The sequence below is a fragment of the Ammospiza nelsoni genome, chromosome 8, assembly GCF_027579445.1.
Source record: "Ammospiza nelsoni isolate bAmmNel1 chromosome 8, bAmmNel1.pri, whole genome shotgun sequence".
Classification (NCBI taxonomy): Eukaryota; Metazoa; Chordata; class Aves; order Passeriformes; family Passerellidae; genus Ammospiza; species Ammospiza nelsoni.
This window is the reverse complement of record NC_080640.1, coordinates 24026349-24166440: the sequence shown is the minus strand read 5'-3', so window position 1 is coordinate 24166440 and position 140092 is coordinate 24026349. Positions and strand designations below refer to the sequence as shown.

At 40.4% G+C, this 140092-nt stretch overlaps 1 protein-coding gene across 1 annotated transcript; it reads left to right on the top strand.

The window, feature by feature from the left end:
• The first annotated feature begins 31223 nt into the window (after window positions 1-31223).
• Window positions 31224-138708, top strand: ZCCHC24 (zinc finger CCHC-type containing 24). The gene is made up of 4 exons (XM_059477483.1): window positions 31224-31730; window positions 47741-47941; window positions 123195-123359; window positions 131794-138708. Exons 1-4 carry the CDS (start codon window positions 31491-31493, stop codon window positions 131905-131907), a joined length of 720 nt encoding a protein of 239 aa, XP_059333466.1. The 5' UTR covers window positions 31224-31490; the 3' UTR covers window positions 131908-138708.
• Window positions 138709-140092: the final 1384 nt, after the last annotated feature.

Sequence of the window (140092 nt, the reverse complement as noted above, 5' to 3'; positions counted from 1 at the left end):
AAATTGAATTCTGAACCCCAATCAACATTTAACTCTAAGTAACAGAGTTAGCCAACAGGAAAAGGAACTCACAGAAACAGACTGAACACACACTTCACGTACAGAGTTTAAGCTCCCAGTATAGGGAAATAGATAAATATCTGCTAGTATTTTTAAGTACTGCTGAATGCAGTTCAGTTGATTGAATGGGAACCCCATCTGAATGCATTCTGGATGAGACATTCATCCCTATGTGTCAGCTGTGGCAATTTGTAATGCCCTTCTGAGCTGATTGCATCATCACTGTAAATGACATTTCAGCCACACAAAGTTTCTGGGTGGAACTTAATATGATGCAAACACAAATACCTACCTATTTTTTGCGCCTCCAGGAAGTAGAGAGCAAAGCAACTCAGCCATTCAGCAGTATCAAAGCGTTTTCAAGCTATGAATAGAAGTAATTATTGTAGGGTTAAGCAAAAAGTTTTGTTAAAGAGTGATTTAACAATGATGATTAAACAGCTACTAAACAATTACAACAAGGTGGTCAAACACTCTATTACTTACCACGCTTGTAATAATTAAGCTAGCTTGTGTAGAGGATGCTTTAGATTTAACATCAAGTGTCACTTACCTTGCTGTAGATTTCAGATGCCAGGCAAGGGATCTCTTGGTCTTGAGGAGTGGCCTTGGGAGCCACCCCTGCTCAAGGGGACATCACCACTGTGCAGCCACTGCCACTTGGACTGTACCTGTAGTGTAAAGCGATTGGCTTGTAGTCAAACTCCTCTCTGGTGGCAGCCACAGAAGTTTTAGGTATGTCTGGTCTCAGTTCAGGCTGGTCCTGTTAATTCCCAGTAAGACCCAAACTCTTCAGGTGAAGAGATACAGCTTAGCATAATTCCTCAAGGTTTGCACAGCAGAGCTGGCTCCAGCCAAGCCCATTTGCTGGTGATGCCAACAAATGGTGTACCACTGACGCAGATCAGGTGTGCCCATTACACCATAAAGTTTGAGAAAGGATTTGGGAAAGAAAGATCTCAATTCTTATACTCCTTCACTTCTGATGTAACTGTTGATACTTCTGTCTCACAGCAATGCTTCTGTTGTACTCCTAATAGAAAAAGGTGGGATTTGGAGTCACTCACAAAGGTCCATTTAGCCTTGATTCTGGTTTGACACCTTTTAGCTCCTCCCATCAGGTCATGAACCCACAGCTTTCTACCTTTACTGTCCTATTTATTAGAACTGAACCCTCTCATTTATCTTCTGTTCTGCTCTCCTCACCATTAAATCCAATGTCAGAATACACATATTGAACTATTCTTCTTTTCCTTCATCTGCTATATGCCCCTCTTTCATATTTGTGTGGTAATTCTGTGAACAAAGGAGTGCCTATAGCTTATATGTGTACTAAATACATCAAAACAGTCATGGAGCTGAAAATACAACTACTCAGTAAACATCAAGATCTGGGTAATTTTAGCTGACTATAGGCCTAGTAGGTGACTTTAGCCTGTTCATTCTTCAAATTTTCTTCCTTAACACTGGAAATAAATACCATTAATCAATCCTCAGTGTGATGATAAAAACTAAGAGGGCTACATAAATATCCTACATGTACTAGACTTCTTTGTAACTATTAGTCAGAATTGAAAGGCTTAATAAAAAATTCTCAAGACCACAAAAAAACAGTTCAAACTGCAGTTAAAAGTGTAGCTTTTCAGAAGTTCTGATCATTAATGCCTGTGGGGGTCATCTGTGCACAGCGAGGTGTTTGGGGCTTCTTCACCTCACTAATGATATGGGTCAGCACTTCCTCAAACCATGCCTCCTGCTGTGGCAAAACAGCTCTTTGGGACAGAACTCTTGGACACAATACACCAAGTCTCGTATAGAGAAGCAGCATAATCTTCCCATGACTCAGCCCTGACTCACCAGGAGCCTTTTCCACATTTAAGGAAAACCATGTCATTCAAGCCATCTTTAGCACAGATGACCTTTTAAGCAAGATTGCTCAAAATATTTCGCAACTATTAAGAAAAGCAAGCACTGAAATTTTGCCTTTCATAGCTGTCACAGCCCAGCCTTGCTTGCAGGTAAGCACCCTAACCACAGACTAGGGATCAGATCCTGAGGGAGCTGGACAACACAGTATTTAACTAAAACTGAATGGAGTCAGATTTGTGCTCTTGGTATTGGCAGCAACCAGGCAGCGTTTGTGTAAAAGGAAGAAGGCAAATTTAGAGCTAAGTAAGCATTTTTCCAACAAGTATTGCCCACCCAGCTGAACTGTGAATCAGCACGTAGTTCTTGGCTTGCCTTGCAGTTGCAGGGAGCGGGAGTCTCCTGGTGTTGTGGGAGTGCCCAGCAGTGCAGCCCCGGGTGGCCTCGTGGCACAGGTCCTGCAGCTCTGCAATACACAGGCCCACTGCCATGGTCATCCACCCTTGCCAAGGAAATCTCTTTTCTTTCTCCAACTCCCCCCATCCTTGGTGATTACAGCTGGCCTCAAATGCTTTTTGGTTTGCTTTTGGTTTTCTGTTTTGTACCTCTTATCCTTATTTTGAACACGGCAAACCGCCTTTGATTGAAGTGTTAAGGAAGGGAGCCTCATTGCATTCTGAACTAGACTTTCATATTCATATTTAGAAGTAATAAAAAAAAAAGAAATTGTTGTTTTCTACAAAGCAGTTGCTGTCAGCAAAGCCTATTATCTGAGCTGGCTGAAAGCACAAAGGAATGACAGCTCAGTGCTAACATTTGATTCAGATTTTCAGTCTATTTTAAAACATTCTATGATGAGTCAGAGCCCTCTCCTAAAATATGGAAAAGCATTTTTCTTTTCTTAAAATAGTCATACTATTTCACCTGAGAAATACTTAACACTCATAAATATGACCCACTGATATTCCTGCTTCCTTCAGTTTTAATTTGCTTGTACAGCAGAGAACACAAAAATGGGGTAAGAGAAACAATTTAACAATGATGCTCAGATGTAAATAGACCAGAATAATTAAAGTCTGAGTTTACAGTTCAGCTGCAGATTGTGGCTAGTTAGTTTTGTTTGTTGAAGCACAACATCATCAATCAAATTGCAGAGATTTCACAAAATTCAAGCATCCCAGGAAGATACAAGCACACAGTAATGCTCATTCTCTCTCAGTTACCCATAGATTTGCCAACAGAGGGAGTCCTCTTACTGTCTACCAAAGCTTTGCTGGAGTGACGGTGTCCCTGCTGAGCAGCTTTCATTGCACTAATAGCAAGGATGAAAAAGGTTTGCAAAACAGTCACCTCGGGGTATTTAGCAAATCAAAACATGGGGTAATATCAGACATCCAATCACTAGAAGTGCACTGGAGGATTCAAGCGGTCGTTTGTGTTATTACAGCAATTATAACTATGGGCAGAGCTATGAAATATCTATTAGAGTAATTACTCTTAAATACATTGAGAAGAATTATGCCAGATAAACATATAGTTCCCTTATGACTGCAAATCAATACTTAACTGTAAAACTCCTTTGAGTTCTTTCCTGTTGTTACAGTCATAGCTCATGAAACAGCAACTATTCAGGCTGTGGCTTGGAGAAAAAAAATAATTAAAAAGAAACCAAAACAAAACATCCCCTCCATCCCCCCTCAAACAAACAAAGAAACCAACCAAAACCCAAGATTTTCTTCTACATTGTGATTTCCTTAAAGGATCATATAATTTTAATCCCAACCAAACTAACTTGTATACAGTTAGACCTTCAGAACTTTATTTGCCTTTTCATCACAGAATAAACCAAACTTTCTTGTGAACTATGAAAATACTAATATAGTATTTTATAGTCACTGTTTGGATCATTATGGTTTCTGCTGCTTACCCCTTACTTGAAGTGCTCAGTTCCCTTACGACTTGATGAAAGGATTTCAACAGCTGATGTGATAATGACATGCATCACGTTCCAGATTAGCTTGGACATAGCATTTCAGTGCATTTAAGGGAAAATTTTTAAAAAGGCAGAAACAGCATTATACTTATTACATCAAAGTAAACACTTTACAACTACAGTGTATTGCCAGAGCTTACAGTTTTGTGAAATATTAAGTAATCAAACCAAGAACAGAGCAGCAAATAGGTCTGGTGATTTCCTAGCAGTAGCATAAGGACAAAAATATGAGGTTACAATCACATCTGTGTGAAAGGAGCTCCTTCCTTCTCACAGAAATTGCCATTTTTACAGTAGTCAAGACTGAAGTGCTCATGAAGCACTCCTAAACCTGTGGGTTTTCTCAGCCTGATATATCCCAGTGAGTCTTTCAGAAAAATAAAAATTAAAACCAGTATTACCTGCATCTGTTCCATCCCCTTTCATCCTTTTACTGGGACCTGGACTTACACTGAGATTCCAGCAGCAGTCCTAATCTCAACCAGTTATCTTTTAAAAGGAGTTCAGGATCAGTAAATCAGTGCCAAGAAAACTCAGAACTGCACCTAAATTGAGCTTAATTATTGATGGGAGTAAAATTGAGATTTTTTTATTCTTCATTTTCAGATGAGTCAAGTTCTTTGTTTTCTAATTCTTTTAACACTGCAAACAGATCAGCTTTGCAAGTTTTGGACGTCTGGCCATTTTAGATAAACATTCCAACCTTTTAAGTGTTTACAGACTAAACTGTAGAGCTAAATGTTTATGTTGCACTGACTAACTTCGGCTTTGTATTTAACAGAAAGACTGCTAAAGTAATATTGTTTCAATCAGTGGGTGAAGACACATGCTACTGAAGTAACCAAAATTTTAAGGAAAGATATTAATACTAGTCTGATCATAAATATTTAATACATCTCTATGTAGTAGGCTTTATAGTTGGAATATATAAAACTGCCACGGTTCACAGGGTTTCTAATTTTAAAACTCTTCCCAGATCCTTAAAAAACAATTATTATAGCCATTAGCTTCTAAAACTAGAATGTAGCTGTTTGGGTTTCAAATATTATGTTCCTTCCCTAATTCTAGTTTAATATGAAATAAATCTTGGCCATGTATTTCAAGGAACACGGCCTCAGTTATTGCTCAGAACAGGGTTTGGATCCTGTTATTGTACCTGTGCAGGGCAAGAATGTACCCTGACACATGCAAAACTACATAGAGCAGAGAACTGGTCTGGTCCAGAATAGAGAATTTCTGGACCAAAATATCTGTTCTCAATCAAATCTTAGTTTTAAATAACAATCTAGCTGTTGCTGCTAAGATTCATTTGAATTATGTCTCTCTCTTCTTGCTATTTACATTTTGCTTACTCTTTGGGGAAAGCAACAATATCTAATAGTGTGTAAATCTGAAAGTATATCATTCACTCCAAAATACAACTTTGCTTGCAAAATGAAAACAAGCTGGGGCACAATATTGCTTCTAAGGAAAGGGAAAACAAGATGAAGAGAGTTGCAGTGGCATCAGCTTGCAGGCTGTGTTATTCATTGCTCAGCTGCTCATGTAGAGACTTTCCACGTTAAAACAACGTAATGATGAGGATATTTCTTAACTTCTGTGGTTAACTTGTATGTTTCCATTTGACTGTGAGTTTGGGCTGGATGCGTTTTCCACAAGGTCAGAAGAGTTTGCCCTGGATGGGCTCCTCTGGGGATCATACCATTACACGTTTCCTGTTTTGCTCATGACAGCACAGTGAGCTTTTTCAAAGACACAAGCTGAATGTGTAAGCCTTCTGAGCAGAGTTACTACTGTACTATTGCAAGACTAAGTCAGTACAAAGGAAAAAACTCTTGACAGAAACTTTTCCCATCTTTCTATCGAGTCCTTCAGAACCTCAGTTCGAGCCCATTGCTCAAACAAGTTGAATTCAAAGAGCAACCATCTCAGGCTTTAACCTGGGTTTTCAAATCCCTCAGTGTAAAGTAATCAAATATAGCTTTTATGTTTTGTCTTTTGTCCATGGCTTAGGCAAGTCAGTTTTCACTGGGTCAGAGTAGTTCCTTCTCAAGTCTGGTAAGGTGAAGTTACCTGAGACTCAGAACAGATGAGCCCAGAGGTAATCAGGCAGCAGTTCCTGAACCAGCTGATAAAAACTGGCATCACTATTCCGTTGTCACAGACTACTTCACCTATGCTTAAAAAAGCTCCTTACTCCAATTTTCTCAAAGTTCCAAGTTATTTAGAAGTTGAACCATGTCAAGTGAGTTACAGTAACTATGCTGAACTGAAGATACATTTAGTGTTTTCAAAGGAACTAAAATCTGCAAGAGTTTTCTGTTAATATTTCTGTTTTATTGTAAAAGGATCTTTTTAAAGACATGGTGACAGTAAAAGCATGGAAATTACAAAGGGAAGTGTAAAGGAAATTATTTTCAAAAAACATAGTTTTTCTTAATCAGTTCAAGTGGAGATGCAATATATTCACCCACCTGAAAGTCCTGGTGATGATCTACAAAACTGAGGAGAGTGCTGTAATGTTAAGATGGTTTATATCAGCTAAGTATCACTGAAATTATACCTGAAGACTTGACATAGATCTCACTTTTTCCTAGACTGCTGGAAACACTGCTCAAACCAGAACATTGCATCTCTCATGTACATTTCTACTGCTGTCTGGCCATAGAGCATCTTTGGAGCATCTCAAAGATACGAAAGAAATTGTCTGAAATGGTCAGGTTTGTCCTGACATGATCTTGAAATAATACCATTCTCCATACAGGAAAAAAATAAAAAGGAGGACTTTTGACTAATTTATAGAATGTGATGGTCCCCAAAATTGGGACTGTTATTCATAGGTCACAAAACTCCTGTGAGAAAATGCTTGCAGTATGTGGGACAGAACAGCAGGAGGGGATCAAGCCAGCCTTCGATTTTGGGAGCTTCAGGCAGCAGGGAAGGTCAGGCATACCAGGACTGAGATGGAGGCTGCTGTGTCCTCCCTCCCCTCTGGTGATTTCTGCATTATCATCACCCCAAAGGAAGCTCTGCCTTGGGGGAGCCTGGCTTGCCTCCTCCTGCAATCAGGAACAGAAAGCATTGGCAAAGATGAGCCAGAAAGAGTGCATGTACTGCAGGATGTTAGTATCTAAACTTAACATTTGGGAAAACAATTCAAAGGAAAAAAAAATCAAGAAAACACGTAGAAGCATTGTCATTCCTTTCTGGTGTTTCCAAGGATCCTGGCAACATAGCATTTCCTCAGTAAGCCAGCAGCCTGCTCCAGCTACAAAGACGAACCACCTCACTTCACACACAGTGAAAAACAGGTATAGAGAACAATCTGGTGCCTGCTTGAGTCCCCCAGAGTGAGATCTGTGGAGGCACATCCATAAACAGTGTTCAGGGGCTGCTTGCATGAAATTCAGTACAGGACTGGAGCTAAATTCTCTGTTCTGTCAGCTGTTGGTAGCATGCAAGACCCCAGCTAGTGAGCTCAGATCAAGCCTCAACAGGCACATGCTCACCTCTTAAAATAGTACAGTCTGGCAATAGATTGTAAAAAGGCAAAAATACTCATGCTATAAAACCTAATTACTGTTGCAGCCCATGTCATGGCCTGCCATTGCACACCATGCACAGTGAAGGAAGGGTTTTATCCAGGACTCTGACAGCTCAGCATGGTGGCTTTGCACCCCTGGAGCACCCTGAAAAAGTATATCAAAGGAGAGATTGCTATCTATTTTCCTATAATGAAATAGTTTTGAAGGAGTGAGATTACAGATGCTAAAAATGGGGAGCACATACCATTGATTCATCTAGTTGTGTTCCATACCTAAACAAATCTGATCTCAACTGTGCATTTATACCAAATTACTCTCTATGTGAAAAAAATATTCCACCGCCTTCATCTTTGCAGTCTCATAGTGTTCACCATCAACAGAGTAGAAGAATTTCTCTTTCCTGACTACAACCTGATAGCCTCTGTTTTGCACCTGTTTAATAATTCACTTCACTCTCCAATGTTGGAGTTCACCAAGTATTTGCTGGCATTTACCTTGAATTCTCTGCAGGAGGACTTCTGTTCTTTGAGGATTTGAAGAAAATTACATTCCCTATTCATGCCTCTACTAATGTACTATATGAAGTGCTAGCCCTGCACATATTTTCTAGTCTGTCCATGTTTTCCAAATATAATAACTGGGTCCTGACTATCAATAAAATGGCCAGTTTTGATCACTACCTTCTGCACCTACAACCCCAAGCTTGCATCATATGTATTTCCTTGCCAGAACATTGAATAATTTATCTCTTATTCAGGGATTGCATTTCCACAGTTAGTTCTCAGCCCATTCTAATGTTTACAGTTTCTCTAAATCTGGTATTATATTAATATTTTACTAATATGCTGCTTCTATTTTCTTTTACAATAGGCTCATGATGTTCTTTCAATGAATGCATTTAAATCAGTAGTTCATGTATGTACATGAGAGCAAAAAAAAAGATTAAGCATTTGTTCAGTGTTATCTCCCACTATGCCTTGCATTTGCAATCTATTGCATCTAACCCTGAGTTCAATTCTAAATTTATTATTCTCTAGGCTTTTAAAATTTGTTTGAAGCTTATCAATTCAAACTCTACAGTCCTAATAGTGGAAACTGAAGAAACAGTTTACTTACCATCTCTGTCAAATTAGACTCTTACTTCTACCTCAATCGCCAGAAATAGAAGAACTGAGGAACTTAATTTTTAAAATCCTTTTCCTAGGATTTGGGGAAAGGTGGGGGAAGGCTTTAATAGTGCAGCCACTTTACCAGGTACAAGTTATTAACAGGAATTACTTACCTTCATATATATATATATATATACATATATACACATCACAGTTGAGACGGCCACAACACACAGAGTATCACGACACAACACCAGAAGGCTTTAAGCACTCACCCTTATAGAGTAACACCTTACCCCATCAGAAGAACTCAGGTGTCTGCCCCTCTTGTCCTTCAGCCCAGGCTTTTATCCCCTGCTGCTGATGCACTGCCCCTGTGTGCCCTCTGTTCCCTTTGGTGGTTGCTCAGTGCCCCTGGGCACTCCATGGCTCATCAGCTCCAATGGGATTCACCTGCTGCTCACAGCTGTGCCCATGGGGGATGAGGCTCAGCCCAGCCCCACCCCAATTAACACAAACTGTGCACCTACACATACATATTAGCTACCAGTGTCCAAGAGATTGACATGAGCAAATCTCATAAAACCTAAGCTGAATTGCATGAGTGAGAGAGCTTCTTCAGAACATTCCACAAAGCAGTGCCTGATGTGTTTGAAGAAAGTTTACATTCAAAATACACTTGGATTTCTAGTCAGGAAAGGCCCACTGAAATAGGGGAACTCTCCCCTCAAGATAACCCTTTAACAGGCTCTTGCTTAGAAACTGAATATGCAGAGGGATAAGAATAGAGTGGCAGAGAATGCCCTGCTTAGAACAATAGAAAATAGCAGCTGCTACTATGACTGCAATGCACTTGTGCTTGCAGGACAGCTTGAAAGTTGCAAGGGAATAAAAAGCACTACTAACTTAAGAAAAATAAAAATAAAACCTTTAATTCAGTGCCTAATTTTGTCTAATTTTAAGTTCTGCTGAATGATCAGCTGAACACAATGAAACAAGGGCAGGCTAAAGAGAGGCACAGAAGATTTAGATGGGATTTTGAGCAAGGTTCTAACTCTACTCCCAAAGGCAAGTGAGCTGTTAATAATCCTGTCCTTAATAAATTATCATTTAAATTGACACAACTACTGATCCTATTACTGCTTAAGTACAAAAGCCACTTTATATGTGGCACAATATAAAGCACTGAGATTTCCATTCAACAGGCCATCTAATGTCTGCAGTTCAAGACTAGGGCACAGCACTTCTGGCAGAAAAAAAAATAAAATTCAGTCCCCAGTGTAATTACACTAAACTGATAATTAACTGCTTAATGTGATGTGTAAGGAAAGGCCGAGGGTGAGGTGAAAGAGATGACTTTCACCTCTGTGCAGTTTGATAGCAGGAAGATTCCTTTAGAACCTAGAGATACAGTAGGTTGTTGGTTGAAAAGGAAACATTGTGTGGATTTCTATGAGGCTTCTGTGAGCAGCAACAAAAGTTGTCCTTTCTGAGAAATGTACCCAGAATGAGAATATCTCCTGCTGGACAGCTTGGGCAAAGAGCTGGGACTGCCAAAAGCTGTGGAAAGCTGCCAAAGGACAAGGAAGAAAATAAAGCAACAGAGAAGTGCTAACATTTTATCAAAAAATCTTTAGGCTAGGGAAAGGCAAACTTATAAATACCAACAGTCACTGTACATGAACACCCTGAAACAGGAAAGAGCAGAAATTCCAGCTGGGGAGCACAGTAAAAGATTTTGCACAGGAAATGGGGAGATCACATTACCATCAAAATGTTGATTTTCAGAGGGCCCAGATAGACAATAAAACAGTTACAGTCCTATAACTCCTTTTAATACTATGACTAGTAAAAAATGTAACATGTAACCTGCAAGAACCCTTATGGATCACCATCTGCAAACAGCAGGAAATAGTCACACACTTCACTTGTTGAAGTGGGATGCAGGCACATCCGTCTACAGACATTTTCAGGTAACATTTCACTGATATTCACCAACATGTGAGCCTTTGTTCAATCGTTTCCTGGCTTGGAATAAAATTTGTATCAATTGTTGCATAAAAAGGATGAGGAGAAACAATTAAAACTCCTATGGAGGACTACAATTTTGCAGCCACTCAATTGTCATGATTATCACTTCAAAAGTAAAGCAAATTTTTTTCCTCCATATGCAAAATAAATAGAAAGATCTCAGAAAACCTCCATAACCAAGATAAATAGAAAGATCTCAGAAAACCTCCATATCCAAGATAAATAGAAAAACCTCAGAAAACCTCCACCAGCATATTTGCAGAAAATAAGATCAGTGACATAGTGCTGGTGAAACAAGAGACTATTTAAGTCCTGTCCTCAAACTGATTTTTCTTCATTCAAGCAAGCATCCTCACATACACTTCTACACGAGTTTGGGAAGGAATTTTAAAGGAATATCTTCAGAGTTGTTTCTGTTCTCATGTAGTTAAGCCTGACTTTAAGAAGAAGTTACACCTGACTGTGGAAACTGAGCTGCTGCATTGCTGCCACAGAGAGATTAGATACTACTAAAATTAAGATCCTGGAGCCACATGTCATGCTTTGCAGCATAGTTCCTTCTCTCATTACAATCTTTAGCAGATACTTCTTCAGTACTATGCAATTCAGTGCAGCTACGCAGTGTGTGCCCATGCATTTGTATATGCATATGCATTCTGTGCTCCAAACAAATGTGGCTGTTACCATATATACCTGCTATAATATTTGAGTTTCTATTTTAGCATTGCTGCACATGACTAATGCTATCCTGCTTTATTGTCTGGAAGCTGCATATACAATAGTAAGAAAAAGTGGCACTGATTTATTTGCATGATTAGTGAAAGCAGTCCTGTGTAAGGATCTCTTGATTACCACGGGCTGTATAAATTTCAATAAAAAGCATTCAGTAGCTGGCACTGAACTCTACGTGGCAGTAATGTACCAGCTCAGTCTGTACAGCCAAGGCTTAAAATAGGCAGGGGATTATATGTAGCAGGTGTAAATTAGGAAGATATTAGGACTTGACCCTATGAAGCATGAGAAAAAGTAACAACCTGTGAAACAAATTTAAAGAACTCAAAATTTACCACAATTTTAGGAAGGCATGTCCCTCCATCTCCTGCACAATTAGCAAAAATTCCCCTTCATCTTTCTGAAAACATATTCATGCTTGCTAGAGTCTTAAAAATCTACTTTTATTTTTGTGGCCATCCTGTCTGACTTTGTAGAATCTTTTGGAAGAGAGCTCTACAATTTTCCATCCTAAGACATCTGATAGCTACACTAAAAATAGCCCCATGGCAATTCCTCTGTTGAAGATACACCTACTGGCATGTGTCATGTTGATCATAGTTCAGAATCCTCTTGGACACTCAAACTAGGGCTGATGTCCCAGGGGCTGTAACAGAATGAGTCTCACTGTGCTCTTTAAACAATCATTAATAACTTACACCCATAATAAACCACATGAGAGTGTAGCTATTTTCTGCACCTCGAGCATCTCAAACTTGGTGTTCTCTGACCATGTGAGGGGAGGAAGGAGATGCAAATCAGCGAGTGAGGAGAGGGCATGAAGAACATCTTAGCATTGTTTGCACAGCTGTGGTGTCATGTTTTCCCCTTGCATTACATTTTTCAGTATTCCTGTCCCACACAGTTAAATACTCCATAAATATCAAAGAATTTACCTCTCATAATTCATTAAGAACCAAGAGTTATAAGACCTAGGCAAAGTCCCAGTTCTATGGATATCTGCTCATCTTAGGGAAATGTGAGCTGGTCTCTCACTGGGGTTTTTCTGAAAATCCTCAGCAAGGCTTCTAGGATGTGCAGCAGTAACTCAGGTGCCTCAGGAGAGAGCTCCAGAGCTTCCCTATGGCTGCAGGTAGCTGCAGTGAATGCTCTGGCAGCAGGAATGCTTCCTGACAAACTCTGCTTTGCAGTTTCTTTTCATATACATCAAATAATTGCATTCTGTGTGTAAGCAGTATCAAATATTATAACAAAAGAATTAAAAAGGCTTGAAAAAGTGCAACTTAAGCTTTAAATCTTAAGTTCTCCTTTAACGATGCTCTGTAGCATCTAGGTGTTACTCTGACTAAAACATCTCTTCTGCCAAATTCTGGAGAGTATAGGCCTCCATTTCTGCACTGCTCTATGAGCCAGCACTTTCTAGTTTATTGCTTGAAAAGACATTCCTGTCTTTTTTCAACTATTAAAATGGAATTTCTGGAGCAAGTAAACTGAATGTAAAAAAAATTTAAAATCAGTCTCCATTATTCTATGTTTAAACATTCAAACTAGTCACTAGCTATCTGCAGTCTTGTTTTTCTTTTATGTTTTTTGTCAGCATAATTATTGCATAGATGAACTTTCCAAATGGAAACCTACAGAACAACAGGTCTGGAAAAGTCTAGCCCATTTTCTTTTTTCAAACAGAAGTTTGTAAAAATGTCTTATTGATGAAACAGGCAAACTGAGGCCACCTCAAACATGAGCAAGAACCAAGCTACTAATGATACTGCTCATGACCTAAATTGCCATGAAAAGTAATATGCACCAAAGGCAAAGAGAGGAATGGAGTAGGTAGGGTGAGGGGGAAGCATCTTGAAAAGTGAGAACATGTTTGATAGGATCTCCCCCTAAGGGCTAGAATATCACTCCTGTGCCCTGGGAGCCTTTCACTGCTCCTTTCCAACTGCTGGCCTCAGCCTCAACTCAAGCCCTGTTACCCATATTTGGACAGTTCTGGGCCATTTATACTCCAAGAGTTACCTCGATCCAACTTTTATAAACAAGACAATGTTATAAACCTAACAACTGTTATAAATGTAACAGTGTCACAAGTTAACAACTGCATGCACTGCAGTACATCATCCACCTGCCTGGAGTTCCAGTCACTTCTTGCAGGTGCAGAATTTCACACTTTATTATTATTACCTGGCCTTAGACCAGTAACATGGAGAAGCTCTGTCCTCAGCTTTGGGAGTACAGGTACAGGGAAACAGGAAAGAGAAGGAAGTCATTAAAGAATTCTGATTCTAGAGACTTCTAAAGTTCTACTTTGAGGTTTTTTTGAGAAGGCAAATGATAAAAATCCCTCAATTACTTGTAGAAAAACCCCACATTCCTGCAAGTCCAAAAAGGTACACAAAGTATGATATCCAAAAGCAAGTAATGTAGTTGCAGTTCATATTAAAAAAAGTTTGGAACCAGCATTATCTTTCCATGTGCTCCAGGCAAAAAAAAAGTTTCTTAGATATACAAACAAAAGCAGATGTGTTGATTTTTAGTGGCAGAGTGATTTATCTCTATATATGGTATCAGTACTAGAAAACTGTGTACAGATGACATCCACATTTTAATAAGACCAGATGTAGTTTGGAGAGCAGGGTAGCAGGAAGGAAACACTTAAAAATTTTAAAAAGATATTCTAGAATTGATTTTTTACTTGGTAATAAAGGGCCTCAAACAATTTATTATAGTAAAAGGAAAAGGCAATATGATTATGGAACAAAAGAACTTTCAGAGAAATGAAGCACCATGTAATTAGAAAAACCAAAACCTATTAGCCTGGAGAGCCTCAGCAGAAAAAAAATTAGCCCCACCCAAAAATCTGATAACTAGCAGCTGAGGACAATTTTAATTTGGAGAGTGATTACCCACTGGAGCTGATGCCCTTTCTGCTGCAGGGCTGTTTTTCAGATCAAGAAGATGATCAAGAAGATATTTTTAGCCAACGATACTAGAAAGATTATCAAATTCTTGGCAAAATTTACTCTCTTGCTTACTGGGGTTGCTCAGAGCAAACATTTCCATAGCCTTTTCCAGCTTTAAACTCTGTGAAGAGTTAGACCTTCTTCTAAACATATTGAGGTGAAGGCTCTTATTCAGTTTTTTACACCAACTCCTGCTATCCACTAAGGTATCTTGTAACAACAACTGTATTTTTAACAAGGTTGCTACTTCACAGCAGTAGAAGAGAAGAAATATGAGCACACACAACAAAGCTGTTAAACCCAGTGCTGAAGTGCAAGCTCAAGCAAAGTGAGCCATGTTCCAGCCGTGTCTGTAGGGCTGAGTAGTCAACTAATTAGGTAAGTCTGTTTGTAAACAGCAGGCAGCAATATAACAGGGATTTTTCTTCCTATTCCATTCCAAGAAAAACTGAATGGGAATAAATCACACACTGATAAAACACACCAGCAAACACTCATGAGGAAACTCATTATTGAAACCTTGATCAGCAGGTTTGCTGTGCCTGCACAAAGCTATGCACTACTGCAGACACAGATCAAAATAAAGGAAACCATTAAGAGTATGTATTTGAGATTGGAACTATGCAGACTTCCATCATGAAGCCTCCTTATAGGCTTAAAAGCTCTTTGCTAAGAAATTGAAGAGACAAATAAGAGGCAAGAAAGACATAGATTGCTGACAGCCACCTCCTGAACACCTACATTTGTCTACAAAAACTCATACATTTCTGTTTTCTGGGCACAACATATAGCATTCCTTTTTTCTTTTGCTCACCATAATTTTATAGTTACTATTTCTGACCTCAATTCTTCTATTTTTTGGCTGGGGTATTGTTTTTTATTTGGTTTTGGGTTTTTTCCCAAGGAGAAATTTTGACTTTTTTGTGCTCTTCACCATAGATTGTTTTTCAAACACCATGAAATTACTCAGCAACATCTGTCAAGCCAAGGAATTAACCTGAAAATACTTAAAAGAATATATGATTTTTGCCTCCCATTCCTCTACAGTACAACCAATGTAACAATATAAACCTATTAGGCTGCTTTTCTTACAATAAAGGGCACGTGGGATGGAGCTATGTAGATGTGACCACTCTGTCCAGGCAGGCCTTGTGCTGAGCTTGGCAAAAGAGAACAGGGGATAAAATATACCTAGAAAAATGTCCACAAAATCTAAAAAAAACAAAAAAAAAAGGAAGTTAACAGAAAGAAGTGAAAGGGTTTTTCTAATGCCATAGAGTAGTTCAGTGGCTGAACAAGTAATAAACAAGTAATTGCAATACAGCTCTTCCCAAATTCCCTGTATTGCCCTAACCACAAGATGTGCTGCTGCATACCAGTGATTATTCTATGAGATCAAGACTTGCCTGTGTCCTGATTCACTGTTTAGAAGCTGGAAACAGACAAACAGTTCAGAAGCATAGTAAGAAATCAATGGATCACTGTTAATTTCCTTCCCAGCATCCATTGTTTGCCAGGAGATGCTTCCACACAGCATTTATGGGAGCTCTCCAACCAACAATGCAGCCCTTCTTAATCCAAGCAGCGACATACTTTTCCAAGTTCAATTTCCAAGAAGATACTTCAGCAGCTAAAGGTTTAAAATTTCTTAGCTCTTTGTCAAGCTCTTTAAGGGGGCTGGGGGAAAGAAAAGATTGGTAGATTGAGCAGTGAAAATAAATTCCCCAAAGAAGAGGAGAAGTTTTAGCGATGAATAATAAGTGGGGAAAAGGTCAAAACATCAGTTGTGAAAACTCAGACTTCTAAAAAGACTCCTGCAATGTCTCAAATTTATTTACAGACAATAAATCTATAATTATAAAAATGTTCTAAGATAGGTCAAGATAGCATTTTCCCTGCAGATTAGTTATCCGAGGCACAAACAAGATAACAGTAACATTCCCAAAGTCTGACTTGCTGCAAAGCTGATAAAGCCACGTCACGTATTTTCTGGTCTTGATATGAAACTCATTCAAAACAGCAGGCTTTACTGACACAAAATGCTTTAAACACCCTGCAGAGGAGCAAAGGGTTTGTGTTGGGTTTTTGGTTATTTTTTTATTGCAGCCATTTAGAAACACTGACAATCCTTTATCAGAAGCCCACTGTAGTAGTATACTGATATCAAAATTCAGTTCTCAACATATAACTACTGATTTTTAGTCACGCTGCTTTTGCTTATGAATGTAAGTAATTTGTTCTTCTATGGCAAAGTAAAAAGTAAGAAAATTTTCTTCTTAGATAAAGAACACATCAGCAAGTCCTAATGGGTAATTACAGAAAGGTTATACTGCATAAAGAAATATTTTACAGTGTGCTTAATAAGTGTACAGAATAACATGCAGCCAAACTAATTAAATGTAGAAATTTCTTTACTATTATCTACTGCAGCTAAGGTTAAAAACAGGTATTTTGAGGAAAGTGGTCAGAACTCCAAAAGACAAGAGCCTGTGCATTCAACTGGCTCAGTCATACTGTAGGCTGTACAGATGCTGTGTGACAAACCCTGCCAGAATTACATGATTTTCTCTTTAGACTGGAAACGTGTGGTCCTACACAGTAGGACTAAGGTTTGTGGTTTACTGATTGGAAAGATCTGCTGTGTCACTGTCTATATAAGCAGCACTGTGGCCAATCCTTGGCCAAAGGATAAATATATATGATTTCCTAGTCTGCCAAGACATAGGCTCCACTGACATGTACACTTGAAAGGCTAAACTAAACTAACTCACTTCATCTAAGCACCTATGCAATTTAGCAACATCTCAAATCTATAGCTGAAATTTCATCCGAAATTTTTGTGTAGCACTGAGGAGCTTTAACCAGTGATTATTTTCAAGACAGTAGAGAAAGACCTGTAAAGAAAAAAAAAATTAGCTCATGCATAGTCATGTGAATAATGAATTCCCTTATGCATCCTTAGGCACTCCCAGGTTAACAGTTAATGCAAGAGGTTTTGAAGAAATTCTGCAAGAAAATCTAGCTTAAGCTAAATCTCAAAAATATAACAGGTGTCAGATATTGGACAGGATAGTCAAAGAAGAAAAATAACATCCTAATAATTTGTCCTTGGAAAGACACTGTTTTTCTCTTAAAAATTTGTACAGTCATATTTGTACATCACTTTCCAACAGAATCTGACGTAATCAGAAGTTGCTGATAAGACTAAAAAGAAGCACAGCCCTTTACACTTATACCACATTTTCTTTTGGGTGAAAGCTGAAAAGAAATAGCTGTGTTATCTGCTAACAGATCATCAAAAGCCTTCCAGAAAATGAACTTACTGTCCATGTAGAGCAAGCAACAGAATCACTGGGTCTTGATTAACCAGTGGTTAAAATAAACAACTGAGAAGCACCATTCCAATAGCCACTTTTAAAACCTGAAAACAAATAAATTGATAATTATAATAACTGCTGCTGGAAAAAGTCTGAGTGGTTATTGCTTTATTCTTAAGACAGGTACAGCCTCAGCTAGGAGGCAGCAAATTCAGTATTTCAAAATGTACTTCTTCAAAGCAGAAGGTACTCTGTAGCATTTTTAAAAAAGCAAATAATAGTTAAAAAAACCCCAGAACTATGCTAACAATGCACATTAACATTTAATAGCTGCTTTAAATTTTTAATTTGTAATTTTTTTCACAATGCTTCATGAGATAAATGCTGGCATCCTATATGTTTCATTTTGTTAAATTTAGAGTGACCAAAATAATTTTTTATCACTCGGTGACTGAAATATTTACCCCACATTAAACTCTTCTTTCTTCATGTTCCTTCTGTGTGAGAAAAAAAAAGGAAAAAAAGCTAAAGGTCTACATGGAGGAAGTTTGTCAGTGCTACAGCTTCAGTCAACTCAAAGACTTACAGTGTAGAATACTTGAGAAGTTCTAGCTAACCACAGTCTATAATAAATAATTCCTTTTTAATAATAATAAATTTTTTACTGGGAAACTAGTGAAAAAGTTATTGGAGACAGCATAGTCGACCATTGAGATAAAAAGCAATAGCTGCTCAGTCAAAGCAGTGTGGTTCCTCTAAAGAAAATCTGTTCCTCCTTCAACAATTTGACTACACTAATAAGTTAACAGAATAGCCAATAATATGGTTTTATATGCTTTTTTCACAAGGCATTGTGAAGAGCTGTCTCACAAATATTAACAAGGAAAACAAGTAACTGTGAGCACACATGCATGTAACCAGAGACATCCACCTCTCTTCCTGCTAGGGAAGAACAATAGTACTGGGACAACCAATCTCCATTTATTAATTGTATTATTGATACATTTATTAGAGATTTGAAACCAGAAGAGAGTCAGGAAATGAAGGTGCTCTGAATAAATAGGCAAAGGAACTCTTTTTTTAGAGAGAATTAGAGGAATACGGGGGATCAAGAGGAAAAGTATATTCTCTGTTGCCTTATATTGAAATACACTATCAATACTTAAATTTTTATTACACAAAAAGGCAGAGCATAATGCTATTAAATAAATAATTTTAAAATATGATTTTTCAAGAAGAATGTTAATGGGCATCAAGTGTAAAGTCAGGACCAAATAACTTTGTTTGATATGCCAGTAAGAACTGTTAGGTCATGGCTTTTTATACAGGTATATTTGAGAAAGTAAATCTCTGAGAAAGTATTTCTAATATGCATAACTATGCACTGTGGTTTGCAGAGCTGATGCTGGATTCCTCCCAGGACGTGGGAGCATTCCACACAGAGCCAGGGTGCTAGGAGTGATTATGGCAGAGCCAGAGCCTTCCTCCTGTTAGAAGAGGGTGGCTTATTAGTTTGGGAAACTGTCACAACCAGCCAGTGGGAAACAAGGGAGCTGGAGATATTCCACTGAAGCTATAGCAAAAGTGGCTTTTTCACTGCAAGCTAGGGGGTTTTTGTTGGGTTTTGGTTAGTATTAATTCTAACAATGTCATCCAAAACCACCAATACTCAAGTTTAGCCTGTACCTATATTGCTGCATGAGCAGAAGTTGAACAGTAATAGAAGAACTTAACGTGAAAAAAAAACGTTTAAAGTCCAAAACTCGTAATAAATCCTTAGCTTAGGCTCGAAGCTTCAGGGATCTGGGCAGGCACTTAAAAGCCACAAACACACAGGTGGCCAAACAAACCCTGGCTGCTGCAGGGCTCCAAAGCCACCGCTGAAGTTTTGGGGTTTCACTGCCTTCTCCTGGCGACCTGGAGCTTGAAGGGATATCAGAACTAGCTGACATTGTGCAGTGAGGTGTCTGACAGACACAATCGATCATGGCAAGAACAAGAAGAACCCTGTGTTGGCTCCCCACAAGTGTCCCACAGGCAGAGGGTGGGGCTGACATTACCGCCTTTCCCAGCCTGAACACGGAGGAGCCAAAGGCAGACGGGCGCTTGAAATTCACGGCTCTGGGTGAGGGTGCTTGCCTTAACAGTGCTGCAGCTTCACAGCACTGCCCGAGTGCTGTGAAACGAAAGCAGAAAGTTAAATGGAGGCTTTTAGAGTTCCCCAGTAGCTTCTGTCACTCAAAACACAGCCACTCTTAATCCCAGTGCCAATAAACAGTGGAAACCATTCCCCTGAAATTCATGTGGCAAAGCAGCCTAAAGCAAAGGGCTCGGAGACCTCCTTGCTCCCGGGTCCTGGGGGATGCCAGCAGCTTTAGCAGTCAAGTCAGCTCATTAGAAAAGGCAGAAAACTAGTTCAAAGGTAAACAATGAAATAAAAGACAAATATTCTTGATGTGTCCAGATTCTAGTCAGCCCTTTAAAGAGGACTAGAATTCAGTGGGACAAAAGTTCTGGAAGCAGACTGGCTGACTAGGATTTTTTTTAACTGAAATTTTTTCTAATTTCAGAGGTAAAGGCAGGATGAGACTTTGCATCCCAAGTGCAGACCATTTTTTCAAGGAAGGGGATGTATTTCAAGAATACCCACTGTTAAAGCACACTCATCAGGTCCCTGCTATGTGAGTTAGTGATTGGAGTTAGAAATTAGAGGTCAGAGCTTTGCCTGTCTCTTCCTGCTAGGGGTTCACATTTATCCACATTCAAATCAGGTCCTTGGCCCAAGTTTATATACCTACAGAGTTTGTTTTAATAACACCTAGCAAATGGATACACCAACCCTTATTTAATATTGATAAAGGATTTAGCAATTCAAGAGTACCATTGAGTTGAAGGCCACTGAAGAAAAATATTTTAGAGCGTGAAAATAATTATACAAGGCCATTTTCTTTTTCCCTTGATGGCTGAAACTTGTCTCACACCACTGATAAAATCCTGACTTAATGGGTGTTTAGTGTCCTGTGACAAATAATACATACTTTTGATTCCATTCCAAGCAAATAAGTAAACATCAGTACTGCATTGGGCCACTAAGCCTCAGAGAAAGGACAAATAGCCTCCATAATGAGAGAAACATAAAAATAGCACAAGTAAAGACAAACTATTCAAGGTATCACAGCATGAAAACATTTTGTGATTCCAGAAATGTCAGTATGGCAAGCTTTCATGTAATATTCTGTGCTCTTCAAAAACACAGAGGGGGGTCATCTTACCGTTTTGAAACCCTTGCTAACAAAAATGCTTGGTTGAGAGCTGTCTTTCATGCCTCCACAGAAGAGAAAGCATAAAAAGCTGTATAACTGGGTGAGGAAATCAACAAAAAAAAAAACCAAACAAAACCCTCAGAAACAAACAAACCCCATCAAACAAAGAGCCAAAACAAAGAAACCCAGCAACAACAACAAAAACCCACACGAGGTGGAGAACTACCATAATACATCCTGAATGGATGGGAAGGGGAAAGGCAGAAATTTGCATTTAGCCCCAGGATCAGCTCAGAAGTAACAGAAATACACTTCATCTCTCTTAAGGGCAAGGAGGAAAGGCAGAGGAGCAGTGGAGTTCATGTTCTGGTCGCAGGTAGGCTCACCTAGAGAACATTATGCCAATGCTTTAATCCAGACCAGGAGCAGTTCCTATCTTAAATATTGTTGGGACTGTTCTCACTTGTTTTTATTCACATCCCAGAGCATCCATAGCACGTGCTAAATAAATCTGTGCTCTGACTGCTGGTCTAGATGGCAAGACCATCATTTGCCTTAGGGAGAAAGAACAACAAAAATGTGTAGGATGGGGATACCAGATCCATTGAGCCTTTTATAAAGAACTAAATCACTAACACAGATATAATCCTATTTGCCATCCACCCCTTGGGCTGGGCTGGTACTTCTCCAAACAGACATTCAAAACAATAAGCACACAAACTATTACAGGCCAGGAAATGGAACAGAGAATTCAGTGATAAAGAGTAACTCAATAAGGAGAAGTGAATGATTAGAGAAGCAGATTGAAAAGAATAAGGCTTTTCTCCCAAACTTTGAGAATTACAAGAAGCCAAAAATTTAAGGCACCTGGGCAGGATATATTACTCTTTCAATTTCTCTGGAGTTCTAACTGAGTGATTTTCAAGCTTTCAATGGAATATGCAAGTACCACAGAGCCATAGTAGTCCAATTAAAAATGCATTCTAGAACCCAAGGGGACTAAGCTCTATCTCTGGTAACTCAGTGGAATTTATTGGTCCTTGCAGACTGGCTGCTATTATGAGGAAAAGCAATTATTCGTGTTAAAGTGTGAGTGTTAATTTAAAAATGTCTCAATGTAACCCAAGTCCTCTACTACCATACAGCCATCAAGCCATCCAGAAAGCAGATCTTTATGGGGTATAGCATGAACTATTTATTTATTGGTCTTCTAGAGCCATTCTTTATGAAAGAATTACAATCACTTTGCTATGATGGTGGAAGGAAAAAGAGAATATTTGAAGTGTACAAACAGTACAAGATAAAGGTATTTTAAAACAGAGAATAGAACCAAATCTGAACCCTGTTCAAACTGTCCAACTACAGCTGAAAATTAATTATGATTTTGGAAGTACTTCTGCAAATTGCTACTCCAGCTGACACCCCAGCCACAGTTAACCACAAATCAAAGCCAAACCACAACATTTTACTGGGGATATTAGTTGTCACTGTCAGTTCTTCTCAAAAGACTTTTTAAAGAGAATCATAATTTTGGCAATAATTGCAGCACAGTCATATTTTCAGTTCATCAAGGAGAAAGTTTTAAAATAAATAAAGGATTTTATTTCTAATATATTGCTGAATTCTCTACTAAAATTAGGTAAGCTTAAGACAAGTGAAACATTTTGGTAGCACTCAGTTTGCCAAGGGATGCCTGATATTTTTCTGCTAACACAATAAAAACCACAATACAGATAAGTGCTTGTGGATTTTTTTTCCTAGCTGCATGAATCCTCTTATCTCACCTCAAAACATCTGACAAAATAGGGAAACAGATGCAGGATACCAACATCTTCATGCAAGTCATTCATGACCTAGAAAGAAACAGCTGAAAAGCATGATCCTTTCTTGTGCTGTGCCTCCTTGGGGATGTTACTATTTGTCATCCCCATTTTGCTGTATTTTGATATAGATACAGTCAAAACACACATGCTTACACCAGAGGCAAAATGACAAGCACATATAACATTACACCAGTGGTAAAGCAGAACATGAACTGTTTTCTGCAGAGCCTTCAGTTGTGCTCTGGACTCCTCTGGTTGTCATTAATGAGGGGCAATACCCTGCACCCCAACTTTCAGACCATAAAAACCAATTTGCATCTGTTCCTTTGGAAGTAATCTGTACATGACAGTGTTCTATTTCTTAAAATGGTAGACAATAACTCATTTCTAACATTTAAAGGGTTTTTTAAATGAATTCTCCTTTCCTCCGAACCCAAGACAGCAAAGATGAACACAGACTAGCAGCTGAACTCCTACTCACTGCCATGTCCTTGATTCAAAGCACATTTGCAACTAAGCAAAAACAAGCCAGACTGTCAGAAAAAAGGTTCAACAATTTCATATGTTCAATAATTTCATCTGCACCACTAGAAGTGACAGCAAACAAACTGCATATTCCACATATGTAAAATAAATGCATAATTACTAGCTAAAATTTCAACCTTTTTTTTTGTTTTTTGGAAAACATAGCTGGTTTGGGGACCCACAGACTCAACGCGGATGATTTTAATTTAGGTTTTTTCAGTGAAAATATTATCAAGTAATATAGGTTTTTTTAGTAGACATGTCACTAACTCAGAAACAATGTAACAAAACCAGCTAAGTTTGCTCAAGTAGTGTCCCATTTTGCTAGAGAACTGGATACGTTCTTGTTGAATATAATTTTATTGTAGCATTTTTTAATTAAAATATTTAGATATAGAAAAAACAACTGTGAATGCAATACATAACTGTGCTATTGACAAAGCTGAAATTTGGCAATGGCAGGAACACAGAGTACCTTTGACAGCACTGGTGTTTGTGCAATTGAGCTGGAGCACCTCTCCTGAAAGATGTTTCACCTGAAGGCATGAAAGGCAACCAGCATTGGAGTAAACCACCAAGAAAAGAGTTAAACTATGATTTTCTATACTTAGCTTTTATATTTCCCAGGGTAAAAAAGACCTTTTGCTATGGTTTGTAAGGTGAGAACTAAGATTCCACTGGGACATCCACCCATTCCTTCACGTCCTTATTCACCTAGCAATTCACTTGTGACACTTGTAAGGAATGTCTCTGACAGTGCTGATTGGGATGAATGTTTTTGACTCAGGGACAGGGATGCTGTGGCAGAAAAAGTGAGGTGGACACACACACATCAGCTGGAGAAGGCGTTTCTGTAGCTACACAGTCACATACACACTCCGTAGCTGGCCCTGGCCTGCAGCTTGGGCTGAGACAAGTGGAAGCAAACAAGGTGCAATCAATATTAAAGGTGGGAAAATAAGCTTTTTTCACTTGTAATCAATAAACATACTATCTGTTCATTGGCTGTCTACATTTCTGAGCAAATATGACATTCCATTAGGTAGAAATATTGGAAAGTTAATTTTGGAGCAATTATACCCTTGCAGACTTCCTCAGCTTTCATTTTTATTTTTCATTCAATGAGTTATTAGTGTTAATGATACCCTTGGCTAATCCCATCCTCACAGGACCAGGTGGTACATGTTAACACTTCCAAATTAACAGCTGGGTTTCAGATAGAGACACTGGTAGGCTTGTTCAGCCCTTTATAGGAGAAGTTCCTTGTCTCACTGCATTGGGCAGGGTCAGGTCAGTACTCACGGGCTGGCACCAGTCTTAGCTTAAGAGGTTCTTTGTAAGGGTCTGCAGTAGTGTTTAGGCCAACATAGAGAGTAAAAATAAAGTTTCAGGTTAGCAGGCAAGAAAAATTACCATAAGAATTCAAAATATTCCAGTTTTACACCAAGAAGAGTTGTATACTTTTCCCTACGGCATGAATGCCTTTACCCTTCTGGTTCATTTATTTACTTTAATCTTCACTATAACTGAATATTTCTTATTCAGGATTGCATTGAAGAAACAAAGAAAATGTCTTGCTAGAAATTCCTGTTTTGCCTTCAGTTGAATTAAACTGGACTAACATGAATAGGGATTTGAGTAGGGACAAGCAGTTTTATACCAAGAATTGTTTTTACACAGCCTTCAAAAGAGCACTTTTTTCCTTGTGAGTATTTCCTTTTTCTTGGTGAGTGACTGGAATGTAGTGCTTCTACTAAACAAGACATACATGTGAGATCGAATGATGTCTGTCAATTGTATTAATTGAGGTGAAAAACAACCCTGGATTAAAAAGGAAGAGGACAGATTTTAATGTTTTGAAGTAGTTCTAGGGTTCCATTAGCAGTGCTAACTTATGCAATATCACTGTGACTTTAATCTATGATTGACAGATGTGTATATATATATGGAAAGGGTTCTCTAACTAGAATTTAGTCCATATGTGTCTGCACCAATATCACTGTTCTCATTAAACCATATACCAGGACTGATGTAATAAACCTCATCCAAAACCTGTACAGCACATTTGTGTTATAAAAGCTGATGGTTTTAGGCCCTTGGTGGGACAGTAGCAGGGAACAGCCTCTTCCTGCACAGAGCTGTGAAAGCATCAGTACTTACTGCCACTCCACTGCCTGCCCCAGCCAGCCTAAAAGCAAATGGCCCTGGCGAACTCTGTGGGTGTGTGAGGTGTGCTGAGGCAAGAACTGAGCCCTTGTGTGGGACAGAGGTCCAAGTTTCAGAAAAAACCCTTGTGTCTTCAGTCATCTGCAGTTCATTCCTTTTGTTTGAAGGACTGCCCGAAACCTGCTTGGAGAGCTTTCAAGTCTGATATAAACATTGTGCTGACTCAAAGTACCTAGGAAACAAACTTCCCTGCAACAGGGTTAGTGCCAATTAAGATTGGCAACTAATTCTAGCCTGCTCTAGAATTAACATGGCAGCTCAGCATGGATAAATATTTACACTCATGAACAAATAAATCATTCTGCTATCCAGACTAACAGAAAGTGGGGATAAAACAGAAAAAGCAAACCCACTGACAATACTGGGTATGTAAAGAAAGCATTAAGAAGAAATTAATGAGAGTGCAGCACTGACACAGGGAGTAGCAGTATGCTCTGTGATGGCTGGGGTGACAGCAGATTGCCATACCATGAATAAAATACTGCTTCCAGACCCCATCTGACTTCAGGACAATCCCAAAAAGCAGTCAAACAATCCATTAATCAAAAGACAATTGTAGATACAATCCCAGCTTCCCATCCCAGCACAGCCACTCTGTTTGCAGCTCCCAGCAGTTCCCTCTTGTCATTTTCATCTCCTATTTACCACTATGGCCAGTACCATCCACCAATCACCATTACATGTACCTTTATCTCTGGCATTCTTTTTTGTCTCCTGCAGTTGCTCTAACTCAAAGCCTTGTCCTGTCTCAGCAAGCAGGGTGTAAGAAAAAGATCTGGTGGAGCTCTTAGGGAAAAGCAGAGAAGCGGCAAACAATTAGGCACTATCTCTGTCTCCTGGAGCTTGCAGTGCCGTGGAACTGGTGAGAGAAGTAGATGGGCAGAGATACTGTATACAGTAAAGGGACACAGAAAAATGCAAATCAAACCATCCATGCATTGCCAAAAGGATCAAGTAAAGAATCCTCCTTTCCCTCCTTGGGTATTTGCTTGAGGATTTTTATTGCCCTCTTTAACACCAAGGTCTTTAAGGGGCTCCGTAAACAGCACCTAACTTATTCTTCAGCTGGGAACCAAAGCACTGAGGCCATTTAACCCTCAGTAAGGGGTCTCCTACAGCATAAAGCAGATTAGAGGGATCCCCAGGTGACACAAAATCCCTGGGCCTCCCCACTTGCCTGCAGAAGCAACCATCAGCAGCTGTTCCGATGCAGACACTTCAGGTAAGGCAGATGGGCTCCCCTGCACCCACTTCTCCCTAACTGCTACTGCTCTTCTCATTTCCTCTGCTCTTTTCCTTGGAATCCCTCTCTTGGATTCCTGGGTCAAGCAAGTCAAAGGGGTTAGGCTGGGCTAAGGAGAAGGAACAAGATACCTCAGCTACTGTTTTGGACATGGATGCCGAACTTTTAGATCAGTACTAGAAACAAGGAGATACTGCCTTTCAAAACTGAAATAATGGAACAATTCAGATGGCTGTGCTGCAGCTGAAGGTACAGGAAGCTCTACAAAACAATACAGAAAGATCAACCACTATTTCTCACACAGCTACTCAGATCCAGGGCTTATTTCATGCAATTACTCAGCAATGCACTGACATCTTAACAGAGAGCAAGCAAGGAGGCCCCAGGCCTGGAAACCACAAACTGGCCAGGTGCAGGATCTGTGTGCTCCAAGAGGATCTGTTACACCAATTACCTACTTGGTGGCTTGAGACAGCCTTGCAGGAATTGTGCTTCACACACTATCCACAGCATTGTTACTGCATATGGTATATATTTACTAACATTCTACATATGGATGAACTATACCTTATACCCATATATTTCCAGGATTTTCTATGTCAAAACTATAGGAGGAAGAAAACAGGAATTTTTACTTTTGTACTTAAGCACTGGGTTGCAGCTGATCCTTTAGATAGGTGCAAAAATCCATGGAGTTCCATACCCAAGCACAAGCATTTCCCAGACTCACTCTGACTGACTTTGGTTAATGCTACATTTCATTGCTGGCAGTGGAACTGTTGTACCTACCCAGCAAACACAAGTGGTTTTAACATCCATAACTCACAAATGCCACATGCAGATGTGCTTTCAGTTTACAACTCTGCTGAACTGCCTTCTCATAATTCGAGGAGGGCTCACACCGTTTCCACCACATAGCAAAATTATTTCATAATAAGATAAGAATCTCTGCTGCAGCAGATGAAAAACATTTGTTTGGAATATTTCAGCTACACTGCAGATGAACAGCCTATTGCATTATGTATATCCTGATCACAGAAACCAGAGAATACAGTGGGCTCAAGTTACCCATGTTCTCTAGTCTTACTGGCAGTTTTGGATATTTGCTCTATTTTCCTACTGGAGCCCCATCTAATCTGGGAGATGACTAAGACAGCAATTCAGACCAAGACAAATTTAAAAGCACAAGAATCCAGAATATCTGTAGTAGGGCACACGCATTTTTAAAATATGGAGGAGCATAAACATTTTCTTTAAAAGAAAATTAAATCACATATATCGTTTAAAGGCTGACATCATCTAAAGGTATGAACATTGCAAGCAAGAACATAAATACATTAGACTATGAAACAAGTCCTGGCCAGAAGTGGAAAATCATGTTCCTTACTCTTGCAAAGATGTTGTGGGAAGGGTGCAGCCACAAGATGCCCAGATCGCTAAGGGGACAGGCTGAGTGAGCAGTTATAAGGAGAATTTGGATAAATACATGATCACTTAAACAATAGGACTGAAGCAGCTGAATCCTGTCCCTGTGTTTGCCTTTGCCTTGTTTCAAGGCTTCTATTTCCCAAGTCACTTAAGCTATTCCATTTATCCAATGTTTGATGTTAAAGTTCCAGTTGTTTTTTATTTCATTAGCAGTACTCAAATAAAACCAAGAGGATTCATAGATGTTTTGGCAACATAAGGCTGATGTAAAATCCATGTAGTTAATGTCACTTATACTCCATTCCAAAATAATCAATAGGAAGATATTGCGCATATCTAGATGATATTTCAAAGCCATCTCACTACCTTATTGGGCACTTTTGTCTCAAGTATTTGAGAAAAATAGATGCAATTGACCTTAGCACTTTTTTCCGCACTGTCATGTCTCTGCTAAACAGACCATTTGTATCCATCTTCTCCTCACTCATCTACAACTCCCAGAGGTGAAGAGTGGCCTTCCAATGAAAAAATTGCTATCATGAACCTAAGTGGACTGTAACAAGTGTGGCAGCAGCATTTTGCTAAGCTAAGAGCAGTATTAAATACAGAAATGAGAAGGAACTTCCTGAAACTGTTCCAGAAGAAATTGCACAGGAGACCAGGATGACAACTGAACCTCAGAGTGGGTGCTTTTCAGCTAGGCTCCTCATAATGCATGCACTTGCAGCCTTTCCCTTCCCTGATATGCCAAACAAAGGATCTATTCAATTTACTCTGCATGGTTACTAGAAGCCACCAGGGCTGCTGCCAAGGGGCAGGGACAGCCAAAAGCTCTGGGTGTTCAAATGCACCTGGTGGAGCACACGGTGCCCCTCACATCACAAGGGGTTGCTGCATTCACAAATGCAGCTGCTGCAATAAATGCACCCTAACTCCACCTTCCCCTGTCGCACAGCAATCTCTACTGTGTTGTCTAACTAAAGCAATCCAACCACCTACAATAAGAGCCATATTCAATTTAGGAGAAAAAGTATCAAAATAGAGCAAAAATTCTTCATCCAAAACATTGCACCACCTTGACCACTTTTTATTTCGACCTCTGCTTTTGACCTCTATTGCTACAAGAACCCTTTTTTGTTATCTTTTCTGCCTGTTCAGAATTCCTATTTCCTTCACAGCATCTTACTAAACAGAGTGCATAGTGGAGCTGCAAAATACAAATACATGTATTTAACTTAGCAAGTAAAAGAGGGAAGCGATAAGAATAGAAATTGTCTTTAAGGAAGGAATTAGCATGCTTACAAAAAAAAAAATCCAAACAAGTCCACAACAACAAAACAAGCAGCTTCAGCCTAGTTCCCCCTTCTGGACTTCCTACCATATCCTGACTTTTTGAATACCATCTGCCAGAAAGGCAAGTTCCTCAGATGTGATATCTGTTTCTTGGGGTTTTTCTTCATTTACCAGCAAATCATGGAAAATCCTCCTCCACAATTTAAGTCACTAAGCCTCATCCATATTTTCCTTGTTTAAAACACTATGGAACTGTTTGAGTATGGGATACAATTTGACTGAATTCTTCTGTTATGATCTCCATTGTGGACAGAGTATACAGACCCTTTACACTGGTAGAAGTTTGTTCCTTGTCATGCTGATGCACACACATTTAAATGTGCCTCAAAGGGCTTCTAATAGAGTGTACAAAAGAGTGAACTCCATTTGTGCTGCAAGGACTTGGTCACTAAAAAAATTAAGAAAGCCCAAAGAAAAGAAAAGAAAAAAAAAAGTAGCCTCTCTAAAGGAATTCAGCTCGATCCAGCTGTTCTAAGCTTGACCTTGCAGTTGTGGAAAGTAAGAATCTTCACCTGCATTTAAATTCCTGCAGACAGATAGCTCTGCTGCCCTATCTAGCAGGTCTCAAAAGTTGAATGCATCCATCTTTGGTGTTTGCAGCTGACAACTGAACAGCTTTTTCTACTGTGTGTACACTGACCCTCATTTTCTGTTGCTTGTAACCAGGCCTTTTCAGAAGAGTGACTTTTCTCCTATCTTGGCAGAGACATATGGCTTATTACAGCAAACCAAGATACCAACTTTGATGTTTCAAAGGTCAGATTTTTTTTTCTGTTATCTAAGTAAAGAAGGCTTCCCCCCCCCCCCCCCCCCAAACCATATTGGGAAGACACATTAATTTCTACCCTTTTGTCACTCGGCAAAGAGCACAAGGAGCTACGATCAAGTTTTAAGTTACCTCCTGAGAGCTCCTTTGAAAACTCCTAGTTTGATTACTACGGTGTTTGTACCAAAGCAAGAAATAGCTGCCCTGTTCCACTCATCGCAGGGAGGGCAGCAGGGAAGAGTTTATGAACTGTAATTACCAGCTTACCCACTCAGGCTCCTTCCTAAAGCAGGAATCATTCATCATCCTCTTTTGTGCTACCGACTCCTTAAAAGGCCTAGTGAGCTTTAACTCCCGGGTATCCCACCAGAGCCAGGCTCCCCCGAGCCCACGCCAGGGCTACCTAGATGGATTTCAAAGGGAACATCGCGCCGCTCGCCTGCCTTATTTGGAAAACCCAACTCTGCACGGCTTGGCACAACCTCAGCGGCCGCGCAGCGCTTCGCAAACCCGGAGCTCTGACAGAGATTTAACCAGAAGGAACCTCAGATTGCAATGAACTCCCAGCACCAGCAAGAAACAGAAATGAGAATAAAAAGAGCGGGCGGGCTGACAAGAGCCGAGCGAAAGTTGTCGAGTTAAAAACAAGCCCAAAAGGGCCCAGCGAGGAGCCCTCGGGAGGGCTTTGCGCGTGTTCAGGAAGGAGGAGAAGGAAGGCCGGGGAGTGAGCGAGGGAGCCGGTGGGACCGCGGCGGGCAGGGGCCGGCGGTGCGGGCACAGCCGCGGCCGCACACGCTCCTCCGGCCGCGCTCGGGCGGGGGCGGAGCGGCGCCGGGACGCCCCTGCACCCCCGCGGCGGCCGGGAGGCCTATGGGGGCGCGGCGCCGCCGCCGGAGCGCCGGCAGCCCCTCCCCGCCGCTGCCTGCGGGACTGGGAATAAAGACAGATAGCGGGGCAGGCACCGGCCGGGCGGGCGGGACGGAGCGCGCACAAAGTTTCCTGCGGAGCCCGCGGGCGGCAGCAGCGATGCCCGTGCTGCGCGGAGCGCTGGGGCTGCGCGGGCGCCGCCGGCCTTAGGGGAGCGAGAGCGGCGCGGGGCGCGGCAGCGAGCCCCCGGCCCGTCCTCTCCTCCGGGCGGCCAGGAGGAAGCGCCCCGGGCAGGGACGGGAGAGCGGCACTGCCGGAGCGCGGGGAGGGGGACCGGCACCGCGGGGCCAGCCGCGCCGGCGGAGCCGGGGGGAAAGATGAGCTTGTTGTCAACCATCGACACCAGCGCCGCGCCCGTGTACCAGCCCGCCCAGCTCCTCAACTGGGTCTATCTCTCGCTGCAAGACACGCACCAGGCCAGCGCCTTCGATGCCTTCAGACCCGAGCCCTCCTCGTCCCAGCACCCCGACCTCGGCTACACCAAGAGCACGCCGGAGCTGGGCTCCTCACTGAGTTCCAGCTATCTCAACAGTTTCTTCCAGCTCCAGCGGAGCGAGGTGAGTCCGCCGCGCCGCCCGGCGCGGAGCCCCCGGCCCCCCCGGGCCACAACCGCCATGATGCCTCGGCAGCCTCCTGCCCCTTCCCCGGGCCGGCACCGAGCCGCCCCGAGCGGGGCAGCCCCGCTCCCCGCCGCGCTCGCCGGGGCGGCTCGGCCACCCGCGCACGCTCCCTGTCCTCCCGGCCCCTTCCCGCCCGGCGCTCCCTCGCTGCCCGTCCCGCTAGCGGGCCGGGGCCAGGCGCCGCCGCCGCGGCATTGGCGCGGCCGCCGCCTCCTCCCGCCGCGCGCCAGCGGCGCGGGGCGCCCGTGTTGACAGTCTGGTCAATGGTTACACGGATTTCCCGTGCGCAGCCGGAGGGACGGGGGGCAGGACACGCAAAAAGTGCTACATCCGTCATAACGTGCAAAAATACCACCGCTGCCGCCACCCCCCCTTTTAGTTTTTTTTTTTTTCCTAAAGCGTTACTTTAAAAACTTGATACATATGGCTTATGAGAGATCAAAGGCAGGCACTATTGGAAAGGAAGAAATATAAACAGGAACGTGACAAAAACAGAAAAAAAGTTTTGTGCACCTTTTGTAACGAAAAACAAGACTAAATGTAACCAAAGGGAAGGAAGCTAAAAAACTGGGATATGCAAAGACAATTCGCTGTGGAACTCCCTGTCACAGGAAGTTGTTGAGGTCAAGCACTTCTGCATTGGAGGGGTTTCACATGTGTGGAGACACTGCAAGGTGGCACCTCGCACACCACAGCTCCAGCCTCTCCAGAAAAGACCCAGCTACAATTTGGCACCCTACTGTGGGAGTTTGCCGGAGGCATTCAACAGCATCTTTGTTTCATATGGTCAGATGGACTATACACCCAACCTGCTCTGGCACTTCCCACAGAACCACATTTCCACCACCTTTTATGTTAAACATCGACTTAAAATGTATTCTCAATCAAAGTACACTCTTCTGTTCTGTCAGAAAAGTTATGGAGTTATTAATTAAAACTAAATCAAATTCCCCAAGTGCGCTCATAATAGAGCTGCTAACAGCTGAGAGCCAGAGTTATATAGACCTGTTTTCCTTTAATTAGAAATTCTTTCTTCTTTAAGAATTTAACAAAGCACATCCAATCTCAAAATAGATACTATTTTTGAGAGTAAGTGGCTCGGAAGCCATTCAACCCGATTAAGTCTTATTAAGCATGACACAACATGGGCAGTTCAACAACATGTATACCTAATAAGCACATTGATTTTACAAAAAGATTGGCAGGCAGTGCAATTTAAACTATTAGCTACCTACCTGTTGATGACAAATTGTAGATTTGACCCCTTCCTGCTTGGCTTTCGAGCTTTATGGTACCCAGGTAGCAGCAAGGCTCCAGGAGTTCGGCCAGCATGGATTCCAGATTGGGACTCTCTTCAGGCCCGTGTCTGTTGAAGTTGGGATACATTCTGCTCACAGCAGGTCCTTTATTTTTTGGGAGAAAAAGGAAGAAACAAGTAAATGGAGTCTGCATTCAGGAAGTCTTTGAAACAGTCTCTGAGAAACAGTTTTCTCTTCCTGACAGATCCCCAAGTTAATTTTCGGCTTCTACTATACTCTGTGCAAGTAGGGGCTAATCCTTTTGTCACACTCCCTTTTCCACTTGGCTCATAGATTTTTCCATTTTCCCCCCTAACATTTCTTCTGGAAAATAATTTGCCTGCTATGACAGGCCTTCCTCAGGCCCCTGTCTCTGCCCCAGCTCCAAGCAGTCAGTCCCTGTGCAGCCTCCCCCAGCTGTGCTGTTTTCAGATCCCAGAAGTCACCTTCTGTGTGGATTCCTATCATCCACAAGCTGCAACTTTATTCTGCTCTTTTTAACCTCATTGCAGTTTCCTGAGGCACATGAGAGGAACTGAGAATTCCAGCTCTGTGGAAAGCCAAGAGTATTCACCATTCAGAAAATAAGAAGCCATTTCTAAAACAGCTATGCAGCTGTTTTATTATTTTTAAAAGATAAAGCGTGTTAGTTTGTTGCCATTCATGTTCCAGCCTGTGATGACAGCATTGACTATGTGGGTGATGGAGACACTTCTGTGTTTCCAGTATTCACCTGAACTTTGTCTTAATACATGGTAACCTGAAAAGAGGGAAAGGAGCAGAGCTATCTCCTATGGCATGGGAATGCTTCTGCCCTGCTGGAAGTAGGGAACCCTCTAATTTCCCAGGCTAGCACTGCCTGCTTATACAGCAGCTTTCATTCAAGGCTTTAGAAGGTGCTAGAGATACTGTTGCTCAAAAGAAGTTCTGCCAATATGTTAGATGCTCTGTTCTTTCCAGAAAGGGGAAACTAGGCTGCTTTTTGGCAGGAGTCACCCAAGAGTTTCCGACGATGTCATGCTCCTAATTCTTGAGATTCTAACATCTGTTTATTTGCAGATGCCATTGGGTATGCACTACACATTTCAACCACATAAAATTATTTTGGAGAGCATTAGTACTGTATGCTGTTTCTGCAGCAAGTGGGCTTATGCTATCTTTGGAACAACACATAGCTTTCCACAGTCAAACTGTTGACTGTTTTCTACACAGTGCTTGCTTTGGTTGGCATTTTTTTCTCCTCACAGTTTTGTCCTGGGTTGGCTTAGCCTGGAGCCGAGCTGTGACAATGATTGACACATAGCTGTACACAATATTTGGAAAGTGACCTAATGAGGGTCCAAAATAGCAACAGATTGAAAAATGATAGGATCATAGGGTGTAAAATAGTTGTGTGTCCTGTATGTTGCCTTGCAATTGAAACTTTCTGGAGAAGAACACTTGGAATAAGAGACAGCACTTGTGAAAAGTTGCTATTATACAGGGTTTGCAAGTCTGCATGGCACTGCCTGTGTATGTGACTTGCATACTGACCAAAGGAACAGGACAGAAAAAAAATAAAAGTGCCAGCACCCACAGAGTAGTCTTGTACTTCAAGATTTTTGTCCTCCAGACTTTTTCCACTACAATGGATGCCTTCTAAATAAACATGATGAACACAGCTGTTTGGTGCATAAAAGCCCATTGTACCAAGAAAAAAAAACAATAATAAAGGTTTAAACAGTAAAGAAACAATGAGTGTTTTGTTCTGTATGCAAGACTCGTTTTGCAAAACAGATCTGCTTTAAACCAAACTTTATGGCAGCATTTGTTGTCCTAGATATGAAATAAAAGCATGTTAGACCATTAAGATGCAATAAATTGGCCATGGAACTGAGCTCCACCCTCATTATAACACCATCCATCAGAGCCAAGTATTTCAGGTTTTGTTGTGAGGCTGGTTACAGGGAATTTAATGTCTGTGAGACACAGCCAGGTATCTGTGGCTTTGTCATTGAGGGTTATAACTGAACAACCTAGAGTGAGGGGTCAAGAGACCCATAAGATATTTTTCTGCACTGACAGGAGGCATCCTACCAGGTCAATGCTGTCTTTGGTCGAGAAGAGACAGCAAGCAGTAACTAGAAATTATCATAATAGTTGATTTTTTTTCTCTACTCTGTGTCTTTCAAGAGCAAAATTCCTTCTAGAAGCCTCTATGGCAGCCACTTTCTGGATCTAAAACAGATTTTATTTAAGCACAAGTAACTGCACATACTAGATGAGAAAATAATCACTGTTTCCGTGTTTCTGAATTGGAGAATCCAGATCCAGTCCTTATAGGCAAGAGGGGAACTAACTGCAAATAAGAGCACACCAGCTAGTTCAGTTTGCTGCTGTAAAGTATGGATCACTTGTTTGGAAAGAAAAATGCATGGAGGTAAAAAAAGTTCACAGAGTGCTGTGGAAAATAACATTCAAATCCCTGTGAAACAAGCAAGTCTAAAGCACTAGGATAGATTAGGTAACTTCCCAAAGAAGATAGTGACATTCACAAGCTAACAACAGAAACTGATGAAACACTGGAAGAACAAAAACATAGGGAAGGAAATTGGCAGTTTTACAGAAAATGTATTTTATCAAACTTGTTGTCTGTCTGTCTTTCATAGAATTAGGGGGCTACATACTAGGCTGATACTTGATGAAGAAATATCTGTTATTTGGCCTAGATGAAGTAATTTGAAGGATAATGATAAGATTTTAAAAAATCTCCATTCTGTTAGTATCAGAAGAATACAGTGATTGCCATACCACATCAGGCCATTGGTTCCCTGAATTAAGTGCAGTATCTTCGAGAACAGCCATGATTAATAGATTTTAAAGGGAAAACCAAATGCATTTTAAGAGGCTGCTCACAACCAGTACGGTCTGAAGGCAGACTCAACAGAGAGGCAGGTTAGCAGAAATTGCCATATCTTCCAGAACGTGTCCAATTTGTTTAATTTTGTGTAACATTGTTAGTAATTCTAACACACAGCATGCTTTTGATCCACAAGGTGCTTAATGTGCTAGGCATTCAAATGAGGACTTCTTGCTTTCTCAGCTACAGACTGACAGTAGCAGTCTATGGTACCTGAATATGTCCTTTAATAATAATGATTACTATTTATTTCCTAATTTTAATTTTTTTCTCAATATTCTTTGTGTAAGTAGGAGTGCTCTTAACCTTCCCCAAGTTTTATTGAAAGGGCACTAGCATAACAATTCCTGTCTTGCAGGAACTGGTGCTCTCTGCCTCAGGATGATTGTACACTACCAATATTTTGTGGCTAAAGTGCCAGACAAGTAATTCCAAAATGCTTTTCAGGAAGTTAAATGTCAATTCTCACATCAGACCTCCTAAGAGATTCCAGAGCTGAATCTCTTACATTAATCAGAGGACAGCATGCATTTGGAGATCTTGGCAGAACCAGCCTCTGTCCTCCTGACACAGCCAGCTCCAGAGCCCTTTCGATGGTGCTGCCTCAGCACACAAAGTGCAGCTTTCACAGCCCCCTGTACACTGCTCTCAAAATCTGACATCCTATTGCAGGTATTTGAGCTAATAACTATTCTGTTCCTAATTCCAATTGGACGTATGCTTTAAAATGCAAAAATTCAGGGGTTTATGTCTATGAGCATTCTCTTTTGCACCCTGTTCTTATCTCTGCAGCCGTGGCCTCCTGCTTTGCTACTTCTGCAGCCTTTGGAAAACACCCATGTTTGCCAGGGAAATAAAAACCCCACATGTGAGTGTACTATAGGAAGTGGAGTCAGAAAATAAGATCTATATCTTTTATAAAAAGTGTGAAACTCAAATTATTATCCAAATTACACTCTTCCATTTGTATCACCTTGGTGTGGCTTTAGGCTTCTCTATTGTCCAGGATTAAGTGCTTTGTTTGTGTGTGTTTTTGGAAGTGGGCAGTCCTGCATGTAGCAGATATTCTCTTACTCTTGACACTTAGGCTGAGTTACCTAATAGCAATTTGATTGCAGGAAGAAATGCACAAGAGCCAAATTTGATTCACCAAAGAAAGTGTTCTAAATACAAGTGTGTTGCTTTTACTCTGGCTTCCTTACCTGACTAAGGACAGCAGAAAGTTCCCAGAAGTAAGAAGAAAATGTCTTGAATTTACTCCAACAGCCAGAGCCTCTTGTGTTGTGTCCTTGCCCACAAACTCCCCCTGCCCCCAGCAAGTGCTGCTGTAGCTCGGCAGCACACCTGCCCTACCTCCAGCTTTAACTAATTCAAAGATGACTTACACCTGGGCTTTACTCCATTTGCAGTGAAAGTACTATCCACCATAGTAATCTGCAGCTACTTGCTTTCACATCACAATCAGAGCCACACTTGGAAAGCTGGCAAGAACCAAAATATTAATTGCTGAAAGTAAATCAGGTCTTCAAGAAGAGGAATATGCACTTTCTACTTTACTATTGATTTCTTTTTGATAGCTTGAAAAGAAAAATAAAATAAAGAAATATCAAATTATTATAGTTATATTTCTTTTTACAGTTATATTTTTTATTCTGGATTAGCTGAAAATCATGGCCAATTCTTTTCAATCACTTGGGATTTTGTATCTATGCAAATTCCTCATTGAGAGAAGCGCTGGCATGTTTTTTCTGCCTCACAAATACATTCACATCTTGGAAAAAACCTGTCAGGCAGTTTATAGAAAAGAAAAACACACTAACCTATAATTGGAGGCAAAAGGATGTAGAATTCCTGTTACAATTATATTTTATACACAGAGCTTTCATTTACAGTTATTTTATGCATTTACAGTGTCTTCCATGCCAAAGCACCCAAACAAAGGGGTGATGTAACTGCGTGTTGGGTAATGATTTTTCATCCACTCCTCTTTTGCTCTGCAGACACAGACTCAGTTATTCAGAAGAGAAAGGGAAGATCCTTCTCCAGTGAACTGCACAAATGATCAGACAACCGAGTCTGACTTGAACCAATATATTAATTCATGAAGTGCATGGAATGAATTAGATTACCAAGAGGTGTAGCAAACTGCTTTTATCCCAATGCCACTCTTCGCCCCAGCCAGGCCTTTTTGGTTACATTTGGGAGATTTTGTGTGCTTGTACAAGATAGAACTTGTAGAGATGGTCCTGCTACTTGGTAATTGACAACTAGAAGAAAAGATTGCATTTTACTGACAGATGCTAGGTGAGGATTAACGCCAAGGAGAGTTTTCTACATCAGAGTTTAAGTGCACCATAAAAGGACTTTGAAACACAATTTAAGTGAAATTTAAATCTAAGACCAGAGAATCTTCTCATCTTTAAGAAGCATGAACAATAATGACATAGTGCACTTGTCAAAAAGTGCAGCACAGATATTACAAAACCAAATCATACAATTCTGATAATATGTATTTGCACAGGAACAAAAGAAGCTGTATCCTGTTACCCAAATTAGATGCATACATAAAAAATGTTACCTAAAAAATGATACCGGGTATAACCTTCCATTTTCTGAACAGATTAATGAAGTGTAACAATTAATACCCATACCTCTCCCCAGTTTGTCCTCCTCAGAAAAATTGCCAACAGCCTGATGCCCGTTTTGCTAACTCTGGAATTGCTCTTCCTCTTTTAGAAAGCCACAATGAAATTACTAAATTAAACGGAGAGAGTATAAGTCTTTTCCTCATGGTTTACTTAGCTTCTGTGTGGGTTCCAGAGTAATTATAATAGATCAAAGCAACTAGTTAAATTTTACAAAGCTATTTAAATCTTACAGTAATGCTGACTTAATTCAGACAGACAGTATTTCATAAGTGTAAAAGCCTGGATCACTTGGTTTTTCCTGCAGGTTGGTTCTTACTCTCAGAACCATAGCAAACCATTTGTGATCTGCTAAAAGTAGAATCTAAAATTATAGACAGATCCACTTGAGGAAAGCAGAATAAATGCAGGGTTACAAGTCCTTTCTCCCTGTCCCTCATTGTCTAGCCAGGCCAGCACAGCTGTGGGGAGTTTTGGTGGCTTTTACATTTTAACATATCACAAGCATAGCCCCTTAATTTCTGTCATATGTTTTGGTGTAAGCAGCTAGTAACAAATCCAATACTTGGACTAAGAGGAGTTTTAAGGAGCCTCATGTAGAGGCTTTTCTTAGCTCTTTCAACTGCTGCTGATTGGAGAACTGCTGCCTGGTCTTCCAGACCTCTTTCTTAAGAAATACATTTTGTGTTTTGACAAATTTAGTTTGAAGATTAGCAAATGCCCTCATGATCCAGGACTTGAGCTCATATGCTAAGCAGAGATAAATTCCTGCTGTATTAACTGACCACCCACACCTACTCCATGCATGTGGCAGGATTTGGTGTCTCTTCAATGAACACAAGTGCAATACCTTACATAGAAGGGTTGTGGGTACCTGGAAATCTGTATTTGCATCTCATCCAGCTAAATGCCAACCAAGCAAACACTTTGGGGTATCAGCTTGGTCTCACAGATTTCTCTTGCTTCTAGGAGTTCCAGGTATCTCAGGGATCTTTGCAGGGGAGTTGCAGCCTGTATTTCTTCACACTAAGGGAGCCTGCTAGGCAACTATTTTGTAAATAGTCATTAGGGCTATGGATACTTGTGGTTGAAAGGAGAGCAAAGGATCTATTGTACAGTCACTGCACCCTGAAAATAGAGGACTAGCAAGAGTTTTTAAGAGAGTTTGGTCATCAGTGGTCCTTGAAATACAGAGGTGTTTTTCTATAACCATCTTCCTCTAACATACATTGCAACTGAAATTAGTACAATAATAGATTAATTCCTCTAACAGTCACAGCATGGGAAGAAAAAAAACCCTCAAATCTACTTTGAAACCAGATTTCTCAGTTGTTATTTTATAATTTATCTGAAGCAGATTGTGGTGTTTTAGGTTTGCTTGCTGAGATCACACTTCAAGCTGTGCTGTATCACAGTTGATTAAGAGGGTAACTTTAAACGTAGATAAAACTATCTAAAAGCTGGAGTCACCAAATGAAATTCCAGCCTGTCACCTAGTAATAGAAATAATTTATTTTCCTCCCTATATTCAATTTAATAAAGGTTTTTGTCTTCCCATGAGTGCAGGAGCTGGGGCCCAGGCCCTGAGAGGGGCCCGCTCTGGGCAGATGATGTATTGTTCCTACCTCTGACAGCGACCTCAGCTTCGCCTCTTCCAAACCTTGGCAGCCGTCGCTGAGCTTTCTGTGCCAAGAAGGCATTACTGGATGTAAATGATATAAACAAAACTGTCTCAGACTTAGAGTTCTGTTTAACCCAAAATGGACATTTCTTAGCAAAACCTTTCATCATGCGAGAGCTGCACAGGAGGTGAATGCTTCCCTAAGTGTGCCTTGAACAGGCACATATCTATTTCCGGGTGTTATTTTTCTTGCGTTTGGAGTGTCAAAAGACCTACCAAATGAGAGGAAACTCGACTCTTGTTTTTCAGACTGCAGGTCAGATTGAGACAAGATTTCCTGCAGGAAGCAGAGATGTTAACAGAAAGTGCAGGGATCAAAACATGTCCATCCGTTTCTGCCCTCCCTTCATGCTGTACAGCCTTCATGACCTGTGCCTCACCAGAGACCCCTGTCTCGAGCAAAAGGACTTGGTTTTGGGCAGGGGGACAGAGGGCCCTGCCAGGGACCCTCCCCATGGCCTCTCCCCAAAGGTCAGGGAGGTTGGTGGCCAGGGGGGACCTGGCTCGGGCAGGCAGGGGACAGCCTGGGAATCCAGGGCTCCTGCGGGGATGTATTAAAGCAATTTGCAATGTGAATGGTCTCTGGTGTCCCTTATATAGTGCTCATGTGTTAGAGCTTCTCTTGAACATAAGTGGGCAGTTGTTGGGCATTCAGCAGATGAAAAGGATTGGTGCACGATTTAGAAAGTTCCTTCAAGACTGCACACCTCTGACCAGAGCAAATCTCTGTCCTCTCCCACATCTGCCTTTCAAGGCCTTTTGTGAGGTCCCTGTACATTGTGGAAAATGAGTGTCCTCGCTGATATCCACAGCAAACCCATTCCTGAGGCTGAAATAAGGAGGATCACACTACTAGCAGAAAGCCAAAAGGCCTGCCTGAGCTCCAGCAAGCCTGGAGATGGTGACTGGATAATTCCTGAACTGTCAGCATGACTTTACCACTGTACAGCACAGAGGGAGCAGGATTTTTTTAAGACCTGAGTAACTCATTGAAAGCTTTGGATCCAAGTGTTAAAGCCTGGCAGATCTAAAGCAAGGCTTGGTGGTGGCGTGTGTTGCTCCCCAGCCTTGCAGCGATTGAAGGGACACACCAGTCCTGCTCAGAGGAGGGGGTTGCACCCCTTGCTGTTCTGCAGAGTCTCAGCAATTGCAGCCTGAGAAGCCACAGCCAGCTGAGCTGTCAGATTTGGAATAACTAGATTAGGGAGATCTGTATGCTGGATTAAAGATTCATTGCCCCTGAATAACTCACTTCACAACCACTGGCAGGTCACTCTGTGTTTGTAGCTGTCCCCTTAAGTTACTGTTTCTGCAGAAGGAAAGGCCTAGTGTCATCTATCTGAAAATATTTAGAAGTAGACATTAGTGTTAGCAGTTTAACATAAACATGTATTTGTCTAAAACCCCCTGCAGAAGAAAGATGAATTAAGGTATACTTGGCTAGTCTAACTAGCCGGGAATGCATTAAGGTTTCTGGGCTAATCTGCATTTATCTGTGGTTTTATATGAGAACTTGAGTAATTCAGATTTTTTACTAAAAGTAAGGCCAAAGACCAGATTTTTTTGACAGCTGACTTAAAAGTTGACTTCAGAGGAAAACAGAAACCTGAGTCTTTTTTTTTCTTGCTCCAGGCAAACATTTTCTTTACTGAGTGATGAGCTTGGCTTTCAGTATTCCAATGATAAAATGTTACTGAACAAACTCTTAAGCTGTTTTTTTGTAAAAGTATACAATTTATCAGATGAGCTAAAGCAGACACAAGCCATACAGGAGCAGTTTTTGAGGTTTTCCAGTTCAGCCTTGGTAATTAAACTTCTCTATTTCTTCTGGCTCAAATTAATACAACTAAATTTATTACAGTATTTTCATTTAATCCCTCTGTTTTCAGAAGGCTTTGAGGTTGGCCATAAACATTGATGATGATCTTAAAGGCCTTTTCCAGTCTAAACAATTCCATGATTCTATTCTGTGATTCTGCATTGGATGTTTTCTTTGGGGACAAAACCAGGGAACTGTTTTAACCACTTATGAAGAGTTGAAGCACAGAGAAGTCAGATTTGAAATGCTCTTCTCCAAACATGGTTGTCTTCTGGTGCAACTGTTGTGCTTTCCCACCTACTGCATGGCCCAGTGGATAAAGCCCACATCAGAAACAAGTCTTGGGGCACTAGGAAATAAACCAGCTATAGGCCCTTGGGTTAAGTTTTGTATATTACACATTCAAGCCACTGAATTACTGTTTGGGTTGCTCAGATTTCCCTCTCCTCTAACGTGAAAGTAAAAACTGAGGGCAATGACTTGTCTATCCCACTGTTTTATCCATGACACAGCACAGGGACCACTCAGTTCTTATCTTAGTGAAAATCCAAGCTGATAACTTTAGCACCTTTTGATATTTCAGTGCAGGGCTAATGAGTAGCATGGCTAGTCTGGTTACTGTCATACAGGCTGGAAAATATTTACAATTTACAGGGGATGAAAACCTTACTTTTTCCATACTGATGACAAGGCAATCCAACTCCCTTTTCCTACAAACTTCAAGCAGCCATGGCATCTGTCAATTTAAACTTAACTCTGTCCATTAAGACTGCTTTATTTATGACCTTTATTAGGTCAGCAGCAAAAATAAGTCATCAAAAATTCTTTGCTCATTTCTTTTCAAATATATGCTATTTCATTCTGTGGAAGCATTGATGGCTGGACTAGATTGTAGGACCATTGGAGTGCTACAGGACATCACTTCAGTATGTGCAATTACTACAGTTGTAGAGAGAACCATAAGCAAAAAATCACACTAACTTCTGGAGCATCAGGCATGCACTGGCCAGATACAGCCCCCATCACCCAGCACAAGTCATTCTAGCTTTATGTAATGTGGATATGTTCAGCTTTATCACTGCCTTAAGGGTCCAGCAACCACAAACTGAACTTGGGGCAGAAACTGGTTTTTCCAGAGATACCTCTACTTTTCCAGTCCGTGCCTAATAAGAAGATACCATTCCCACATGAACAAGTTGCCATTGCTTATTAATACCAGCTGGTCTGGTAGATGCTCAGGCATAAATGTCATAATTGAGAGGCTGTTGTGCTCTCTGTGCTTTTAAAAACATACCTTTATGGGTAAAGCAATAGCTATACATATCAAAGGGAAATTTGGAATGTAAGACTTGCCTCTTATTTATCTTTCAACATTTCAGTGCATATTCACATTCAAAGTTGTCTTCCTTCTCAACATTATACCATTGCTAAAAAAGAAACTAAAGAGACAAAGCCAGGGTTTCAGGGATTCTTTTTCTACCTCTTGACACATCAATCCCAAAAGATGTTTCTGAAAGGCAGGGACCCAGCCAAGGGAATCAGGAGCATTAGCCAATTATTCATGAAATGAGGAATAACTTAGAGGTGAATTAGCTACTGGAACTCCTGAGTCACTCATATATGTTACCCAACTGGAAATCAGAGTGAGGAAGCCTAAAAGACAATAGCTGCCTTTCACAAAGGACCACACTGCAACCCTACAGGTTATGTGCCCTTTAACTGGAAACACTGAGCAAACAAATAACAAAGGGAAATTCGCTTCCCAACACCACCAACAGATACAGTTTAAAGATCTGCCCAGCAGTGAGGTTACCTTTGGAAAACACAAGATCTTCAGTTGGGTTCATATTCAATTAAATCAACAAGTTTCATAGGAAGGAAAAAACAAACAAATAGACAAACTTACATTATCAGCTCGAACCTCCCACCAAGGCTGTTTCTAAGTTTCACCACCACGTTCCCCATCCCCCCAGTATGGCAAGATAAGGAAATCCTGAATTCATTGCAGCTGGGCTGATGAGCCTTGTAATTAGGACATGCAGTGTGGTCTTTCAGGCGCCTTGAGAACACTAACCCTTTCACTGCCAAAGCCTTTTTGCCTGTTCAAGCTCAAAATGAGACTCTATTTGAGAGGTATTATTGTCTACCATTTAAAGAAATAGGCTGGCTTTGCTAGTGTTGCATTGTGAACACAGAGTAAAGTCATTGCTTTTGGTGGAATTCATGAGAGGAGCAATCTCCCTGCCACCTCCCAGATGAGTACTAATACACTTGAGACCAGAGTGAGTCAGAATGCATTTGTTTCTTCATCTCTGTTTTCTGTCTGAGGCCATCAACACTCTCCCTGGCACTCTAATCACCCCCTGGACATCTCCTTTTGGTGTGAAGCTAATTCAAAGTTTTTATTCAAAACCCTTCTTAAAAATCCTCTTTGCAGCAGTGCAAATACTTAGTAAGGGCTGAATTGCCTGTTCTGCTCAATTGAGTGCCCCAGAAAGAAAAAAAAAAAAAGGCAAACCAAAACTGTTTTATGTATCTCAGCAATATTCATTCACCCTTTGTCCTTTACAATGACAAAATGGAGTCAATCACCATTTCATCACATTTGTTACAAGCCCTAAGCTTTCACTAGGTGATTCCAGGGGCCGGGATGAACTTTCCCATTACCACCCTTATTATATAACTTGGATTTTGGGAATGGTTTATTTCCGCATCTCTTTCTGAAGAACTAGAGATTTCCAGAGCTAGAAACCATTTGTGCTGGTGCTCTTTATAGCAACTTTCAAGTGTCAGATTGATGTGTTTTTCACATTGACTTGGAGTCATACAGATTTAAGGCCATTTTCCAGGTCAGATTGGCAGGAACTGCTGAATCCTTTGCCTGACTATACCCAGAGGGATGGGCTGCATCTTGGGATCATCTAGGCATTTTCCAAAGGAATGCATTGTCCTTTAAAGTGCCAATGTCATCAGCAATGTCCATCTTCTCCTTTACTGTCATGTTCTGGGATGTTATATTTGTTTCTTCCTTTTTACCACTGGGCCTCAGGATGATTGTAGGGAGGTGTTTCACGGTGCTGTGTGTGCACTGAATGTTTTGCTGTGTCCAGCTGTGGCATGCACTGCACAAGTGCCCTGCCAGCTGAACCAGGTGGCCACTTTTAGAGCAGTGTGCCACTCTTTGGCCACAGAACCCTTGGTGACTGCTAGGGGTAGGATTTAGTGTCAGTGCAGCCCATGTCTGATGGGATCCCAGCCTCTGGCACAGCTTCTGGCTGCCACAGTTGAAATAAAAGTTTGTGAAGGTTTGCTGCCAAGGTGCCAAACTGCACCTTGTTTTCAATATTGACCTGAAACTTGCCAGGAAGGGTTGGTGGAGGAGTGAGTTACAAAATACCCAGCTGTGGTTCCAAATTGCTCCCTTTCAATGAGGGCAACAGCTCAGTGTAAAGGATGTGTAGGAAAGAAAACAGTCATCACTGCATGCCATATGTCCAATTCAAAGCCCACTGTAGGCAGCTGACAGATATGTTTTGGTTTGTTACTGAGTTGGCCCTGGGGGGAAAAATAACAACCTCCTGATGGGCAGGAGTTATTCTGCATCCCCAGAAGATATTCCAGATTTCAGCAATAGGTAAAGAATTTGTGACTTCATACGTTCTGTGTTTATACTTTCACCCTTCTATAAAATCAGATAGTAAGGAATTTGCAAAGCTACTAATGGGTGTAATGCAGGTGAAGTACTTTAAGAACCTCTTGGCAAGAGGATCTCTTAAAAAGAAGGATTTTATATTTTTCCAAGAGTATATAAGAGAAAGTGGCTCCTAGGGAGACAAGAACTTCTTGGAGACCCTTAATTAATACTATTTTGGCATTCACAGCACTTCCCCTTCCTTTTCAAAATCTGATGCCAAGAATTTCTCATTCCAATAGCATCCAATAAATCCTAGAACTAAATTCCAGTGACCATTGGAGGTCTCTTTGGTTGCTTGATGGCTAAAGCAGCTAAAAGCTTTTTATTAATTTTTGAAATACCTTTTCCTTTTAAAATCTGTAGCTTTAACCCCTGAAACAAAGTGGCTGATTCTCCTCTCAGCCACATCATCTTGCACAGCACAGAACTATGCTACACAGGATGTTTTAGCCCAGGGCATATGTGAAGTCCCAGGTGAGATCAGATTCCACTCTGGGACCTCTTGAACTGATCCTGATGCTGTGCACCAGCTTCAGCTTGGCAAGAGGAGTCAGAGGAATTCAGCATGTTGTGTTTGACTACAGTGCAAGTGGGTGAAGCAGATTACTAGGCTGAATTTTCCTGTACACCATCTGTGGAGGGATGGAATTCAGGGACAGCTGGGGCTCACCCAGGTATTTGTGCCTAGAGCTTTAATATTTTTTTTTTGTATGCAGCTGTCACCCAGAAAACACTCACTGTGCAGGCACCCCGAATGTTTGAGATCTCTGAAATTAATTTAATTTCAAGTTCAGATTAATTTCACAAACTCTAAATCAATTTCAGTGCATGTCTTCAAAATATATATAACATGTATAAACACATGAAAACACCTATAAAGACCCCATCGAAATATTAGAATTCAGTAAAATTACAGCACAGAGTCACAGATTGGACCTCTTCTTACCTACTTTCCCATAAGCCAGCAGTAATTCTCTGATGGCAGGAGAATTACATGAGCTTAGCATTGCAGACCTAGGGTGGAAACACCATGTGAAATGTGTCCCATCATGTGAGGATGGAAAGGACACTCAACAGTTGGTCCTATTTCTACAGTCATTCATTATGTTAATTTTTAAAAGAGTTTTAGTTTTCCTTTTGAACTCCACTAAGGTTTCTTTTGGACCTTCAGTGGTTAAAGTGAATTAATCCTTCTTATCTCCATTAGGGAGAATACCTATTTAGGTGTTGATGGGTTTCCTGCTGTTCTAAAACTACTGAATAGCAAATTAGGAGCTACTGATTTGGATTTGCAGATTGAGAGAGTGAAGATCCTATTGAGGTGAAGTACAAAACCCAGGTATTTACTGTTTATCAGGAAATGTTTAAATCACAGCAGGTTCTCCCTGAGAAAATCCAAACCAGATGAAGCTCTCAATGCTTCTTGTTATTATTTGAACATGGGACTCTGTGTTGACTGATTAACCGGATTGGAAATTGGAAGTTACTTTGCATTTTTCTTGGTGTTCTTTCCTTTCTCTGACTTCGGTATTCTTTGCCAAAGTAGTTTTGGACACAAAAGGGTTCTGTTTTGTGAATTGTTCTTTCAGCTTTTTGCCTGCATAATCTAACTGTACTATGAATGCATTATGGCCAAACACAAGAAAGCAATCATGGCTTAACGGAAAGGTTGCACTAAGAGAACCATGGCAAGCTCAAAGTTTCCTGAGCAATGCAATGGTGACCAGCTCCATTGCACTGCCATTGTGAAGCCTGTATATTGCTTCCCTCAAATGTGTAGCCATGTTCCTAAGAAAAAAATAATCACTTTGTTTTTCCTGCTATTTTTATCCATCCCCTATTCAAATCTCCCCCAGAACAATCCTTAATACAGTACTGTGTTGCATGTGACTTATTTGTTTTCTTTTGCAGGCTCTGAGCAGCAGTCTCTACAAGAGTGCATCCCCTTATGGCTCCCTTAACAACATTGTGGATGGGTTAAGCTCCCTCACCGAGCATTTCTCTGACCTATCCCTTTCTTCAGAAGCCAGAAAACCCAGCAAGAGGCCACCTCCTAACTACCTGTGCCACCTCTGCTTTAACAAGGGACACTACATCAAAGACTGTCCCCAGGTAAGTAATATATAATATTCTGAAAAAATTTGCATCAATGTTTTCTTTAGTCCTTGATTTAGCAACACAGAATTTGACTGAAATACTTCAGAGTGAGTAACACTGTAGAGGTATCTTGACATGGCCAAGCTAGCCATGTGTTCCTTTAATCTATTCTTTATCACTATGTTGATAGACAAAGTACACTATTTATTTGCCTTGCAAGTATTACAGAAAACATTAATGTAGGCACACAGCTGAGCAGATTCTGGTAACTTTAAAAATGGCTACTCTGTAATTTTCTGTCGGGCAGCACTCTGTGTTATCAGTTTGGCAATGGCACTTAATGCAACAAGTTACATATGCTTAAGGAGAAGAAATTGTTACATTCAGAGAGAACTTTGAATCAGTGTTGCAGTAACATGGGCTCCAGGTATTTTGAGCGCAAAGTCTTTTTTGTCCTACAGTAGAGGTTTGCTGTACTTCGCAAAATGACTTTGACTCCTAGAACTTTTCTGTAGTGGCAAAGCTGGCAATATTTATTTCCTTCAAAAAGAGGTATAAACCAGTGTGCACTAAAAGCACTTGCCAATCTACAATTTTTTTTTTTTTCCCCTGAGGCTCCCAAGTGCAGTGAACCAGGTTTCTTAATTTTCTGGTTTCAGCTGGATGCAGTTGTGTTGCTGGCTTAAACTTTCACAATTTCAACAACATCCTATGTAAAGTCCCAAGGAAATTAAAATGCTGCCAATACTCTAAAACACAGATGTGGACAGTACCAGCATCCACTTCATTATGACTTTAACCTCCTAGCCTCTTATTGTGTGGTTTTCAGCAGAATTAATCTGCATAAAAATTAACTACAGTTAGTTTGCTATTGAGGATGTCAGACATTTATAAACCAAATACAGGCAGAAAAACATCTGCCAGCAGAGGAAGGAGAGCATGAAATCAAGACTAACATCAGATGAGCTTTGAGTGTATGCCTCTTGCTGTTATGCATAGACTAACTTTATCACTTTCACTGTATATCTTTCATTAATTCTAATGAAAGCTATGGAATTAAAGTATATTTGCAGTCTTGGTGTGGCACTTGAAAATATTTTTACTTCTTATTTTGATCTAGGTTGAGTAAGAATTTTCTTTAGGAAAAAACTATGACATTTTCTTTGCTTCTAGGAGATCAAAAGTACTCTGGTTTCTTTACTTAAATGCTTAATCTACTTAATTTAGCATGTTACAGAAGAATGTAAAGATAGAACCATGTAATAGCATACATTACTTAACAAGAGGATTGAAACTCCAACTACTAAATATGTGGCAGAGTGAGAAACTGCTGGACTGGGGATGGATGGTTGTGCTTTGCCATGCTCTGTGAGAAAGCAAATGAATGCTGCAGGTCTCTTGACAATCAGTATGTGCAAGCTGCAGCTCACACAGACCAAGTGAATGTGTCAGTGTTGGAGCAGTAATGCATTATTTATTTCATGGGTATTTTTAGGGTTTGAGGCACTAGGGATTAAACATGTTAGTGAAAATTGAAGACATGCACACAGAAATCCAGGAGATACGAACAATTTAGGGTTGTGTAGTAACACTAATTCTCTTAAATTGCACATCCTGTATATATATATTTTCTTAATTTGAAGGCTTAATTTGTCAAGTCTTCAATTTCTCTGTGAACCAGGAAGTGGAAAGAGTTCCTACTGGCATACTCTGTGACTATCCTGTGAGTTTGGGAGGAATGAGGAAAGGAGCCCAGGACAGGGAAACATCTGCTCGCTCACCACATGGAGTCTGTGGTTACAGGCAGTCATATCATATAGCCCCTTTTGAACACTGATCAGGTTTTACTTGGGAAGCATTTCAGTATTTTGCCTTTGCTACTGCTGGTGTGGGAAGCTGCTCCAGAACCTCAGTCCTCTCCTAACTAGAAATCTTCCGATTTCTGGGGTGAATGTAACTCATGGCCACTTCATAGTCATTTGTTCTCCTGCCAACACTGTCCTCCACTGAAATAGCTCTTATCCCTCCCTGGTGTTTATCTCAGGATGTAATAATAGACTGCAATCATATCCTCTCTCAGCATTCAATCACATCCTCTCTCAGCTTTCATTCTGTAGGACTAACCTAGCCAGGTTTTCTCAGTTTCTTCACACAAAGGATACAGAGCCTCTATTCCCCTGGCCTTCTCAAGGCTGTTCTTTTGTGCTTTTCATCTCCTTGCTCATGCATGGCCACACGTACCTGTGGCATCCCAGAGCAGAGCTTTCAGTGCCTTCTGCTCTGTGTGCACAGTTCTGTTTGTGCTAGTTAAGGGACAGGTGATATGAAATTGATTCCTCTTTAACTGGAGATTTCTTCTACCACAGGCAAGTGCTTTCTGGTTTAATCAGCAAGTGCTTTCTTGAGGGAAAGCAGAGTTAAGCATTCACAGAAACATGCACACTTTGCTTATGTTATCTGAGATGAGGACAGTTCTAAAGAGGATGACCCTGTGTACACAAGTTATGTTCAAAACATTGTGCACAAAATGGGAGCAGCAATGGCAGGATCAGGCTTTTTTCATAAAGTCCCCATTTGTTACCACTGCTTTTGACAAGAACTGATTTCCTAATTTGAACATTATATGCACTGCTTAATATCTTAGGTTTGATGCTTAGTTTTGCTAGTGCTGTCAAAAATAAGTTGTTTAGCAAATCCTACCACAAAAGGGCTGTAGTTGTGTGTTTTTAAAGTCCTTAAACCAGGATAAAGAAAAGAGATAAACCAATCTGATCTGGACAAAACATGTATCAGTAAATCATACAGTATTTTTTCTTTTGTTTTTATGAAACTGCCTAATAAGAAACACATTTTGAAATGGGGTGTTCTATGAAGTTTTTTCTGCATAGCAAAGAAATTGTGTAACAGCTTTAGGACTAAATATCCTCTCTTAATTCTGCCTGTTATCACCACTGAAAATATATGCTGTTTTTCTGTTGTTGTAAAAGTTGATGAAAATGCATGTATCAGTTCAGATTGATATTTTAAGTGATGATCATATTCCAGGAGGTTAAATAATGACAAACAAAAACTGCCAGCTTTAGCTTTTAAGTACCTCTTGTATCTGCCCTTTCTCTAATATTGTGTCCACAACTATCTGTTTCAAAATTGAAATGGGATTTAGCAGTCTTCTATTATTGTACCATGTAGTTTGTGTCATACATGGTGATAGAAAATGTTCTTTTCTGTTTAGGAAACTACCAGAAATAAGAACAATGTTATGATTGCAATTCATCATTTCCAACTTGCCTAGATTTTCAAAAAGCTGTTTGTTGCAATAATTATGTCCATAAAAAACCCAACACTAATCTTTAGTATCATCTTTATAGCATACCTACATTTCTTCCAAAACTAATTTGTGAGTTTCAGTGGCTTAGACAATAACATCTTACTCATACCTCTCTGATGTTCTTGCACATACGGAATTCTTATTGACTTGAATGAAGTGAAAAAGTGTGGAGAATAAAGGTTAAAAGTAGTGTTCTTAATATAGCCCTGCTCTTAAATTATCATTGACAGTGCCATAAAAAATAAACAAGATCTTTCTCTTTAAATAGCAAGGAAGGTAAGGAATGAGAGTACTTTTCCTGTCTGGTTTACAAGTCGATTGCATTATATATATATATATGTGTGTGTGTGTGTGTGTGTGTGTGTGTGTATGTATATATATGTGTGTGTATATATATATATGTATATATATATGTGTGTGTGTATATATATATATCTGTATATGTATGTATATAGATCTGTCAAAACTTTGTACACTTATTTGTGTACCCAAAGATATTGTACCTATGCCTCATGACCATAGGGGCTTTTTTCCCCTACCAGGAAAAGAAAAACCAATGAGTTCTGAACCAGTAATATTAAAGATACACGATTCTATGTGACCTTTTTTTGTATAGCAGGTATAGAAATTATTAGAAGATCTTGTAAAAAAAGTTACATTGTCTTTTTTCACCCATTATCACTATATCTTTATTTTTAAATCCTATAAAGTATAAACAGTGAGTTCCTTTGTACCAAGTATGGCCTATAAAAAAATGAATCTTGCTCCTTTCAATTGTTAAGAATGTTATTGACATGAATTCTCTTCCATGATGTCATCAACCTAAATTCAGACCTATCATAGAGGTTTAATTTGCAAAACTTATAGAATAATGGGGTATGGTGTCTATGTCTAGATACAATCTATGTAGACATTTGTAAATAAAGCACCTAGTTCACATTCTAAGATGTTGCTGAGTGAAGGAACCTTTGTCATTTTTCAGAAATCTACTTAGGAAAGTAAACACACAAATCCTGGACCTCATTTTATGCATATGTCATTCCAGCTGTTAATTTAATAAGGAGCAACAGAAGCCCAAGTTCAGAGCTCCAGCAAAGCATCTCTGTATTCAGAATTTTCAAACTGCTCTACCTGGTGTTTCTGCCCTAACTGTATTCAAATACTGTGCCAGTGCCAAGCTCATTGAAAAACCTTTCTGACAATTCCTGTGAATTTCTGCACAGGCAAGGAACCCTTACCTCATGGTGATGTGCTGGGGAAAGTAAATAGGCAAATATTACTGTTCTGTAGTCAAATTCCCATGCCCTGGCAATATTTATCCCAGTTTCTGGGAGACAGAGGAATGTTGCACAGTGTGTTTCCCAATTTTACATTGTACTTACAGAGGAAAATGCCATGTGCATGCTCACAGGAGTACAGACATATATGTAGTGGGAAGCTCAGTCTCTTTCTGCACTGCGTGTTTAAACCTGTGGCTGAAATGCATGGCATGGTCCACGTTAATGGGGCCAACACGGGGAGTCTTTCCACTGCCAACAGGGATCTTTGAAGCAGATCCTGTAAAACTGAAGTGCCTTGAGAGCACAAATTCAAGTCAATAGGAGCAGTAGGTAATTGCTGTGGCTGCTTGAGTTTGCAGAGATTTGCTTTTGTGGTTTCATGCAGGATGTGGAAGAAATCAGTGTCAAGCTGAGTTCAGTCCTTTCTTCTTAGCCCCTAGCTTGGGCTGCCAGATCACACTGCCCTGAAGCTGTCCCTCCCTGTGCTCACATACACTGCAGCTCTGGCAGCTCTTTGGCTGCACGGCTGGAGCAACTCTCATGCCTCAAACATTCATCTGGTTTCACCCGTGCCTTACGGTTGTGCGAGGATCTCAAAGGTGCAGAACATTTATGGAATTCCCAGCTGAGATTTCTCCAGGTACCAAAGGCTGACTAAGATGGCAATGAGGAACAAACTAGCATCTCTACAAAGTTGGAAAAATCTAACTGTCTGGTTTTAGATCCAAAATATTTTTTTTTTTTTTTAAAGGCAAAACAAACACAAACTTCTTGGAATTTATCTTCCCTTTTAAGTAAAGGTGAGATTTCAAAGAGCTCTGGAATTAAAGGAGATCACAGACCTTAGAAAATGCTAACATTGACTCTGAAAATGTTTTTGACAGTTGCTACATTTTACATTTTGTAGTAGGTTTTTAGATATTGTGAGACAGCATGCAAATAAATGTGTCATTTCTCTATTGAACTGAGTGAGAGGTCATTATTATTACTCAGTTATAGGATGAGGGATTAATTTCCCCATTCTTGGAGGAATCTGACACCCTGTATGGGCTCAATTTTTCAGGTTCCACCATAGTTTGTGATCAGAGTATACTTGGTGGCATTTAATCTGGTGCTGTACAGGCCTCTCCTATTTATGCTCCTATTCTGTCTCCCTAGGGAGTTACTAAAGTATCCCTGATACAAATAAATCAGTATTTGAATTACCAGAATGAGTATTCTTCTTGCAGAGGTAAAGATGAAAATATGGGACACATAAGAAAAGAAAACAACAATTTTACATCTGGTAAGTTAGTGGTGTTAGTGAGGTCAGTGCTGAACAGAACCTGCTAGCCTGTGTTACAAGGAGGGAAAAGGTGTTAAATCTCTGCTATATGTAATTGCTTTCAAACCATTTGTGGCACTCCAGAAAAAAAGTCTCTATGTCTAGCCCCCTCATTCTCTAGCTTTGAAATACATTGAGGTATGCACATTTCTCTCCTACACATGGTTCTAGAAGGAATTGTAACTTTTAGGTGTTCTTATGTGTACTTATGCACATACCTAAATTCCACATTACAAGATACTGGATGAATGTGAGGCTCTGAAGAGTCCTCTTTATATACAACATGCTGATTTCATTTATTCCTATTTTTTCATTGAGAACCTGCATTAAACTATTGTAGATAATTTGGACTTGGCTTAGATTTTTTTTTTTTTTGTCACATGGAGCCACTTTGACAACTCCATGATATTAAATGTACTACAAAATTTATTGCAGGCTGTTATTTTTTTGTTCTCATATGCTTGAACCTAGCTGTGCCAAGTTTTCTCAGCATTTCTGAGATAAGCTGAATATATTTTTTCAGATAATTTCTACTTTTATTATGAGGACTTGCAGAAATCTTGTAACCAAACTATAGTGGGCTATAAATTGGCCACATCCATCTGATCTCTGAAAATGTAAGCTATTTAAGTGTCTGAAAGATCAAAAAATACCCATTGTAGTCTTTTGGAAATTCTCAATAAGCTGTACATGTCATGGATTCAAACCATTTATGAGAGGCAGATAACTCAGACAGTGGTAGATGTGTAGAGAGGATCCAAAGAGCCCTGTTTTGAGAGCATGTTCCAAAAGTTCTTGTTTTGTTCTGTGTCTAGAGTACATGGTATTTATGTCCAGTTTTTTGATAAACTGTGTGCTTGAAAAGAAGATACTGAACCCTAACATACCAAAGTAAGAACAGTTGGACAGTGAAAAAGAAAACAGAAAACACCTAGTAAACTCTGTCTGTGCCCCTTTCCTGTCTAGCACACTGCTTGACATTACATTCCCAAAAGTCTGCAAGTCCAGCCAAACCCAAGCTCCTCCTTCAGGCCCATGACTAAGCTTTTATTACTGTGCTTCAGTCTTTATATACTAACACAAGCTCAAATGGGCTGTTTCATCCCTGTGGGATGTCTGCAGTGCAGACAGAGGTGATAAAGGCAAATACCCTAAGAGAGCAATGCTTGCTTGAGCACAGCTTGCAACGGGCTGGTTGGATCACCCACCACAGAATGGGATTGCATTTCATCAAGGTTTTCCAACTACTTTTTATTCACCTTTGAATCTCATTTGCATATTCACTTTCTAGATAATTTCAAGCCAACTAGCAACAAGGTAGATATCAGGAAAAAGATACTGTTTAAATGCAAAACCAACTGAACAAGGTTTTGGCACTGATAAAGCCTCCTCTGGCTCCAGGTTGGGCACAGATATTCAGGGTAAAGTGGAGAGGAGAAAAATCAGTTTGAGGTCTCTGAAACATGACTTGTGTTGAAAGGCTGAAGAACCAGTGTTCTTTGTTCCCACAAAAAGTCACATTAAAAATTTGCAAGTATGTGGAAAGCCTCACATGAAGGGCACAGTTTGTTTCCCACAGCCACAGCTAATGAGTCCAGCAGTGGCCTTCAGCTAAGCTGCTCTGACTGCAAGGCCTTGAAGTAAACTGCTCTTGATCATTGGAGGACTGTCAGAACAGTGTAGCTGAACATAAACCAAGATTTGCACTGGTGGTCCTGCCCAGGGACAAGTGAGGAGAACATCCCAAAGCACCTCCCAGCCTTGTGTGTCTGCTATTGCATATCTGCATGCTAATATTACAATTCACTGTCTTAAACATGCATAATTTATATTTAAAATCCATGCACAATAAACTGGGTCCAAATCCTGTGCAAGTCACTGGAACTCATAAACTCATTTGAAGGAGTCTGAACATAGCTCTTACACTGGTCTAAATATGAACTCTGTTTACTAACAATTTAGTATTTGCTTGGTTTGCAGTAAAACTCCTGATAAACCATAATTAGGTGATTAGCTTTGAAATTAGTACTGAGAGCATTCCTTTTGAGGAGGAAAGTAAGGTCTGGTTTCCAGCCCTCCACCAGCTGATTTATAGATAAGGTAAAGAGAGAGCTACCAGGTCAAACCACACTCGTTTATCAATTCCTCATTTGCACTGATAAGAAGTGAATAATGGAAAATTAAGTGAGCTATTTTTTCTCACTTCATAAAAGTATTTTGGTTTAGTGTGAAATATAGGTTGTGGAATTTCCATTCATGCTTGGAAGTGTTTGAGATCTGACTGGACAAAGTTACAGTAAACCTGACCTCAACTCACTGTTGGTCCTTCTTTGAGTAAGAGGTTGGAATTGGTGCCTTTCCAATGTCCTCATCAAATTTAATCATAGGGTTATTTATGAAAATTACCTATGTTTTCATGCTCTGCAATAAAAGATCACTGTTCTTCAAGATCTGTCTCCCAGCACTAATATCTACCATAATCCTGCCTCATAATGCTTTTAAATAAAAGCATAAAAGTAGAAGCAAACAGGCATTTATTACAACACCAAATACAAAAAAAAAGCCCCTCTAAACTTACCACCTGTCCAAATGTCCCTGCACAAACACTTTCTGTAAAAAGGTAGCTTCATTTCATCTATATTTAAAACAGGAATCAAATAACTTTTTTTTCCAAATGAATTTTCTCCAGGAAAATATGCTTCAAGTTATTCAGCTGAAAAAGCAAAAGTTGAAGCAAACACCTGAAGTGGAAGCTTTTCACTTTGCAATGGCTTGAAATTGTTTTGCAAAAATTTGTTTAGAAATGTTTCAAAAGCCTAATTTACCCAAAATGAAAAATTATGTCTTGGTGTTTCTGGTTTGAAATTCAAAAAATTTTCACATCTGCCAAATGTATAAATATTTCAACTCCCTTTCCCAGTTTTAACAGAACCTTGTTTCCCTGTTTCTCAAAAATGAAAATGTGTTTTCTGATAAACTACATGCCCAATTAGAGAAGGCCTTCAAGCTCTGAGCAGAGGCGGGGATGGTGTCATGGAAATGGGAAACTCTCTGGCTCTTGAGGAGAAAGTGACTGTCAGGGGTGTCAACTGCTGTGTGTCTCCCTCCCTTTTCCTTTGAAGTTCCTGTCCAGAGGAGGAAGCTGGCAAACAGCAAAAGCAGTGAACCAGAGCAAATGGCTGAAGGAGATGAGCAGTGTCTGCTGGCAGCAGCCAAGGGTGCAGCTCAGCCCCTCCTCGCTTTCCTGCTGTCCCAGGACTGTCAGTAGATTGTGAGGGCACAAATCCAGCCCAGGGCCCCCTCTCATTTTCCTGCTGTCAGCATGTCCCACACAGTCCTGCCTGGCCCTCCATTGAATCACTTCCCTCAAGAAATCCCTTAAGATACTAAATGGAAGTTAATCCCTATTCCATTTCCCTGCTATAGCACGAATACTGGTGGTATTCTACTGTATCTGGCTTATATCAATAAATGTAGAAGGAGCCTTACATATTTGGTTATGTCTCCTTTCATAGCTATAAAAAGGTATACTATGAGATATGAACAGAGTTTCTCAGGTAGATATTGTCACCTGTGCCTGGTAGGATTGTAGATATCCTTCAGACTACCTGAGAGAGAGAAGCAGGAGAGAAGGCAGCACTGCATGGATCAGGAACAGGACTCTGCTGTGCTGATACAGGGAATGGCAGCTTCATAGACATGAGGCTTGGGGTAAACTTAGTGTAGATTCCATTCTTTAACATTTTATATTTTATACTGTAACCTATCAGTCATGTTTCTGATGGAACATTGTTATTTAAAGAGGCATTTCTCAGGTTTGTAGAAGCTTTTTTTTAAGACCAAAAAAAAAAGGAAAAAGGTTTGAAGATATTTTTTCCAAATGTCTTTCATTTGGCAGGAAAGCTAAAATGTTTGTATAGTAATTGGAGAAAACAATGAATAAGCCTTTTATTTCAGAGCCTGGTCACTGCCAAATTATTAGCTAAAGCAATAAAGCCTATATACAGGCACTTAAACTGAAACATTTGGGGATTTTAGCAGCAACAGCAGACATTTTGGAAATGACAATCTTGATAACTAGTTTATCCTTAGATTTCTGACTGATTTTCCACAAGAAACTTGCTACTCTGTTTCTAACTCATTCTCTGCATAGAAATGTGCATAAGAGTACAGCAGCACCTTCTGAGATCTTCTCTATTATTGAACCCTGTAAATAATTTTTTTTTTTTTCATTCTGGAGAGAAATAACACATTTCAACTATTTTTCAACACAGTCTCAAGCTATAATCTTGGAAATTAGCTCAGAGTAACCCTGAACATTTCCCAGGCTCAAAGGTTTCACATACAAAACACTGGTTTCAAGTCAATTTCTAATTCTAAACCACATTGCAGGTGTGCAAGTACAGTTAAAACTGCAACAGCCCAGGCAAATGAGCACTTGCCCCTGAACCAGGCTGCCCACACCACCTGCAGCCAGGAACACCCAGCCCAGGTGCACACCCAGCCCCCCAAACACTGCCCTGGCAGTCTCACAGTGTGAGGAAAGGAGACCCTCAGAGGGCTCCATGAGAGCAGAGATAGCTTCTGAGAGGATTTCATATAGAAGTCACGTTTCTCTTATTCCTGATTGCACAGTTGAAAAAATCAGAAGAGCAAAAAGTGGGGAAAAGAAAGGCTTCTTCCAAACAAATGGCAAAAAGAAGGCTTTCCTAGAAGATCAAAGAGGACTAATCATTTAAGTAGAAAGGTGGCTTTGATTTAAATAGTTTTAAAAAACAAAATGTAATACTAGTCATTTCAGACCTGCATTTTGTATTTCCTCTTTTTTTCTGTTTCTTCTATGGCAAGTTGGAGCTCTGCTACTGAAAACAGACTCGTGTAAACTCTAGCTAAGGAGAGTCAATAGATTAGAATATAAAGACAAACCTCACTGCTGTCTTCATGAGTTTTCTCAAAATTCATGAAAAAAATCCTCCTTTTATGTCAGCTGTCTCAAGGCCAGATTATCTGTACACTTTATATGAGGACAAACCAGCACCAAAGTGGTTGCAGTGGCTTTTGTGCTGCACTTGCCACTGGTCAAAGTGTTTGCACAAAACATGAGAAAGGAAAATCAAATCAATCCATGAATTGTCCAGTCTCCTTGAAAAGAATTTCTTGTATAAATAAAGGCCTCATCCCTATCCTGAGGTGTGTGATGGGAAGTAGATATTTACCAGCATATCTCCTGCCACAGGCATGTACCTTTCTGAGGAAAGTTGGTATCCATATCTCCTGAGGCAGCATAGAGTGCTGTTTCACATACGAAACTAACCATACTGTGGTTTTACAGCATGCTAGTCATTTCTGCACTAGTGACTCAAAATTTCTATCAATTTTTATCTCATTTAAGTACACTGTTGTATCCTATGTGATGTCACATAGTCCTCAAATGTGTAGGTGAAGCCCTCAAGAGGGGATGGAGATCTGTCTCAATGCCATATGAAGCTTTCTTGCGGTGACTTACAGGGGAGTGTCAGAGCCTGACTTCCATGTTTTTCTGCAGCTTTTTTTTTCTTTCAGCTTTTCTCCAGTATCTACAATCACACTGCCCTCTCAGCATTTTACCATTTTGTAGTTTTGCTAGATTCCTTATCCTAGACACATCTGATCTTCTAAAACATGACCAAAAGCTTCTTGTCAATCCCCCTTTCTCTGTGTGACCCAGACACAAATTATGCTTAGACTCTGCTCATTTTCTTAGAGCCCATGGAAGACAGGGCTGTCTGACTAGATAGTGTGGCACTCGAGGTCTGGGTGCCAGATGTCCTGCACTGGGAGGGAGAAGAAGGATAAAGCAGGTTGTAAAGGTGGATATTTTATGCCAGCAACTATCAGCCTTAGCAAATATGATGAGCTCTTTCAGTCATCCAGAAGCTGTTGGCATAGCACCACGCACAGCACTGACAGAGTTACTGCTTCTATGGCTATTTCTGCTGTTCTGCAGTGAAAGCTATGCTTATTAATAACAGTCTGACTTTTCAGCCACTGCTAACACTCCTGTTAAACTTTAAAAATAGTGGTCTCTCTTGCTGCTGTTGTTTGCAGAAGTCTCCTAAGCAGCAAGTCTTAACTGTAATTTTATGGTTGGTTTGTGATAAATTATTTCCTTTCATACTCTATTGAATTTCTTTAAATAGAAGATAGGAGACACTACAAAACTACCAAGTAGTGGTATTAATGTGAAATTACTGGAAAGGTTTGGTTGAGGTCTTGTTACATACTGATATATAGAAGTAAATAACACAATGTTCTCCTCTGTAGGTGCTTGAGGTAGAACAGATCCAATATTAGTGGGTGCAGCTAATGTGGCTGTAGTGCTTGTGCTGAGCTCACAATGTGACTCACATGTTGTGTTTGTTTGCAAAGTTGGAGAAAAGAAGGGACATTTTTTTCAACATTAACGTAATTTTAACTCTCATCTGCTTTCTTCTGAGCTCCCATTCCTGATTCAGCACGCATGAGTCTGCTAATGAAATCCAGATGTCAGACAAAAAAACAATAAGCTCTCCCACCCTTCTGGTGGATCAGGTTTCTCAGAGAATGGAAAAAAAAATGAATCAGGAAAGATTCCTAGAATGTCTGAAACTTTAGATTTCAGTGTGTGTTCAGAGAGCAGAGGGCAGCAGGGGGATGGTTTGAAGGTAAAATTGATAGCAAGTTAAGATTCTTGGTGCAAACATGAGAAGAAATTGAGTGATTATGTTATCAGTTAGTCTGAGCCCCAAACATCTAGTATATCCCAAAGTCAGTGCTACTACTGAAGAACTACTGAATAATGAAATAATTCATTAATAACAAATAATTGTGGTGTCCTCTGTACTTCCAGTAACAGTAGGATGCATCAAGGTTTGTTTTGACTCTGAAAGGCATCTATCCCTAGGCACATGTGAGGCATTGCAAGCTTTCCTCATTTCAGCTACATTTGACTTAAACCAAGTCACAAAGTGCTGCTTTGCTGCAGGAATTTTCCTCTGTGACTGAAAGCAGAGTGGTTGACAGCAGTGGCCTCCTCTCAGTGGCCTCACCTCTCCCAGATCTGTCTGACCGTGGTGCTTGCAGACCTGGGCACGTTCTGCCTCTGCTGCAGGCCACTGGCCAGGCTACTTCTGATGCAAAAGTCCTGAAACCCTACTTGTTGGGATGTAAATCTGTAGATTTAGGATTTCTAAATGCCACAGCTTCACGTCTTTCAGTATTGCACTCTTTTCCTTGGAACGCTGTGATTAAACCTGTACTGATAGAGACAAATCTTGCAGCTGTCCAGTGGCACAGTTACTCATGGATGCTGCTCAGAAGTAGTTCAGTGTCTGCACAAGCTCCAGAGCTCTCTGCTGTCAGACTGAGCAGAGCTGTTGAAATTTGTGCCTCCTACCAAGGGAGCTGCTCTGTAACTACAGGCCCTTCAAAGCACACATCCAGTACTATGGATTTGGCCCAGGTTATCAAGCTGTTCATTATTCATGAGCTGCTCTTATCTGAACTGTGGTCACGGTGGTCATAACTTGTGATGATGGATGGTTAAGAGCTGGGTCCAGTGTGCAGACTTTGCATTAGAGCCTGTGTTGTTTTAACCAGCTCCTCTGGTAGTTGTACACAGGGATTCAACAGGATGACTGTGCACAGAAAGCACAGTGGGGACCAGTGGCAGAGTCTCTGCTCCTGAGGGGGGGCAGCCCAGATGATCCCTTCATGAGGGATACAAACCACCTCAGTGCAACCCCTTGGACCATGCCATTCTTTTACACGAGGAAGAGCAGTATCTTATGAAAGCATCACTCTTCATAAACATTTCTTATCACATCTTTTCTTTCTGCCTCATAGTCATCTCTGTTACAAGCCCCTGATACATTTGATGTCTGATAAGGGCCAAAAGCAGAAGCTATAGAGATAAGAGCCAGGGAAGTGAGAGAAGTGAGAAGACAGCTGTTGCCTGAAGACTACCAGCTGTTGAAAAACAATCAGAGGGCACTATAGAGCATCACCCTAAGGTAAATTAAATAAAGACTTCAGCTCTGATCTCTGTGCAAAAAACCTTCTTGTTTCAGTAGGAACTGAAGATAGACAGAAGCAACCTTGGATGGTCAGCCTTCAGAAATAGCCTGTTGTCTCACTCCAGCAAAATTATTGGAGCACATACAGAGGGTCTGACCCTGCTGACCCCACGTTCTGCATCATGTCATACCTTCTCTTTATCTCACGTCCATTCTTGACATTCTTTCCCAATCAATTAGTCTCCTTATCCAGCTGGTAAAGGTAAATCCCTCATTTATTTCCCAGAGTATCTAAGATCAATATTTTGACCCATTCAGACTTCTTTCCAAGGTGCCTTCCATGGGTGTGAGAGAATTAAGGCTGAAGAATGGATGTTTAGCACACCAAAACAGATGGGGAATGGAAAGCACAGCTCTCGTATTCCTTGTATACAGTTCCCAGAAACACAAGCCTTATCTAGCTTTTCCAAATTCAACCTTTTTCCATAATTTTCTCTTTTAATCTCCACTGTCTCTCATGTCATTCATCACTGCCATTTTATTAATCACTCTAGAAAAGATGTTGTTTATCTGCTTAGCACATCTTGCAAGTTAAGATACAGTGGTTTCTTCTCTGGATATTTTCACATCGTTTGGGTGGTTGTGTTACAGCAAGAAACACAGCCAAAGTGCAGTGAGCATAACTAGTTAAATGTATAGATTCAGATCTGTGAAAAAGCAATTTAAAGTTCTTGAAAAAGGCCAGATTACATTTTAGTAGGACTCCATGTTGGACTTAGCTAGTACTTGAATAACCAGCAGTAACTATTCATTCCCTCCTTGTGAAGTTGATTTATTCCATACTGATTCGTTAAAAAAAAATCCTGATTCCTGCTTACTTAAGGTAGAGATAAATAACTGAATTTGGACACTGTAGAAAGTACCATACTGTACATGTCCATAAGACAGATCATCTGTCAGCTGATTTTTCTTTTAAGCCCTCCCTGACTCCTTGATTTACTGCTGGAGAAAATTATGTGGACTGATCAGATAAATATCCAACAGAATACAGAACTGGAAGAACTGGTGTTCTATCACATATAAGCCGAGCCTTTTCTGCTCATGTAGTGTCACTCCATCCAGGTAGAACTAAACATCTAGCCTATAGAACAAAATACTCTATTTTCATTTCATTTATGATCAATTTGTGGGAAAGGAGTCTGGTTTTAGTTGGATCTGAGCAGTCTGGTACAGTTTTAACCTGCAGTTGGGTTACCAGTATTCTGATATTCTGGTTTTTTTGCTTAACTATGGCTGGTTACTAAATTCCTATAATACTGGTCTTTACAACAAAAACAGCATTTTTTGTTTTCCAGAAGCATGGGACCAGGAAGTATGTTTGCTAAAATTTTTGTAAAAAGGGAAGACAGCTGAAAACAATCCACTAAATGTCCACTAATATCCGTAGATGTTTAAAGAAGAATTCTCATGCACTCAGTCCCCTTCAAAATCTAGTCTAATGCACTTTTGCATTCATATATAAATCAAGAAATGAGGTGCTCAGCACATCCATATTAAACTTCTAAAGCTGAAAACCCCCTGATGTTTGCAAGCCTCCCCACACTTTTCATACTAAATACCACTTTTATTCTCCCTGTTACTCTTCAAAACACAGGTGCTTTACAGGAGACCTTCCACATGACTGCAGAATATTAAATCACAAAAACAACAAACCTGCTGAGGCTGGCAGAGATCTGGGGAGATCAGCTAATCCAACCCCCTGCCCAATACTCAGGTGTTCAGTATCTCCAAGGAGAAAGGCACCACAACCCCCTTGGACATCCCGTGTCAGTGCTCAGTCCCCCTCACCCTAAAGCAGCTCTTCTTATATTTAAAAGGAATTTCTGGTATTTCACTTTGTGCCCATTGCCTTTTGGATCAGATCTCCTCTGCCAGTGGATACCAGTGAAAAGTGTCTAATTCTGTCTTCTTTTATCTCCTCTGTGCTACATATCAGCTACACAACACAAAATCTGAGGAGCCTTTTGAATTAAATATTAGTAATGCTGAACAGGTTTTCACTGTGAGGGAAGATAGTGTGGCCACCTTTTGCCATCTGAGATGCAATGTCTAACAAGGTGGATGCTAAAATATGTGATTCATAGGATGTTAGAAGTGACTTGGACCTAAACTCTGGCTCTGCTTAAAACAGCTGCACTTTCCATGCCACAGTGCACCGTCATGGAGAGAATTAGGGTTGCATGTATTGCAACATGCAATTTCCACTTCTGGAAGTAGTTTCTGCAGAGCTACCATCCTGCCAGTCCCATAAAATAGGAACTAAGAGGTATAGTCATGACAGATAGTCATGTCTATGAAAAGCAGCTTTTTGTCCTTCAAATATACTCTGGGGAAAAAAACCAGTTAAGTCAATGAATTGAGAGACTTTTGCCCATCTAAGTAGTGACATGGAAATTTCTCTTGAGGCAGGCAGTGCATTTCAGATTCTGGGGGCAATGAATCTCTCAATGCATTGGATTAACACATACAGATTCAATTATATAGAGTACACATTTTGACTGCCTCAAATACCATTTTCTCTGTTCCAATTTAATGAGAGAGAATGGAAAGAAAGAGAAATAAAAGCAGAACTCCATTTTAAATCAGAATATCTGCATTAGCTTTAGTATTTTCATCAACTTTTCGACAGAGAATATTCTGTGCACTGCAGATTGTGTGTTGCAGTGAGACAGTTTGCTATCAGTTCTCTGTTTTAAACATAACTACAGGACCAGGGTTTTCAAGACCTTCACTCTTTCTTCTCCATCTTTGCTGGGTTTTACCTCACCACCTCTCCTGAACTTGCAGCAGTGTTTTGTGTGTTAGGCTTTAAAGGTCAAGGCAGGCAAGCCCTCAAAGACCAATGAGCATGATTCTGTTCAAGTCTGCTAGGATGGATCTGTTTGTAATATTGGATTGTCTGGTCCACAGTATCGAACAGGAAAAGCCAGAAGATGCTGTTAGCTGGGAGTTTCAGTTGGCATGGCACTCTGACTTGATATAGCTGGCATGTTCATGTGATGGAAAGAACTGAAAGTCACATTCATTATGCCAATCTTGAGTTGTCAGGAGAGGCAAGGCAACTTCCTTGAACAATTACTGGACCTTTTACTTTTCCATGGATTTCCTTATAAACCTGACATTTCTCCTTTTGTCCAATGGCACTCCCTAGAAACCTGTCTGCTTCTTTCTCATCCAAGGCTGGTGATACAAGTTTTGAATACCTGCATCTCAGCTGACTCCAAGACCCTTGGCTCAGACGTGGGGCAGTGCTGCAGAGCTGCCTGTGGCACATCCACACTCTGTTCCCAGCATTTTACTACCCACTCAGATCCTTGCAAGTAGTAAACTTTCTGCTTGTTTTTGCACAGCTGACCTAATTGCTCAGAGAACTAAATTGGAGTAGGCTTTTCTTTTTCTTTTTAATGACTAGCCTTGATTAAAAACAATGAAAAAAAAAACCCACAAAAAACCAAAATAAAACAAAAACCAACCAACCAACCAACCAACCAAAAAAAACCCCAGAGCTATAGTGCACAAGGTCATCTGTGATAAAGAAAAAGGTTACTTTTTTCATAGTCATACTGGAAACCCAAGTTAGCTGATTCTGAATCATTCTCCTGAGAAGAAACCTCAATTTATGGTAACAAGTTGTAGCCCTTCAGTTTTACATTTGCCTATGGTAAAACATGGTGCTGTGCTACTTTTGCAGTGATTGAGATCACTGTATCAGTCAGCTGATCTCTTCATTATTTATCACATCCCAGGCACTCTGCAGACTTCATTATTCCTTACTACCTACGTTCCTCTTTCTGGCTACATCTTCATGTAATATCAAAGTGAAACAAAAGACAGGTTTGCTTCAGCATCCACATATTAGGAATAATGAATTTTTATTTTCACATTCAACTCACTCCTAAACTGCTTTTGATACTGAAAAACACTCATTACAACCAATTCAGCTGTGGGGCTGATTCAGGGCATGGTAAATTTGTGACACTGAATTACTAAGTCGTTACTATGAGTAAGAGTCAATGCTGTTCTAATATTTTTCCAAAATATAAAAGCAATTCTAATTTTGAATGTTTGGCTTTGACCCTATCCATATAATTGTTTGTATGGGTGTAATTATAATTCTACTTATCGTCCCTTGCCCATTAGAAATATTGTATAATTACAAGCAGGTAATATCACATCTTAAATGTTTATCTATAAAGAGTAATAGATAAAAACTCTAGAAAACCTCTGCAGAAAATGTTTTGGAATAACAGCACTTCAAAGTTATATTTAATGAAAAATTAGAAATATTTTATGCACTGATGAAAATCACAAAACATTAAAAAACCCAGTTGAAACAGCCTAGCTTCTGTTTTATCAAACTGATAAAAACTTAGAAATAAACTCAAATATTATTTTCTGAACTTTTTTTTCATATAATTTTGGAGAAAAGTTATCTGTCTTTCATGATTGCCCAATGATGCTTGAATTTGTGATGTTAGTCATTTTGCTCTTGTGGTATGGAAGTTTCTCTGAAATATTTTTCTCCCTCCCCATTTGCTTCTTACCCTTTCAATCACACTTTATGGGCTTGGTCTAAGGCCAGTGACTAATTTTTAAGGCCTACAAATCAATCCTGAGCACTTTCTACATGCACCAATATACATCATCACTCAAACTAATGGCTCCTAAATGCCAGCATAAGTTGTTGTCACTGTTCTAATTTCTGTCTCACTATTAAAGCAACCCAGCACTGATTTCCCTTTCAACTTTGTATTTTCAGAGCTCTGGCTTAAGCTAGTCAAGATAGGAAATGAGGACTAGAAAAGAATAAGAACACTGTACATATCCATGCTTTTGGCTCATCATTTCAGTGAGAGAGCTGTATCATGGTGGTGATTCCTTCTAGAGCCATTTATGAGAGTATTTATGTCTTTATCATTTTCTCACCTTTAACTAACACTGTTTCACTCTGGAGAAGGTTACTCAAGAAAGAGAAATTAAACATATAGCAGACAGTAATTTGTTTCAGCAGTGATCATGTAATTTTAGTTAATGGTGTAGTTCTGGAAGGAAAACCAGCACAGCTGGCAGATAACCATGATGGGTCTATGGAAAATATTCCTCAATCAAAACTCTGCTAGTTCAGAGAATATGTGCTTAAAGCACTTGGGGATGGTTAACCAACAGAGAAGAGAAATTCTGGGAGGCAATGGTTTGTTATTTTGCAATCAAAGTTTAAATCTTAATTTGTTACTTCTTTGGAGGAAAGCTGTAATTGTCAGGCCCAAGATTAAATGAAAAACATAGTGGTACCCTGAGGAATGCATTGGTCAGCTAACAGAATCTAATTTTTTTCTTAACAAGTTGCAGCCACTGTCCTCTTTTATCTACAAGTGAAGCAATACTATTAGTCATTTATAGTATGGTCACTTGTCTTGGATTCACTCTGCTAGGCATTGTTCTTCTACACAGCCACAAAGGGGCCTGGTCCCACAGGGACGGGAAAGCTAGAAAGTGAGTTTTCTCAACTACTATTTAATAACTAATATTAATATGGGAGAGACAGCTACTTATACAAAATAAATACAGAAAATAAAGGTTAGAAACCTTCCTAAAATTTATCAGGTTTTCTATAACAGACTGTGGTCTTTCTTACAGCATCTTGCATACAGCATCCACTAGTAATGCTTTGTCTTTTTGCTATATCACTGTGAAGCTCTGCATCACAGCATCTTTGGGCCAAATAATGGACTACTTCTAAACACTTTTGGTCCAGAAGCTGCTCTTTGATACTGCTTCATGTATTAAATCCTAGACAGTTCGATTCTGCTAAATTATAAAAATATTTTAAGTCAAAATACAGACCCATGCATTGTTCAGTGAGGACTGAACTGTCCCATCTGTTATTGTCTTCTCAGTACCACATACTAATGACAGAAATACAACAGAGAGATTGTGTGCAGACCTCCCCAGTTTAGCTGCAGTGTGCACTGTGCTCAGGAATTTCAATCACAAAGAAGATCCTTTTTTACAAGAAGGCGGTAATGTGCCCTTAGAATCCATTGGTATCATGGAAAACAGAACTGTGTTTGTTCTGCCTAATGGACTTTGCATGGGGCATCTTTCTAGCACAGTCAGAAATATATTCTTTGGCTGTACCAGTTTGCCCTGAGGCACTACAGTACCCCACAGATTCTGCCCAGGGAATTCATGCTTTTCGAAATCCTAGCCAGGTCCTCTTTGGTAAATGTGTCTCCATGGACCTTCAGTGCAGCGTGTTGCTGTTGGCTACATGTCATAACTGTAAAACATAGGTTGAAAGCAGCATGTGAGTTTTGTCTCATTTTGTTAATATAAAGAGAAACTGGACTGTGTGCCTGTAGTTCATTGAAATCGACCATATTGCTTATTTCATGGGGGAAGTGGACTGTTTAACGAGAACTATGTTCTTACTTCAATTACATTTGTAGCAACTAAAACAGCATTCTCTAAAGAGAGCAAAAGTATATGGCTTTTAGCAGCTGACACTAAATTAATGGAAAAATTCCTAGAGAACTTGATTCCACAGAAGCTTGCTGAGTCAGCAAGCTCTCCAAACTTTCTTTCCTTTGTTTGGTGGTTATAGTACTCAACTTTACAGTAATGTATTCTCTAAATAATGTATTTTAAAAATATATCTTTTTCTTCTGTAGGTCATCATTAGTTTTACTAGTTTCAGAATGTGGGAGTTAGATTTTTTTTTCTTTCAGCAAGCACAGATGTTGTGCATATTGACCTTAAATTCAGTTCTGCTTACTGTCTACAGGCACAGCAACAGAACATACAACTTTACATGGTCATAGTCAGGCTGAACTCACTGAATCCAGTTTATTGCACAACGTGCTTTTCAGATATTTTTGTTTGCATTTAGACTTCTTGTAATGTGTAACATATTACTTTGGAAGTGAGAGAATGGTCTTGTGGTTTAAGACGTGGACTAAGATTGAAAAACATGTAGGTTGGATGCTGCCTAGTTATATACACTTGTATTAGTGATATTAGCAATACTATATGTCCATGTTTTATGGATAAGAACTGTGCAAAATCCCATCTTACCCACTACAGTCAGCTCTTTTGGCCAAAGTATTTTTTCTGTCATTTTGTTTAGCCCCTACTGCAATAGACTCAGGATCTCCACATAGTAGTAAATTAAAAATAATTTTTAGACAAGATTGAAAAACAATCACTGGTCTGCACTGGACTGGGGATCAATGTGTCAAGTCAGCACAGCTGACATACCACAGGTTTACAGAGTATTATTTACAAAAGACATGAGAAACCAAAGAAGAATTCAAATATGGTTTAAAACCAAGGGGAACCTGGTTTAGCCTCCTGGACGTGCCAAGCAGGGCTGGAAAGCAAATGAAAACAGTGTTTCATGAGATTTTCCTACTTCTGGTCAGGCCAGAAATTTTGCAAGAGCAGCTTTTCTCATGATATTTTGGTACTTTTGCTTCTGGTCTCGCCTGAAGCCTGGAGGCAGAGCCATGTGAAAATACTGAGGGAAAAAACAACTTTTCTCAGTGTGTTTGATCTTCAGCTAAAGCCTGAAAGATTCATGTTCTCATACTTCATCTATGTCCAGCTGTTACTTTCAGGTTTAAATGTTTTTTAACTCATACCTCCTTTTTTGCTGCTGTAAACTTGCAGCCTCACATACAGCTTAATCCTTCATCACCAGAAGAAACTGAAAGCATAAAATGAAGTCTCATTCTTAAAAGAGATGACTTTGAATTAAGGAGAAGAAGGTGCTGTCCTTGAAGCCAGCCTTCAAACTACGTTAACACCACTGTCTACTTTACCCCAAACTTCCCCACTTAATGTCAAAACATTTTGGCTCACTTGAGTGGAGACTTGATGTATTCACTGTAGTCATTGACAAGACTACAAAAGCTCACACAATGTACTCCACCTACCCTCAACCTAAAAGCAATCCTCTGTCATTTTCCAGTCAGTTGATGTCATCATCTAAATAACAAACTCCTTGGGCAGAGACTGAGCCTATCCATGAGTTTCTACCAGGTCTGTTGTGGCAGACAACTTCCCACAAATAGCAAATGATGCTATTGGTACCAGCCCTTTCTTCTATGGAGCATTTATCCTCCATGTTAAGTAGTGAATCACAGACTACACAAGGGTTAATAGGAAAGGATCTCTCTAGCCCTCTTGCTAGGAAGCTTTTCTTCTACTCAAATGAACAGAGGGTCTCTGCAGCCTCCCTTTTACAAAGGAGATGATTTTGACTATGGATAGCAATCAGAAAAGAAGTTAAACTCACACTTGCCCCTCCCCTCAATTTTTCAGATGGCACTATTCCAATGAACTTTTAGCTAACCTGTTCATGGCCATTTGCAGCATTGCTCTAAACACAGGTCATCTGTGCCTGCATGCCTGCCTGCTTTCTCTCTCACCCTCTTTATCTGCAAACACTTTTTCTATGCAACCGCCTGCCAAAACCAAAAGCTGAAATTTGGGGGATTTGTAGGAACACGCCCTGTGTTTTTTCCTAGAGTGGGGAATAGGAGGGAACAGGAGGTGGATGACCTGAGCCTTTCAGTCTTTCTTCAGTGTGGCTCAGAGCATTGTCCTCACCGAATCAATCTCCCCCCAGACATGTATTAGGACCCATTGCATGTGTTCTGGGGACAGGTGATAACCATACTCTGGACCACTGAAATTTCATGTAGGCTGGAATTTATTTCTTGATTCATCTACAGCTGTTTCTCAGATGATAAAAATAGGCTCCTGTGCTAGTGCTATCGCTGCCTATTTTGATTAAAACAAGATGTGCAACAAGATCCTGTTCTGATCCATATGATCCAGAATAAGGGAAGGGTGAAACAGAGTTTTCTTTCTAGCCAAGTTTTGGGTAAAGGGAGAGGAAAATGAACAAGCAAGAAACAGACAATTAATTCCCATTTAGGTCTTTTTAGAGCCTTTCCTAGAGTTTGCAAATTGCACTGGGTAAGAACTCAACACTGCAGCTTTCTCAGCACCTCAGTTAGTTGCATACATATCAGTAGAATAAAGGTACTTGCCATGATTAAACCATTACCCCAGGTGAAGCCAGCAGTTGATCCTTGCTTGTTCCTGTGACAAGCACAAAATAATACTGCATAGTTCTTATCGCTGTCAGCATGCCAAAGGAGGAATTGAGGACTGGAATCAGACCTGGGCAGCAGTTACCAGAAAAGTGATCACTGTGTTGGGCTTCAGGTGGACTCACCAAAGCAGTCCCTTTCACCGATGGTGGTGTTCTCAAAGTCTATATTTGTCTCAAATTATTGTACTAAGCAAGAGCAAAAGAACTTCCACACATTCAGAGCCAGGTTCATAATAGACAGAACTGGAAAGTGATAGGATGAGAGAAATTCCATAGTTTGGTACTGCACTATAACAAGAGTGTTAAGTCTGGACAGATGGTGATGAACCCAGCCTGAAGGGCACATAGCATCATCTACCCTCAGAGCAGAGACAAATACTCTTCCATAGTGCCCTCTTAGTTCAGTACTGATCAATTTTCTTTAGTCAAAAACTATCCTCACAAAACTTTTTATACTGTTTTAGAAATCTTGCATTATTAATACCTTTACAAGAAGATATTGAAATTAAGATTTCAGATGATTTTAGTTCCATTAGCCGTACTATCCTTGATCTCAAGTATCTCTAGCTAGTACAGTTGTTACTCCTTTTAGAGGGCATTGGAGTGGTCTTCAATCTAGATACATTCAATTCACTTTAGCAGGTCTAGAATATTTTTGATAGGAATTCAAACCTGGGAGAGTTTATCTGAAACTTTGAGAATTTTGCCTTTATCAACGAGGATTAGAAAAGAACAATAATGTAGCCCAGATCAAAGTGAAGAATATCAGGTTAACTACTAGCCTTGAATGGGCTTAACCAAAGATTTCTTGTTTCCTTACTCTAGAAAAGAAAATTACTTTGATTGTGTGGAAAGGAATGATGCTAAATACCCAGAGCCCCTTGATAGAGTACTACAGAAAAAAGAAAATCAGAGAAAAAAACCACACAAGTCCCACCAGCCCAGAGTGTTTTTTCTCTGTCCTACACATCTTTGTAATTGGAGATCTTTGATCATGGAACACCTGTTGTCCTTTAGAACCAAACATGCAATATTGAAAAGAGCTGAACACTTTATCAAATGATTTACTCATGGTCTTTGGGAAAGCGTTTCATACTTGAGCTGCCTGGATTGTTTTCTGCCATAATCTGGCACAGCTTTATCTCACAGCAAAAGGTGCTAAATCATCAAGTGTGTCCAGGCACATCTGTGATGTCATACCACATGCAGTAACAATGTATTTATTATGTGATGCGGTGTGCATCTGTCCTAGTAGGTCATTCCTATCCTTGTCTTCATCAGCAACACGCTTTTTTTTTCTTTCTATGTGCAATGTTTTGTTTGACTTTGAGAGCACAGACAGCTTTGGCAAGCTTTAAAAGTTAGCAGTTGCATGGACCTAACTGGACAAGTGAGCAGATCAAAACCAGGAGATAACAGTGTATATTTATAGGGAGATATGTTTATGGAAACCTATGGGAAAGGCCAGCTTCCTTTCCAGAGAAGACAGAGGTTGTGCACACTCATTACAGCTTTGGAAAATTTTCCTTTTACCATTTTACCAGACTCTGAGTAAAAATTAATTGCAAATAAATTCTTGCTACTCCTGTCAGCTTTAATGCTCTATTAAGCTTTGGTTTAATACTTTGTTGCTCCAAAATCTTTGGGACAAATTATCTCCTGGCTTAACTCCACCAACTGTGGCGAAGCTACATTAGAATGGATTTGGCCCTACAATTTTTTCCCCAGTGCTTCTTTTGCTTGATTCTGTACGTGACCAGAATATAAAGACAGCAAGCTTACATTAGAAACAAGTCACTAGAGAAACCAAGAAATCTTTCTAAGCTATCAAATATCTTTTCATGGGGTGTAAATGACTGCACAGTTCATTTCCTCCCTTTTCAATATCTTCTGGCAGGAGGACAGTGCTAACTGTGTTGTAAACATCGAGTTTTACAAAAGAATTCTCAAAAATAAGTGAAATACTGGTTTACATTGCTTAGTTCACTTTTCCCACTGTTTATACACAAACCTGAAATTTTCATTACAGAATTATAAACAACTGCAACCCCCCAAAAACATTCATTTCAGAGGACAATCTGTTTCAACATTTTCATGGTTCAGCTGCTGCAACAGCCTCTTGGATTTGCTGCTGGTCTGCTGTGCAGCAGACCCCTAGAAATTCTGCCAGAGAACACCTCAGTCATCCAGATTAGCAGTGTCTTTCCCTAAAGCAGTGTTTTCCCACTGCTGCTGTCCCATTTTACATGACTCAGCAATGGAGTTTCACACTGAAGACAATTCCACATTCTAATTGATGGTTTGCCTTTTTATTGCTATTTCTTTTCAGGGTTGAAAGAGAGCTGCTTTTGTAGCCTTAAGGCACGTGGCAGGAGGAGATGGAAACATTTCTTTCATAACATCTTTCTGATTATAGAGCCCTTTGATCCTAGAAGATTTACATTCAACTGAAACAAAAACTGAGACAAAACAACCATTTGCAATCACTGGTCACTGGTACAATTTGGAGTATCTTATCAGGCAAGCTAATAACAAATTGGCATAACCTCACAGACACAGACAGGAATATCTGTCTACCACATTCTTTTAAAAAAACACAGTGGAGGAGAAAGAAACTTTCCAAGTTTTGGCTAAAGATATATGAAAGAGTTTGTTATCCTGTTAGTACAGAAGAATCTAAAGATAGTGACATCAAAGCACCAGGAGAGCAGTGCTCTTCCTCATGCAGCGCACTGTGCCAGCAAATTCTGTGCTGAAGATGCCACTGTGGCAAACTGGTGGCTTAAATTTAGACACTTGCTAAATTGAGAGCTGTTGGAAAACTGCATAGAGACCTAAGAATCTGTGAGTATTCCTATCTGAAATGCTGTAGGTGGTTTTAATGGTCCCTTTTACATTGCCACAGACCTAAATCCCACCTAACCTGCACATCTGTGCCAACATGGTTTGCTCCTCTCTGATGCTGAACCTACTGACTTGGAAACTGAAGCACAGCTGTACAGCCTGTCCAACTTAGGACATGAGAGGAATTGCTGTACCATCTTTGGCAATTCTTTGTCTATTCTGAATAGAAAATGAAGAAATTAGAAGGTAGAGACATACAAAATGACACACTAGTTGACTGTAGTAGATATTTACACTGTTCTGGCTACAAGTGAAAATCTGAGCAGAATGGAGAGGAAGGGGATAGTGTTGGAAGCTTGGAGGAAGCAGCAATCACTGCCCAAAATGGAACAGTCTGTTGAGTTAGCCTTGCCATTTCCTCAGCTCCTGGTGCTCCCTTTCAGTCTGTATATTCTCAAGTGTTCTCTGCAGTCGGATTTCAAACAGCTGAAAGAGTGGCATGTCTGCAATTTCCTAACCTGCTAGGAATTTTCTATACCTTACTGCTAGGAATTTTCTTCTTAGACATTTAAACGGAGGTCTCACATCTAATACTAGGAAGAAGATGAGTGGCAACACCTCCCACCACTTACTTTATAACAGCCTGACAATGTTCACTTAAAACTGCTCACAGTAATTCTTTACTCCCTTGGAATTGATGTATCTACAGAAGTGTCAGTCTGCTTCTGAAATCTATAGGACATTTACTTATTTACTAGCAAAACATCATCTAGATTGGGATTTTGACACCAATTCTTACTGCAGTTTTATGAAACTGAGTTCTTGATACATTAAGGCTCCTTTAGAAAACCTGATACATTTGTTTTTTTTCCTTATGGATTATTTTCCTAAATTTTACTTGTTACTTTATAAAAATAACTTCCTGCTTACATCTTAATCTATGCTTACACAAACATAAGTCACCTCAGCAAACTAGAATTCCCACGATCTGAAATTCTCATCTCCAACATTTTGGAAACTTGGTCAGAATTTTAAAACCATCTCATCCAGTTCGGCACTGTGCTTTGATGACCTTGGGGAGGTACTGCTTGTTTTAAATGTCAGCTACCAAATTTCCAAATTAGTCACCAATAATTTATATTTCTAGCTGCACAAGCACCTTTTTCTCTCAACACTTGATTGCCAAAGCACTTTTTAGCATTTGCTAGATTCTTAGCTCAAAAGACAAAAATAAAACCTAATTTTTACTGACACTTGTGGAGTTTTCCCATCCTGCCTGGGAAGCCTAAATACAAGCAGACTGGAGCAGAACAGCAACAAAGCAGCCATGCTGGAGGAACTTGCTCTAAAAACACAGCTGAACACGCTGAGTTCCCAATGCACCAGAGACACAAACAATAATGTAAAGTGAGGATGGAAGCTCTTGCTGTGAAACCCCTTGTTCTCCTGCATCTCTAAGAATATGTCCAGCCCAGAAGAATTTACATGAAGATGGGAGTGAGGCTGCCCAGCTCAGAGGTACAGCCAGTGCAAGCAACTCAGCCTAAAGCCCTTTGTGTTTGCCAGGGGCCAGTCTTTGCTCAGGGAGCCATGTCTTTTTTTCTACCCACTGGGGTGCTGGCCTGCTGCTCCTTATTAGGGCCCCTGCCTCTACAGGCATTTCTTGGTACAGTCAGTGCAAGCATTTTTTAACTATTACTTACAAAATGGCAGTGGCTTCCCCAAGGCCATATCTTTGTTTCTTTGTACAATGCTGTGATTGTGTAAATTGTCTTGCGTAAGCACATCAGCCCACTCTGGAATTAATTTTTTCCCCCCTTATGGCCTTTCATTGTTGTTCTTTTATGGTGGGATTTGTTCTTTTGCCATCTTGTCACAAATCCATTCCTGTGGCTATGCCACTTTTAAGTAACAGCATGGCTAAGTCTGGCCTTTCAATTTGCAGAGGTCTGGGGAGCAGCTACTTCTACTGAGAGCACTGCTGTCAGCAAACCGAACAGGCTCCCTAGCACTGTCACACAAAACTGCAGAGTCCCCAAAACCACGAAACCCAAAGCAGCCACTTGTGTTCTTATATCATAATCCTTTCCTGCATATAGCTCAACAGACTGTCTTCTAAAATCAGTGACGTGGCTTGTGACATCAAAGCTGGGAGTGTGAGAGAGCTTCCTCTCTTAGGGATGATCAGGCAAACAAGTCTTTGGATCTTGAATGCAGACACTGCAAGCCTCAGCATCGTGTACAGATATTTCTTCTTTCAGTTGGATAAAGAGCAAATTCTAAGTGAAAACCAGAGTCTGTGAGAAACCTACAGTTTCAAGATGGCACAGCACTTAGGAGCACGTTTATCTCCATCCATCTCCACCTTAGCTGTAATCCTGCTTCAAGGTGTGTTTTAGTAGTGTACAAGATCCCTCTCCAGGTCATGGATCTCACCACTATTTCCTCAGCTGCTAATATTCAGCTGGCAAGTTATAAAAGGGTAACAGGAAAGCACATGTAGAGGTTTCCCCTTTTTCTTTTGCTACAAACAGAAGAGGTCTGGCTGACCAGCAGGCTTTGCTGGCTCAGTGTGTGCAAGAGCCCGTCAGGAGATGCCCATATGGGGGGACACTGCTACAGGACAGACCCTCAGGGTTTATTACAGGCCATGTCTGCAGATACCATCCCAGCTGACCCTGACAGCATTGCACAGGTTGTCAGCTATGCAGCAGCCCCATTTGGAGCTCAGGAATACAATAGTCAATTTGAGATTAGACAGGAAAGAGTTAACTATCAGGCTTTCTTAAAAGAAAGGAAAATTGTACTTAATTAGCTTGTGCCACCTAGAAGGATTGAGACTATGTTTTTAGCCAAAGACCCACTCAAAGGGAACACATAAATCAGGATCAGTATTGTTGATTTACCAGAAAGGATGTAATCCAAATCCCTGTTATCCGAAATGTGTTGGTTTGTCATTATAAAGCAGCACCCGTGGAGTTAACTTCTTACCATGTGTACAAACACAGTCTTATACTCCACCAAATGAGCAGTAATTCCAATAAAGAATAAGCCCAAGTCTAACTGAGGGTAATGGAAATTCCATTGTCTTCCACTAAGCTTTGAAATGAGCCTGAGTCAGACATACAGAATTCTTGCATGTGTGTTTGTTATAATACAGTCATACTTCAGTGAACAGTGTTGCAAGATGTAAAATACTATGTTCAAATACTCTAAGCTCAGTACATAAAATAAATCACTTCTATTCATCATGTTTGTCTTCACAAATCTATTGTTTTAGCCACATTCAAAACCAATCAAAATTCTTAAGGCTTGGATGCTACAAGGGTTCAGATCAGGTGTCATAGACAAGCCACTAAAAAAAACCCGAGAAATTACCTTCCTATAAATAAAGTGCGTCATCTTCAACACAAAAATTAGAAAGAGTTTAGCTCCTAATGTTAAGTTACAGATTATTTAAAAGCTAGACTGTTTGAATGATGCTAGATAAATATAAGGTTATGCTGCTGTTGTCAAGAGAACTTAAGGAGCTTGATGAGGGTTAGAAGTATTTTGTCTTTGAATGGCATGATTGTGATATCATCCCTGAGTCTAGCATTATATTTTAGCCCAATAAAATCAATTAGCATAAAACAAAAATGCTGCAATAAAGTGGAAGCTGCCTTTGTAACAGTGATTCTCCAGGTATGCCTCACTCCCTTTTCTCCCCCTAATTGCTCACTAAACTGCTTGTGCATTTCTGGTGAGCTGAAAGATCCACAGTCCACCTTTCCTAGAACCAGAACCACTTCTGGAAGACTGTGAGTCTCAGTGATCCACAGTTAAATACTCTTTTGGCAGCATACTGAAGAGCAACCTTACCAGCTCTTTCTCTTGACTTGTGTTAGCTGCATGGCTCATGTATAAGTATCAGCCCTAAATGTTTTCAATTCAGAATTGGATCTGAATGAAGAGCTGTTTTATACAGGCTGAGCTATTGTGTTTGGCACGTGTCCTCAACTGAAATGCTTTGTGTTTACTGCTGTCAGCATTACTCATGTTCATGCTGTTTGTGTCTCAGCACACCTGATCTCTGAATTTCAAAGGAAACTGTAAGTAGAACTCTGGTGCTGGTTGCCAGCTAAAGCTGATGAGCACCTGCCTTTAAACACTGCTGCTGTGCTCCTCCTGCTAGCACTGGAGCACAGGCTGTTCATCGAGCCTGGACCTCTCTGCTAACACTAATCTAAAAACATTTAGATTAATCTGTACCTCTGCATTTTTTTGAAGCTTGGCCTAGCTAACAAGAGCAAGATTTCTGTTGTTAAGGAAGGAAAATTCTGAAAAGCGATAAAAATCGGAAATAGCTCATTTGGAAATGACCTGATTGGTCATATTGTTTATCCTATAATCTTAAGAACCTTGGAAATAATCATTCTGTTTATACTTTGGCTTCAGCTACAGCAGAAAGTATTGGTGGTGCTGTTCATCTTGGTCTAAGCAAGTAATGGTGAGAACAAGTTTATTGGCAGATCTAAAATACATGGAGGTAGCAGGAGATAAGACCTGCTTTTTGTGTTTTTCTTGAAGAAAATCCTGAAATACAGAGTTAGCATGATGAGGCCTCAAGAGAAGATGTGAAGATGATTGACTGCAGAGACCATATATATGTCAAGAGATAGCAAAATTCAGCAGAAAGGTACAAGATCACTGGCTATATGCAGAATATAGAAAGGAGGAAAATTAAACCATTATCAATCCTAGCTTTCAGTATACTAAAAAGCAATTTATAAGAAGACATATAGCTTTGTCCTCCATCAATAGTGTCCTCCCTGCCTGCCCAGGTCAGTGCCATGCCAAGCTGATGCCAACCAGAGCACAAGCTCTGGCCAGCAGGTGGATGGGCACTAATGGAAAAGTAAGAATTAATCCAGGTAAAGATGCTTTGGAGATTAATCTAGCACTATTTTTATATTACTGATCAGAGGAGTTCAAATGGCTTATGTTCCATGGAAGGAGATGAGGAGTAATGGATTTTCTATAAAGGTGATGTTATAGACTTTTCTTCCTGGCAAGCAGGCAAAACATATCTGTGTGTTTCTTGCCAGGAAAATGAAAACAAAATTAAGCTGTAAAGCAAGCCCTGATTTTCTGGGGTGCTCAATGAAGATATTATCCTTAAATTCCCATGTGGTAAGATTTTTAAATTTTCAAATGGTATTTCTGCCAGTGTATATACAGGAATGGCAATCAGACATAGCATGACAAAGGCTCGAGTATGTAAAGTCTTTAGATAATCACCACTCTTTGCTATTTTCTTTCATCTGTTTTTGATGAAACTGTCCTTTAAACAGACATTTCTATCCTCTTCAAACAGAATGCTAAGGACTCCAAATTTAGTAGCAAAAATATAATCACCATACAGACCAGAATAACAAAAACTGCTGTCATGGAACTGTGCTAAGAACAATTTCAGCAACCAGGCTTATACACTGCTCAGCCTGTTTAGAAATATCATCTCAAAACTGTTTACTTACACATGATGTGACTAAGTACTGAAAATTTAAGGTAGGTGCTTAGTTCATTGGAATAACTATTAATTGACCATTGCTATATATTCCCTTCCCAAAATACATAACCTGAAAATTAGCATTCTAGGAAGTCCAGATCATGCAAAGAACTATTTCAACCCAATCACCTACCCCACAGAGATGCCTGCACTTCTATTTTTTGTGGAATTGCCTTATTTTGGCAGGATGACAAAGGGCAACAAGTCATGATGTGGACAGCATGCAAACACACAGTTAAGTTTCCAGAAGGTGTTTCTTATATTGGAAAACAAAGCCCAGACACATCCCCTTCAGATCTGCTTTGGCACTAGGTTCTTTGAGGTATTGTCAAGAAGAGACAGGAGTTTAGTTCACTTGTACAAAAAAGGAAGGGGAGATCCCATCCTTTAGGTTGCAGTCTTGAAAATAGCTATATAATATGATAATAATAGAGTAGATTTTTATTTTTCAAGAGCTGATGTGATGTGAATGTAGGCTCTTTGGAGACAGAGATGTGTCCTCCATGTGCCAGTTTTTTCCCCATTTGAACACAGAAATATGGGCACGGAGGTACATAGATTCCTGCAGACAGTTCAGGGCTGAGCACAGCTTTGCAGGCTCTGCTACAAACATATCCCTTGTTCTAGAGAGCAGCATGCCAGCAGGGAGTGACAAAACAGAATAACACGTACACATGGTTTTCAAAACAGAGTTTTCAAAGCTCTGTTACAGTTCTTAAACACTGATAGAGACCAGTTACCAAGTATGCATCAGCCATGAGAAAAAAAGAATTTCAGTTCTTTGAAGTGGTTTAGAGTGAGAAAACAACCTGTACCTGTGCACAGTTGAAGAAATGAATATATAAAGCTGACAGCTTTCTGTATGTCCTCAGTATAAAGTGCAGCTAAAGGAGCTACACCTGTTCATGCACAGGTGAAGATTGCTCAGTGTCCCCTGCTCCTTTCACAAGGTTCATGCAGGGATTTCACACCAGCTTTTCTCCAGCATCTGCATCAGCTAAACAAACAGAGCAGAGGAGACTCCAGCTGTCCCGAGAACTTTTCACAGACACAAATCTTGGCCTGGCAAGAGTGCAAAGAAGGCCATGGGAAAAACATATCCAAGCATGCAGGAGGCCAGGCAGGCCTGATGTGTAGTAGTGTCTTATGGTCTGTCACTGCCATGACTTGGAGAGCTGCTCACTTAGAGGGGCTAATGAGATCACTTTGAAAATGTGGTCTGAAACCTTTCCCCCTCCCCCTTTCTCCTCTTCTGAGTCATGACTTCCTTCCAATAACCTTTAATCTTCCAAGAGAAACAGTCACAACCTCCATCTTTAAAGGAATATATCATACATAAAGGTTATAACCCAATTGAAAAATGAATAATGACATATTTCTTCTAAAGAGGTTAAACTGATATCAAGAGATCTTTTTATAAGCCTGGAATGTGTGTGAGGGTCCCACTAACCCCAGCCAAGCTGAGGCACAGGGCTTTCCATCTGTGCTGACCTTCTTCACAGCCCCTGCCTGAGGTGGGCAGCACATCATCCCTGCCACAGACTATTAATGGCACACAGAGCAGTAAGGCATGAACTGAGAAAAGCTAGGTTCAGTCCCAGGCAGCTCTTCCCAGGCCTGTCCTCAACCACACAGCTTTTTGCCCAACAATGATCTCCCTGTGTACACACTTCAGCGTAGAAAAACAGCATTTGAAATTAATATCTCACAAGTTTCTGTTCTTTGAAAATTACATCTGATGTCAGCCTACTGGCAGAACACATCAAGTGCAGGCAAGGGAGAAGGGGAATACGAAGCAGAGGATGTGAACTTCTACAGAGCTCAAAAGAAAAACTGTTGTTATCGTTGGCCTGGGTATTGTGGCTTTAAATTACAAATTACTTTAAATTGTAAAAACATCCATAGCAAGCCCTGGAGAAGAATCCCCAGAATGGCAGTAAATAAAGAGCATCCTGTCCCTCTTTATGCCACAGCTAATGTGGGAGGTAGTTTAAAATCCTAGCTTGGCAAGTGCTGCGTGTCAGAGTTGATGAGTTGAAAGGATGTGCAAGTACACAGACCCAAACAAAGAACTTCTAACACACAGAAAAATTACTGCACTTAGTGGCTGTTGATGTTGAGCAGTGCAGCAACATTTGCTCTTATACTTTGGACTAGTTGTCCTGAATTTTTACAGAGGCTCCTATTACCTTGCAAGTGGCAGGTGGCTTTTCAGGGATCCTTGGGGCTGCTGTCATAGGGGAAAGTTAGGCTCACAAAGTACTTCCTTGTCAGATCCCTCACCACCCTGGGAAGAGGATGGATTTTTCTTTCTGTTTTGTCCCGGGTCTGGAGTCTGGGCGTCCCACCTGCTGCTGCAGCTCACATCCCCTGAAACCAGACCCCATGCAGCAGCTGCATAAATCACTGGGAACAGGCTGCAGCGGGGTGTCCAGCGCTCGGGAGCACATGGGGGAGGGAGGGACTCCCTCCTCCCCTGCAGGCCTCCATCTTCCCCTAAAGTAAACAGCAGCAGGCCCCACTGTGAACCCAGTTGCGAAACCTCGTGGCTCTGAACTTTAACTCTGTGATGAGCAGCCAGCCCTTGCCTGGGCTGTGCAGCTGAGAGCTCCTCTGGCCTGTGTTCTGCTGCTGCCAGCCAGGGAATTCTTTCCATAGCTTGTACAGACACCCTAGCAAAGGCAGCCTGCTTGCAAATGTGCAGCTGAGCGAGCTGCTGTGGGCAGCTTAATGCCTCATTTTTCTGGGGCCGAGTCAAGACCAAAAGTGCACTTAAATAAATTGCTAATACCAGTTAACATCCAGTCAGCTCTATCAATATTTATCCCATGTAAGGTAACTTTTAGTTCTCCCAGAAGCTCTTAGCATAAGAAAGCACCTTAAAAAAGCAGGCCAGTCAAGTCAAGTTCAGTGACAGATCAGAGTAGTAACTCCCCTCTGACTAGATAATGCAAATGATTTTTGGTTCAGACATAATTATAACAACATGTTGTAGATGCTGATGTGGTTTTTTTCCAAGATGGAATTCCAAAACTAGCAAAAGCTACCACATCACAAATGAGGAAACCACTCCCTTGGTGAAGAGAAGATGGTACAACATTAAATCAGTGGAAAAGAAAACCCTCAAAAAGCCAATAGATGCATTGAAGCTATCCATATGCAGAAGTGGTGGTCCAGGGATCTGAGCAGTAATGCTCTGCAGATGCCTTGCAATCCAAGTCATGTTTAAAGGAATCCTTAAAGTCTCACCCACACAAGAGATTCTGGTTTAAAGCCAGCTCCAGGAAACAGCATTCTACAACATTTCTTTCATATAATGAAGACTTTCTGGGTTTTATTTTATCATTATGATTATAGCACTCAGATAAAGACTTGGAACCCAGAGCTCTGCATGTTGAGATGAAGTTTATACCTTCCCCTCTAAAGATTTCTCTCCTGTTGATATTTTAGTTAGAAAAACTTATCTTTTATACCATGCCATGAGGAAATATATTGTCCTGATTTTTTAAAAACTCTCTGTAAGCATGGAACCTCCACTCAAATTATTCATATGACTTCATATAAAAGAAGAACAGTGGCTCTCACCTTGATATAAATTTTGTAACTTAAGGATCTCATTATTAATGGCTAAACCACTAATTCGGTTGAAATTGAGCTTTCAACCAAAATCTGGACTGTATTTTTTGGATGTTTTCATTCCTGTCTATCCAAAATTACAGATACCTGTGCATTCCCAGGCATTAAGAAGTAAAACCAATCTGTGTGTATTGAGGTGGAGAACATGACAGGAAGAAAAAGAGGGCTCTAATTGTAACTAGAACTGAAAATGTATTAAAAGCAGGAGAGAGAGAGAGAGCTTCAGGAGAGCTGGTCCTTGTTCAGCACTCAGGCCGTAAATCTCACTGTAGCTCACCCAGGCTCAGGTTTCAGAGCCCTGGAAGATCAGCAGGCTGAGATGTGCTGTTCATAGCATGGTCCTTGGGCTCTTGGGAGAGGAATCTCAGTTTAGTCCTTTGTTTGTAGTAGGCTTTGAGCCTTTTCCCATCACCTTGGATGTGGAAGTACATAAATTTATTACAAAGGTAAACTGAATTGGGCTCTCTTTTTGTGGCAGAGAGGATAATGGGAGACAGCAAACCATGTGCCATGGGTACAGGACACCCAAAATGCCCAAGTGAAATTTGAGGTGTCACCCTCCTGTAACTGCAGTTGAGCTCCTTGCTGTCACTGCCATTGTTCCATTGTTGTTTACCAGTACACAGCTTGGCTTAATCTTTTTATTTCTACTTCTCTTGGGATGGGGAGCCATTAGATGTACCTGAACTACACTTCACCACTCTCTTCCCTAAGATCCAGGGCCTTCTCAGGAACATCTGCTCCTGCCTGCTTTCCTACCAGTTCCACAGAGAATTGTTTCATCCTACACACATCATCCAGAGAAAGAAGGAAAGAGATTTCCTCTCTCTCTTCCTTTCTTTCCACAGCATGGAAAATACTAACTGGGATGGCTAAGTTTTGAGGCCTCCCTTGTGCAAAGTCACCTAACCCAACCATCCTATGAGCAGCTGCATAGCTCTGACTTCCATCAGCAGGATTCTGGCATCTTCAGCTAAAATGCATCTTCACTGGAGTATTTTTTTAGCTGCCTTCATTATGTATCTCCTTTTAGTTAGCTATACTCCAAAGAAGTACAGATCTATTGGATATATTCCAACACAAGAACACTCCTTCTGCAGGCTATCTGAAACCCTGGTTAGCACAGGATTATGTACTTTCAATGCACACCTTTCTGTAGCTTGTAATATATCATTAAAAAAAATAAAAATCAAGCTCTCTCTGGAATATAAGCTCTGCCAGAGGTTATAGTAAATTCTAGCAAGTGGACAGAAATTTTCCTCCCTAATTTTGTTTTCCTCAGGGAATAGTGGTTTCCACGTAAACACTTCTGTGAGCAGGCCCTTGGAGACAAGCCTGGAAGAATGTATGTTCTGCCTCACACATATCCACCATATCTTAGCAGCTAAGAAAAATAACTCTGTGGTCTCACAACACTTCACCACTATCACCTCAGCCTGCCTAAGCTAAAAATTAGAAAAAAGACCAAAGAAATGTTGGTATGTTGAGAGAAAGCTATGGCTCATAATGGCTGATATGTTGTTTCTGGATTTTTTCCCATCTATTCTGCTAGGTTTCTAGCTCAGGAAATAGTGTTTGAAACCATGAATTATGATACATAAGGACAGAGAAAACACAACACCATAGTCATTCATTTCTCATTGCTACATGGAGCAGTAAGCAGCACCAGCCTGTGACATCCAGAGAAATTGCTCTAAAGTTTAGATCATTGTAAAACATACAAAGGACTTTTTTCTTCCCTGTTTTTATGTAGGGTCTGATATACATTACATTGTCTTAATATAGAAGATCCCCTTTGATGTCCATTCACATTTCATAAGCCAAGAGGAAAATAGTTAGGGCCTTGGAGGACAAGGGAAAAAAAAGTAAATGTAAGTTATTCTTGGAAGTAACTTGGATCCCAGCTCCAGACCAGAGAATCTTTGAACCTGCCTGAGCAAACTGTTCAGTGTCTGAGCCCAGCCCAACATTGGATTTGCAGCTATGAAAGGGGCAAATCCAAACCATGGACCTGGATGCTCATAAGCTCCTGAACATTCTGTATTCCTGGGTTATTTTTGTGGGCTTTTTTTTCCATCCTGAACTCTCTTCTAGTTATTTATACAAGACACCTCTGAATCTTTTGGTTAATTTGGTTGGGTTTTTTTCCTCACATGCACTTACTTATAATGCCAAGATGCTATTAAATATTTGTAATGCTTACTAAGCAAAGCTCTGAGTAGTGAGCCTGGATTAAAGTACCCAGAGATTCCCTCCACAAATTCCAAGTGCAGGCTAAAAAAAACAAAACCAGTTCTGGGACTTATAATTATAGAATGCTTATATTTAAAGCATGCACCTCCAGTAAAGCAAGTTCTGAATTCATCTTGCACATAATCAATGACATTCTTCCCTCCCAGCAGAATAGCAGTTCTGTATCCCAGCAGAGCAAAGTGGGAGGCAAACAGAGCAGAAGAGTGTGAGTGTGTGTGGAAGGGCTTGGTCTCTGGTCACTTGGTGACTCAAGGACTGCAAAACAGAAACTGAAGCTTATTATGACAGGAACAGAAAAGCTTCATGTTCAAGGAGTGAGATTCCAAGAGAGTTGTGGGGATTTTTTTCCCCTTTCAAACAAAGCATTTCTTTTCTAGTCAAGTCCAATTCCCTCATGGAAACCCAAGCCCTAAAGTAGCTAAAATAGCCTTTTCACTCTCTCCAGTCAGTCTCTGCTTCTTGGCTTCTTGAAAAGAAGGAATTTTGAGCAGGAAGTCATGTTGGTTAATGGCACAGGGCAGAGCTTCCAGAGGAAACTTCACCTACAGCCATTTATAATGTTGATAGTGATGTGGTCTGTGGCCCTTCCTTTGTCCCTAGACAAGACTGAAAACCAGATCCCGATCCAAATCCCATAGCTCTTGGTTTTTAGACACCTGAGCACTCCCTATTCCCCACAAGTCTCCAACGGATGCTGGGTCTTAGAAGGAGTGAGTGCAATAAACTTTCCATTCTTTGCTACAACTCAAAGGAGCATTAGGAAACTGGACACTCAAGTCCCACTGTTTCTGACAAAGCTATCTTGCTTTCAGCTTGCAGTTCTTTGGCTTTACAGGCACACCACATCTGTGTCTTATTCTCTGTGTTCACCAATATTTCTTAATTTTGTAGTACTGCCCCAGTCTTATCAGTAACCAAAACCGTACATGTAGTTTTTCAGTTGCTTCTGATTTTATATCAGAGCCTTGTAGTTCTAGATAGCATTGCAACAAACTGCAGGACTTTAAAGAAGTAGGGTAGAGTGGGATTTCACACCAATTGGCCCCTTATCAGTAATCAGTTTTTTTTTCCTCTAGATGCCAATCAGTAAACAGCCAGCTCAAGAACCATAAACTTCTGTTTTCAAGCAGTGGTGTATCCTGCTGGGTAACAACTCTTTTGATACTAAAGATATCTCCTGCCACGCATTCTCCACTGCCAAGCAATGATTGTTGACATAGTGTTTCATTTAACAAATATTACCAGTGTGTATGAGCATGAGGGGATGATTCAGCAGCATCAGGGGCCCTGTGGCAGCATTCCTAAGAGGAAGACAAAGTGATTGCTTCACAGCAAATGAATCAGGCCCCAGACCTAGGACACTTGGAGAAACACTCTTTTTGCACTAAATTGTCATGCCTCAGGGTTGCATTAATAATGACAACCTATGCAAAAGCTGCAACTTGTATCTCATCTGTAAAGTGGGGATCATGACACTCACCACTAAAGCCTGTGGGTCTCTGTAAACTCATAACACCAATTGAAAATCTTCTTCCATGCACCCCCCTCTCAGCCATACCATTCTAAAGCTTTTCTTCAGAATCAAAATTACTGAAACTTGGTAACTGCTACTAACAGCTGACTTGCCTTGGCAGGCAGTTAAACAGATTAAGCTTGTGACCAAAAACTCCTAGACAGTGTTGAGGAACTGACTCTGATCCTAGTATCTCTTTTAATTTTTGTGTAGAAAATTGGTAACAGACTTCCACGGTTAAATTCATAAAATCTGCTCATCTTTGAACTGCTATGCCAAAAGAAAAAAAAAAAATCAGTCTTTTATAGCAAGAATTCTACATGTGTAAATTGCAAGTTACACAAATAGAAGTTTACATTACTGTTCCTTTGGTAGCAAAGAATTTTAATTTATCTATTAGACTATCATAGCCTGTTATCTAACACACAAAATTTCTGTGATATATAAAAAAATAAAATGTAGAGATCAGTTTTCTCGGTGTTTTATCGATGAAGATAAATGTTGAGACATTTATTCATTCAGCAGGACCACATGCTCAAAAATAACTGCATTTGCATCTTTGTGGTTATTCATGAATGAAAATATTCAGTGAGAGGAATAAATGTCCACAAAACTTCCCTGAAGAAATCCAAATGTTCAAAATTTTGCTTGTCAGTAACAGATTGACTTGTGGAAACTCTCAAATTCATGAAAGGCAAGTTTGCCACATAACTACTGGATGAATTCCAGGGAACCTTAATTTGACACTGGTTGAAGAATTAAATGGTATTTAAATTATTAAATCTGTGTAAATCTAGTGCAAATTATAAATCCTGTCTGCTCCACATATTTTTTAATAAACTCAGGTTATGATTATCATACTGTGTGTTGAATAGGTGCTGCACTGTTTAGTGCTGTGGAAAGTGCCCTTTCTGTTACCTGACTCAGGCAGGACTGACCCCACTGCAGACCCCAAGTCTATGAAGATTGATTCTGTCCTGTCTAGGAATAAAGCATGAGCAGACAGCAGAGCCAAGTTAGACCCACAGTTATACTGTGTACTCTTGCTGGATGAAAATCCTTTTTTTTTCCCCAATTGACTCTGAAATAAATATTTAGTTATATGCCTTTGAGAGTAATGGTTTGTTTGGGTTTATCTTTTACACCATCATGTCACAGTATTTGGTAATTCACATCCCTTGGGGTGGCTTCCTACTCAGAGCATTACACAAAGAATGCATTTTCAGGCTAGATTTCCAGTAAATAACCCTGCAGTTCCAGGAGATTGACTAAAATAGCAGCATGCCTGCAGCACAATGCCACTTAAATTCAGATCTCTCCCTTATTCTGGTTCCATCCTCTTCTGTCTCTCCCCCAACACTAGCATAATTGTCAGTGTCCTCTTCCTGTGAGCATCTTGGTTTTCACCAAGCCCTTCTCTAGCTCATCTTTGCCTGCTACTATGCTCCCATGGAATCCTGCACTCATGATTCATGTTTCCAGCCCTCTCCATAGAGTCATCATCTGCCACATTACAGTAACACTGCCTGTGTAAGTCTGGAGACACCCAGCACCTTTTCTCAGACTATTATACAGAAACAGCCTCAAAAGAGAGATTACTCTCAGTAAAGAACAATGACTAAACAGATACTTCAAGAAATTTTTTAAAAACTATGTAAAATATTGAAGTGTATCTTTGTCACATTGTTTTATGAGTTGCAGTTGCCACATGTCCTGCTGAACACAGTTTTTTTATTAATTGCAGATGAGTTTTTACCATGCCTAACTCATTGTTCTCACTTTTTATAAATCCTTGATTCTAGTTTTGAATGTAGTTTGGTCCCCAGTCTCAGTGAGTGCCAAAGACTGGAATTATGCATTGTATAATACATATCTTTTCAATGTGTTATTTTCTAATTCAGTTTCATATCTTAATCTGTGTGAGAGCCAGGAGAACTTCCAGTTTATCCACTCTGCACTTCTACCATGTGCTCATTCACTTACTGTGTAAAAACAGGGGAGTTTTGTTGAGAGGCTGACCAGCCTTTATTTTCACAGATCACCCTTTTGACCTTCTCAGAGCCCAAATCTAAACAGGTAGCAGAGTCTTTGCAGGATCTTATCTACACAAGCAATAACCAATGCAGCAAGAATAACCAATGCTCTCACAATGAACTGGTCAGAAATATATTGTCAGATTAGAGGGAAATTTGTGCTGGACAACTTAAACAGTCATACATCTGAAGGAACATCAGTGACATTTGTTTAGCTTGCAGACTAAATGGGCTCTTGGAGGTGACCTTACAGTTTTGCATGCAGACACCGTGCTTGGTTCAGCCATTCCTAAAATGCATTGCTCTCCTCATTTTGTCAGCTAGCATACTGCAGGACAGGCTGCCAGCTGGCTGGCTGACATATCAGGGTGAGTTAGCAATGTGTTGTGAGAAATATAAGAAAAAAACCTGAATGCTGACAAAACAAAATTTTTCCAGTGTTTTTTTGCAGTCCCTCACTTGCCACTTGATTTCCTTCTCTTTCCTCCTTATTTTCATTCAGCCCTGAGCATTTATTGTCCTTTGCTCTCTTTCCCTGGCCTGCCCTGGCAGGAGGGATCACTGAGCAGCAGAGAAGCCTCTCTCTCACATCTGTATAGCTTTACTACTACTCGCTTTTCCGGGCAGTACTTTCACTTACCCCATATTTCACTCTGCACTGACAGCTTGGCCAGAGCATAGCACATTTTCCAGGCACAGATGTTTCTATCAGATTCATGCTTGCTTCTTGGAGAAATGGCAGGAGGAGTCTTGAGTCTTTTTACTTGTACTTCAACTGATACAAATGATCCCAAGCCAATATACAGCAAATTCCTTTATCCTATTTTTGTCCTTCTGAACACACATGTTTGCTTCAGTATTTACATGAGGAAAGACTGATACTTAATTCTAAGTAAAAAAAAAAAATAGATATACCATTAAGGATAAATGACTGAATTTTTAATATGCTCGTTTTCAAATAGCAAGACATTTGAGCACAGCTCTGGTCTTAGAGTATGTGGCAAAACATATGAGGTCTTAAATTTTCAGTCAGATAGTTACTTGCATAAAGATCTTCCTTAAACTTTTGGGAATTTCCAACTGTGCCACAGGCCATCCTGCATGAATCCAGTTGTAAGACTGGAACCTAAGATTATTATTTTTTCACATAAAATCTCTAGCTGACTGACATTAACTTCTGTAAGAGGGTACAGTTGAATCATAGAATCTAAGTAGTCTTTAACAGAAACTATGTGCAGTGCTCTATTGCCAAGAAAAGACCAATCTATGAAGATAAGCACAAGGTATTAATAAGGTGCTATTTAAAACACTGTTTTCTCAGAACTCATTACTGATCTGGTCCTAGTGATGGAGTGTTCTCATGCCGACACTGGCAGCAGGTCACAGCAGAGTAACTCAGTTCACATCTATGCAGTCACAGAGAGTGTTTGCACACCTACACTTTCAACGTTTTTTTAATGCATGGATTTTAAATACAATGGGAATAATCAGTTTCTTAGTCTGATCATATCAACTTCCTTATCTTTTATTTTCGTTCCTGTCTTTTACTTTCCTTCTTTTCTTCCACCATTGCCATACAATGAAAGAGGGGCAGGGCAAGGAAGAAAAGAGAAAGGAGTGCATTCTAAGAGTTCTTGTGGCAAACCTTGCATATAAGGTTCCACCTCTAGCTGGGATCCAGAAAGCAATGTCCCAGTGCTCCCAGTAAAGGGTAAATGTCACTTGGTACAGCCTTTCTGTACTTGCTGTTACTTCTTCACAGCTGAAGAAATAAGATCAAGTAGCAAAGTAAATTGTTCAGTTTTTGCACAGGCAGTTGCAGAGAGCAATGCTCCTGAGGCAAAGCAGTGGCTGCACTAGAGGACAGCCCACAGCTGGCATCAGGGTGCTGTGCAGGACAAAAATGGGATGTCTGCCAGTTCTCAAACGGAATGGGAGCAAAGCCATAGGTATACAGTCTCTAACTGCCACAGCTGCCAGGAAAGTCTGTGTTGCATCAGTAATTCCATAGGTCTCCTATGACCACTCATCCCAGTCTGTATCACAGCTCTGGTTTTAATTGCATCTGAAGTTAACTCAGCAGAAAAATATCCTTGTCCCAAGTGAAAGACAACTGCTTTCTTCCAGTTTTATGTAACCTTATATCATCACCAGAAGAAAAAGACAACACCCCACCCTCACCAGTCAGTCTTTCCTCAGTCTTGCTGGTGCATGTGAGCAAGTATTATAAAGCACTACAGCAAAAACTGTCACAAGTTCTTTGTTTCAATGAAACAATCATAAAGCCTAGGAAATAGCCATTTATATGTTTGTTTACTACATGTTTGTTTACCTCTATCTGACTTTAATAGATATCCCAATGGGCTTTTTTTCAAATATATTTTTAATGTATAAATAAAAGACAGGATTATCCATTCCTAGCATAGTTTGACAAAAAAAAAAAATTGCACTCTGTGGCACCTTGCAATCCTGCCAGCTGTACAGTTGTCTTACAGGGGAATATAGATGCATGTTTGTTGTGAGAGCTCCCAAATCCCTGCATTCTCCATAGGAAAGAATGGGACAGGAAATTTCTGGGTTACTGGGCTCTTTGGTGCAGATGTCTCTTTTGCTTTCACACGTATTTCCACAGCAAGAGGAGATCCATGCTAAGCAACAGACACAGAGTCTCATTCAGCAATGGTTCTTTTCTTTTTTTGTCTGTTCTAAAATAGTCTGAGTGTTAGGAAGAGTAGCAAGCACTGAACTTTTCCCCACATACATTACTCACACAGAGGAATGAAAGTGGGTTGAGATAAGACTACTTTTTTTTTTTTCTTCTCTAAGGAAAAACCTAAGTTCAGGTGCCTTCAAATTAGGTTTGTTTTTGGAATAATAAGACCACAATCCAGCAAAATGTACCTGATTTCAGTATAATTTTTATGTGCTTTTGAAGTTAAATATAAATTTAAGAATTTGCTTGCTTAGGTGATTAGGCTTGTGACAGAAGATTTAGGCAAACACCTACATTTGGGGATTCTATGATCTCAGTTCTCATGCTGAGAGCTTTAGGTATGAAAAAGTGCCCAAGACAGAGTCTTTACATTCTCAAATATTTTACCATATTCTGCAATCTTACAGTTCAAAGAGAGCTTTTCATCATCAGTAATAAAACTTGATCAATTTTTTTCTTACACTCTTTTTATTCTGTTTGATCCACATTGCTATAATAAGAAGAGTCTAAAGTTATTCACTTAGCCTTGTCACATTCCTTCTAAGGCAAGAGTATCCAGTGATCCATGGGGAAGTGTGAGGAATAAGAAGGGCAATGACATATCCTAGGTGGCATTTGGAAGCAAACCTTCTTCCCCTTGAGCTCCTGTTCTAGATCTGTAAGTTTTTTTCCCCATAACACAGGTTCCCCTTCAGCCATATTTTGTGCTTTATATCCAAAATCTGCAGTAGGCAGAGGATTACTGTGGGAGCCAGAAAACTATGCCTACTCAGCATTTTGTGTAAATATTTTCTTACTAGAAGTTTGGTTTTGTGACATAACCTGAGCAATAGGGGCTTCCTATTCCTATGGAATATAAAACAAATGAAAGAAAGAGGCAACCAAAATGCTCAAGATATAACAAGACCATAGGCACAATTTTTCTGGAGGGTCTAAAAGGCTTGAACTCCTCTGTGGGGTTCTGCCCAAGCAACTGCAGTGCACCAGCTGTGTATTCTCCCTCCTGGCAGCAGCCAGCACCTTAAAAATGTAAAAAGCACCAACATTTCCCAGTGATTATTGCAAAGTGACCTGCTGTATACAGATTTAAGGTGGCCTGGGGAAGGATGCTCAGTGATTTTCAAAAAATAATCAGGCTTTTTGGAGGGGTGAGAACAGGGTGCCTGGGAGGGAAGGCAGTGGCATGCAGACTTATTGCAGTGTGCACAGGAGAATTGGGAATTCAAAGTCATATCCACACAGTACTTCAAGGGAAACACAATAACAACAAATGCAAAATATTACTGGTTGTCATAAATTCTGCATCAGTTTTGAGGCTCTCACTAAAAGAAATTTTAAAACCCATAGTCTTTTAGCACTTTATATTCAATTCTCAAATCAGACACCAATTGCAAGAAATAAAAAGTTACCACTCCTCTATTTACATTAATCCCACCAGTAGAGTCTTATTCCCAGTGATTTCTCCAGCACAATTTCTGCTGCCATTGGTTAAGCCCAGTCTGAGACCCCATGGGTTTTTCAGTACTCTGTTATCTGATTTCCCTGTGGATTATGAGCAGTAGGTTTTGCCTGTACCATAATCAGTTCACACACTCTGACAAGAGAATGCAAACTCAAAATGCCTATAACAGAAAGCACTACTGTGGTCCCAAAGCTAAGAAAAAAACCTAAACCAAACCAAAACAGCAAAACCCCCAAAACATTAAACAGTTGCAGCAGAAAGAGCCAGTGTCTGTATTTTGTAGAGGAACAAGATAGTATCAATGTGGAGTATTTTAGAGCACTATAACCAGCTCCAAACTGCTCAGCTTTTAACTGATGGCATTTTGACCACAGCATACAATCCCAGATATGCAATTTACTGAGTATAAACAAGCCAGAAGAAGAAGGGAGAAAACTCCTTGGCGCCTGCTACATGTAATACACACAAGTGCTGCAGAAATCTGCTGATAATCCCCTTTTCAGTTTGTGTTCACAGCTAAATCTACTTCACTTCCTCTGATACTGAACATTATGCAGTGCTCTGAGGTCCACCACTAGCCATAAATCCCAGGCAGGAAACAGTCTTCAAGTCTAAGGAGGAAAGACAGCATTTCATTTTCTAAAGCCAGCCCAGAGTAAGCAGGTCAGACAAAGTTTGGAGCTGAAGCTCTTGAAACTCAGGGTATAATTGTGTATGTTTTTCTGCTTGTTTTGTTACCGGTTAACCGGATGCAACAAAAAAAAGAATTTTTTTTTCTTATTTTCTCTCTCTGACTGCCTCTTTGGGAGCTCCTCTTTGGGAGCCAACCTCTCCATGAGCCAGTGCTTGAGGTCATAGCTCCCTAACTTCAAGACATCTGCTAGGTCAGACGTACTTGAAGAGAATCAGCTGTTTGCAGCCAGCACATTATTAGCACACTGAGTCCCAGACAAATGCTGGGGGTCGCTCTCTCTCTCTTTTTCCATCTCTCTAACAAACACATATATCCACATATTGTATTTAAATTTTCTTGTCTTGATTATAGATCTATCTCCAATGCCAATACAGTGCACTAAATAAAGAGTTTGAGCTCTTAAATGTTTGAATAATCAGCTAGAATAATTACAGGAAAAAAATTACAAAACAAAATACTCTCTTCACTTCTGGTGCTAGGGATTGAGTTTGCCCTGTATGGTACTCCCGACTTTCTGAAAAATCACAGAAGATACAAAAAAAGCCCCTAATTTGCTGTGTTGGATATCTAAAAAACAGATTGATGAACTATACTTTGTAAAAACAAAATTCCTCTTGATGACTGAAACTCAGCATTCAAATCCAGAAACCCTCTAAAGCATTTTCTCCTTATGAAGCACTTGGTGCCCTTTCTTATATTCATTATTTAAAACATTTCAATTATTTCAGTAACAGATGTAACAAAAAGGCAGATAAATACCCAGTATTTGTGTTCTTCTCTCCAATATCATAAATATACATACAGGAAAAATGTAGCTAGTAAGGAATTATTTCTTCTTTCAAAGTCAGCAAAGGCTTGTCCTAGAGATCCTTCAAGCCACCTTTTCTGCTCTAAATGAAGTGTTACTCGGAAATAGAACAGCCAGTTTACAGTAAGGAAAAAAATCTGCCTGGAAAAAAAATACACCAGGCTTGATTCAAAACTTGCACACTGGAGTGCCAGCTTGGCAGCAGTTGAAAGTGCAATGGAATTGAAAGGTTTCCATCTCACTGCTAAGCTTTAACACAGCATGTTGGATATTCACAGTGCTGTGGCACAGACCTGCAGCTCCAAGTGTACTAATTTCTACAAAGCTTTTGAAACTCTCATTCAGGTGCCTGGAAAAGCAGAAAGTACAAGGAAATTGGTAACATACCCCTCAGGGAGTACCTAAAAGCCAGTCAAAATTGCAGGACCTGTATCTAGGGAATTGCAGTAAAAATCCCCCTATACAGCTCATCTCTTTAACAGACTTCAGGAGGGAATTGCTAGGAGCTGGATTCACAGCCACTATAAATCCACCAAGCACATTTATCCGTATATTGATATCTGTTTAGCTAAGGTTCATTCCCTGCTCATCTCCACCACATCTAGTGTTATGGAAATAAGGAAAAATCAACATCTATTAAGGGCTCTTTAAAGCTCTGTCCACTTTACCCTCTTTCATGCAACGCATTTTATTCTTTCCATGTATAGCAAGAACTAATTTCAGTTTTCAACCTATTCTTTTCAAGTCTGCTGACAGAAAACATCAGGGAGGCAATGTATACTCAGAGATTGATGCAGGCTCTCTACAGGACTCTCTGTGTCTTTTGCAGTAAACAAAGTCTTGCAAGAAAAGTAAGAATACTGCAATGAACAAATGTAGTGCAATAATAGTTATATTTTCCATCTCAAAGTATTTCCCCCGTATTTTATCTGTTTCCATCATAGTACAAAGATCAGAAGTTGGTTGAAGTTTAAATTTTCGTTGGACAGCCCCTGGGGAAGCTCTTCTGCTGGCCTGCAGAGACCATGCAATCCCTGCTGAGTGCAGGTGCAGGGAGGACAGTGCAAACTGTCAGCCTTGTCTGCAGTCCTCTCTCTGTCCTTGTAAGATCAGCACGCAGGAAGAGCATGGGGTAATGGCTTTGGTCTGCAGGAGTTTGTCTTTCAGAACTAGACTGAAAAACATGTCTTGGTAAGTCCAAAACAAGCACCACGTTTGAACCAAGACACTTCAACAGGGAAAACAGAGCTTTTTATAAAAACATTCTTGCTAATCTACTTGATACCATTTGAGCCTCCAAAAAGTACCAGTTTGAAAGAAAACATATCTTTCATATGCTGACTGTAAGTAATTTTGATTCTGTGTCTTTCAAGTTATAAGCAAAATGTGGGGAACATAGAGCATTTGACACTATCATTGTTCATCATCTGCACTCAAAAAAGGAATATGGAACGTTTAGTGTCTTGTGATTTCTTCAGTGGAAATGAGTGATGATCCAGCACTGCCACTTGCTTAGCACATTCATAACAGGGTTATTAACTCCTTCTTTAATCAGCTGTGCTCTATCAGATACAGTACTCTTGGATTCAACTTCTGAGCAGCAAGATCAGAGCAGAGTTTGGGTGAAGATACCATCACTGGCTCAGGGCATCCCTCAGTTGCAAATTGGTGGGGTCTGGAGGAGCTTACTGGGGTAAAACTATTTTATACTTAGTTTGGTTTTGTAGTCTCTCTGACATCCATGGCTGGATCTACCAAGGGCTGGGCTAGCACTTTGTCTGGCTCAGTTCAGCCATTTTGGCATGCATGTGCCTACATGAAATGATACTGCTCAGCGAAGGAAATAGCTTTTATTGTAACCTTTAGTTACAATAAAAGTGAAAAAGGCCCAACTTAAGAGACAGCAATACAGTTACTATAGCTACTATTAGATCTTCATTTACAAAAAATTAAAGTATTAGGCATGCTATACAGTAAAACCAAATCTTGACATAGAACCACCTGACTGCTGATGTCAGGCACCATTCAGGATGTGATTCAAGTACTAGGCAGTAATAACCTTAGAAATTCTTTTCAGTTTGTGGAGAGGGAAATAGGATTGCAACTCATTTATTACATATTCTTTGGGAACAAGGAAAATGGTGAATTAGAAAATCATACGGAATTTTATCTTCAAACACAGATTAGATTTTATAGGTTTTTATAAAGAGGCAAAAAATTAAGGTTGAGTCTGTGCTTCATCACTTCAAAAGTGATAAAAATGTTGCATTGTTTTAGCATTCAGCATGGTCTGATCTGGTTTTGGAATTGGAAAGCAGCACAATTCTGTGTCAAAATAACATCTTTAGCATGTCACCAAACAGATACATAAATTTAAACATCAAGTGCCTCATTTTGTTTCTGACTGGATTTACCAGGTGTGTGCTTTGAGCTGCATGTCAGCACCATCCAACACACAGAACATCTGGGCATGTACAGGTCAATGGACAAACACACCCTGCACCCACTTTCTGAAGTATAGGCTCATGCTGAAAGTCCTGTTTACAGCATCTGATAAGCCATTCTTAAGCTCTTTTTAATTTCAATTCTCTCTAAATTCAGCTCTTCTGTGTTAATATTAATACATACAGTAAGAAAAAGATAGGAGTAATTTAGCATTAAAAATCTTTTTAATGTACAGTACAAACAAACCAATGCTCCTCTCTATGGTGCATTTTCATCAGTTCTACACACACAGACTACTCAATCCCAAAGGGAAGAGACATGAGGGCTCTTTGAGCCTGTCCAGGAGACAGGAAGGAGAAAAAGCAAAGGCACTTGTGCCCTTTTATCATTCCTTAGAACACCAGGTTTCAGCATCACTGAGTTTGGTAAGAATCTCCTTCAAAGACAATGAATAAGCAGAAGAAGGCCATATCAGAGGGTATAAAATTTGGCCAGCAGGTTTCCTAGGGTTCTGAGTATAGATGAATTTTGAACTATGATATGAGTAGATTTTACACTTTGTAGTCAATCTAGAATCAAACTTGTTGTTTGCTTTTTCTTGAACAGCAGATTTTGCTAAAGTTTTACTGTAGCAGATGAAACTCAACCAAGACTACTTTAGAGGAGGATTTTTGTCTGCAAAGCACCCACTCACCCCTCTCAGGAGACATGAAGACTATAGCAAAGAAATTACTTTAGCAGATACTCCTCTAAAAGAAAAGGCAAGGTACAACGTGGCATTTCTCCTTTTGATTTCTCCATACCACCTTTTGATGGCAACAACAGGAACTCTTTACTCTTTTATAGACTTCCCCAGTCTCTGCCTAACACCAAGTACACGCATACCCGTAGGTGCAATGTAGAAACTTGCTCTAACTCAGAGTGCTGGCAGCCAAACTCCACTAAAATATAGGCCTCCAAACACTGCTGTTGGACCTCATCCTTCTGGAAGAATTAATTTCTAGGAGGGGTTTGGGACTTTTCCCCCTTATTTTACATTTTTTTGCTCTTCTCTCCTTTCTGGTGAAATTGTGTACTGCTCTCCCAGTCTTGCTCCCCTTCTCTGATTTCCATGGTTCAGACGTTTGAAAACACTTTGTAGAATTCTGCAAGCTCCTTCCAGCTATGCCAAAGCAAACTTGAACTCACAGCCTTCTGAGGCTTTCCCATCATTGCTGACACTCGCTTGGTGATCTGCCTGCTATGAAGTTTTTGCTGGGGTTTTCTGACCATTTCTGCACATCCACCATGGAACACCTAAATGAGATATGGATGCCAAGGAAAAAAAAAACCAACCAAAACCCTACATTGCTTTCATGGCTTTCCCTTGGTTAGTCACAGAGCTGTTTAAATGCAAAAAAAAAAAAAAAAAAAAAAAAAAAAAGAAAAGAAAAGAAAAGGAAAAAAAAAAGATAAGAAAAGAAAAAAGGAGGAGAAGGGGCAGAGGGGCAGAAAAAGAGAGAAGCAGTGTGGGCATGTGTATTTGAGGGAGCAAGGAACTGTAAAAGAAGGTGGTCTTTTCACTAAGTACTGTCTCTTTAAAAATAAAATTTAAAAAAATACCCTCAGTGTTTTCTTTAGTCTTTTTCATTCTTTGGCAGCATCCCAAAGATTTCACTGTCCTTGTCTCCAGCATCTGGAAACCATCAGGGTAAACAATAGAGTGCTAGGAACTGGAACCCCTGCCTCAGCTCCCGTGGGACTTCACTCTGGAGAACATGAGAACACAAACCATTGGACACCATGTGGTCAATTACTTCAAACTAACAAATCTGTGTGCCTTCCTATTTTCTGTTTTCCTTGGCACCACATGACCCTTTCACAATGGAACCCAGCTGTTGAAAAAGCCAGACGTTTTCTTTTTTAACCTCTTGCTTACTTTTGTGCTTGCTTTCTGCAGCAAGCCTAGGGCTGGCACGTACCCTAGGTAGAAGTGTCCTGCTTATTAAAATCCTGGCTGGCTCTAATGTTTGCCTGTATTAGTCAGCAGAGAGGCTCGAGAGTATTAACTTAACAGGATCATACTGCAGTGAGGACTCCACAGGTGGTCCTGTGTTTTCTGGGTTTCCTGACATTGCATGCCAGGACTTAAAGCAGATACACCAGGACGCTTTTATAGCCTGCCTGGTTTGTGCAATCAGTAATTGCATGTGCAGTTGTGACCCACTTTTAAAAATTTGTTCCTAGTGCAGGTGCTGTATTGGCAATTGCAAAGAGCTAAAGTCATCTCAAAGCCAAAGGCTGTTGAGGGGGCCACCCCCTTCTAGTGCTGGGAAATAAACTTTGCTCTGGATTAGCCACACTTGCTCCAGCACTAGAGCTGGTGGTCACAAAGCAGAGGCTGATGGGTTCTTGTTCTTCCCAGCCTTCTGTTTCAAAATACAATCTTTGAATTGTGGGGAACAGTGCAGTGTTACTGACAACACACAAGCCAAGACTCCTATGCTGTATTTAGATGCATCAACTTATATGTGTGGTTTACTTTCATTAACTTTCTTCAATGAATGCAATGGACTTGTGCAAGAGATTTAGGACTTCACCTTTAAGTCACCTGTAAAGTTGCTGAACATCCCTAGCACACACTGAAGAAAAGCAGCTCTATATCACGTATAAATAATCAATCACACTGTGCTCCTAAACTGACAGTTTGATTTCTGGGAGAAAGATAGGTACATGTTCAGTGCTATGCCTAAAAGACAGGAAAAAACAAGGATGTGCCATGCAGTTGGATCCTCACAGCTGGAAACCCAGTCAGAGATGTGGCTTTACCTGTATTCTGGGACTCAGCTTCAGCACCTCTGACCTCAAGCAGGTGATTGTGCAAAGGCAGCTCTGTTAGTCTGTAAAGGTCAGGGAATTGGCACCAGTGGAGTCAGGAGCCCTGTGCAGGGTAACCAGACTCAGTGGCAGCTATTTCCAGCAGATCTGTATCCCAGAGGGACAGGGCTGTCACACTGACTGTGTCCAGCCTTTCTCCACAGGCTGCTTGGTGAGGCTGGCCTTGCCTCTGGACACAGGAGGGCTTTGCTAGCCCTTCACTGGTCAATCCTGACACCCTGCTTATATACTGAACACTACTCACTTTACTCATTTCTAGGTTACTGTGTGGAACTGTACTGCCTAACTTTCATTAAGGTCACAGAAATCTGTAGAAACTTTGGACCCTGTCAGTTTATTTCCATTTAGAGCAAGCAGTGAAGTTCCTTTACAATTTTTTCAGCCTTTTTGGGTTTATGTAGAAAAAAATTTCACTCTAATGGCCTCACATCAAAACACAACCCAACTAACAGAAACAAAATTAATAATAATATATATGTATCTGCTGTGAGCTGCAGAGACCAACAATAATAATCAAAGCTGACCATTTTAAACTTAAAAGACAGACAAACTAGGAGATGGCTTGGATAGGCTGAATAAGCAAAGAATGCTTACCTGCCAGCTTGTTAAAGATATGCTGCTGAGCCTAAAACTAACAAGATAGATGCCTGAAATTGGTAGAATCTTGTTCCTCCCCTTTCCATAAAGTGCAATATATATTTTGTGTACACTTTCAAGTTATATTTATTTTAAAAGAGATGAAGATGAATCCTTAAATGGATTTGCTGAATGAATTTCTACTGCAGAATCTAAGAATTTAGCCATTTTGTAGCCAGTAGTATTAATATGTGATTTTTTTTTTTAATCCCAGGTCCAGCCTCTAGCTCAGCAGTAATAATAGGAAAACTTTTTGTCCCTTTTCTGCCAGTACTTTTTGATCCCAGATGCCTGCAGAATTGATTAACGTGATACTGGAAGGGCAGAAGTGGTAGGGGGAAGGGGAAAGTTAGGACTATGCAGTAGCAACTTAAACAGCACAGTACATGCTTAATCTGTTAATATTTATGGAAGAGTTGGTTAAATGTATGGCAAAAGTTCAAATCAATTTACTCCTTCCCTATGTGAGCATCTTGGACAACCTCTTGTCTGGCTGAAGCATAGACACAGTTTATTCACAGGAGTACAGATACAGTTCTTTAAGGAAGGTTCTGCCTGTAGCAAGCAATCTATGTCATACAAGAGTTAAGGGAGCCTACCTTAACTAACTGAAGGAGCCCCAGTACAGCTTGGGTGCAAGCCAGGACACAAATGAAACCACTAGAATGGCACTGATGGATGACCCCATTCCAGTAACGAGGAAACAACACATCCATTCTCTTCATCCTGCACCTCTTTAGCATTTGACATAACTGTCCATGAGATAGAGCTGTTCCACCAGGAAGAGGTGCCAGACAGCCAGAGTGATGTGTTAGGATGGTTTCAGTCTTTTTTAACAAGAACAGCACTTCCAATATTTGTTCCCCTTTCCCAGCTCAGTGCTGTGACATTCCACAAGAATCAGTTTCCCTCTGGTCTCTTACAGAATTTGTGTGTTTGCACTTACTAGGTAGAAAAGCTGCATTTAAATGCCAGCAATGTGTCTATGTGTGACACACAGAGCACAAGCTGGTTTCCACTGCCTCTAACTCTGTCACTCCTATGCAGTGAGCCTGCGTTCAGTGGGGTGAATTGAATTCAGGGATGAAAATCAGCTGCTTGAAGGTGAGCAAGAGCAAGAGCTTACACTGGCAGTGAGAGGACAGAGCTTTTGGCAATGTTTTAGGACATTGATTGCTCAAATTTAGTCTCTTTTGTGGCTCTTGTGGTATTACTCCCCAAATGTAGCTTGTCCCAATTCTCAAGGAACATTTTTCTGTCTCTCTGAAATGCTGCAGTTATCCCCTCTTTGCTGAGGCTGCTTTACTGCTCAAGTGCAGTCCTGTGTACCTGACTGTGATGCCTGCAGCTCCTAGGAAGCTGAAGGCATCCAAGTATAGTGCAGCATGCATCTCCAGCAACTCAGGAGTCAGCTTGTGTTCTGTAGCGTTCCACAGAACAGAACTACAGGCTGAATCACATGCTGTAATCCTGCAGAACAAGCAGTACCAAGTTCATGAGATATTCTAAACAGCTCTGATGATCTGGTCCACAAAATCCTCATCTTCAAGTTGTTTCATTAACTGGGCCATGTTATCTGAGGGTACCCACCTATTAGTATCATCAAGAATTTGATGAGCACTTGTCACCACAGGGCAAAAACCTTTTCAATGGAAAGTTTCCTTTATATTTAGGAACAAGGGCAACTCAGGAACTGAGGATTCCCACAAGCCTCAAGTACACTGTGTTCTCATTTTAAGCTTATGTTCAAGTAAACATGTACTGCAATATATATGTTTACAATATATTTAAAAAACTAGAAGTCTTATTTAGAACAAGATTTCCCCTGCATTAAAGGAAAGGGAGAGAGATGAAGTGCTTTGGTCTTTAAGCTGATTATACTGGAAAAACAAACTTTATGGGATACTTTCTTCCATCTTTCTGTGAATCTAAAGGATGCATATCTTATTGCCAGCTTTGAATCTGCACAGCATGCAGAACACTTCAGCTCTTGTGATCTCTTTCAATGTATTAAGCAGCATGTTTGAAATTAGTTAATGTTTGTCTGTGGTTGCTCTCTACTTAAGGGAACCTCTTTTTCCACCAGTCAAGAGCATTTTTATTTCCAGTCAAGTGTGGAAAAGCAAATGCAATTCTGATGTTGTGCAAGAGATAAAATGGCAAATTTCAAGTTCCCAGAAAGCTGTTAGAAGTAAAACTAAAAACATCATCTATGCTATTTTTTTGGTTTGAAATACAGAAAAGCATGAGCCAACCTGCAATATTGTTCCATCTCTTGCAGTTTCTACACTCTGTTGTGATCTCCTGCTCATTTTTAAATGGAACTGGTAAATCTTTAATTGAAAACAGTTTACTAGTGCAATTTTGTGTTTAAAAATAATTTGGAAGTTGTATACAGTCAGATTTCTGTGACTTTTTTCATTAATTGCTACAGCTTGTGCATCTGTTTCTACAATAGATTTTAATAAATAGGTCCATAAGCCGCATTTCCTGCAACTCCTTACAGTACAATCCTACATATCACCACTTCTGACAGATCACAGACTATAAAGTTATATTTCTGCCTCATGGGGCTGAGTTATTACTAACCACTGAGCTCCACAGAGATGAGTCTGTTTATCATAATGTGACAAAAAAGAGCAAGCAGTCAGCGTGGAGAAGAGTGCTGAGGAGGGAGAGGTGTAACTGGAAAGAAAGCTTCATTTGTAGATGACAGAGCACTGCTTTTCTACAGAGATGAATAACTTGGAGGAGATTTTACACATCCTGTTTTTCCTCCACTGTTGAAGTTTTTAAACATTAACACTGATCCTAAAAGAAATAAAGAAGAAAAGAAGAAAATAATACAGAAGAGCATGAAAGTTACAGCTGAAAATAAAAAGCCATGAAAATAGAGAATTCTGTTAATTAACTACCAGTGAATTCAGACTCTATGATGGTCATTTCATCTCAGTCTCCTGTGTTCAGAAAGACAACTGACTTCAGGCTGCTGATCATCAAGAAGGATGTTCATGTAGACAAGGCTGGAAGAACTGATTGTATTGCTCACACCATTTCTGCTGAGGGGAAACAGAGCACCAAAGTCATACGTGCCCTCAGCACTAGTCAGCATTTCAGAAGCTGATTCGCATTCAGATGTAATACACAAACTTTTTACTTCCATTTAACTCACCAAATTTCCAACCATCTACAAGTGTGGTGTCTATTTTGTGACATCAGCTCTGCAACACAAGGTTTCAGAATATCCTTTTCAAAATGTGCTGCTGCACACTGAAATTCCTATTAGGAAGGGACCAAAAGCACATTTTATGTAATATGGGAGGAAATGGCATTCAGTTTGCTGCTTCTGTAGTCAGGTACCACAGCATACTGGGATTTTGGCTCTAGGTTTAGACAGTGTCACCTGGTAATTCTGGTTCAGCTAACACCTGAGCTTGTTTGTTTTCTAGTACCTGTTTACATGACTGAGCACTTGGCTTAGGGAAAGCAAATGTGCAGACAGTAGAGATGTTGCAAAGGCAAGTTCATTTTCACACTGCTCAGCATGGTCACAGGCCCTTTCCTCCTACTCTAAATCTTTCTGTGGTAGTACACCATTAGTCCAGGAATGTCAAGCCAGCCACAGGACATCAGTATGCCTTGGGTTCTTACTTTGTTCTGCAAACTCTACCTTGTTTTCAGTCTGAGGGGCTGTTTGGCTCTGTCCATTAAAGGGAATGAAAATATCCTTTGCTTGTGGGGCTGTTAGTCTCTATCTGAATAGTCTGAAGAGAATTGCCATATTCAAATTAGTGCAAAACTCAGTGCTCTAAGGCTTTTATTTATTTATTGCAGCAAACAGGTTTGTGAATAGTCTCTATCTCTTCAACAAAATAAAAGTTCTCCATTATTTATATGCCCTTTTACTGGCAAGATTCAACTTTTTCCTTTTGTCCTTCCTATTTACTAGTGCAAATACTAAAACAACCTGCTCCCAGCTGTTGGAAGCCCCACGCTGTCCCTTTCCCCCTGCCATGACAGAACAGCTGTTATTGTGCACAACACAGGCACTGCAGGATCAAATCCAGGCAATCTTGATCACTGCTTTTCTAGGGAGAAGTTTTGAACTGTAGTTTGAAAAATTCACTGCTGAGCAGGAGCCTCATGTGCAATTTTACTTCTGTTCTTTGTTCATCCATAATGCTGGTTAACAGAAGAGGCATTACATGTTTTCTCTTGTAATATAATCTACTTTTAGCTGAATTAATTGCTTGAAAGAGGGAAATGCAAATCCTAAACTGGCCCCACACACTTCAGCAGACTATTGCTAAGTTGTGGTTGAAAGCAATTTCTTCTGCAAGTTTACAAACCTGACTTTGCTGTAACAGTGCTGCCTTACATTTTCAGCATAGCTCTCCACATGCAGTGTTAAATGTATGCTTGAACAGAGTCCCAAAACAGCTTCCAGAGAATACAGACAGCAAGAATGTTTTCCAAAGCAACATCCTAAGCAAAAATCTGCAAGTTATGGTTGTGTTAGCCGGGGCAGACCACCCAGCTTTTATGAGATCACTTGGGGACTGCCACGGCCCACAGCAGTCACCTGAGCAGAAGCTGCAGCGCGAGCTCCTGCCTGGCTGCCCGCGGGACAGCAGCACCCAGCAAGCAGGGCCTCTCTCTGCTCCCCAGGGCACATGGGGGCATATCCAGGAACAGGTCAGGACCTACAGTCCAGGCAGACAGATAGCTGCAAGTTACCCCAGTGACAGATGTGTACCTAACAGCAGCACCCTAATCTTGTGTCCCCCACACTACCCTTCTGCACCAAGCCAGCCCTGGGGAGCCCTTCTGCCTGCACAGCAGTGCTGCCCACTGCCAGTGCAGCCTGCAGAAATCACACTTGTAAAATCTGAACTAATAACTTTAAATAGCTCTCCTCCCTGGTTACAAAAGTGCTGGTAAATGCAGATCCACCTACACCCCGAGATGGCTGCAAATAGCTGCAACTTTTCTACTAACAGGTATGAATACTGACATTGGAAATGCTCCAGTTGTTTGCAGGCACTGTGAAACAAAGCAGCTCAGTTTAAAAGCAGAGTTCAAAGGCAGAAAAGATTTTTGCAGCTGTTGTTCTGCCCTGGAATTTGTTGTGCATATGTCCTTTTTGGGAACATTTCTTTGTTTCACGGTGCCTTCAAAAATATACTGTCATCACAACCTTCTTGCCAAGTACCACTCAAGCTGGTTATTCACTGCTGCCCTTTTCCCAAGTCAAACCATGCATTTCTAGAACATTTCTCACACTGACAGGGAGCAACATGCTCTGTCTCAGGCCAACCTGTGAGGTAAATCAGCTGACCTTCATTTCCTCTAAGTGAAGCAATGAAACAGCAGTCTCATAAGAGAACTGAAAGATAGTCCCTGTGTGGTTACAGTTTTTTGATATCAGGAGCTTTTTTTAACACCTCTGGTTGGACAGATTTACTCATAACAGATCATTTAACTGGCACAAACTGCAAGATGTCATAGAGAGAAATTATTTGGGAGGTAATCCCAATTTAGAGACTCAAATTTTTAAAATAAAACATTTAGGTAAGTGCTTTTGTATTTCCCTACCTACCCCTACTTACAGGAAATAGCTACATGTTTAAAGCTTTAATATAAAATAGCACTGTGATGAATAATTTGATAAAGCCTGAGGAAAACAACAAAAGGACAGGATAGGCATAGTAAAAAATGAGCTCCATTCCAGTTCACATGCATCTACCCTGATATTTTCAACCAGCTACTAGACCATGAACCTAAACTGAATAACACTGTATGATCAGTGATGGCAAATAAATAAATTCTGGAGGCTGTTCTTAAAGTTTTTCTCAGAAGTACTAGTATGCTTAAGTTTACTAATGTCACAGGATACAACACAACAAATTTTTTGCGATTTCACAAATAAAAAAAAAGCAGAGCATTGAAACAACATCTCAACTACCATTTTAACTTTAAAAAATGTAGTCCCACTCCCCTTCTAGAGAAGATGACTATTTTGATTTGAAATACTTTAAGAATATTTTAAAAAATAGTGAAAGTGCAGGAAACAATGTTGACTTGGAGAAGCTGCTGAGATAGCACAGATATGAATTTCTGACTGCTGGGCACATCTGTGTCTGCAGGTTTATTTGGTATTAACACTAAACTTCCTTGCTACACTGCAAATTACAGTGAATGTGTAATTCTATGCTGTTTTCTTATAGCCCTCTCCTTCATAGCTTCTCCTGTTATGTTTTTATTTTAGTTCACTGTGTCTGTTCACTGCAGGTTATGTTTAATAAATATTAATTTTATAGACTTTAAATTGTCTGTCCACACACTCTGAAGAGTTCTTTTTACCCATTCTTGACATATTTCTAAGCAGACATGTGTCTGTTCCACTGTTTTATACCTGGTGGGGAATAAAGAACAAGCAAGGTAAGGGATTTTTAAATACTCCTTAACTGATGTTAAAAGCATGACTTTAGTTTATACTCTTTAAACTCAAGTCCCAAGAGATGATTTAGGAATAAGGCACTTATCCACAGATAGAGAAATTCCTTTTATACTGCTTATTCAGATAAAAAGAAGAAGAATGAGGAGGCTCTTCCTGTTTATATCCCAATTTCATGTGCAGAACCACATGCTTAAAAAGAAATGGGTGGTGGGCAGTCTCTAAAGTAATTTCTTGCACATATTTCACTGATTGCATCCTGGCAGCACAGAATGTGCTGCCCACAGCCCTGTCCAACAGCTGTAGCATCTTGTTGTACAACCTAAGCACCCCCACAACCATCAGAAGGGATTAACAGTGACATGCTTGACATCTATTTCTTCCTTTTATTTTCAAGGAGTAATTGGAATGCCTTAGAACACAATTCCTCCTCCAAGCTGGCTTGTCTACTCCAACATTTAGGAAAGGATCACCTGAGGCACTATCCTACTGTCCCAATCTCTCTGTCCATGTCCATTAGCTATCAATATTTAGTATGGAGCTTTACAGATGAGTCCTCTAGCAACATTATATCCAAGTGAACTGTAACATTCACCATTATAAGGGAAATTACCTATATTTGCTGAGTGAATTGTATGCCTCATGCTAAATATACATAACACATACTCTTGTTTCTGTTTACCCATGGAAGTTAAATGCCTAATAATTATTCTTCTCTTTCTGTGTCCTTTTCCTATTGCTGCTGTCATTAACTCCACATTTAAAGTAATTATGTATTATGATGAAATTGTTTCAGTCTCTCAAAACTCAATTCAAACCTCATTGTCTTTCCTAATACCTCACATATTGGAAGCTATTTGGTAGCTTTTCTTCCTGAAGACCAACTGAGTGTACCCCAGAACTTTGACACAGATTTATTACTGTGAAGAGGTAGCAAAAGGCAAAGCACAGGCTGGAAGTGGTCTCCACCCCAAAGGTGCATTTCCATACCAGCAGGTGTACCGTATAATTTTAGAGTGCTCTGTAACGGGAACAAGTGGGAAATAGCCCAGGACATGTTTTTAATGGCCGACAAAATTAGTTTAACTTTTCACTAAAACACAGCAACTTCTTCAGTGAGGTATGTTTTAACAGTCTCATTAGAGGACAATTTAAAATAGAAAACTAAGATTGCCTGAAATCAAGCCTTCCAAGACCTGCACTGCAGCTGTCTGCATAACAAAAATACTCCAGGGTTAATAACCTCTGTTCATCGCCCCAAGTACAGAGAGTTTTAAGTGAGCTCAGTTCTTGTGTTCAGATAGTGGGTAATATGATATTTACAAAACCTGTGGATCTGTTTTCAATAAAGTGGAATATTCTTGGTTACATCATGCTGTCCTGAGCCATGTACTTTAACTCAACAGCAAGGGCAAGAGGAACCAATGCTGTTTGTGAGGAGTCTGCTGTCTCATTGAGCAAACTGTCTAAAGGGCTCTATCTCTAACCTTGGTTGTTGTTGATGTACTTGTCACCAGTGGAAATGTCTACTGTCCCTCAGCATACTTCAGGGTTTACTAGGATATCTAAGGAAGAGCAGGCTTCCCCTTCTTTGTATTGCTGCCTCTCACTGGCACCTTTTGGAAAGCTCAAGCTGTCCCCTAGGGCTGGCAAGAACCTTTTAATTCTAAGTGTTGCACAGGAGACAAAAGTATCTGATATGAAAATAGCTGCATCTATGTGTAAAGTGTGAAGAGAAATCCATTTCTTGTAGGTTTAATTTTGTCCAAGAGTGAACAGAGCTGAGCAGAGTAGATTGTAAAATTGCTAAAGATGGCACTGCCCCAGAAGAAAGGCCATTTGTTGCAAGTCAGCTGTCCTAAAAACTAAACCTGAACTTGCCCCACAACCCCAGCTGAAGACGTGGTCAACACAAGCCAGCCCTTTCTCCAGTTCTGCCAGACCTGAAGACAAACAGCAGCTCCTGTAGAGTTCAAAGTTTGACAGAAGCCCATTTTCTGTCCCCTCCAAGGGCTTTTCCTGGGGCCCTGTGCCTGTCTCCTGTTCCATGAATGCTTTCTTTGTACCCACCAAGTTGACAAATGCCAGCACTGCAGAATAAGGATGACATTTCTGCTGTGGCATTAGGGCTGAGAAAGGGGATTATTCCGGGCAGTCGGGGCCAGGATGCAGCGCACGAGGGAGGCTGCGCGACGCTGCTGTTTGTGCCGTGACAAGGAGGCCCTTGAAGGCCGCGCCGAGGCCGAACACAGGAGCTGTGTGTGGGGAGACGTGCGCGCACAGCCGGGCCACTGTCCCCGCCGAGTCCCCGGCCTGGTGGCACACCTGGGGCAGCTTCCTCCTCCCCAGCCCTCCTCATTATGCCCCAGTGAGCCAGTGCACAAAGAGCCAGCTGCGCCGGGGCCGCCGGAAACCAGGAGCAGCCACCTCTTTTGTTGCCTTTCCAAAATCAAGGGTTTGCTTTGAGCCTGAGGAGGACAATGAGCCTCTCACCAGGCACACACTGAACTGCACATCCCCCCAAAACACAAAATTAACTGGTCCTTGGGAAGACTGAAAAAAAATAAATCAAGGGGCTAGAAGACTTTTGCTGTTGCGCCAATCTCCTCACAAGAGTCTGAATCCACAGCTTAGGAGAAGAGCACCCCCTTAAACAATACTCCTTGGTTCAGAAAAATAACATTCAGAGACCTTATTATACATCAGGTGTTGCTGACTTGTTTTTGTTCATGTTCTAGTTTATCACTCCTTCTTGATTTTTTTTTTCTTAAATCAGTAATACTACTGAAGCTGTCCAGTGTGAGATTATCCAACATAACAGAGAGGAGTACCTTAATATGAAAAACAAAATCAAGGACTCCTGATAAGGTTTTCTCAATGGTTTAAATTTTTTTCCCCCCCTTCAAGATCAAGGCAAATTCACTTGTAATACATCCCTGGAAGCACAGCAGGCATGAATCTATCCTTAGACTAGCATCTGTGAGTTGAAAGAGTATCAGGATGAAACAGGAAAGTGGAAGCAGTAGCAAAAGGCATAAAGAACTGCACATCTCCCTTCCCCAAATCTTCATCCAACCTCTCCAATCATCCTCTGCAGCAAACAGCATGACAAGCATTTAACACCAGATGCTTCTTGCACAACACCTTTTTAAAAATGAATAGTTTCTTAGCAAACAACAGTGAGACAGCACTGTAAAGATACTTTCCTGTGGGCTATTCACTGTGTCAAGAAGAGTGCCTTAGATTTAAGAAATACTGAAGATGGCCTTGGTCACAAATGTGTTCCCATGCCATGCCTTCTGTGCCCTACAGCCCTTTGGTGGATCCTCTGGTCCCATGAGATTTCAATTAGAACTTGTGTTCTTCCTTTCTATTGTTTAATAATGAGCTTTTCACTTCACTGGCCTGTGGATATTGAAACTATCTGCTATAAAAGTACAAAAGTGGGATCAGATATTTTGAACAGGCTGATGAATTTCTAAAATAGAGCTAGAACCTCAGGAAAAAACTGTTCCTAGTCATGTAGAGTAGTTGAACAGCTGTCCTTCCCATGTGCTTTGTGGTGCACTGGGTTATTCACTAGTAAAAGAGATACCTAACTTGGTAGTGGGGTCTGATGCTGGCTTGTTTTTTCCTGAAAAATTTCTTCCTATGGGTAGAAAGATTTACTGTGTAAGGCATGTTCATAAGCCAGTTCATGTTGAAAAACATGGAACTACCAGTTGGCCTCAGGCCACTCTCCTGTTTTGGTTCAGCTGCTAGCAACAGGTCTGGGTACTGCCAACATAATATGCTCCAAGCTGTCCAGTTTGAGATTATGGTGAAGTGTGTCCTATGGTGACAGCTACTGCTGTATACACAGGCAACAAAGTGTTGCCTTTCAGGAAGTGAGACTTTAGGCATCCATGATAAGGAAATGCTGTGAGTGTCTTTGACAATAAAGTCTAAAACGTAGGAAGTGCCATTGGTGCCACTGGACAAACATATTGTGAAGATTGCAAATGGTTGATTAATTTTGCTTTTTGAAGAAGGACCAGGCAAAGCAGTAATAAAAAAAAATCTGGAATAGAAATGGCATCTACTTGCATGAAAGGAAATGGTGCTTACAGCTCACTTGTTTAGATAGTTCCCATTCTGTTTCAGTTTTCTTACTATATTCTGGTCAAAACCAAAATGTGTAACAGCAATGACTATCTTATACAGAATGGGCCTAAAACACCACTGTTCAAAAGACAGACTTATAGTACAGGCAGGCAGCCTGATGAGTCAGATATGAGTTTCCTATTTCAACACAGAAAAGATTTTATTTCTCTCAAAAACTCACACAACATCCATGGCCTGAGTTAACCTATGACCTTTTTGTTTCCCAGGAAGTTTCAGATAAACATCCTTATGGCTTATTTTTTGACTGAATAGAACAACAAAATCATTAGTTATGAAAAGACGAAGTGTCAGTTAAATAAAAGAAGGCAAAATCTGAACAGTTGAAAAGCCTATAAATTTTATTCCCTATTGTTGTGTAACAGCCACCTCCTAGACACCACTCTCCCTGTTCCTTCTAGCAAGAACTCTGATGTGAGAAGTGCTTTTCACCCAACACTACCAATGTTGTTCTCTTACCCTTCACATGCCTGTTAGTATTCTCAGTCTGCTTACTGGTTTCACTCCCTCCTTCCTCACCTTCAAGGTACTACATATTTTCTGCATGTGATTAAGAAAGGCATTACAGAGGGAACCAGTTTGCTTCAGCTTGTTTTCATGAGAATTTCAGTGAAATCCTCCAAGATCTTAAAACACTACATGGGTCAACTAGAAGTATGGTTGTGTATGCCCATGAGCTTTCACTGCAATCCCATGGCTGTATTTAAAACACTGGGACTTTCTGATGCACTTCACAGTTAAGATGTTAAAAGCTTGCTCTTCCACAGCAGGGAGAACAAGCCTACTGTAGAAGAAAGCTGTCTGGGGGTTCCTGTACATGCTGGCCAGAACAAGCAAGAAGCACTCAAGCAGTGTCATACGCATGAACCAAGTCAGGTAGCTGGGATTTGGTGGCTCTTGAAGTAGATGAACAAACACATGGCTGCTCTGGGCAGAAAGGGTGGGTTTCTGAGACTTTCTTCTATTCAATATACTCATGTATGGCCTGGCACAGTATTTCTAGAGGAAAGAATACTAGGACAGAAAAAAAGTCCCCTTCACATTTATGCAGTGTACATATCAGCATCTGAAATCATGTTTCATTTTTGGGCTATGCATAGCATGTCTTTTTCCAGGCTCAGAAAGAATGCTGTAATTTAAAGCAGGCTGACTCAACTGGTGTTTTTGTGTGTCATCTCATAGGCAGCATGGCAGGGGGGAAGGAAGGTGGAGGGAAGGAGGCTGAGGTGGAGAAAAGGAAGGTGGTTGCTCATCTGGTCTTTATTTCCTTTCCCTGTTTCTTAATAGTTCAAGCAAAGGGTTCATTCCAGCCAGAAGCAATGACACTCCTGCTGTGTATTTCATCTTGGAGGAGGACAGGCCACAGCTTGCCCTGTGTGCTGGTGTCCTGGGAGCCTGCACCACTGTGCTGCTGTGGGGTGGGGCAGGTTGCAGAGGCAGGTGGTCCTTATGCTGCATTTGTAACAGGGGAGAAGCTTTCTGAGAGGGCCCAAGCTTCATCTTTTGCATAAACAATTTCTTAGGAAACCCTTACAACTCTGTAGGTACTTGTCTTACCTTATGTTGCTTGTTTTTTTAAAATAATGTATCAATCGAGATACCACAAGCAGATAATGGAAAATTACAGTTCTCACTGCTTTAACCAGTCAGGTTGTAGAGAAAACAAAGTGAACAAAAACATCCAAAAGCAGAGACTTGATAAAAAATGGCTCAAAGGGGTGAGGCCAGCGTTACCAGTGACATGCCTGTAGTAGTCCTTGTTCAAACAAGAGTCATGCATACTGCTCACTTTTGTAGTAACAAATGCTGATTAAATTCTCAGAATGTGAGGTACACTAGCACTGCCCATACTCCAGATGAAAATTCAGACATGAAGAGATCAAGTAACTTGGGCACAAACCAACAGAAAGATCCTGTAGTCAAGCCAGGAATGAAACCCTGGGCTTGCAGAGGCCCAGTCCTGTGCCTTAACCACAAGATCACATTACTCTCATGATTCTGCACTCTCCTGCTGGAATTTTCTTACTCTAGTTGTACCTATTCTCATGCAGTGTGTGGGATATGCCATGAGCCAGATCTTGAAGCCTTAAGGATTTAGTGCGTAGTTGAAAGAGATCCTGTCCCTTTCAGAACAGAAGGAAGGAAGAAGGCTGAGTTCTCCTAGAAACATCCTTTCCCCTGAAAGTTGCCCTTATCATCTTGACAATATTTCCTTTCCTTTCCAAGAGTTGTTTTGAAGAGATAAAACCTTTACATGAGCAAAAGCATTTATAATTCAGGCTAAAAGAAATCCAGCAGTATAATAATTCATACACATATGAATGGAACAAAAAAAAGTGTGCTGGTCTAGAGGGTGCAACAAGCAACATTAAAAAAATCAGAGCAAAATAAGCCATTTCCTCAGTAGTAAGTTGCTGAGGCTGCATTTCATACTGCATTGAATTAAAATATTCTCTGCTTTGCCACCTCCTTCTCCTCCCCACCTCCCAGTGCAATTCTTTCCCCTGCACACCCTTTGCCCAGCCTGTAGAGTACAAGGCACTCATCCTTTGGTCACTGTCAGCTGAGGACAATGACTATGCAGGAAACTGCATATAAACTGCACATAGTTCTTAATTTTTTTAAATTAATTAAGTAATAAAATTTCTTCAGTAATAATATTAAAGCATCTCTTGTATGAGTTTAAACTTGTGGGCTATAAACTGTGAGTATGGGAATGACAATATTTCGGTGTGATGCAGTCTCATTTAAAAACTAAGCAAGAAATTAATGCTATTTTTAGATACATGAACATCAAAGGTACTAATTGGAATAAAATTCTTATTCATTGTAATATCCTTGTTAGCATCATCCAAGTCCTAAAACTACTACACCTCCAATAAAGAAGTACCTTAATATAAAGCAATTATCTCCCCTGACATCCTAGGACATCAACACACTGTGTTTCTAAAGAACAAGTGAAAGCAGCAGATTCCCAGGTTGACATTTCTTCTTAGCATCACTGATACATTCAAGTCCCTTCCCAAGTACTTTCAGCATGCCTAGCACAGCAGATATTTGGCTTGTAGGAAAGCCACAACAGGTCTAGATTTACAAAAGGATAAAGGCACCAAAAGCTATGGCTTGTCATACAGCAGGATTTTACAGTGCCACTCAAGCAGCAGAGAAACCTCTCACCTCTCAACATCTACAGAGCTCTTGAATACAGGTGTTTTCTCTACTCCCCTCTGTAAATTGACACCAAAGTTATATCAAGCTGCACCCAGTATAAGATTAAGGTACAGGAGTTCATGAAGAGCAAGTACTAAATGTTTTGGAAATTGCCATGTGTGCAATTTAATTTCCAGTGTATCTTTCAAACAGTTCTAATAGTAAGGACAAGACTATTATTTTGCATATACTTGGAGGAGAGAAAAGCCTCAGATTCTCAGCTGTAGCACACAAAAAAAAGCAATATAAACTCTATGGTCACCCCATGAATTGGAAAATTAATTCTCTGATCCAAATACACTTGAAAATATGCTTTGACCAAATAGGAGTGTACCCAGTCTAGCCTGGACATTTCTATGTCCATGTCTGGACCCTAGCCCTCCCATGAAGCTTCTTTACCTGGACACTTAATAAGGACAGAAAAACCATCATAGAATCAACTGGAGATCTGCAGCTTTATCTCATTATCATAATTTAAGCCACATCTTTTCTTCAGGTAGAAACTTTGCATAAACATATCTCAGAACAGCAATGAAGCAGAAAGCAACTTCCAAGTTGTTGAATTTGGCTCCAAAAACACCTGCTACTCAGTTAGATTTGGAATAGAATTGCCTTCAGTGACATCTATCTGCCTTCCCACCTGTTCTGAACAGTCTCATGACCTGTGGGGAGGCAGGGGGTCTATCAGAACTACTCCACTGCTTTGTAAAGGACAGATCACAATCCTTAGACCTGTCAGTTTCTCACTAGATCAGTGCCCCAGCTGTGCCACATTAGCCCTAGGAGAATTGTGAAATCCACATGAAGGCATCTGAGGTGAACCAGTTAAACAAGTCCAAAAATATGAGTCTTGACCTCAGCCTGGAAGAGGTAATGCTTGATTATAGCAAGGGTTTGACTTTCCCTTCTCCAAAACTCTGATTCCAACTACTAAATAAATATGAACATATTAAATATAGTGTGCCACCAGAGGGGGAGGGAGAGGAGGAGAGTATTGCTATTGTATGTTCTAAGCAACGGATGAAGAGGAACAAAAGAGTCCAAACATCAGGAAACTATTAAAATGAATACATTCCTAGTTTCTTCATAATTAATTCAGCATGTCCAATTTTGTATCAGAGAAGGGAAAGGAAAGATTTCGACCACTTCCTTTTATCTCAAGCTGTTTGGAAGAATATGATCTCGTAATGCTGAAAAGAAGTGCCTGACTGCATCCCAGCAGGCGAGTATAATTTTAACTCTTCCATATGCCTAATTTGATATGCAAATCCCTATTTTCTGTAAGTCATACAGTTCTTAAATTATACAGCAAAGACCCAGGTTTGCTTAGGCACACTCCATTCCCACTTTTTCTAGCCCCACCCCCTTTTTTACTTTGTACTGCATTAACCATTACCTTGAAAACAGTTTTCACTATGCAATTTCCTAAGCAAATTTTTTTTCAGTTTGCTTGCTTTGTTGCCCAATTTAATACTTAGTTCAGATTTTAATGGTTACCTTCACATGCATAAGGACCTATTCTTAAAACTTTAGGTTTTGGGTTTGACAGAGTTATGCAATACTTTCAAAAGAAGATTCACTGGGCAGCTATTTATATGCCCAAGTAATTTCACTGTTTTCAGGGTCCTACAGGAACAAGCATATTAAAGCTGTGTTTGGCCACAAGGATAGATAGCCCATGTGGGAGCTCTTTCATGGTCATTCAACAAACAAAGAGTAGCATGTGCAGGTAAAATAAATCCTGGAAATACAGTCAACCAAGATAATTATTTGAAGTTTTCCTTAACAAAAGATTTGGGTACGGTTGGCAGAGTTCTGTGGCTCTGAAAATCTACCAAACGCATTGAATGTTTGATGCCTGCCTGTTGCCCTGTATATGACACATGATATACTAAATATATAAGCATACCTGGAAAATTCATGTGAACCTTCAGGAAATGCAGAAGTATATCTGAGATTATGTAGACTTGTAAATGCAAGGGGAGTTTACCCTTCTATTAAGGCTCCACTATAGGGACAATAGGTTTCTATGCAATACAGTGTGCACTCAAATGTTCTTCTATGAAAAGGATTGACTGAAAGAATTTGAGTGCTATTTGCTTGTTTTTTTCATAATAGCACTTATGTAAGTGAGATGAAGGTCAAGGTTCCATTATGCTACACAAGCTACATTACCATAGGTAGCCCAAAGAGATTTATTCAATGCCACAAGAACTGCAGAAGTAGCAGGAAACAGCAAAAGAATCTTTCCCCAGTGCAGATGAAGAGCTGAGATACAATCTGAACACAGAGAGAAAATCTAAGGCTCTATACTCAATCCAGGTGCTGGAAGTCCAACACCTGTCCCATCACCATGTTACCATTCTACCAAATACTTTTGTCTTCTACTGTTTGCTTGCATCAATATGTCTTTTTAATCTGGACAGAGGCCTGTGAAAGCAGCATGCTATTCATGAACAGATTTGTTTACTCAGACTGGATGGTACTGAGTGTTTACATGTTTCCTATATCTATATTAGCTGTGGAATGATGAATAGGACTGGCAAAGAAAACCCATACTATCAACCTCTCTGTTGGGTAATTGACACATCAGATAATTGCAGAATTGCCAATTAGCAACTATTCAGCTTCAAACTAACTTAGCATAGTAATGACATCATATCTTTCCTCCTGACAGCATGGCTAGGACTCTGAAAAATCTGTGAAACCAGATATTGATTTAACTGTTGGAATATTTGCCAAGCCAGATTCTTGGATTTCTAGACTATGATCAACATGTCCATGACAACTATGCCTATTGATTTAATCATCACCAGAAACTATATATGTGTTCTTAGTAACAAACTGCTAGACCTTTCTCTTGGTTTACCTTTGTGGAAACTAGATCAAAATCACAGTCAACATACACCACACTATTGACAAAACTGGTTTTTCAAAGTAACCAAGAAGTACATACTCAAGACTACATTGGGTTCTCTCATATAAAAATTAACCTGTAAAATTTCATTGACACAGCTTAATCAATATGCTTTTAAATCCTCCCAAAAATTAGGACTTGGGGAGTGAAAATGTTTGGAACAGCAGAAATAGGGTGTTTCTTCAAGAAAAATAAAAAACAATGCTGGTTTGTACTGCACACTGCACAAATTTGCATGGTTTCTTTAAAATTCTGCTCCTGGGAAATTGAGTAAAGTACACTTTACCTGACTGTAACAGCTTCATTATTTGGGACCTCAGTGGCACATCTGTGACAAAAGGTTTCAGATCAGCAACAACCAATGAGCTTCAACTCAACTCAATTAAATGTCAGTTTCTGTGGATGCAGAGATGGGAAAACCATACAGTAGACTCCCCAGTCAGAGGCTGAAGTAGCCCTAAGCCATGCCACAGAGAAGTCACCTAAGAAAATCCCAGTCCAATAAAACACATACTGGCCTCCTCTTTTAAGCTACACAAACAAGCTTAAGTTTTCTTTACTTTTCAGCCATGTCTTGCTCAGATATAATTTTATCTATCATAAATCTTTAATTTGAAATATCCAATACAACTAGAAGTTCCATAATTCCTATTGTTCAGCAAAACACATAGAATTTTCTATTTAAATAGTAATGCTGTAGTGAAGAGCCTTTCTGAGCATTATGCATTTTTTTTCCCTTAACAAACCTGTATCAAGACTTCTCATTATATCACTAATACACAAATTAAACTAAAGACAAAGCCGAAAAAGCATTAGTATTGTTTCTGTATCCCCTAGATGCTCTTTCTATATTGCATATACAAATTAAAGATGTAGTGCCTCTTGGTTTAAATCAATACCTCAGAAGTCTTCGGTGTCAGACATCAGCAGTGTCATTCCTCAACACATCACCTATCTGCCTCTGTATTCTGTTGACACTCAAGATTTAGAGAAGCACAAAAGTGAGGCAGGAAAAAGGGAAAAAAAAAGTTGACCAATCCAAAGATTCCCTTTTATGTGCCATTTCAGCATAAGTATGCAAGTGTGTCCTCATTCTTTACACAGCATGCACAGAGCTGAGACAGGTCAGAGCACTTCTGTGAATGTCCCAACACTCTGCAACTTGCTGCAGCCTCAGGACTGGAATGCCACAACACCCAGTACACTGTATCAGTCCTTATACTTTTAATTTTCTAATTGAACCTCTTGGGGATTCATTATCACCTCTTTATTGAAAGATATGATAGGCATGTACAGCAGTACACAATAACAGTAATAGGGCATTTTTAATGCCATCTCCCAGTTGTGCTGACTTTCAGTTGAGAGTGTTGGAGTGTTCACATTTCAAAACAGATCTCTGACCCTCTGACTCCCACAAACCACTCAGGAGCCAGTCAGTGCATCAAGCTGTTGTTTGCTGTTACCCTTTTCTGTTCATTTGATGAAGCATGCTTACAAGCAGACCCTCAGAGTTGTCCTGTGAAGGGGATCCGCCTACCAATGTTAGGCTGATTTCATCTTTTCCTGTGCTGTACAGAGCCCTTTCAGCTGTGTAAAACAAACTTGGGGGGAGATGAGGGGAAGAAAAGCATTCAATTGTGTCTCTGCATTTTCCTTTGAGGAAACTCAGTTTTTTATAATGAATCTAGTTTTAAGCAGGGCATGTTGGGGGAGGGGGGCATGTTTTGTTTTTGCTGACTCTGCAAACTGATACTTTGAGGGAATTGTTTAGGGAAAGCAGAGAGTCCTTTATTATGTACGTCATTGCCGAGTGATTTGGCAGATCCCTCAAGAGATGCATTCTCTGATAGGTTGACAGAGAGCTGGACTGGCCAGTTACCAGCAGAAAAGCTCAACTTAAACACTTTTAAAATCTTATGATGGCCAATTTGTGGTTTTGGCTCAAGAAAGAAAGAAGATGAAAAATAGAGACAGCTGGGTGTCAGTGAGGGATGGAATATTGAGGTAATTTTTGTTACTGTGCCACACAAAATTCACTGGCTTTGTACACTAGTTATTTCCAGCCAAGGCAAACACACACACACTGACTAGGTACACCTGCAAAGGTGATGGCAGTTGTGTCAGTGCTTGTCCAAATCAAAACATCATAAAACTCTCTAATACCTAGATCTTGACATTGAGACATACTTCATGCAATGTCTAGTTTCTGGTTCTCATAGCAAAATCTGTTTGGATTTGATCCTGTCCAGGATGCAGTAAATCCTTGAAACATCCAAATGCAGACACACCAAGTTTTTGCAGCCAAGGATTGAAACCAGGTCAAAGATTTACCTGGGCCTACAGGCAATGGGACAGTGTATTTTAATATGGTTACAACAAAATATTGTACCATTATGAAAAGGAGCATAACTTTCCAGATTAACTTTGCACATAAATAAATAAATAAATCTCTATCTGCAAACAGAGTAAGAAGAGAATGCTCAGTACAGGAATTGCAGGATCTAAACATCAACCAAAGCCTATTATTAACCACCATTCAAATGGAGCTGGAGGGGAGAGAGAATAGGAGAGTACTTTTACTGTAAAGATTTTTAGGTTAATATAAAACGACACAAAGTGTCTTCTTGGTCTCTTTTGGCATTTAGTTAGGAAAAAACCTCTGGTGAAAATAGTTCTTGCCCTCCAGCTGAACGAGCACTGAGATACCTCAGCTGCAGAGTGACCGGGTGCTCGAGCACCCTGTGGGCAGGGCTGGCTGCTTCTGTGCCAAGGAGCAGGCTGTTTCTTGGAAATGTTTATGCAATTCAGCTGTGCTCCTGCTGGAGCCAGACACTTTGAATTTAAAAAAAAAAAAAAAAAAAATCAAGAAAAAAAACAACCCAACAGCTACAAAAAACCCCCAACAACAAACAAACCAGAATACCCAGCCTCAGATCTCCCAGGCCATTAGTGTATCGCACTCAGATTTTGCCTTCTACCAAATGCTGTCAAATACCCATTTTGCTTGGTTCTGCAGGGTGGAGGGAGTTGGAGGCTTGCCTTCACTGCTGTCAGTGCTTCCTAATGATGTTTCCCACTAGAGAAAATGAGCTTGCTTGTTTGTAAGTCTAAATTCCCTGTGGGGCACAGCTTGGGAAACTGAAGATATAGGAAGAAAAATAATATCTATTAGGGAAACGTGTAAACATCCATAAAGCAGAATGGCAAAACACCTACAGAGATTGTTGTAACTTTGCCAACAAACTAATTAGAGTCACTGACTGAGGAGGGAGCTGTGACAGTCAAAAAGTTAAAATAAAAATAAATCAAAAGTTTAGTCTAGCAATTATAACAGGAAATAACCAACAGAGTCAGGCCTCCTACATTCTTTTCCTGGTTCTGCTGCTGATTTACCAAGAAAGTTGGAGAAGCCAGATTTTAGAAGCAGCTTTTAATCTGGATTGAAAGCCTCCATTTCTGATGCCTAGCTGTACACACAGAGGACTCCACAGATCATTATCTTCAGTGCTCCCTGTGCATTTGTGAGGGCAGAGTTTCAGGGCACTGGTGTCTCTGAAGTCACGTATGTGACCTGGACAAAGCCACAGTCACTGGCCCGCCCAAGTGGCCGTCTCTGAAAGTTTCCCATCTGGGAATTGTGGCTGGCACAGCACATTGCTGTGGGAGTCTGATGTTTAAATGATCTTTAGGACCGACATAACATATTGCTGTGGGAGTGTTATGTTCAAATACTCTTTGTAAACATTTACAAGACTTCCAAGATGCACTCTGTCTCCAAAGTCAGTGCTATTTCTTTTGGAAATAATGAACCCTATGAACTGCACATTTTCTGAAAGGAGCACTCCTTGGTAGGGGCACTGAGCTGCATTTTCAAGTCTGGCTGTAGGATGAGTTTACATAGAGGGGGACTTAATCAGAGAATCAAAAATAATATGTCTTCCATTCAATAACACCCCCCATCCCCCTCCATAGAAACTGCAAATAAAACAATCTGTGATGCCTCAGGAGGAGAGGGCAGGTCTCTAAAACACAGGAGCTCTCTGGACACAGGGTTTCTGTTCAATTCCATAAGAATTTCTAAATGAAGAGAGCAAGTGGCTGCTTCTTATACTGAGTTGTGCTATGAGCTCCTCAGAGGCAGAACCAAATTAAGTACCCAGAATAAGGATGTCTCCATAAATTGACATTTTCCTGCACTACATATTCAGTTGCAATCTCTCATTCTTATCAAAGGACACCATGGGTCAGAGAGCTACACCCTGAGTGCCTGCCAGCACTCACTTAGTTCTGGAAGTCTGAATGTTTCTCACTATATCAATGCACTATTTTTTCCTCTGTGCTATACTCCTGTAAATATGTGTGTCCTGGTCAGCTTTATCTTTGTTGTCAGCCAGAATATTTAGAGTGGCTTGTCAGAAGCAAATTACTATAGAAGTTTGCCTTTTTGTAATGGAGGTTGCTACTGATACAATCTTCTAAAGAATATTGCTATGCTGAGGAGTAAGCAGAAAAAACCCCAGAGAATGCTGTTTACTGACACTGCAGGAAGAAAAAAAGGGCTAGAGTAGGTTTGGTGTCCCCAGCTCTTCCACCCACAGCATGCGGGGGAGAGCGCACTCAATGTTCCTTTCCCTTCTTGCTCCCACATGCGGCCCAGGAGGTAACACAGTGTTCATCATCTCCATCAGCCACTGGAGCCCGAGCCTCAGAGCTCCTGCCAAGCTCAGGTCTTCTGCCAACCACCTGCTTGTGCAACCCGTGTTTTCACATAGAAAGCAATTTGGACCTACACACTGAGAAATCGTACAAACTCCCAAAACAAAAACAAATGCCTTCCCAGCATGATGGCTCATTTCACTTTTGTAAACTTTATCTGGAAGCCTTAAAAAAGAAAAGCTGCTTAGGCCTGACATGGAAGTAAGTGACAAAGAACCCTTTGCTAGGTGATCATAGTGCACTGCCACTATACAGGCAAAGTATCTCCCTCTAGGCAGCAACAAACTAAACACAGTGACATGGACAGTGTTTCCACACCTGCTAGGGACTCTGGGAAAACATCATCTTTACAGCTATCCTAGCACAGCTGGATGCAACACCCTCATCTTCACATACCGCACCATATTTTGTTAAGCACAACACACAGTTTTAGTGAGTGAATGCATGTACAAAAAATAAACCTGGTATTTGTGTATGGTCATTGTCAACTCGACTGGCTTCCCTAGATCAGAAGGCTTTTCTTTAAGGGACATTTAACATTCAGACATCACAACACACCATTTGAGAATCCTTTCCTGTTTCCTTCAAAAGGCAGAAATAGTGAAACCATTTACCAGGAGCCAGAAACCAGATGAAGTTAATGAAAGTTATTATTTCCACTAGTCAGAGTGTCTTTCCTTCTTACTCAATCCCAGTTTGTGCACTCCCATATGATAACATATAGGCTGTGAAAAGCAGAAGTATTAAAAGTCTTCTTAACTACAGGTTTTTAAGGGAAAATAGACTAGATTTCTAAACTGGAATTTCTAGTAAAAAAGTAGTACTTTATTACTAATGAGCTACTCCTCCTGATGATATATATATTTCTAGTGATAAATACTCAATAAAGATGATTTTATCATAATGAAACTAATATTAAAACTATTTATTCAAAAAATGAAAGGGTATATTTCCAAACACTCAGTGTCACTAACAAGTATTATGTTTTCTTGAACTTTTGAATACTTCTTACAGAAACCACTCTCAGAACTGTTAAACTCTAGCTTCAACATATGAACTCTTCATTAAAGGGACATGTCCTTCATACTTGCCTCCAGTGTCTTCTGTCCAAAGTTTCCTAATTAAAAAAATGTTTATTTCTCTACTACACACACCCACCCATTTTCAGTCATTCATTGCTATTTCCCTTTGTTTTGTAGGCTCGTCCAAAAGGAGAAGGCCTGACACCATACCAGGGCAAGAAACGCTGCTTTGGTGAATATAAGTGCCCCAAATGCAAGAGAAAATGGATGAGTGGAAACTCCTGGGCTAACATGGGACAAGAATGTATCAAGTGCCACATTAATGTCTATCCTCACAAACAGGTAGGAGAAATGCAGACCTGATGGCAACAGGCTTGGAGTTAGGAATGCTGTTGTCTTTGTAAAGCATGGCTAAGACTTAAAGAACTTGACATGGGCTGCAACACACCACATAGAATGTTTCCCAGATGAGTTGTCTCAGTCCTGGAAATCTGGACAGGTGTCATCAGAGTTGCAAAATTTGAATGTTCTTTCTTTCAGTACAAATACCTCAAACCCAAAATCTTTACCTGTCTTTCTTAAAGAAAGAGACTGTGGGGCTTTTTAATCTTAAGAGTAAAAAAATTTCAGCAATAGCAATTGGCCTTCTAGTTCTGATTCTCTTCATATTTACACCAATTTATTGTTTCATTGCACTGGTTTCAGCATTTGTACTGCTTTTTTCCCTTGTTGGATTTTCTCAAGGGGCTATCTCTACTTACAAAGAGTAGTGATAAAAGAGAACAATATTAAGATGACTCTTCATGCATGGAATAAGGTCTTGAGCATGAGAGAAATTACAGGACCACTGACAGCACAAGACCATTTATAGCATAAGTTTATCAATACTTGTCTTGTTCTTCAAAATTCTTTTCATCATTTATGTTGATGTTCAAAGGGTCAAGAAATCATTCAAGAGGTATCCCATCCACACTGTACAGAGGCATTATAGACTTAGAAGTGTACATTTTTGTATTAAAGTTTTGCAAGTAGTCCACTGCGCAGAGCTGCCCGTCACGGCGGGGCTGGAGGGGTCCAGTGTACACAACAGTACTAAATCAGACACACACTGTGGGAGGGTTGCAATCTGCAGTGCTTGCATAAGCTGTGCCTGCCACCAAGCCACATACAGTGCACTTTCCTGGGGAACCATCCCAGCACGTGCAGTGCAGCTCTCCACAGTCAACCCCATCACTGTTTCCATGCTATTCCCTAAGCACACCATAACCCATGGATGTGGAGGACCACGTGTCTATCCATGTGTTCCTGTCCCAGCAGCAGGTATTGCAGTTATCTGAGATTTTCAAGAGTGCATTTCAGCTAGGCTCCCCAATATAAGTTACTTGTAACCAGTCACTAGGTGCTCTTCACCAAAATGTGAACTTTGACCCTCAAGCTGAAAGATTCTACATACTTTTGTCACTGCCTCACCTCCATCTACTTCTATCTCTCAGTGTTACCACTGTCATCCTTTCTAGTCCTTTTCATTCTTCCAGAGGGGTCCTGTGCTGCTTCTGATGAACCACAACAGCAGCAGGCAGGCAGTGAAGGGAGCAGCATCAATTCATGCACAGAGACAGCAGCAGCAGAGAGCTGCCAGGCTGCAGGAGGTCTGTGCTGCTGCTTGGCACAGCCACCTGTCTGCTATCCCATACATGGAGTTTGGACACGCATCCAGTGCCACACAAGGCTCTCTAAACATTTATCAACATTTATCAGTGGGGAGCTATTCTGCTCCATTTTGGAAAATGTATCTAGTCACTGGTACTCTTATACCAAAAAACTGTATTTTGTAAAAAACACAGTGAACAATTTCATTAGATTTCAATATATCTAGTTTGAGAATTAAAGCACAACAAAGTCTTGCTCACTTAATATGGTTTGTTTGTTTTGTTTTTTTAAATAGCACTGCTACACCACCTTAACATTTTCCAGATATGTTTCCTATTTATTCTTTAGCTTTTCATTATCTTGTTGGTATCTACCATGGCAGAGGCCTCATTCATGTTTGATTTCCTATGCATTTCTAGAGGTTTGTAAGCCCTCAGCTCCCTCTCAGTGGATGTCCTCAGTTAATTATGTGTGCCTTCTGCATTTATTATATCGGATCAGAGTATTTGCATTCTCATCTGAATTTTCCACTGAACAGGTTTTCCAACTTAAATAATTCACCTGCGAAAATATCTTGCCTCCCCCTACACACCATGATTGTCTTGTGTCATTTTAACTCCACTTGAAAAAATAAAGTGTTGCAGTTAAAGAAAACAGCAGACAGATGCTACAAAACAGCAATGTCCACACTATGTGATGTGATTGATCATAGTACAAATAATCAATAAATTGAGTTTTTTCTTCAGTTTAACAAAAACCAGATGAACTCTGACCTCCTTTCAAGAACAGACAGTATTTACTTCTAGTGAAATAAATTATTTCTCCTTTCAAGCAATCTTGTCAATATTTTTCTTCAGCAATGTGCTGGAATTCATCATCTCCTATTCTTACTCTTTGCTCTACCATTTTGCAAACATTTTTTTTGTAACCTAACCAAAAAAAAAAATAAAATCTTGGAACATAATTTAAAAAAGTAATGGTCATTTTATCAGCAGATGAAAATGACTGCTGGTCCCTCAACATGAAGTAACCTTTTGTCAAGTTACAAGAGCTTCCAAAATTGTAAAATCTATAAACATCTCAGCCCATATCTAAAACAGTCAAGGAGCACAGTTCCCTGGTGAGGGCATATGATAGAAAGTTTCCATTCAGTATATTCATCAGGAAAGCTCACACCAGGTCAAACCAACCTCCCCTGTTCCACACCTGGTCCCAGGCAGTGGCAGACACAGGAAGGGGTGTGTGCATAGACAAGACAAAACAGTCACCTCTGAGGATTCTTCCCCAGCCTCTTCTATGGCCTAGTGACTATCTCTGCATTGTCCCAGTTTGTCACCAAACAGATCAAACCTTTCAGAGCCTATTAAATAGCTGAAATCCAATCTCAGGCCACCAAGCCTTGCTGCATCACTTTAGGAAAGTAGGATGCATGTGCCCAATTTAGGACAAAAATTTGAAAATCTTATTTCAGGATTGCTTAATATTCATTGTAGTGAATTAGGAGTTTCTTCCCAATTGCCAGGCTTGCCCTTTTCTCCCATCCTCATCTCTGTAGCTGTATTTCATCTTCCCCAGCCACTTTCCTACATCCATGGACTTCCCAGTACTGTAAGGTTTGTCCATGTTTCACAAAGAATGGTTTGGTGCTGAAGTGCTCCCATGTAACTGGCTCAGGCAATAATATCAGAGTACTGAAGATCCTAATCTCCACTCTGGATAGCTCTGGGGTAGCCATTCAAGCACATATGTTGGCTCTGTGAATGGCTTGTGCAGCTATGCTCAAATCTTGATTTCCTATGCATACCTTTCATTAGTGAGTCCCTGGAGAGGAGAGCAGCCACACTTTCCTGCCACCTGCTCATTGCTCCCGGAGGCTCATTCACTCCAGGAAACTATCCTGGGCAAGTTCCCCACAAGGAATGTCTCAGTTGAGCCCTATGCTCTTAGTCCACATGGCCTAGCTGTGAGAATGAGTTTTTAATCTCTCTAGGGCAGGAAAAGTCTTCTCAGCACTTTTACAGCTGTGTATATACTTGAGAGTGCTCTATAAATACAGCTCTAAATCTCTGTATTTAAAAGAGATGGTGGAGCATGTATTCCAAGAGGTAACACAGGGGCCTGACAGGAGGGCTGCTGCCATTCATTCCCCAGCTCATCCACCAGGTAGGGAATCAGGTGATTGTCACAGCTGAGCTGCAAAACTGCTCCTCAACCAAGCTTTGCTAAATTATTCCACTGTGTTCCTATTTCTGCATTTTCACCTCACTCCCTCAAGTGACAAATCTTCCCATGGGAGTGCTTACAGGAATACACAAAACATGGGGCAAAAACCATAGGCCCACTGAGCTCAAGCCTTACTGGAAGTTAAAGAGCTACCCAGACAAATTTGCTCTATAGCAATTTCAAAAGTTGTTTCCCAGGTAGTTTCTTTAGCTACTCTAAACATAAACAGGAATCTCAGACTTAAACCTCTTCTGTTCTTCCAAGGAATTTGGATTTTGTGGTTGTTTATGCTCCTTCTTACCCCGCTTCAGCAACAGAGCCAGTCCTTATAGTCATTCACCAGCATTCTTGGCAGTGTAACAGCCCAGATGCCAAGCTCTGAATTCTCATTTTCTTCCCCGGCCTACTATAGCAGCAACATCTGCGCCCGTGGTTATTTCCTGGCTGGCCTCTTATCAAGGCTTCTTCTCCGACTTCGTGGCTAAGGCCAGTGCTGTTTGTGATGACAGCTGTTGCACTGGTGCAGAAACAGCCATCTGGTGACTGACTTGTCCTCTTGGACACTATTTTCTTCCAGCTGTCAGGAATTTACTGTTGGACTGGAAATAATTTGGTATGTAAATACATACCTTATGATACTCAAGTTATTACTTTCATGGGCAATTCAGTGGTCTCATCATAATTCCCATATCTGAGTGCAACCACAGCCACCTTGCTTCCCTCAATATGGGGAGGGTGGGTATGATCACTCAAGCCCAATAAACTTTTCAGCAGTTTGAAGCCTACAAGTATGATCTTTTGACTCTTTAGATTTAATAAACCCTCCCCAGCATGCCCACGCTTGTGTACCCCAGCTATGGGAATACACTGCACCTCAGACTGCTGCTTTTCTGAACTCTTAAAAAAGAGATTTTCACCATTTCCCTCATGCTGTTATCGTTCATTCCTAGCTGGCCTGTCCCAGAGGCATGCTGCTGACAGAGCCTGCTTGCTCTCTTTAAGCATCCTGCCTCTGATCTGCTGCCTTCTTATCACTGTCTCTTGGATTCACGGCGACAGCCCAGGGCCTTGGTCATGTCCCTCTCCCCCCAAGCAGACAGAAAAGCAGAGGGGCTGCTGCTCAAGAATGGACATTGCACTTAATCTTTTCTTCCCCAGGGCCCAATTTTTTTTTTTTTGGACTAAAAACTTACAAATTCTCAATATCATATGTTACTTGAGAGAGCATGGCTCCTTAAGACTGTTAACCTAACAATTATCCTGCCAGCAATAGCTGCAGAATCTTTCTATTCACATTCCTAATCTGACATTTAATCATCTCATTTGCTGCATTAAGATTTGATGTAAATGAATCCAGAAAATTATTTTTAAGTGTTTTCTCTCATTTGAATTCTGATGTGATCCTCTATCCATCAGTGGTGCAATTAAATTGTTCCATTCCACAGCAGAAAATACAAACAGAAACAGGCACATTATTCCATTCTACACCTTAGTGGAAGCAATTTCCCTCAGGATGTCCTAGTGATGCTTTCTTTAACACCTAACATTTCATAAGGGTGAGTTTTTTGTTTGAGAGCTGACTGTTTCAGCTGACTGTTGGGGAATGCACAGGTCATGCAGTACATCTAGACTGGGACAATAACTCATAGTCAAAAGTTAATTTGCAGGTCAGGAATTGATATATAAATATGAATTTCTGTCAGCTTCATTCCCCTGCAGCAATATCTTTATTCACCACCACCAAATGCTTTCCTGGTGGAGCTGCACAAGATTATTTCCACCCTGCAACTACCAGGAGAAAATTAAACAAAGATGCACAAAAGTGAAGTCCGGAAGAATACAACTGTGGATGCTTACATTAAAAAAAAAAAAAAAAAAAAAAAAAAAGACAACAAAACTTAGCTTTTACAGTTAAAGTCTCCATTTAATGGAAAAAAGGATACCTTTCCCCTAACGAACATAGCAGATTTAGTGTTGTTCTACAAGCCTACAAGCCCCATTTCACTGCTTTCTAAGGAAAAGAGTTAACTTTCCAGTCAAATAGCCTGTCCCCTTTTCCACACCCTGTCCAAGTGCATGGCTGAGTGCTCAGCAGCAGTGCAGGGCTCTTGCAGCCTCCTCAGTTCCCGGTGTCTCCTGCAGAACTCGGGCAGCCCCAGAGCTGACACAGCGTGCAACAGCCAGGCCGGGCTGCACACTCCTGTGCCAGTGCCCTCTCCTTGCACCACACCAGAGCTGGGGATTAGCCCAGCCCTGATGGATGCACAGCTCCGTGACTAACATCCTACACTTTTAACATGGTGTAAGAAAAGGTCCAGCAGTATAAAGTTATTACTTTTAGGTTCTCCTCAATTAGTAACAGACAGCAGCAGGACAAGAACACTTGCTACTCAGGGTGCAAGAAACCCATGAAGAGAAAATGGCAAATGGAGATGAAGTGGGATTTCATTTTATGCAAAAGTTGGGTTGAAATGGTTTTGAGACACAAACCACACAAGTACACTACCAATTTCAAAGCCTCAGCCCTCCACCACCTCACCAGAAATGCAGCCTGGGCTCCGCACTTCGTGCCTTCCAGCTGGCCCTTGGCAACCTGCTTTCCTGCATTTGTAACCCCTCTCTCCCCAGCCTGTGTCGTAACAATAACATACTGGTAACAATAACAGTTCTGAAATCAAAATGCTTTGCAGGCCAAAAAGCTGAGCTCAATCAACGCTGGGGGAAAGCAAACTACGGAGAGCTATTGTTTCTGAAAACCATCCAAAAACTCTTGGCGCTTCAAGGCATTCCCAATGTCCTTTGCACTATTTCCAGGAAAAATGATTCCCAAGGCCTTGCATATTAAAAAAAAAATCTGGCTTATATCAATAAACATGATAACTGCTGTATTTTTCTCTTTAATCAGAGCACAGCTAGCATGTAGAAGCAATCAGAGCTGAGTCAAATAGCCTGTATCGAGTGTAGCATTTCAAAACTCTCATTCGCTGTTCAAAAGTGTAAATTAACCCCTGGGACTCCAGAACCTGCGCTTCATCTTTGTATATTTATGTAATGCAAATTCTTGAAGAATATTTGTGGGCAGATGTTGGTGGAATAAGTGGTAGATGAGGTAGAAAGGCAGTTTTCTGACTAAGCACACTTGTTCAACTTGTCTGTCTTGTGGAATAAGCAGCATCTGGACCAGTGCTTGGACTGCAAGCTTAGGAACAGAATTGCTGGTTCTGATCTCAAATCTCAATATAGTGACATGAAACGTTTAAAGCTCAGTAGGGTTGCAGGGCAGAGATTAAGAGTGCATCTACCTTCCTCATCTGACACAGGAAATCCACTTTGCAGCTGAAATGTAAATAAAGTTAGACTCAAAGACCTACATGGAGCAGGACAATATCATGGTTCAAAACACCGAATCAGAAACAAACCATTGACAATCACTACTGAATCACTGCTATATATTGTTCTGCCTAGATGTGCAACATAATAAGATTGTTGCATCTAAAATCCAGTACAAGCAAGCAAGAATTCACTGACATCCCTTGTTCAAGACAATACGTTTTGCGTCATTTTAGCTATTCAGAGAGAGAAACCCTTCTACTCCCCAATTTATGAGCAGTTCTTGCAGTATTACATAGCCAAAAAAAGAGCTTTAAATATCTCTGTTCCTGTCCACAGAATTTCAGGTAGGTGGCTTGACAAAAAACTTATAAATGAAATCTTAAATGATCAGGTGTACTTTAAGACCTTACAGATAAAGAAAAGTCTTTAAGATTAAGAGAGGTGTTAAGACATAAATGGCCAAGATGGTGTAATTTTTATTTACTCGCCCACTGCTCCAAGAATCACATTTTGAAGATATAAGCAAGGGTCTAATATCCCTGTAAAAACAGTGAGAAGTTTGTGGCTAGTTTTCAGATTTCACACCACATGCTGTGTCTGCCACAGTCCCATGAAGAACTGCTGCCTTCAAGGCACTGTGCAATGAAACAGCCTTTCAGACACATTTCATGAAAACAGATCAGTTATGGTTAGGGAATTTGGGAGTGTTTTCCAAGCAAATGGTACACTTTATTAACTTCTACCTCACATCTCTATCACTTCCCTACCTATCAGACTTCCCAAACCTTTGACTTTGTCACAATATTTAACTTGGGTATTTTATTTTCAGAATGACTGTGAGGTCTTTTACATGCCATGAAAAGTGAAAGCACAAATACCTAATAACAATGAATCAGCTTAATTTCCTCCAACATGCTGATTTCATGAATATTATTAAAAGTACATCATTTATTATTCAGATTCAGTACAAAGGATTGTGTCATGATGTTGGATTTTGCTTTTTTTTTTGTTTAAGTTTGGAATTTTTTTAAATTTTATTAAAAGCTTTGCAGCTGCTCTGCTTCAAAACTTTCAGCCTCAAAACCATGGGACTACCTATTGGGAAAGCACCATTTAGCTATGTAATATCTGTGCATAGTGTGACAGTTTTCTTCATGTAGCAGCTAGTCCTAGCATTGATAATGCCTGCTCTGCACTGCTGGGTAATGGGATTCCCAGGCTTTAGGTGTTAGTGCCTTTGGGACATCTAAGTTACTGGAGCTAAGCAAATGAACTCTTTTGTTACTGCTTTTTAGAAATGAAGTCCTCAATTCAGTATTTTTGTGATTTGTCTGCAACAAAGTTAACAGCACCCTTATGAAGAATGACATTGAATTGTGAGGTCACTCTGAACCAACCTAGAGCTGAAGGGCTGAAAAAATCACTCCATACCTTCAGGAAAGGAACATGGTACCTTTTTACTTACCAGTAGAAAGCTCAGTTAGGGCCTAACAGTAGACTTCACATGCTGAATAAAGAGTACCAAGGACAAAACCTTGGATCTAACCTGATTTCCTTCCCACCACTGCAGAGACCCCTGGAAAAGCCAGACGGCCTGGATGTGTCAGACCAGAGCAAAGAACACCCCCAGCACCTGTGTGAGAAGTGCAAAGTCTTGGGCTACTACTGCCGCCGTGTGCAATAAACCTTCACCGTGGCCTCTTCCCATCCCCATCATCCTGAGAGATTCTCTGGCAGCATGCCATCAACAGCAGCACAACAGATCAAGATAAAAGCTAAAATAATTGCCAATATTGCCTATCTAATAATATGCCTTACCATTAATAGAATGTAACATTTCTCCTGTGCATGTGCACGCATGCAATAGGTATTTACAGGACTATGATTTGTATACATATATATGTAAATTTATATATGTACACACATAAGGTGTTACTGATGATGTTCACAACAGAACTACAGTTACAGGTTCTGCTGATTGTTTACACAGACCCTATATCACAGCCAGGTGAAATGAAGTACTTTTCAAAAGGCAAGGAATAATATTCACAAGGAATATTTGTTACGTGTATGGCTTTTGCAGAGGTTCAGTAACTGTGGGGCCACTAATCATAAGCACTCACCCACAACATGAACACTGTTCCTATTATATGACAAGACAAAGGAAGATGAAACAAGCCCCAGCATAAAAGGGGAATTACTGCTTTCCCAGTTTTAGAAATTCTTAAGGGGTTTGTGCTGCTGATTTCTTGGATTTTTTTCTATTTGTTACCATCTCTTGGGCAGGGCTTAGGCAAAATAATTTTTGCAGGACATGAAAAAAAAAGTGAATAATTGTTTGAGGGGTGTGGGTTGGGTAGGAATGGAATGCCATAAGATTCCAAGAGGTTTTTGTAGGAGACAAAATTGGCTTGCATATGCAACTACCAGATCCTTCTCTTGTCATATAATCCCACTGACATGGCCCCTTCTGCGTGCATGACGTGTTCATTAGGCTACAAGCACACTAAATTTACTATGAAAAGGGGATAAGAATACTTCAAACTGACCCCAATATCCTTAACTAAAAGATTAGCCAAACTTACTATTTATAGTAGTTTAAAAGCCACTTGCTGGAAATATTTTTATGTCTTGTTTTCTACTACAGAAATTTGTTATGATATGAAACATGTTAGCCATAGGGGTCTTTTAAGGCATGGAGAACACTCTATATAACCCTCTTCCCTTATGTCTTCCTGAAGAAGACCTACATACCTGGGGAGAAATTTAGGAATTCTATTTCATTGTCCCATTTCAGGTAGAACTTTGCACGGAGACAGCCTGCTGCAAAGAACATCTTGTCAGGGATTGGCAAACTGAAAGTACCTCGAGACAGTATCCTGATTGTACGTCTGTGTGAGAGTACATTGGCAAAAGGACACAACAAGCAATTAATTTGTAGCATTCACTAAAAAAATTAGAGGAATAATGTTTGAGGTTGGGGGGGGTGGTTTACATCAGCAATTTACATTTTTATGACGTTTCCTTTAGGGAGATTGATTTGTATGAATGATACTTAGAGAAAATACTTAAATCCTAAATAACTTGATGTGAACTAAATGTGTTCTGAGGACTAGCTCTGTAATGCAAAGAAAGTGGGGGGTTTATGCCAAGTGATAGCAGGATGTTACCAGTATGTCAAGACAAGCTCTTATAAAGAAAGTAGAGAACTTATGAGTATTCACCTAGGGAACATGAAGCTCCTGACAAATCTGCTGCACGGTCCAGCTTTTGCCATTTCCCTGCTTTGCTATAAGCAGGGCAAAATTGCATCTGCTTGTTTGGTGGGAGTGGCAGGTACATGTCTTGAAAACTCTATTATTTATGGGCAGCCTGAGTGACCCAGCCTGCTGCTCACAGCAATGGATAAGCATCCTGACTCCTGGCTTCTGACCACAGCTCTCCCATAGCTCCCTGATTTTGGGCAAGTCACAAGATCCTTCTGGACCTCAGTTTCCCCAGCTGCAAAAGGGGGTAATAATACTTTAGCATACCTACCTCACAGGAGAGTTGTGAGGTTTACTTAATATCTCTTACGCGTTTTGGCATCACTGGATGAAAAGTGCTGTGTAATGCTAAAATAGAATTAACTAAATTAATCACTTGGAAACTACTTTTGCCCAGTTAGCAACTCCAACTAAAATAGCTGAAAATAATATTATTGAAAGTAACACTAATAAGCAGTTCAGTTGCCTCAGTGAAGACATGCAGTTTTAGCATTTTCAAATGCAAACACATTCTTTTGCACAGATTCACAAATTAACTTAGAGACCAATTCTCTCAACAAAGATACTAATCTGTCTATACAAATAAGAAAATACACAAGCAAATCTAGGGGTGGATTTTCTGAGCTTGACCTCTAGGATTAATCTCAATAGTTTATTTCAAGCATGAATAATTTTGAAAGAGGAGCATTTTAGACCAGATCTATTTTTTCCTCTTGAGCACTTAATAGTACAGGAACAAAAAAAAATCACCTAGATGGTTCACATCTAGCTAAACAAGTAGAAAAACCCTCTTAGATGAAGATAAGAGAAAACGTTATTTTATTTTCTCCCTGAAACTAAGATGTTGCTATCAAACATTTTGTTCAGTACTGAAATTATCTCCCTGTTATGATAACCACTAAAACCAGTAAAATACCACAACTCTTGATGTAGCTGTATCACTAGATCACACACCAGCAGGTTCTGACAAAAAGCTGACTAAAAGATGCCATTATAAGCATTGGTATTTTCATGACAGTGCCCTATTAAGAATTGTTTATCCATATTCAACACTGCGAGGCAATGCCTTTAGCTTATGGATTTTTAGATTATACTAAAAATACACGTGATCTACTTTAACACAACGTCTATAGGTGTAGCATAATAACTCTTGAGAGCATACTTATAAGAGTTCAGTATTTATATTACTGATGTGTTCCTAGGCAGGAGACATATAAAGTATTTCAGTGATACTTAGCGTATCTGTAACAAAGAGGAGAGCAGATCTCCCCCTGCCCTGGCGCTGGGGGGAAGCAGATGAAGAACACAAGGTGTGGGGAAGCACGGAGTGACACTGCCGTGGTTTTACCGCCTAAGGCGAGGCACAGATCCGGCGGTGCCGGGGGCAGCGGGAACCGCGTCCCTGCACAGGCTGAACCCGGCCCGGGCAGGAGCACCGAGCTCGGACCCCCCGTCCGGGCATCTCCTCCCTGCGCAGGGTGAGCCCGGCCCGGCCAGGAGCGCCGAGCTCGGACGCCCCGTCCGGGCATCTCCTCTCTGTGCAGGGTGAGCCCGGCCCGGGCAGGGCAGGAGCGCCGAGCTCGGACCCCCCGTCCGGGCATCTCCTCCCTGCTCAGCCTGAACCCGGCCCGGGCAGGAGCGCCGAGCTCGGATCCCGTCCGGGCATCTCCTCTCTGTGCAGGGTGAGCCCGGCCCGGGCAGGAGTGCCGAGCTCGGATCCCGTCCGGGCATCTCCTCTCCGTGCAGGGTGAACCCGGCCCGGGCAGGGCAGGAGCGCCGAGCTCGGATCTCCCGTCCGGGCATCTCCTCCCTGCGCAGCCTGAACCCGGCCCGGGCAGGAGCGCCGAGCTCGGATCTCCCGTCCGGGCATCTCCTCTCTGTGCAGGGTGAACCCGGCCCGGGCAGGGCAGGAGCGCCGAGCTCGGACCCCCCGTCCCTCCCTGCACGGCCGGGCCGCCGGCACTGCAGCTCGGGGCCCGAGCACTCCCTCCACACTGAGCCTGTGCACTGGGAGCGGCTGGAAAAACACATCCACATAATTGTGTGTAACAGCTTATGATCATTGGGTTTTAGTTAGTGGCACAGAAGGGACTTTTCTGAATTTTTACTTCAAAGGAAAGAAAGGATGATTGATTACAAAATATAGATTACTTCTACTCCCTCCCTCCCCACACAAAGGGAAATCACCTAATCTAACCAGCTCTTTCCAAATTAGAAAAAAAAAAAAGGTAAAGGTGCAGATTTTTGATGGGAAAAATGAGGAATTGATTTATCTTTTAAATTTTAGTGACTGCTTTCTGATGTTCTCTAACTAGCCCTACACTGAGAGCATCAGCTAGCAGTTGTTGAAGGCATTAGTAGATGGTATTGGCAGGAGTGAAACAAGCATCAACAAAAAGAGTTTTTAATCAATACAGGCCTCCCTAAACTGAGTATTTTTTAGGGGCGTACCTGAGAGCAGTTTGGCTCTGTGCATTTATTTGGCAAACTGGATTTTCAGCGTCAGATGCTTGCTGTTGACAGCCCACCAATATATTCTGTCCTATTCTATTTTTTTTTAATTTTCACCTTTTTTTAAATCTTTTTTTTAAACTTGCATTTATTTCTTTAAAACCAGCAACAAAAGCCAATCAAACAAATAAACACCCTGCAATTTGTTTAATGAGTTGGTCATAACATTTCATATCAAATTTGGCACATCTCTGGAAAAATGTTTGAGGAATTTGAAATGTGTGTCATAGGTTTTTAGCTGCTTTAACCTAATGAGGCTACAATGAAGTTATTACAAAAACTTCATTTAAAGGTGATGAAGAAATATCCTAGTCGTTTAAAGGATGGCCCCATTTTAGCCAGTTCCTACTGCTGCTACAACAGATGCAAAATGATGCCACACAAGCAATGTTTGAGGCATTTTTGTCTCAAAGTTGCTATTTAATTTCAGATAAATACACAAGAGTATATATTCTTTCTGAAACTAGGTGTATTTTGAAGTTCCCCATTATATGGGACTTAGTTTTTAAACTAAAAATGTGAAGTTACATGTGCCTGAGAGAAGCCTTATACCTAAAAGTGTTATGTACATTTTACCTTTTTATATAACAAGAAATTTAGATTATACATGGATTGCATACCTGTGACACTCTAGCATTTTTTAAAAAAACCCGAAACCTACTTAAAACATTAAAAGTTTAGAGCTTCTGGAAATGTCAGACTCCATAGACTGGTGGTCTTTGTCCTGCAGTCACACAGAAGAATTTTTTTTGTCCTGTTCTGGATCCTAAGAGTTGTCCACTGAACAGTAAGCAATAAATCATCAACACGTGTTTTTCAAGTTAAGTAGATAGACATATATTTTCCACTTGCCTTTGCCAACATATTTTAAAATGTGATTGAACTATCCCCATAGAAAAATCATTCTTTCAGATATCCCTCCACTCCCAAGCGGGCTTCCACCCGTATCTCTTTCTTATCTGCAGAACCAGTGCTGTCCATTGAGGTTGCTATATCGCTCAAGTGCTCAGAGGGCTGTTTGAGATCTTAGATATAGGGATGATGGATTGTGTTTCTAGGATGAATTTCAAAGGGACAATCGTGTGCAGTTACTAGCTATAGATGATTGATATAAATGTTTACCCCTGTATGAAGTATTTTACAGTTTTACTTGCAGATGTGTATTTATCTTGAGTTATACTTGACATAGAGTTTCTTTCAATTTTTTTTTTAATACTATGTGTGTATTTTGGAAACCTTTTTAGATGTTAAAATTTTTGAATGGTTACAAATATTTCTTATAATACTGAATTGTTATCTGGAAACTCTTTGCAGTAACTTTTTGTATATATTTGAGGGCCTTTTTAAAAAAGTATTGTTTGTTTTTTGGGCAAAGTTTTTACAATTGGGAAGCTTTCAGAAGGGCCTTCCTCTCAACTAGGATACTAACGGAGGTAAGAGTTTTCTTAAGTATTTTGCAGTATTTTGCAGAACTAAGGATGTATCCTCAAGAAAATATTTATGGAAATAATTTACGTTTTTTTTACAATGCTTTTGTCTGTATAAAGTATGCAACAGAACTACATTAAGAAGGAAATATTGTCTACATAAAATATTATATGAAAGTTGGTACATAATTCTGACAAAAAACCTTGCAATTCTTTAAGCCATATTGTTTTTGTTATCCTTGGATGAAAATATCAGTATTAAGTAACCAGTGTATTATTCAAGTGCTTAGACTTATATGAAAATGCTTATACGGTTTATTTATGTGTATTTGGGGAACGAGTGCTAGAAAAGCTATCACTAGACATGTAGCAAGTGAGGAGCAAATATCAGAATACTGTCACTTTATGGCCTTGTGAGGGACACAGCGGTGTTGGAAGCACCGTGGAGACTCCGCTCTCAGGAGCTCCGAAGCACAAGTGGTGGGTTTCAAATGGTGGCTCTTCCCTTCCCCGTGACTAGAGGGGAAGAAAGTTGGTTGGGACACTGTTTAACTTGACTTTCACAACTCTTTGCAGACTGTGAGCTCAGCTATGCAGTATCATCTATAGCAATAATATCAATCAAAGGATGTAAGAGAAAAGGATTGAAGTAGATTATTGTAGGGGGTTTCAGTTTATTTTAATTAGAACTGATAGAAATATAGAATATGCATGTGCACGTATTCCAAGCATTTTACACTTTACATTTCATGTAGTTTGATTATATTATGAAGGATTGAGTTTTTAGTTTGATATTTTACCATGCTAAAATGGGAGGTCAGCCCAGCCCTATACTGGATTCTTGTTTCCTTTAAAAGGTTATTTAGTACAGCACTCACTGCATTGTGTAATAGTGCTAAAACTAACACTATTTTATGAATTTCTTCAGCTTTAAAAAAAATTAACCTAATGATTATTACATTTGTTTAACTGTACCCACTGACCTTGTCAGATTCAGTTGGCAAATTGTGTAATTTCTTTTTCTGTAACTGTTAATAAACTTGTACAGCTAAAACAAACAAAACCTATGGACAAAGGCCTCAGAGGTACCAGTTCTGTTTCAGCAATCAAGATGGCAGCTTGCTCATCTGGTGACTGTGTTGCTACTGAGACTGTAAAACCTCTGTTGTGGATTGTCCATAAAATGGCATTCCGACATGTGCCTTATTTGCTGGATAGTATACAGCTTTTCTCTAGTATTCTAGCATTTTAATGCTGTATTAAAGTATTGCAAAAAAGCCAGCAAGAGTGTGGCATGGTTTTCTTGAACATTCCTTCCTTTGACAATTTACTCCCAGCTGCAGTGTGTTCCCGGCTCTGGCCTGGCCAGCCACAGTCTGGTGCCTGAGGAGCAAAGCTGCCCTACCACAGCCACGACCCAAACCATGGGAAGGTGATTTCTCCACTGCAGTGAGTCCCTCTGCTGCAAGGAGCCTGGTCACATCAGGGTGACAGCTCTGCACGGCTAGAGGGACACCTCAGGTTAATGGTGCCAGCTCCTGCTCTTAACAGCCTACTCCTTCTCAAGGAAAACCTTCTATAATCAAAGTGCACTTGTAGCCTTTGGTTGGATAGCAAAGTTTATGTGCCAGAAAGTTGCTGTAGTGAAAAATAACATTCATCATTCTTTGCAAACACAAGAAGCTAGCAAGAACTAGACCTACTAAATGCTTGTTGTGTATTAGCAATGCTCTTCTCATACTCCCAGCCAAAGTTCAGTGGCAAGTACTTTTCTCCTGAGACTGACAAAAACCCCACAAACACCTCAGATTTAGCACTTAACTGAGACAAGAAAACATGCTGAATAGAACCAAAAAGTCTTAGCTCCATATTACCACATTTTCTATAATTTCTCGAAGAAATAACCTTTCCATATTTAAAACAAAAGTAGATGAACACAAATGATATTGCATCAACAAAAACAAACAACTCTTCCATCATTTTCATTGCCAAAGCATTTCCCTTTCCTGTTCTGTGTGAATGAGGTCAAGAGACAATGCACCAACCTGCCTGCAACGGAAGGGCCAAATGATTCCCACTACAGGAAAATAATAGTGCTTTCATTAACAGGGATTTGATATAAAACTGATGCTTCAAAATAAAAAGCTGTTTCATTATTCTTAAATGAAAACCCATTTAAACAGCACACCAAGGCTCCTGCTCCTCATGTTAGTCACATCACACCAAAAGCTTCTCCTCAGATCCTCCCACTGTATGGCAGGCATACAGACTAGACCCAAAATCCCAACTAGGAAGGGGAATATTCGCTGCCATATAACACAAGTCAAATGTTTAAAAGGCTGCTCCTGTCTCCATACCCCTCTGCAAAAGTCTATACACAAGAGATGTTGGCAAGGAAAAAGGAACCCGAAACACCAAGGGCTGAATGCTGACAGCCAGGTCTTTCCACTAAGAGCTAAAAAATCCTCTTAACTGGGACATATAAAATTCTTACTCTTCATCAGTATATGTAGTTTGTGATTGTAGGTTTGCTTTTCTATAGTGTTCACCTTTTGGACTCAGAGAAACAGAGAATTTGTCAACTCCTGTGTGGGGACAACCAGCACTCCTCAAGCACCTTTGTTTTACTGAAAGTAATGCAATTGCTCTTCCTTAACATCTGTAT

Coding starts and splice junctions, on each gene's coding strand:
- ZCCHC24 (XM_059477483.1), top strand. CDS start 31,491: ATGAGCTTGTTGTCAACCATCGACACCAGCGCCGCGCCCGTGTACCAG. Junction 31,731..47,740: donor TCCAGCTCCAGCGGAGCGAG/GTGAGTCCGCCG, acceptor TTTCTTTTGCAG/GCTCTGAGCAGCAGTCTCTA. Junction 123,360..131,793: donor ATGTCTATCCTCACAAACAG/GTAGGAGAAATG, acceptor CCACCACTGCAG/AGACCCCTGGAAAAGCCAGA.